The 144179-nt window shown below is 37.7% G+C and overlaps 3 protein-coding genes across 8 annotated transcripts; 2 read left to right on the forward strand and 1 right to left on the reverse strand.

The window, feature by feature from the left end:
• The first annotated feature begins 26431 nt into the window (after nucleotides 1–26431).
• LOC149812946 (uncharacterized) lies at nucleotides 26432–87709 on the forward strand. Of its 3 annotated transcripts, none has more exons than XM_089992231.1 (17): nucleotides 26432–26644; nucleotides 27465–27509; nucleotides 28053–28093; nucleotides 28329–28410; nucleotides 37706–37750; nucleotides 57999–58055; nucleotides 59925–59984; nucleotides 60061–60188; nucleotides 61105–61381; nucleotides 61471–61537; nucleotides 61879–61949; nucleotides 63360–63449; nucleotides 64215–64323; nucleotides 64794–64885; nucleotides 66278–66383; nucleotides 66841–66938; nucleotides 87610–87709. In XM_089992231.1, the coding sequence occupies exons 1-16, from the start codon at nucleotides 26513–26515 to the stop codon at nucleotides 66930–66932; spliced, it is 1494 nt and encodes a 497-aa protein (XP_089848357.1). In that variant the 5' UTR covers nucleotides 26432–26512; the 3' UTR covers nucleotides 66933–66938; nucleotides 87610–87709. The 3 variants fall into 3 exon arrangements, with proteins under 3 accessions (XP_089848357.1, XP_089848356.1, XP_089848355.1); XM_089992230.1 differs by lacking the exon at nucleotides 87610–87709 and adding an exon at nucleotides 67018–67522; XM_089992229.1 differs by lacking the exon at nucleotides 87610–87709 and having other exon boundaries at nucleotides 66841–67522.
• LOC149812947 (F-box protein SKIP16-like) lies at nucleotides 68475–107508 on the reverse strand. Of its 2 annotated transcripts, XM_089992232.1 has the most exons (6): nucleotides 107248–107508; nucleotides 105352–106068; nucleotides 75699–75917; nucleotides 69572–69678; nucleotides 68901–68998; nucleotides 68475–68780 (listed from the first exon to the last, which is right to left on the reverse strand). In XM_089992232.1, exons 1-5 carry the CDS (start codon nucleotides 107452–107454, stop codon nucleotides 68920–68922), a joined length of 1329 nt encoding a protein of 442 aa, XP_089848358.1. In that variant the 5' UTR covers nucleotides 107455–107508; the 3' UTR covers nucleotides 68475–68780; nucleotides 68901–68919. The 2 variants fall into 2 exon arrangements, with proteins under 2 accessions (XP_089848358.1, XP_089848359.1); XM_089992233.1 differs by lacking the exon at nucleotides 75699–75917 and having other exon boundaries at nucleotides 107248–107460.
• A 28871-nt stretch (nucleotides 107509–136379) lies between these two features.
• On the forward strand, nucleotides 136380–143426 carry LOC149812948 (amino acid transporter AVT6A-like). Of its 3 annotated transcripts, none has more exons than XM_089991907.1 (6): nucleotides 136380–136626; nucleotides 137156–137625; nucleotides 138464–138616; nucleotides 140678–140881; nucleotides 142196–142661; nucleotides 143047–143426. In XM_089991907.1, exons 2-6 carry the CDS (start codon nucleotides 137196–137198, stop codon nucleotides 143186–143188), a joined length of 1395 nt encoding a protein of 464 aa, XP_089848033.1. In that variant the 5' UTR covers nucleotides 136380–136626; nucleotides 137156–137195; the 3' UTR covers nucleotides 143189–143426. The 3 variants fall into 3 exon arrangements, with proteins under 3 accessions (XP_089848033.1, XP_089848034.1, XP_089848035.1); XM_089991908.1 differs by having other exon boundaries at nucleotides 137176–137625; XM_089991909.1 differs by having other exon boundaries at nucleotides 137187–137625.
• The last annotated feature ends 753 nt before the right edge of the window (nucleotides 143427–144179 follow it).

Raw genomic sequence — 144179 nt, forward strand, 5'->3', positions numbered from 1 at the left:
CTTCTTTTTGTTGCTTCCTATTAACGGGTTTTGTTTTGTCAACTAGTGCATTGCCTGTAGCGATAGCTTAGGGTAGTTTTATTTAGTTAGTTTATATTACATTGAACTCACGTGATTTGTTGTAGGGTTATTGAGCATGCATATGTAGTAAAAAACAGGGTAGTTGATTGCTATGTTATCATTGCATTGAAATATGTTTCATCATAGTTGGGTCAAACATATATTTGTGTTTTATTTCCAGATTCTATTAGTTTATATTCATCTTCCTTACAACATAGAATTTAGACTGAATTAGTTTATTTTGTCATTCATTAGTTAGTTAATAATTTTTGTTATCTTGCACATAGTTAATAAGTAGTTTTAAGCAATTTGGGATTAGCCAATTAGGGTAGTTTACCTTCAGCCAATTTTTAGTTCTCATTCATGTCATTACTTGTTAATATTAGTTAATAGGTTCAGCTGATTACCTTCTTGATTTTTTTTTAATTCACTTTACTTAATCTATTGCTTCTTGAATTAGTTAAGTTTAGCTACTACAATTGTTTTCTTGATTTTTTTTTGTTAGTTAGGTAGTTTTGCTACTTTGGCTTTTAGTGTAGGTTGTTACATGTTCGTTCATAGTTTAGTTCATGTTTAGTTTAGTTAAGTCAAATCCTGTGTGTGTTAAATTTTTTTGTCATTTGTTAGGAAATTCTTAGTTAGTCTTCCTTGTACTGCTTTTTGTTTTTTTTTTTGTGTTTTGCAGGAAAGCATTTGGACGTGCGAGAGAAGTGATCTTGAGCTTCTAAAGAGCCCTCTGAGGTCCCCTCAAGTGACCCTTAGACCTTCAGAAAGATCCTCAGAGAGCCCTCAGAAAAGCAAAACTTCAAGAAAACATACATTACCTCAAGAAGGGACAAGAAGACTCGAAGCACTGAAGCCTTTCTTTTCTTTTTAGATTAGGGTTTTATTTTATTTTATTATTTGGGTCTGTAATAAAACCATTTATTTATTTTGTTTAAGCCCTCTGCGTAGGGCCGTACTCCCGTAGTTAATTATTTAATTAATTCTTTTTATTTTGGCAATAAAGAGTAGTTTAGATTGTGTGATTGAATACGAAGTATTTTCCGTTCCCTGAGATCGACCCGGACTCCACCACTTGTGCGAGCCGGTTTTTATATTTTTGGTGTCTGGCTTTCACTGAATTTTCATTAAAAATATTGTTTTAAAAAGGGTTTTCATAAAACTTACACCAATGCCCTCAGCCTACCCAAGTCATGACTGTGTGGCTGCCACCTCCAGTTTACACCATCAATGAGACGCGCTAACGCTCATTGAGGAGCTCGTCTGCCACACCTATGTATGTAGGGCCTAGCATGCACCCGAATAGGGTTTCTTTCCCGACCCTACTACACCAATGTGAGTGGTGCAGCACCACCTTTGACTCTGCAGATCACGGTAGACCTCTATGGGTCGATCGATCAACATCACCATGCCCTGCACCACTGTTGCTACCTATCCAAAGTATGTGGCTCGCTACTCGAGTTGATGCTAATCAAACCGAGGGTTTTTGTTTGAATCACCCGAAGTCAGGCCAGGGTCCAGCCGACTCCGGACCTCACCACTCTCTCTGTCACCAAATCAGGGTGACCCACTGATTGGCTTCAGTTGAACATCACCCATCGGCAGCAGGCAATGCCACAGCACCAGTCTGCAGACAACGGTGCCAACATCACTAGACCATCTGATCTACCCCAGTCCGACAGGGGCAGATTGGTCGATGGCTGGGATCGAGCAGGCCCCCAACCGCGTCTAACCAACAACTAGATTAAACCCAACCGTACGTTGGGTGCACTGTTATAAGGGGCAGACGAGCCGACCCCAGTTCATCCTTGCACTTGCATAGAGTTCTAGATTAACAGTGTTGGTAATGATGAAGATATTTTATTTATGATTTTTTTTGTTTTAACCAGTGTTGGAACGTAAGGCTTCATGCTATGAGCATGGGCACCATGTTGTAAGCAACCACAATCTCCTTCACATAAGGAATAGGTGACTAACTGAATATACATGATGTGTCACACATACATTTTTTTTCTTTGTTGTTGATAGACTATGTGTGTGGGTGTGGGTCGGGTGTCCGACCTTGTTCATTCAGCAAAAACATGTCTACATACTAGACCCCATTAATCCAAAATGTATATTAGCGATAGATATATGCAGCAGATTGGCCTTTACAAAGGATGCTACAATAAAATATATATGTGGCAAGAACCAACCGTAAATCATATAAAATTTTTCTTCTCACTAATATCTACTTGCAACTAAAATAACCCTATAGAATACTACAAATATTAACATGGTTCCTCTAATCACATATAACATATTGATTAAATGTTGATCCACTAATTCTTTATTAGAACTGATCCAACTTATAGAACAAGAAAATAAAAAAAACGGAGACATATCGGTATTGACAGTGGCCACATTTGCCAAGTACCCTTTAGGTCATCCACGCCAAACACTTATGGTATAACCCATCAAACGTTTGGGCAGAACCCGCACCCTACACTCAAACACATGGACCTTCCAACACACACACACACATATATGTATATATATATATATATATATATATATATATATATATATATATATATATATGTATATATATATGTATATATATATATATATCTGAGTCCATTCATGCTTGGATTGAAACGACATACCCAACCAGGGTTGGTATGGTTTCATACCGGTTTTTGGCGAATACTTACCCCATATTCGCACCACACGACAATGAATACAATATATAAGCATAATACCCCTTACCTTGTTCGGAAGATCGAGCCAGTGAAGATGAAGCTTTTTTCTTTGAAGAAGGTCCCACGTCCAACAATGGGGGTATTGGGAGTAGAGAGACAGAGGGGGGGAGATAAAATGGTTGGTTAGGTTTCACATTTTTTTTCTCAAGGGGTCTTCTCCTGACTTAATCTCCTCAAAAGTGGCTTTTCTTTAAAATTATTTGAACTCATGGGACGTCCCCTCAATCCGCCATGATTTTGGTGGGTTTCCATATTCTGTTGATACCCCTATATTCTTTGAATAAAATTTTCCCTAACTACCTTTTTTTTTGTTTTTGTGGTACCCCTCCATCTCTTTTGGTGGGATTCCCCTAAAATTTAGAAAAGTGAGAGGAGTAGCAACTCCTCTCGCATTTTTAGTGGAGAGATGGCTAAAAGATAGGGATTCTTTAGCCTCCACGTTTTTACCTTTTTTAAAAAGGTAAAAATGCGAGTAATTTATGCAAAAAACCATGTGCACAAAGGGTTTTGAATTGTGGTCTATTTCCAAAAGGGCAACCAACCCCACCATTATGCTATATTGCATCTCATTGTAAGTAGTGCAAAATTTATTTTATTTAAACTTATCTGGGCCTATTTCTGATTTTTATGTAAAAAAAAAGAAAAAGGGTTTTCCTTCATAATACCTATGTGCGCATGGTGAGTTTTGAACTTGCGTCAAACCCCAGGAGGTAACAAGGCTCCCTGCTACACCACACTCTCTTTCATTGCTTGTTTTGGAGGGATTAATTTACATAAGCTTATGCTTAACAATTCTCTTTTTGGTGGATTTCCTCATTTCCACATGGACTTTCCTGATTCTTCTTATCTTCGCATTTACTTTTGTTTAATGTATTTTGGATCTCACACCAAAGTCTTGAAATATTCAAATTTCTTGAGATTCCCTCTCAAAGCAGGTCGGATCTTTGCATCTTCCTGGAGACCGAATCAATTTTCCAATCCGTGTTATCTTTATTAGACCCGTGTGGACCAACTTGGATTCGGTGGAACTCCATTGGATTTGACAAAGTCATAGCATTTCACAAAATTTTATATTTTTATTTGTCTAAAAAATCATTAAATTTTTGGGGTTTTACATCCTTCCCCCCTAAAATAGAATTTCGTCCTTGAAATTTGTGATACATGTAAAACCCATGAAATTTAAGGAATTTTAAATGAATATAAGTGAAACATTTATGTAAAATAATAGGATTCTGTACTATGTAATACAATTTTGATGACTTGAGGGTTACTAAAACGAACCCAGTAACAAACGCTAGAAAGGGGTATTTGGATCCAGACCTTAGCGAGATATGATAATCCAACCTGGTTCACGGGGCCAAATGGGAAAATCCAATGGTTCCGGGATGATAGTGTGAGATCCGAAGCATATTTAAGGTGAGAGAGTGCAATGTTAGAACCAACGGGAGAAAATTCATGTGGAAATGGGTGAGATCCACCAACGAGGGAAAACATTTTAATAAGACATAAAGGAAATTTCTTTGCAAAAGTAAACAATAAGCAGTGGTGTGGTGTAGTGGTAGGACACACGGTTGTGTGGAGCCATAACCCAAGTTCAAAACCCACGGTGCGCCCACGTGGAAAGGTAAAATGTTGCCTTTTTGCATAAAACCCGAAATTGAACAAAAGGGGTTAGATACAATTTTATTCACATACTTTGCAACGAAATGAGTGACAACACTAGTGGTGGGGTTCGCCACCCCTTTGGTGGAAGACCCAAACCCCCTGTGCATGGATTTTTCCTTTTTCAAAGAAGATGGGGAATCCCACCAAATGGATGAGGGGTACCCATAAAGCAACTTGTTGGGGGAGGTTTGAGAAATCCTAGTCATGGGAGAAGGAGGGCGATTTTGGAAAATCAATGCACCCACCAAAAATGTGGGATGGGGGTGGAGATTTGAAGTTGTGAAATTTAATAACTCCCCTAATTAAGAGGAGTTAAATGAGGGGCAAGGAAAAGCTTGCAGCCACTCTATATGCCATACTCTCTCTCTCTTTCTCTATCTCTCTCTCTCTTTTCAGCTGCTCTCCCATCGTGAGTGTGAACCTCCATTATTGTACATGTGGACTCCATTGGCGACATGGTGTGCCGCTCCAACGAAAGGAAGAAGTTGCAGCCATGCCGTCGAGCGACTCCAAAGAGGTAAGGAGTATTGCGGCACCAACACGGTGGATTGAGTCTGCACCATCAACTTGGGCTGGTGGTAGGATAGTGAGGCCGCCCAAGGTTAACCGAGCCACCTATTTGCCCATGGGGCTATCCGGGAGGTTCAGCCAATGGCTTTCGCCATGATGGACCTAAGAAGAGCCATGCACTACTACTACAGGCATGTACTCGGCTTAATGTTGAGCTCCATATACCTATAAAAAGAAAAAAGAAAAAAAAACCATTATCAAACTGGGGTACCGAAAAAAAAAAGAACTAGACATTTTACTTTGATTGATGCCTTGAAACTCAAATATATCAAGGTAGGTAGGCTTGGATCTTTCTTTTATGTGGAGTCAGTTATTTCATGGGATGTAATATCGTATATTCAGTTACTGTTAGATGCAGAACAAAAATAACGGGTAGTCTTAGTGATATGTCTAAACTGAGTCTTTGCAAATGCCAAAGCATGACCATACTTGATTCATGTGATACAGAATGGAAGTTATTCTGTTTAGTAGGGATTTTCTAAGTTGCTATAAGAATATTTTTGGGTTCAATTTCATTGTTTGAACAATTTAGAGTTTTCATAATTTGTTTTGGCGTTATGTGAATCACGTATGAGTCTGGAGAAAAATGGATAGATCATACCCATGAAACTTCTCGGATGTATATATATATATATATATATATATATATATATATATATATATATATATATATAAATATATATATATAAAATAAAAACACGTGATATCATCATGTTGTTGGTCGGTACATATAGTAAAACGATTGGAAAATTTTGATTTAAACCATGGTGAATTCTGAGTGCTAAACAAAGACCTAACATGTGACAAAAGTGCTGGGGGCATTCCAGTTGCAGGGAGACTGAGGTTGACCATCCGCCCTTATAAGTGTGTACCCAGGCCCATGACTTGGGTTGGTCTGACGATTGTCTAGACCCGCATCTTACTGACGCAGCAGAGCACCCAACGCTCGGTTGGGGGCTTGGGTTGGTTCCAGCAGTGGCTAGGTTGTTGCTGACTGTAAGAACTGGACCCAAGTGAGCCTGGCCTGAGTCGCCGTATCTGGCCAGGATGGTGACCCAGGGTGGGGCAGCAAGCACTATCCCGCTACTGTGTCCGCACTGCCAACATTTGTGGATGAGCCTCTCTTACGGGGCTGCAATTTTGAAACGAACAATAGTGTATGCCACTATGTCGTTGTTTGGTCAACCATGGGGGTCTACCAAAAACTGCTGAATCGCATATGGTACAACACTATTGCGGTTGGGTACAACAGAATCAGAACCCCATTCTGGTACTAACTAGGCTTATGACAATCAATATGTTGGGTGAAGTCCATGTGACTTCACTATGGGCTTATATATATATATATATATATATATATATATATATATATATAAGCTTTGTGTCACGTAGATGACTTGGTACGTGGGATGCAGGTGCATACACCCTCGTTCAAGACTTAGATGAAACTGTGGGCTTCGAGTCAAGCCATATTCTGAGAAATACCATTTTGATGGTTCTTAGGGCACTCTAACTCTATAATGGATACAAGGCTGGGAACCCGAGCCAGGTTTGGGATTTTGGAAATCCCCGTGGTGTAAAGGATCTCATATGAATATAATTGGAAAATAAAATTATATGCCTAATTATGAGATTTGCGAGAATTTGGGTATACCTTAGAGACAATATATGTTATCGGACCCTGATGGTGCGATAGTTCTCACGTGATTATAAAAAAATGGATAAATAATTCATAAACATAAAACCTTTGAGATTCTAGGTATACCTGAAAGACAGTATATGTTACCAGATTCTCCGGGCTCTGGGTATACCTGAAAGTCGATATATGTTATAGGACCCATGGTCTACCTTGGAGAGGGTAGGTGGTACAAGCTTTGTGAACGTTCTTGTTTTCGTGAGAGCTAGGCATCTCGTCGGGTCCCCAGTCTACGAAGTTAGGGGATCAGAACTACCAATGTATCCTAGGTGGTAGATCCAAGTCTTCTGCAGAAGTGTCACATGATGCATCCTAGTTCTTGTTCTAGCCATTGGGGAGTTCTCTCTCGGTCATAGACTGACCCATTTGAATATCCGTATGGCTAGTCATATGGGTTATTAAATAATAAACCCCCGTATGGTCTCAGTCTGCTATGATGTCTATGCCTGTGCGTACCCACAAGGTAAGAGTAAGATAAACATTAAAATAATTAACTGACTAGAAACCTAATTTTTGAAGTATTATGGAAAAAGAATGGCTATGAATCTGTAATACGGTTAGAACTAAAATTCATGATAACCTACAGATTCACCTATAGTCCAGTTAGTTCTTGCATTGTATCATGAATTAGAAAGCATAATCATTTTCTTATAATAGTGTAAATTTTCATGCTAGTTATAACTGTAAATGTTGCACATATTTATATACGGTGCATTGAGCATCACATATAAATATAATGCTCCTTACGCAGACAGAGGAGTCTGACCCTTCTGCTTCAAATATTTTCAGGTAGCGAATAAATTGGAGCATCGAGGCATCGTCTGGATTGAGTCGAGAGATCTCCATTATTTAGTGTTTTTGGTTATGTTGGACTTTGATTAGTGTAGTTACTCTTAATTAATGTAATGGATATTTTAAGTGGATGAATAGAATTATTCAGTGTTTGCTTCATATCTCACCTGAATTGTGCCCAACTCTTTGTCTTTCTCATTTTCGTTGTTTCAAAAAAAAAAAAGTATCCGAAATTTTCACTATAAAAGTTGGGGCGTTATAATACATATCACTCAAATAATTGAGGGTACTTGTCCTTTATCGCTGCCTCTGGTTCCCACGTGCATTCTTCTAAACCATGATGTCTCCATCTCACCTTGACTAACGAGATGATCTTATTCCGCATTACCCGCTTTCGATGATCTACGATATCAATCGGTCTCTCTTCTACTGTCAGGTCCTGTTGCACACTTATGTTCTTGAACTGAATCACATGCGAAGGATCTTGTATGTACTTACTCAACATTGATAGATGAAATACATTATGAATCCTGGCAAGCTAAGCAGATAGCTCTACTCGGTATGTTGTCTCACCGATCGGCTCTAATATTGGGAAAGGTCTGACGTTTCTAGGACTTAGCTTTACCTTTTTGTCAAACCTGAAGACGCTCTTGGTCGGTGATACCTTGACAAACATTGCATCTTCTACTTTTAAACTGAGTTCTCTGCGTCGTTGGTCCGCATAACTTTTCTGTCAGCTCTGTGCAGCTTGAAGCTGATCTTGAATCCTCTGTATCTGCTCTGTGTAATGTTGAAGTACTATTGGCGACTCGATCGCTCTTTTGCCAACTTCATCTCATTGTACTAGTGATCTGTAAGGTTTCCCATATAATGCTTCGAAATGCGCCATACCGATGCTTGCATGGTAGTTATTGTTGTAGGCAAATTCTACTAGTACTATGTGGGCATCCCATTCTCCTTTCCATTCCAACATACAAGCATATAACATGTCTTCTAGTGTCTATATGGTTCTTTTTGACTGACCATTGGTCTGAGGGTGAAAGGCAGTACTGAACTTCAACTTGGTGCCTAATGTTGTCTGTAACTGCCCCCATAATCGTGAAGTGAATCGAGGGTCTCTGTCTGAAATGATTGAGATCGGTACTCCGTGTACCCATACTATCTTTTGGATATACAATTCGGCCAGGCTTTCCAATGATTGTCCCTTCCTCATCGGCAAGAAGTCTGCCAATTTTATGAGTCGATCTACCACTACCCAAATAGCATCATGATTCTTGCGGGTTCACGGTAGTCCCATTATGAAATCCATCGTGATATGCTCCCATTTCCATTGAGGAATTTCCATCAATTGCATCATTACTCCCAGCCTCTGATGTTCAATCTTGATTTGTTGATATGTCAAGCACTTCGCGATGTATCTTGCAATATCACGCTTCATTCCATTCCACCAGTACTTGTGTTGTAGATCTTTGAACATCTTGATACTGCCCGAGTGAATGGTGTACTTGCTCTTGTGTGCCTCGATCATTAATTCCTCTTTTAGTTCTGGATCGTTTGGCACCCACAGTCGATCCTTAAACCATATGCTTTCATCCTCCTTGCGTTGGAATGTTGTGTCCTCCTGCACGACCAGTGCCTCCATCTTTCCATGCTGCGAGTCCTCCTTTTGTTTAACTATGATTTTCTCTCGTAGCTTTGGTTGTGCCGTTAGGCTTGACATCCTGAGTATGCATCGATCGTTTGAGAAAGGCTTTCACTCAGTAAACTCAGAAATCATCTTCCATCCGATGTTTACCAAATTGGCCACATTTTCCCCAACCTTGCGACTAAGGGCATCTGCGACCACATTTGCTTTCCCGGCGTGGTAAGAGATAGTGAATTCATAGTCCTTTATGAATTTGAGTCATCTCCTCTGTCACATATTGAGCTCTTTTTATGAGAACAGGTACTTCAAACTTTTATGATCGGTGAAAACTTTAAATTGTTCTCCATACAAATAGTGCCTCCAAACCTTTAAGGCGAAGACCACGACCACCAGCTCCAGATCATGTGTGGGATAGTTTCTCTCATGAGTCTTCAATTATCGTGATGCATAGGCAATGACTTTGCTATGTTGCATCAGTACACAACCCAGCCCAATATCGGAAGCATCTATGTATACCACGAATCCTCTGCTTCTCGATGGTAAGGCTAGCACCAGATCAATGATAAGTTTTGCTTTAAGGATTTGGAAACTCTCTTCACTATCCTTGTTTCATTCAAATTTCACTCCCTTCCTTTGGAGTTCTGTCATAAGCATAGTGATTCGAGAAAAGTCTTGTATGAATCGTCTGTAATACCTTGTCAGCCTGAGAAAACTTTGTATCTCACTGGCATTTTTCGATTGTGCCCAATTCATTATGGACTCAACCTGGGTCAGATCTACCGAGACTCCGTCCTTCGAGATCACATGCTCTAAGAACATGTCATCCTCAAGCCAAAATTCAGATTTTAAGAATTTGACATACAACTGATGTGTCCGAGGGTCTCCAAAACAATCTTCAAGTGTTTTCGGTGTTCCTTCGTATTCTCAGAATACAGTAGTATGTCATCGACGAAAATGATGACAAAGGTATCCAAATATGGCCTAAATACACGATTCATTAGGTCCATAAAGGCAGCCAGGGCATTCGTGAGTCCGAATGGCATCACCACAAACTCATAATATCCATATCTGGTTCTGAATGTGGACTTAGAAATATCTTTAGTTGATGATAACCAGATCCTAAATCAATCTTTGAGAAGACCTTTGCCCTTTTCAATTGGTCAATCAGGTCCTCGATACGCGGTAATGGATATTTGTTTTTCATGGTCGCCTAGTTCAACATTCGATAGTCTATGCAAAACCTCATAGACCCATCTTTCTTCTTCACGAACAGGACTGGTGCTCTCCAAGGAGATGTGATAGGTCACACAAAATCGCGTTCCATCAACTCTTGCAACTGTTTCTTCAACTCCTCCAACTCCGCTGGTGACATCCGATAAGATGCTCTCAATATTGGCTTTGTACCCGACAGAAGTTCAATTCCGAATTCTACTTTCTGCTGTGGAGGTAATTCAGGAAGTTCCTCCAAAAATAGGTTGGCAAAGTTGCGAACAATTTTCAGGTCTTCAAGTGGTGTTTGTTTTATTTCTCCTCTGATCACACTGACCAGAAAAGCCATATCTCCTCGACAGAAATATTTCTGAGCCTTGAGGGTCGAGATAACCCTTTTCTTCATTTCAAGCCTCGCAAGTCAAAATTTGACTTCCAGCATATCAGATCGAGATAGAACCACTTTTCCTTCTCTATAGAAAATTCTAGCATAATGTTCAAAGAGTCAATCCATACCCAATATGACATCGTATTCGGTCATATCGAGTAGGATTAGATTGGCAGATAAATTATGTCCTCCTAAAACAACTTCTACTTTTGGCATGTAGTTCACACAAATTTCATTGAATCCTATGGGATTATATACTACTAGTTCTTGATTCAATGATTTTGTAGGGGTTTTAAGTTGTTTTGCAAAATGTATAGAAATGAAAGAATGAGAAGCTCTACAGTCAAAGAGTACTAGAGTAACTTGGCCAAAAATAAACATCATACCTTGCACCAAATTCCCTCTTTGCAATTGATCGGCTGAGATAGCGTAGACTCGATCCGCTACCCGTTGTTGAGTTGCTTGCAGCTGTGGTGGTGGTGCTCGGTGTTGTTGTGGTTGTTGTCCCTCAGTCTCATGCCTTGCATCATCAACATGTTTCTTTCGACACTCCTTGATGTAGTGTCCCATCTTTCCACAGTAGAGACCCCCTTCTGTCTCTTGGGGACACTGCTGATCAGGGTGAAAGTGGTTGCACCTCTGGTCTTGAGCTAGCCTTGGTCTGGTGCCTCCGTCGTGCCTCTGTTTCTTGGCCTGATGGTTGAAATGCTTCCCTCTGAACCTCTGCTTGAACTCGAGTTTTTGAACCCTAGTTCTATTCTTTTGTGACCTTTGCCACTCCTTCTAGTCATTGTCGAGGAGAGTCGCAACCTGGATAGCAAGGGTAGTTGATAACAAGTCAACGTTACTCGATGTTCTAAGTATTAATTACGATAACTTAAATAAAGCTTATAACACAACTGGTGTCTTTATTTTACCTGGATGGCCTCATCAAGTGTCTTGGGCCCCTGAGTGTATAGACGGTTTCTCAAGCCCATCTTCAAACCTTGGGCGAACTTCATGGCCTGGTCCTCGTCTGAAATGTACACGTTTAGACAATATCGTTCCAAGCTATGAAACTTAGTAGTGTATTCCACCAACGTCAACTCACCCTGATGCAGGTCCAGAAATTTCTGCATCTTCTTTGTCCATTCATGCTTGGGGAAGTAAGTGGCATTAAAAGTCTCCACAAACTCCACCCAAGACATGGGGCCATTCTGGAACCTGACCTCTTTGGTGGTCTCCCACCACTTCTCGGCGTGTTCCTTAAGACGATAAGTCCCAAAGTCCACTCGTCGATCCTCAGGCACCTCCAACACCCAAAAGATACGTTCGATCTTCTGTAACCAGTTCTCTGTTGTCTCTGGATCCGTCTTTTTGGAGAAAGCGAGAGGGTCCATGTCCATGAACTTCTTGTAGGACATTGTTCCACAATTCATAGTTCGCTCATGGGCTACGTGATGTAAGTTGTTGCCCGTCTGCTGGCCTACTGCTTTGGCCAGATTATATATGCAACATCTCCATGATGTCATTGCAACGGTTTGCCCAAGCCATCTATTTAGGCAAACAAAAGTCGTTGTAACCTTAGTTATAATTTTGTGAAGTATAGAACATATATATTTTTGTCTCTACATTACTTAAAAAAATACTTCTACATACTTATACAGCCATTGCGGTTGCCGAAAGAGCCATGATCTCATGTTTTCAGTCCTGCTTTGATACCAAAGTTGTAACACCTCAACAAATTGGACATAAATTTTTTGGATAATTTTTTTTTTTTGAAATAGCGAAAGTGACCGGTCTAATAGTCAGGCGAATTATAGGGTAAAACAAAGAGTACAAAAAAATATTTCATTAATTAAATAAAGTATTAATGTCATTAATTACATCTCATAATTGAAACATAAATCTAACTAATCAGAGTCTAAGCATGAATACTAAAAGATGAGATCCCATGACTACTTTTGTTGTGACACCTGTGATCGCTTCACTCATTCACTACCTGGAAAATTTTAATGCAGAAAGGGTCAGACTCCCTGTCTACGTAAGAAGCATTATATCTATATATCGTGCTCAGTGTCCTATGTAAAAATATGTGCAACATTTGCAGTTATTACAATTGTAAAATTCTATGCAATATAACTTGCTAAGAAAGAAATTTCTACTGAGATAGGCATGCTTTCCACTTTACTAAGAAGCAATGAAAAAGTATCGGATACACGGTCACTGTTACAGGCATTACTTGTTTTCTATAATTTTTAAGATCTAAGACAAGGATTAGAACTGTACTCTGAAACTAATACGAGAACAATGTAAAACTTTTATGTTTATTTTTCACTTACCCTGTGGGTACGCATAGGCATTCAACATCGTATCAGATCGAGACCATACATGGGTCTATTATTTGATAACCCGTATGACTAGCCATACGAATATCCAAAGAGGTTGGTCTGTGATGACTAGAAATAGAATTAGGATGCATCCTTTAACTTCTGCAGAAGACTTGGATCTACCACCTATAACACATTGGTAGTCCTGGCCCCTAACTTTGAGGACTGGGGACCGGGTGAGATGCCTATCTCTCACAAAAATATAACTGTCCCACGGAGGTTGTACCATCTACCCTCTCCAAGGTAGACCATGGGTCCGATAACATACACCATCTTTCAGGTGTACCCAGAGCCCTGAGAATTCGGTAACATATATTGTCTTTCAGGTATACCAGAGTCTCACAAATCTTTATGTTTATGCATACTTTTTAGTCTTTCATTTATTTTCTTATGCAAACCATCGCACCACGAGGGATTTCCAAAATCCTGAACCCGCAATTGGGTTCAAACACATAGTATGCATCTTACCATTTGGGGCATCTCATAAGCACTGCCCAATTATGTATATTCTCAGAATTCAGCTCGTCCCAGAGCCCATATTTGAATATTTATTTTTTGAGCTATGGCATACGCATTCGTACCCACGAACAATGCCATCCTCGTGGCATGCTTTACTTGATTTATATACATATTTTTTTTTTGTTTTATATGCACTCTTATTGAGGTCGCATGGACTTAGAACACCACATCGGGCTGCCCCTGAGCCCGCCCATGTTGTGGCTGTGTGGCTGCCACCTCCAGTTGATGCCATCAACGAGACACGCTAACCGTCGCTAGCGCTCATTGAGGAGCCCGTCTGCCGCACCTATGTATGCAGGGCCCAACATGCAGCCAAATGTGTTTTTTTTCTCGATCCTACTACACCAATGTCAGTGGTGCAACACCACCTTCGCAGCAGATCGCGGTAGACCTCTATGGGTCGACCGATCAACACCATCGTGGCCTGTGCCACTGCTGTTGCCTATCCAAAGTATGTGGCTCGCTACCCCAGTTGATGCTAATCAACCCGAGGGGTTTTGTTTGAATCACCCGAAGTCAGGCTGGGGTCCAGCCAACTCCGGACCTCACCACTCTCTCTGTCACCAAATGAGGGTGACCTGCTGATTGGCTTCAGCCGAACATCACCCATCGGCAACAGGCAATGCCACACCACTAGCCTGGAGCCGACTGTGCCAACATCAACAGACCACCTGATCTACACCAGTCCGGCAGGGGCAGAATGGTCGGTGGCTGGGACCAAGCAGGCTCCCAACCTCGTCTAACCAGCAACTAGATTGAACCCAACCATACGTTGGGTGCACTGTTATAAGGGGCAGACGAGCCGACCCCAGTTCATCCTTGCATCTGCGTGCAGTTCTAGATTAACCATGCTGGTAATTATGAAAGATATTTTATTTATGTTTTTTTTTGTTTTACCCATTGCTGGAACGTAAGACTTCATGCTACGAGCATGGGCACCATGTTGTAAGCAACCACAATCTCCTTCACATAAGGAATAGGTGACTAACTGAATATACATGTGTCACACATACATTTTTTTTCTTTGTTGTTGACAGACTATGTGTGTGGGTGTGGGTCGGGTGTCTGGCCTTGTTCATTCAGCAAGAACATGTCTATATACTAGACCCCATTAAATCAGAATGTATATTAGTGATAGATATATGCAACAAATTCGCCTTTACTAAGGCTGCTATAATAAAATATATATGTAGCAAGAACCAACCGTAAATCATATAAATTTTTTCTCCTCACTAATATCTACTTGCAACTAAAATAACCCTATAAAATACTACAAATACTAACACGATTCCTCTAATCACATATAACATATTGATTAAATGTTGATCCACTAATTCTTTATTAAAACTGATCCAACTTATAGAACAAGAAAATAAGAAAAATGAAGATACATTGGTATTGACAGTGGCCACATTTGCCAAGTACCCTTTAGGTCATCCACGCCAAACACTTATGGTATAACCCATCAAGCGTTTGGGCAGAACCCGCACCCTACACTCAAACACATGGACCTTCCAACACACACACACACACACACACACACACACACACACACACACACATATATATATATATATATATATATATATATAAATCCGAGTCCATTCGTGCTTGGATTGAAACCACATACCCAACCATGATTGGTATGGTTTCATACCATTTTTTGGAGAATACTTGCTCCATATTCGCACCACACGACAATAAATACAATATATAAGCATAATACCCCTTACCTTGTTCGGAAGATTGAGCCGGTGAAGATGAAGCTTTCTTCTTTGGTTGGAGCACCACGTCAAGCAAGGGATGAAGAAGGTCCCACGTTCAATAATGGGGGTGTTGAGAGAGAGAGAGAGAGAGAGAGAGAGATGGTAGGGTAGGTTTCACATTTTTTTTCTCAAGGGGTCTTCTCCTTACTTAATCTCCTCAAAGTAGCTTTTCTTCAAAATTATTTGAACTCATGGGATGTCCCCTCAATCTGCCACAATTTTCATTTTCTGTTGATACCCTATCTTCTTTGAATAAATTTTTCCCTAACTACCTTTTTTTTTGTTTTTTCGTGGTACCTCTCCATCTCTTTTGGTGGGATTCCCCTAAAATTTTGGAAAAGTGAGAGGAGTAGCAACTCCTCTCATGTTTTTAGTGGAGAGATGGCTAAAAGATAGGGATTCTTTAACCTCCATGTTTTTACCTTTTCGCAAGTAATTTATGCAAAAAGCCATGTGCACAGAGGGTTTTAAACTGTGATCCGTTCCTAAAGGAGCAACGAACCCCACTACTATGCTATGTTACATTTTGTTACAAGTAGTGCATAATTTATTTTATTTAAACCTGTCTAAACCTATTTCTGATTTTTATGTAAAAAAAAGAAAAGGGTTTTCCTTCATAATACCCTTGTGCACAGGGTGGGTTTTGAACTTGTGGCAAACCTCAGAAGGTAACGAGCCTCCCCGCTACACCACACTCTCTTTCATTGCTTGTTTTGGCGGGATTAGTTTATATACACTTACGCTTAACATTTTATTTTTTTGGTGGATTTTCTCATTTCCACGTGGGCTTTTCTAATTCTTCTTATCTTCGCATTTACTTTTGTTTAATGTATTTTGGATCTCGCACCAGAGTCTTGAAATATTCAAATTTCTTGAGATTCCCTCTCAAAGCGGGTCGGATCTTCGAATCTCCCTGGAGTCTGAATCCATTTCCTAATCCGTGTTATCTTTATTAGACTCGTGTGGGCCAACCTGGATTCAATAGAACTCCATTGGATTTGACAAAGTCATAGCATTTCGCAAAATTTTACACTTTTATTTCTCTAAATTCCTTAAAATTTCTGGGTTTTACAACTGGACTAAATGTGTCAAAGTAGCCAATGCCCTCTTGTTGTGTATACTCCTTTTGCTACCATATGAGGTTTATAGCGTTCAAGATTACCATCAGCTTTCCTCTTTAATTTAAAAATTCATTTGCTACCAACTACATTATAAGAAAAGGAAGGAGGTACCAACATCCATATATCATTTTTAAAAAGAACATGAAATTCCTCATGCATGACTTGCCACCAATGCTCATGTTTGAAGGCTTGAGTAAAACTAGATGGTTCCTGATGACGTTCAAGCTCAGTAATCAAAATTATTGGAATAGGATAATGGGTGACAAAACAAACTTTGGGTTTCAAGGAGCTTGTTTGGGAATGAGTAACTATAGGGTGAGACCTAGTAGGAGGGGACAATGTAAGCACCTGGGTGTTGGGAGAAGACTAAGATATGGATGGTGGAGAGAAAGGGTTAGTGGTAGGGCTAGATAACACAGGACATGACTCGGGTGAAGCAGACGATGTTGACAGAACTGTGTCAATAGGGAAGAAGATAGGGGTGGAAAAGAATATAGGAATTAACTGGGATGAATTAGTTGGAGGTGAGGGGGTGGTAGGACATGATTTATATGGGTACACATATTCATCAAAAACAATATTTCTACTAATAAATACTTTGTCATGAGAGCTGTCAAAACATATATAACCTTTAAAGATACATTTGTTACTGTAAAATTAAAACTTATGAGCATTGTAAGGTCTCATACATGGGTAGTAGGCACACCCAAATTTTTTTAAAAATTGGTAGTCAAGGACATTTTTATACAAAATTTGAAATGGGGACTTCATTTGAAGAACAAGTGTGGGCATTCTATTAATCAAGCAGAGAACAATAATAAATACATAATTCCATAACTTGTAGGGCAGACCAGATTGGGCTAAAAGGGTCAGCTCGATTTCCATAATATGCCTATGTTTAGGTTTAATACGCCCATTTTGTTCATGGGTATGTGGGCTGGTAACCGTGTGGGCTATACCACATGTCTACAGATAAGCATAAATAGATCTGTATTCACTACATAAGTCACTTTGTAGTGACTTAATATGTCTGGCCAACTGATTTTCAAAGTCTCTAAAAAAATTGAATTATTGAAAGAACCTCAAATTTATACTTACAACAACAACAACAACTACGCCTTCATCCCAAAACAATTGGGGTCAGCGATATGAACCAAAAAAGAAATTCATTTTGGGTCTTCCACATGAATCCTTTTCCTCCAATCATTTCTATCCAACGCCATGTCCTCGGTGAGGTTCAAAGCATTCATATCCTTTCCTATCATCTCCATCCAAGTCTTCCTAGGCCTACCCCGACCTCTTTTAACTAATATATTTTCCCATTTCTCCAACCTTCTAACTGGAGCATCATTAGGCCTTCGCCGAATATGTCCAAACCACCGTAAACGATTCTCTCGCATCTTATTTTCAATGGGTGCAACACCTACCTTCTTACGTATCTCTTCGTTCCGAATCTTATCTTTTATTGTATTTCCACACATCCATCTAAGCATCCGCATCTCAGCTACACTCATTTTTTGAATATGATGTCTCTTGGCAGCCCAACATTCCGTACCATATAGTAAAGCGGGTCTAATAGTCGTCCTATAAAACTTTCCCTTCAACCGCAATGGCATTCTACGATCGCACAACACTCCAGTAGCACTTTTCCATTTCATCCACCCAACCTTTATCCTATGATTTACATCTCCATCAATTTCTCCATACTTTTGAATGATGGATCCCAAATATTTGAAATAATCATTCACCGGTATATCTTGCTCACCAAGCTTCACTACACTCCCATCACTACTTCGTTGCTTACTAAACCGACATTCCATATATTCAGTCTTACTCTTACTCAACTTAAAACCTCTAGCTTCCAATGTCAGTCTCCATAATTCTAACTTAGCATTAACCCCAGCTCTAGACTCATCAATCAAAACAATATCATCAGCAAACAACATACACCACGGTACATTTTCTTGAATTGATCTCGTAATCTCATCCATCACTATCGCAAATAGGAAAGGGCTTAAAGCAGATCCTTGATGTAACCCAACCGTTATCGGAAAATTGGTTGTCACCCCTCCACAAGTGCGGACATTGGTTACTACTCCTTCATACATATCTTTAATTATACTAATGTACTTGAGAGAAACACCTTTCTTCATCATTGTCCACCAGAGAACGTCCCTAGGTACTCTATCGTATGCCTTCTCTAAATCAATAAAAACCATATGCAAATCTTTGTTCCTCTCTCTATATCTTTCAATAAGTTGTCTAAGAAGATGTATAGCTTCCATAGTTGATCTTCCAGGCATAAAACCAAATTGATTCTCCGATATCATGACAACCTTCCTCAACCTAGACTCAATCACCCTCTCCCAAAGTTTCATAGTATGACTCATGAGTTTTATACCACGATAGTTTGTGCAATCTTGTATATCACCCTTATTCTTATATAAAGGCACCAAAGTACTCTTCCTCCACTCATTAGGCATCTTATTTGTTCGCCAAATCAAGTTAAAAAGATTTGTCAACCATTCTAAACCTTTCTCTCCCAAGCATTTCCAAGCCTCGATAGGTATACCATCTGGGCCAACTGCCCTTCTTGATTTCATTTTCTTCAAAGCCTCTGCAATTTCTTTCTTTTGAATCTTGCGCATGAAGTCACGATTTATCTCATGAAAAGGAATGGAGAAGTCTCCAAGATCTTGAGCATGACTATCATTAAATAGCTTATCAAAATAATCTTTCCATCTCTCCTTAATCTCCTCATCTTTGACTAAAACCCTTTGCGTTTCATCTTTGATACATCTAACCATACCCAAATCCTTCGATTTCCTATCTCTCATCTTTGCAAGCCTATAAATATCCTTCTCGCATTCTTTGGTATCCAACTTGTCATAAACCTCCTTATATACCTTAGCCCTCGCGTTTCGAACAACTTTTTTAGCTTCCTTCTTTGCTATCATATACTTCTCCAAATTCTCATTATCACGACTCTTACTTAGATTTCTATAACACTCTCTTTTAACCTTAATAGCTAATTTGACATCCTCGTTCCACCATGATGTATCCTTACCTAGTGGTGCACCGCCTTTAGACTCACCCAATACCTCCTTAGCTACTTTTCTCATACCACCCGCTATCTTATTCCACATTGATTCTGAATCCTCCTCGAGACACCAATCAACTTCCTTAACTACCTGCTCTACAAACATTCCTTGTTTAGCTCCTTTCAGTGCCCACCACTTAATTCTAGGATCTATCATATGTCTATCCCTTTTGCGGCATTGTCTAATTCTAAGATCTAAAATTAAGACTCTATGTTGTGTAGCTACACTTTCTCCTGGTATAACCTTACAATCGATGCAACAACCCCTATCTCTCTTTCTAAGTAGGAAAAAATCTATCTGACTCGTATTAACCCCACTTTTAAATGTTACTAGGTGAGACTCCCTCTTCATAAACCAAGTGTTTGCTAAGATCATATCATAGGACAAACAAAAATCTAAAATCCTTTCTCCACTTTCATTTCTTTCTCCTATACCATAGCCTCCATGGATATTCTCAAATCCATCCCTACTAATGCCTACATGTCCATTAAGGTCACCGCCGATGAAAAGCTTTTCTCCATAAGATGTCTCTTGTACTACTCCATCTAAATCTTCCCAAAATTGATGCTTAATGGAATCATCTAAACCTACTTGAGGTGCATAAACACTAATAATATTAATAATATCCATACCTAATACTAATTTAATAAGTAAAATTCTATCACCCTTCCTACGGACCTCAACTACATTATCTATAAACTGACGACTCATAACAATCCCTACTCCATTCCTATTCCTATTTATTCCTGTATACCAAATCTTATATCCCCAAGGTTCTATCACTTTAGCTTTCTCACCTACCCATTTGGTCTCTTGAAGACATAAAATATCAATCTTTCTCCTACACATAACATCTACTAACTCTACCAACTTACCAGTTAAAGACCCTATGTTCCAAGTGGCTAACCTAATTTTATGGTCTTGGACTAACTTCTTTACCCCATCAAATTTATACTTAATGACGAAAATCCCAGTGAATCTAGAAAATGCATCTACAAAATTATCATAATAATAATGTCTATGCATAGTTGGGACATGAGCAAGTCCCAAACCATCTGAGAAAATCAAATCTAAAGGTCCATCCACTTTGTGAGTTAATGCCTCAAAGGGTCGAGAATGACTCTTACCCCATTGGCATTACTCACATATCTTATTCTTTAGTTTATGAAAAAATGGCCAACCATGTTTACTAATAACTTATCTAATTGTCTTAAATGATGGATGTCCCAAACGTTAATTCCATTGATGAATAATGGCTCCTCACCAACACAAGCATCAACATGATAAACCTGAATGGACTTTATCACTTTATTCAGACTCACTTTGTATAAACCATTGTCACTTGTTCCTTCCAAGATGACCTTCTCCTGTTTTGCATGCATTCACAACACATCAATAAGGGACAAATTTAAAAACCACATCATTATCCTAAACAAACTTTTGAACTGAGAGTAAGTTTCGTGAAATAGTTGACATATATAGAATATCATTCATATGAAAATTATAACCAGAAAAACTAAAAGTAGAATTTTCAACACTATGAATTCTCAAACCTGTGCCATTGTTGATTTTCACGCCCTTGATATTCTGATTGTGTAGACAGATTGTTAAAGTCTGCAGTATCTCCTGAATCAGGGTACCATCCTCCATCATCAATATGAAGAATAGTTGCAGCATTATAAGCCTTATATGATCATGATCTGTCCTTATGAAAATGATATACCTTGCATTTGCATTGAAGGGCACCATGACCTTGCTTTGGACATGCCTGACAGGTGGTACGACAGTTGGCTACCGTGTCAGGCATGGTAGGTGACACTATTGAACGTGTTACTCATCCCCCTACTGATTGAAATTTCACTTCTCATTGTTCTTGTTTTGGAATCGACCATTATTTCTTTCTCTATTAGAAAACCGGTTTTGACTACTTTGATTTTCAAAATATTGATGCCCACTATAGTTTTGGTTTTGACTGGACTAGTTGAGTGCAACATTGGCTATGAGATTCTCAAGGTTCGATCCATCTAGATCTTGAAGTCATGATTATTGAACCAACAACATGTTGAATAAAGACTCAAGTATGAGGAGAGTCTCTCGAGTGTTCAATGAAGTTCTGAAGGGACCATATTCATTCATAGGAAGCCCAATAAGTATACATATTATGAGATCATCATCATCAACGAGCTTGAAGGCCATGTGCAATTGATGTGTAATAGCTTGGGCTTTATTGAAATACTCAGTGATGGTGTCTGAACCCTTCCTCAAATTGTGAAGTTGAGATTTCGTGTGAGTCACATACATAGTTTTTTAGTGTTTTTCGTATACTAAATGAAGTTCTCAGGCCAACGACCTGCCTATGTACGTTGTCCGTCAAGGAGGATAGGATCAAACTCAAAAGAAGTTGATCCATCCTCTGCCATTCTAAGAAACCTGGGTTTATGACAGGATCTATATTGATTCAACATGAAGAAATTATTCACTCGAACATGGATTAGACCCATCCACATAGCCCATGAGATTATAACTTTTCAAAAGTGGGATAAATTGAGACTTCCACAAAAGATAGTTGTTAGATGATAGTTTGAATAGTTTGACGGACAAAAAATATTGAAGATTAGTCGGTGTGAGAATAATAGGAAAGGAACTTGTCATACTACTTGAGTCAATCGACATGTTGGTGTGAGACAAGTTGATGTTGTTATTGCTATCAAACATGAGGATGAAACATACCACATATCTACAGTCTCTGATACCATGCAAGAAAATCAACACACAAAAATAAAAAAACCACACGCACATGACTCAAGTTTTAATGTGGTTCAGTTGGTCAGGCCTACGTCCACGATTCCAACTCTCTCTATCTCTAATCACACAAGATGAGATGTTCCTTTTATCATTGATATATATATATATATATATATATATATATATATATATATATATATATATATATATATATATATATATATATATATATACACACACACGAGTTTGAATTACAATTCATAAGTGGGATGGACTCCTCAACGTTTTGGAGTTCTGATTCTAAATCTCTGAACAACTTCCCATTTGGATCAACCTTATCGTGAACCCCATTTGGGTCAGCCTTCACGTTTTTTCTTGAATCCTCCGTCACATCTAGAGAGTCACCAGCTATAGTGAGTCCTACTTGTGATGTGGTGTCCACATTTGAAATATCCTTAATATATAGATCTGAAAAGCACCAATTTTAACCAATTGTGAGATATTAGAGGTGACCTTGGGCAGGATTGGGTTGCAGTGATTTTGAAGGAGGATGTGCTTCAATGGGGGTATGAGCGATTATCATGTTGACGAACCTGCGAGTTGACGATAAAAAAAATGGGGTTGTTGCCTGCAACACTGAAACCACATCTGAGTAGGGGTGGCAATCGTGTCGGGTTGGCGGGTCGACCCGACGGGTTGGCGGGTCAGCATACCTCAACCCGAACCCGACCCGTTTATTAAACGGGTTAGCTGTGGCAAACACGAACCCGGCCCGTTTAATAAACGGGTAACCCGACACGACCCGCCAACCCATTTAATAAATGGGTTGGGTGGGGTAAACGGGTTCTCAGGTTCGCGGGTCGGGTTGGCGGGTTGACCCACCTGCCTAACCCGTTTATTAAACGGGTCAGGCGGGTTGGCATACCCCTAACACGAACCCGACCCGTTTAATACACGGGTTAGGTGGGTCGACCCGTTTATTAAACAGGTTCGTTTTTTCCAAACCCGAACCCGCCTAAGAGGCGGGTTGGCGGGTCGTGTCAGGTTTTGCCACCCCTACATCTGAGTTGGCTAGCTGGATACTTAACATTTATTTGGCCATGGTTCAAATTAATAAAGCCTCTCTTAATAAGGGTACCAACCTAAAATAGTAGATCATAACTACCTGCCATCTTCTTTCATATTTTTCTTTTTTTTTCTCTCTCCACGTCTCATGTTAGGGTTTCTTTAGAGGCACATCAATATGAGAAATATTTCAGTTTATCCCCTGTTGTTGAAATTATTTTGGGTGGTTGCTGAATTTGCTCAGTTTTTTTTTTTTATAAACGTACCGAAATCTTTATTTGCCAAAGGTCAATCAGTGTTGGTGAACTTTGAAAAGCCCATGTGAAGTATGTTAGTTTTGAAGGATGAGCAAATGGCTGAATTTGAGTAAGATTTACTTCCTCAGCATTTATTAGATACTTTCACTGTTAAATTCCAGCCTTCCCTCCTTTGGAGTAGAATTTGGATGAGAGTTAACTTCAGTATTCTATTATTTTAATTTCCAATTATTTCAATTTTCTGTAATTTTTTTTGCATTCTAATCATTTTCTTAGATTTTTTCTGCTTTTCTTGATTTCTATGAGTAGGTATGTTTTTTCTATTCATCTTTGGTTTGCATATCCAAAAACTCTAAACTCGATTTACGAAAACATCTACGCTACTCCTATGAAAAAATCTACGATATGCTACTCCTATTAATATTAAAATGATTTATATTAACATGTTTATGATTCAGATTAAAAAGTATTTAATGACAACTTTTTTATTATTTCAGTTTTCTTGTGGGGGTCCGGACACATGCACAAGGCCGATGCGCTAGTAGTTTATAAAATCTCATACCAGACTAGGTATGGGTAACAGGCCAAACCGACCCGACTTACTAAGGGCCGGATTTGGGTCAAGGTTTTAGGCCTGGGCCCATTAGCTATCGGGCCGAAACCCGGCCCGATGGGCTTGAGCTATTTATTAACTTTTAATAATATAAATTTTTTAAAAATAATTAATTGCATAATAACTTAGTAACTATTATTATTTACCTAATTAATTACATTAATTTTATGAAAACTAGAAAGATAATTAGTTGGGTACATAGGAACTTGTTAATTATTTATTATTTACCTAATTAGATGCACTAATTGGTTGAGTTTGGGCCAGGCCAGGCTGGGCTCGACATGCTTCAAATTGGACCAGAGCCGGACCTGTAAAGAGGCCAATGAGGCTTGGACCTCAGGGCCCTGGGCCCAAAAAAATTTTAGGGGCCCATTTTTAAGGCCCGAGCTCCCCATTTATTTAATATAATATAAATATTTGGAATATTATATTTGTTTAATGTGAATGCAAATTTTATTGTTATTTTGATTCTTTAAAAAAAATCGGAGGCACTGCCCCTCAAACTCCTACTATTAATAGGGGGCCCATTTTTTCCCGCCGCCTCAGGCCCCATAAAACATAGGTACGTCTCTGAATTGGCCCAATAGGCCAGGTCATGGGCTGCTCTTCAAACCTGAGCCCGTTAAGAACTGGGCCAAAGCCCGACTCATTAGTAAATGGTTCATGACTTCTACGGGCTGCGCCACACTTAAAGTCTGGCGAGACGAGCTCTAAATGGTCTCGGGCAGGGCCAGATGCCCACCCCCAATACCCAGACCATAGGCCAACCTGAGTTGTGATAAAGATCTCCATTTTTCTAAACATAAAAAAACAGTATTTTACTGAGAGGTTTATGTAACCTTATTGACACCCCTAATTACAATGTTCAAAAGTCACCTAAACCTAGGGATGCAACTGGATAGGAACTAGGATGGAGGTTTTGCAATTTTAAGCTTTTTCGGATCCGATTCCAAACCAAATCTTCATGTATTTGTTGCATCGGGTAAGTTTGTATCCCTACCTAAGCCCCAACCTTTCTTTTCTCAGTTTTGATGGTCTGTTTGTACCAACTAAGGCAAGCCAAAGTTCAAGGCTATGTCTTATCTGGACAGAGATGCAAGCCAGTTGGAGTTTTGACTTTGGTTCGGTCCATAGTCGGATGTGGACAGCATGATACAGGTACAGTTGAATCCAGATGATATAACAGGCCTTGAGATCCATTTCTGGTTCTAACTGGATTGGATCTGATGGGAGACTGGAGTCTCATTTACACTTAGGATTAGGGATGCAAACGGATTGGACCCAGAACAGCTAAATAAGTAGGGGTGTCGGATCCGGAACAACCAAAAATTGCAAAACCTTCATCCTGGATCTGACCCATTTGCATCCCTACTTAGGATATAAGCCATGTGCTACCGTATATGTGTGCAAATTACTGTTTTTCACATGCAAAATGTAGTACAGATACAATTAGACCCACTTTGACTCGAACCCAGCAGTATTGGTTTAAACATTTCTGACCCGTATCCAACTAGTCATGTTCATATTTTTGTTAACAAACATGGGAAAAAGTGTAGCTGGAATTTAGGTGCCATGTGAACTATGCAATAGCATTAAGAACCGAAAGATACGGCTTGTGAACCAGACCCAAATGGAAAGCCACTGTTAATCTTAGTACAGCACACAACCCATTGCGTATAAGGGCTAGCCCAAACGGGCCTGACCCGAAGTCCATTAGCACCCGATAGACATGACCCTATTCCTGAACCATAGAAAGGAAGCTTGGCCTGACCTTTGTTATGTTCGGGTTAGGTCTGGGTTTTATATAGCTAGTATCCTGTCAATCATTATCAAGACACGTAGGTACGTGCCCCATTGACATACTTTTTTCATGAAGCGGGTCTCGGGTGCACATTGTAGACCCGGCCCATAGTACTCAGGTCCAACCTGGCCCGACTACAATTGCGTTGGGACAGGCTCGGGCTGGGTTGGACGTTAACGACAGCCTCCTTCCGTCTGTGGGTGGGTAGATGTCTGACTGACGGTCACGATCTTTCTGATCCAACGGCTATGAATAACTGGCACCCATTATATCGTATGAGGGGTTAATGTTCGGGAACTCTCTCAAACTGGGAAGAGAGAGAAAACTCCCTTGGGATTGGAGTTGAGGCCCTTGGGGGTTTAGGGTTTGTGCGTGTCGGAAAAAGGATGGGCGGAGGAAGAGGAGGGGAGGACGCCATTGTCGACGTCGGGAGTGCGGCCGAGTCGGTCGCCGCAGGCGAGGACTCCGACGCCCCTCTCCATCAAATCGAGAGCCTCTGCATGCGTTGCGGGGAAAACGTAAGCCTCTACCTTCTCTCCCTCATCTTAGGGTCTGATTCGTCTGAGCAAATCGTTTTAAGAATTTGTTGCTTGCTTGGATGATCCCCATTGCGATTGTTCGTGATTTCGTTCCTTCGTTTAAGGAAAATTGTAGCTCTCTCTCTCTCTACGAATGCTTCTTGTTCAAAACAATAAAGTTCTTACATTTTCATGAAATTGTGATGTTGGTATCTTTTATATTCTTCGTTTTTTCGCTCAACGCAGAATTGAAGTTGATTAAACTAACATTTTCTCTTTACTTTTATGAATCTTTAATCTAACTTTCATCTTTTTAATTTAACGTTAGCAATGTTAAGGCAGTTAGAGTTTCGTGGTTTTTTGCAGCCTGCAAGGCTGCAAACTCTCAAGTTTCGTTCCTTCATTAAACCTTAAAGTAAATGAAAATCTCATGCCAAAATGGAATCTCTTGTTAGTAGCTGTATTTTTTTGTAAGTATTGGAAATCCATTCTAAATTCTGGCTGCCTCCAGATATTGCGATAAAGTGGAACTTGGAGAATGTTACTAGTTGGAGTACCCTCTTCGAGATTGTGGCATTACTGGCATTGAAATGATTATTACTTTGATCGGTTTAAAAGTTAAGATGAAGTCAAAAGAACTACATTTGATTACCAGCATGTTGATATTACTGTAATTGGAGGCGTCTTTGATGATTTAAATGTTTAAACATACATCTTTGCTTTTAGAATACTTTTGTTTGTCTCTTTAATGACAATTGCTCCAATTCATTTGCCTGAAGTTTGAGAGATTAAAATCTTGACATTATTTAGCTTTTTACAGGGGACAACCCAGATTCTGCTGTCTCGAATTCCTCATTTCAGAGAGGTAAGCGTGCTCTAGATGATGTTTTTGTCTCCTAGATACTGTCATGGATTCAATTACTGATGATTTTCAGTGTCTTGATTTTGTGGTGCAATCTTAGTTGTGTCATTTGATCTTTTTTCCTGTGCTGTTTCTAACATAGACTGGAACCGATTAGATAAATTATTAGGATTCAATCTGTTTATGTTTCACTTGTAAAAAGGTTCAGGATCTATCCAATTAGATAAATTAAGCTTGGCTCATGTCAAGTTGGTCCCGGACCTGGCCTTCCTAGGCTAGACATGGCTGGAGTCTGTCCATCTACTGGCACCTGAAAGTCGGATCAGGAGTTAGAATCGCATGGCTCTGGCCTGAGCCCAAACTATTGAGAGGCCTAGTTTGGAGTGGTGAACGTTTCATTTCAAAGCAATTTGCATGGTTAAAACTTGCAACTGCAACTTATTTGCTAGTGTAGGAAATTGTCAATATGGTACAGTTTCAAACTTGCAAATTTATATGGCTGCACTTGCTAAGCATTTGGATCTGTATCTTCTTCTTCTACTGCAGATTGTGTTGATGGCCTTTGAATGTGCACATTGTAATGAAAGGTAGTTTGGTGCAGTTCTTTGTTTTTCCCAAGTCTTATGCACACTCTCATTGTTATTTGTTACACGTCATTTGTTCCATGCTTTTAAAGAAGCGCCTTGCATTAATATAGGAAAATTGAGAATGTTATCTATTTCATAGGTTTGAGAGTCTCTTGTAGATGTGTTCTCAAATTGTTTTGACCTGCAAACTTGATACATTGACATTTGAAAATTTTTATTTGTTTTATTTTTCTAGAAACAATGAAGTTCAATTTGCTGGTGTGCTCCAGCCTCGAGGGTGCTGCTATCAGTTGAAAATTCCAGCAGGTGAGCCAAAGGTATGCAAATTGTCCACATTTAGTTTCAAAATTTGGGCATTGGTCGGGACTTAGATATGATTTTTATGATATGCTTTTAACAGCAATCCAAAGGCCTATTCTTGGTTGTTGTATAAAAAAATTTAACTAACACATATGTGTGACAGGTACACCAGAGTCCATAAAAGAATGCCATTTATCTTGAAGCTATGATATGTAGCTTAGACATGCATTGTGGTTTTCATGATCTAGTTAGTGCTGAAAATGTCTCAGCTTGAGTCATTTGGATTTGAAAATATTTTTTTGAAGTATGAGAAAAGTAAATACTCTTGATCTTAGAAGTATAGCCTCTTAATAAACATATCATAATAATACAAATCTACTAAAATTTGTTATTAATCATCATCATGGTTGGGTTACATCAAGGATCTGCTTTAAGCCCTTTCCTTTTTGCTATAGTGATGGATGAGCTTACGAGATCAATTCAAGAAAATGTGCTTTGGTGTATGTTGTTTGTTGATGATATTGTTTTGATTGATGAGTCTAGAGCTGGGGTTAATGCTAAGTTAGAATTATGGAGAGAGACATTGGAAGCAAGAGGTTTTAAGTTGAGTAAGAGTAAGACAAAATATATGGAATGTCGGTTTAGTAAGCAACGAAGTAGTGATGGGAGTGTAGTGAAGCTTGGTAAGCAAGAAATACCGGTGGATGATTGTTTCAAATATTTGGGATCTATCGTTCAAAAGTATGGAGAAATTGATGGAGATGTAAATCATAGGATAAAGGTTGGGTGGATGAAATGGAAAAGTGCAACTGGAGTATTGTGCGATCGTAGAATGCCATTGCGGTTGAAGGGAAAGTTTTATAGGACGACTATTAGGCCTGCTTTGCTATATGGTACGGAATGTTGGGCTGCCAAGAGACATCATATTCAAAAAATGAGTGTAGCTGAGATGCGTATGCTTAGATGGATGTGTGGAAATACAATAAAAGATAAGATTCAGAACGAGGAGATACATAAGAAGGTAGGCGTTGCACCCATTGAAAATAAGATGAGAGAGAATCATTTACGGTTGTTTGGACCAAGGTTTTAAAACCCATGACTCGGAACTCGACTCATTCTTTATTGACTCGTGACTCGGCGGGTCAACTCGGTGACTCGGACTGGGTTTTGTTAACTTTTGATTTTAAAAGAAAAACAATATATAATTTGTCTGAAACCATGTTTTTGAGTAAACATAGTCTCCAAATGTCTATAAGAATATAAAAACAACTGCAAAGAGCTATAGAGGTTTGCTTGAATAATTGAATTTGATATCTATACAAGCACTTTGACTAATTCATGACTTGAATTAGAGGATTTGGTCACCATGAGTTCAGTCTGCTACTACCTAAGGTTCCTAAAATGGCCAATCATATATGCTAGCTTGTTTTAAAAGTTTTAATTCCCTCTCTAACAAATCCATAAATGTAAAACAGTGATATATGTGCATATTGAAAGTTTACAAAATGCCCAATATCAACATTAATAAGCAATTATGCAGGAAATATATTAATGGCACAACTATAAAAAGACTACTAATATTTGAATATGTACAATGCTTGTTCACATAACAAATGGATGATTAAACCTAAATGTGACTTCCCATAGGCATCCAAAACTCAAAAAACTGTAATTTGGAACTCAAAAAACAAATTTCAAACATCACAAAACTCGCCCGAGTCTGGCCGAGTCAAGCCCGAGTTTTGGCAAACCGAGTTTGCCTTGCCGGGTTGACTCGCTGGAGGGGCGAGCCGAGCCGAGTCAACGAGTTGACTCGGCGAGTTTTAAAACACTGGTTTGGACATATTTGGCGAAGGCCTAATGATGCTCCAGTTAGAAGGATGGAGAAATGGAAAAATATATTAGTTAAAAGAGGTCGGGGTAGGCCTATAAAGACTTGGATGGAGATAATAGGAAAGGATATGAATGCTTTGAGCCTCACCGAGGACATGGCATTGGATAGAAATGATTGGAGGAGAAGGATTCATGTGGAAGACCCAAAATGATTTTCTTTTTTGGTTCATATCGCCGACCCCAATGGTTTCGGGATGAAGGCGTAGTTGTTGTTGTTGTAATCATCATCATGATGTCTTGTTTCATTCATGGGGTTAGTTTCAAAGTTTGTATAAGCAAAGTGGCAAAGTAAAGATCCTTTCTTATTTTTCTAAAATTGAAAAGTTGATGACCTGATATATTCATTGATAGAAAGTGTTGCTCCATTTAGCTAGAAGCCTTTATAATCTTTGTGTCAAATATGAATTAAATGAAAAAACTGCCTTTGGGCTGGTGTATTTTGTGAAGAAATCGATAAAGGAGTGAGGAGAGAGAACATACTCTTCTTGGGGAACCGGCAGCCACTTTCTTTTCTCTTAATGACTGCACTAATACATCATTAAGCTTAATAGGGTTACAATATTTTACATGGATGAAACGGCCTTGTATTAGTAATATGTATTACATTAAACTATAAAACATGCATGTGCTGTATCGGATATGGATCTTCTACTGGATCCATATCCGTTCCATATTCTAATACCCTCCCTCAAGTTGCGCATGGGAGTGAACCATGTGTAACTTGTTCTTCAGATACCAGAAACTTTTGAGACCTTTTGTGAACATATTAGCGACTTGGTCTTCTGAAGACACATAAATTGATTCAATTTCTTTGTCTGCTATCTTTTGTCTGATGAAATGTTGGTCAATCTCAATATGCTTAGTCCGACTGTGATGAACAAGATTGAACACAATTTGTATAACACTTCTATTATCACACATAAGAGTCGAACTTGAGATATTCTCTCCTATCTCTGTAAGTAAATGCCTAATCCAGGTCAGTTCTGCTGTGGTGGCTGCCATAGATCTATACTCTACCTCTGTGCTAGATCTCGCCACAACCTTCTATTTTCTGCTATTTCATGAAACAAGATTTTCTCCAATAAAAACACAGTATCCTGAAACAAACCTCCTCTCATCTGGGTCCTCTGCCCAGTCTGCATTTGTATAGGCCAATATGTCATGTTTTGGTGTTTCCCATGAAGATTGTACATATGTGAGTCCATCACCCACCATGTCTTTTAAGTAACGAAGAATGCATTTGACGACATCCATATGACCAGTTTTCGGTTCATGCATGAACTGAGATACTTGATTTACAGAATAGACAATGTCTGGTCTAGTAAAAGTGAGGTACTATAGCATGCCCACCAAACTGCGATACTTGCCTGCATCAGGATATAACTCTCCATCACAAAGACTGAGTTTTTGATTGACAACACTGGTTGTGGGCAGATGTTTGCAATCTGTCATTCCTGCTTTGGGCAGAAGGTCAAGAGCGTATTTGTGTTGAGTCAATAACATTTTTCCATCGTGTCTGTCCACCTCTACACCAAGAAAATATCTCAGTTCCCCAAGATCTTTCATCTTGAACCACATACTTAGTAAAACTTTAATTCATTGAATATGGTCTGGAGCATTACCAGTGATCACGATATCATCAACATATATAAGGAAGAAAACCATAGTGGTTCCATCCATGTATATGAATAGAGAATGATCTAGTTGGGAACGAAAGAAACCGTGGTTCTGAATCTCTAAGGAGAAGCTTTCAAACCATGACCTAGAGGCTTGCTTTAAACCATACAATGTTCTGGTTAATTTGCATACATATTCTTTTGGGTCTCCCTCTACATAACCTTAAGGTTGCTCCATGTAGACCTCTTCTTTTAAATCCCCATGAAGGAATGCATTTTTAACATCAAACTGATTAAGGGTTTACCCATGTTCAATTGCGAGGCCAAGAATAATACGAATAGTTCCCATTTTTACCACTGGGCTGAATGTCTCATCATAATCTTGACCATATTCTTGAGTAAAACTTTTGGCAACAAGACGTGCCTTGTATCGTTCAATGCTACTATCCAGTTTATATTTAATCTTATATACCCATTTTGAGCTAACAACATTTTTATCTGGGGGACGACCAACTATCTCCCATGTTTGACACTCATGAAGTGCCTCGATCTCCTCATTCATCGCTTCAATCCATTTGCTAGATTGAATAGCTTGACAAAACCCAAGTGGTTCCTCGTGTTTTTCAATCTTGGATAGAAAGATCTGAAAATCCATAGAAAAGTTATCATAACTCACCCATTTTTCAATAGGATGCCTTATCCTACCTGATCTTCTTGGTGCCTCTCTGTTGTTGGACAATGCTACATGTTCTCCAACAGGTACATCTGTTTGCTCTCTGGATCTCCTGGTATAGACATTTTCTTTGTATCTTAGACATTCTGTTTCTGATACTTTATCTGAAGCCGTCTCATCATGTATGCTTTCAGGAGCCAAAGTAGTATGTTTTGCATTGTGTGAAATGAGTTCAACACTGAGTCATGGATCATACCAATTAGCAACTGTATCAATATGATCACGATTGTGATCTACTTTATTCCCCAGAAAACTATTTTCATCAAAAACATTTCTAGAGATTCTGATCTTCTTATTGGCAGGATCATAGCACCTGTAACTCTTGTGTTCATCTGCATAACCTACAAATTGGCATATAGAGGTTTTGTCCTGAAATTTAGTTCTCATGGATTTATCGATATGTACATAACATGTGCATCCAAAAACTCGTAACTCATCATGATCAGGACGTACACCAAAGAGAACATAATAGGGAGACTGATTTTCAAGGATAGGCATAGGGAGAATTACATGAGTGGCAGTATGAAAAGCTTCTGTCCAAAGACCAATAGGCAAGTTACAACCATGCATCATACTCATTGCACTTTCCACAATGTGTCTATGTTTGCGTTCAACAATTCCATTTTGCTGTGGAGTCTACGGGCAAGAAACTCTACGATGTATCCCATTATCTTGGAGAAAATCTAAAAATTCTTTGGAGGAATACTCACCACCTCCATCACATTGGAGAGTTTGAATATTTTGGGAGAATTGAGTTTTAACGTAGGCATGAAAGTGACGAAAAATAAGGAAAGCCTCTGATTTGTGCTTCATAAAGAATATCCAAGTAAAATGAGATAAACTGTCAATAAAGGATATATAATATTTATTTCCAGAAGAAGAAGGATTGGGGGCTGGGCCCCAAACATCGAAACATATTATCTCAAAAGGCATGAAAGCTCTTTTATTTATTTGATGAAAATGAAGTACATGACTTTTGCAGACCTGACAACTGGGACACACTTTGTCTTTCAACGAAGGTGAAACAGACTCTGAAAAGAAACCATTGGACACTAATTTTTCAATAAAGACTTGACTACAATGATCAAGACGGGAATGCCAAAGATCTGACTTATTACATTTTGATATACTTAGAATGCTTTTAGAGACATGATCAGACTTGGGCTTCAGGACACTAGCGACTGGATCTTCATTGAAGATATACATGTTTCCACGTCGCTCTCCTTTAGCGAACATCTCCTTCGTTTGAAGATCCTTGACAAAGACAGAAGTAGGAGTAAATTCCACGGATGAATTGGTAGAGTCAACAAGCTTAGAAACAAAGACAATATTTTTCTTAATGTTTGGTGCATGAACAACATTAGATAAAGGAATGGACGAAGACTCGGACAAAGGGTTGAGGACGTTGCCTACGTTTGAAATAGGGTGGTGAGTCACATCTCCAGTTACAATATTAGATTTACCAAAATAAAGAGTCAAAGTAGAGAACTTACCTGCATTGCCAGTGACATGAGCTGCTGCCCCAGAGTCTACATACCATATTCCATCATCATTCTGTTTCAGATTCAAGTTGACCATAGCAGATAAGAGAGGATCCTTAGCATCATCACTGACTTGAAATGTACCTGCAGTTCCTGATGTAGCAACATTTCTATTGTTTTGTGTTGTATTACGATTTTGTGGGTTGAACCACCAGTTGGCTTTGATGTGACCTCGTTTGTTACACTGGTAGCATGTGAGAACATTCTTTGAAAAGCTGGCAGTGAAATTTGGTGTAGGTAGCAACCCATGTTCACCTTGGATTTGGGCTCCCCTGCCTCTGCCACACCCTCCTCTTGCACGATCTGCAAACATCCTTGTGACAAGAACCTCATGCGTAGATGATTGCTCTGCTGAAGCATCAAACATGCTTTTCAAAGACATCTCATACTAGAAGAATTTAACACGTAATTCCTCAAAATTGAGCAACGTGGGCAAGCATAATAAAGAAGTGACAAGAACATGCTACTCTGATCCCAGGGCATTCAGTGTCTGTTGCACCTTTTCTTTATCTGACACTGAATATCCAACAATGGCTAATTGATCTGTGATGCTTTTGACTTGTTTTAAAAATTCAATAATGGTCATTGCCTCTTTTTTTAAAAGCTGAAATTCACGCTTGAGAAACAACACCTTAGCCTTTGATATCTGAGAGTAGGTCTGAGCTAGAGTCTCCCACAATACTTTAGGTGTGCAATCATCAAGAATAGAAACCAACACTTCTTGCGACAATGTGGAAGTGATGTACGTGACGATCACGCTTCATCCAAGCAACAAATGCAGGATTGCGAATGATGTTTGGCAATCCTCCGTCTTCTTTTGCTTCAGTTGTGCTAAATTTCGGAGGCATTGGAGTGGAGCCATCCAAGTGACCTGAAAGATTTTGACTTCGAATAAAAGAGGTAATCTGCCTTTTCCAAGTCAAATAGTTGTTTGTATTTAGCTTTTTCGAAACGAGCTGCCCCAGGAAATTGGAAGAAAGACCAGAATTGACTGAAGTATCCATTTGTAAACTTATGATGAAAAATCGGCTTTATGACAGAAAGAGAATAGTGGCTGAAACTGGACTGCTATCATAAAATGACACAACTTTATGATTTATGACAGAAATTGGCATAGAGAAATGATTTATGTCAGAAATCGGCATAGAGATTAAAAAAAAAACAGAACAGACATTGTCACGACAAGATTTAAAAAAGAAGAAGAACTCGACAGAAATGAAAGGAAGACGTGAACAACTGATCTTAGATATTATTTCAGATCTGTGTAGGACTTACAACAGATCTGAATGTATTCAGGTCTGTGAATGAATGAGGAAGGAGAAAGCGTGACCAGGAGAGATCGCGTGAAACAGGAAGAAAGAAGGAAGAGGCGACACACAGCACAGCAGATCTGAATATATTCAGATCTGTGAGACAAATAGCGAAGCTCGTGCAGGCAAAATGAATGAGGAAGGAGAAGGTTTGACAAGCAGTTGCCAGACCAGATTCACGTGACTAGGAGAAGTCACGTGAAATAAGAACTCGGCTTTTGCGTGAAACAGTAAGGATGAAAAAAAATGATAGATTGGCTTTTCGTGTGAAACAAGAAGAGAAGAGGAGAAGAACTCGGCTTTTCAAGGAGAAAAACAAAAAGACAGAATTAATGGAAGTGACCTGATGAAGAGGAGAAGGACTCGGCTTGTCACGTCCCTGATGAAGATCCTTTTTACGCCCAGAGATGCTGCCGCTATGATACCATGAAAAAACTGAATTTGGGCTGGCGTATTTTGTGAAGAAATTGATAAAGGAGTGAGGAGAGAGAACGGACTCTTCTTGGGGAATCGGCAGCCACTCTCGTTTCTCTTAATGACTGCACTAATACATCATTAAGCTTAATAGGGTTACAATATTTTACATGGACGAAACTGCCCTGTATTAGTAATACATATTACAATAAACTATAAAACATGCATGTGCTGTATCGGATATGGATCCTCTACCTGGATCCATATCCGTTCCATATTCTAATATTAAATAAGGTAAATCTGTATGAATCTTCACAGTTGGGACAATGCATAGATGAAATATGTGGAGAAGGCTCCAACATAAAAGCTTGGGAGTAGGGTGAGAGGAAACTGGAGTCTCTCTCTCTAGTTCTGTGTCAAGTATGAATTTAATAGGATCTGTATGAATCTTCACTGTGAACAATGGATAGAGTCATAGACACAATAGGTTAAGAAGGCTCCAAGATCATGTGCGTGTGGTACATATGCATCTGTCTGTCTTTTTCATGCCATCATCTTCATGTGGTGGCTGTGGCTAACACAATTAAAAAGCAGTATCTACACTCACTAATGGTGCAGAAGCATGTCTCTCTCAAATGATACACATGGTCTCGACAGTTGCATCTCCAAACCTATAGCTTTTAATGGTGTAAACATAACGCTCGAGTTGAACACCTTTAATTTAAAAACCTTTTTAACCTTTTTGAAATTTGTGTAAAATGCTTTTTTGAAAGATAAGAAAACGGTGGCATTTGAACTCAAGCCACTTCCAAAGATGACCAAAGACTTACCCATTAAGGTAAAACCTCTTTTTGTGATAATATCATGAACAAAATAATACCTATATAAAATCTATTTTTTTTATATAACTATGTGAACTGAGCTTAGTCGGGCTTACCGAGCTTATCCGAGCTGAACTACCTGCTCAAGCTCGGCTCGTTTACGTGTACCGAGCCTGAACCCTTGTTCAAGCTCGGCTCATTTATTTTTTCGAATGAGTTTGAGCCGAGCTTAAACGGGTCAAGCCCGAGCTAGCTCGGCTCGTTGTGCATCCCTCAATACAGGAGGAAAAAATAGTAGCTTCATTTCATTCTGATTTCAAATACTTTGTTATGTATACATTATCCTACAAGTATATTTAAGGATCTAATAAAGTGCCTCTCATAACAGTTTAAACTGCAATGCAGTCATTTAAAAGCAAAATGACATAGTAGGCTTCATACTCTTCGCATAACTCTCTATCTGTTAGGCATCCCAAAAAGTATACATGCCTGTTTTATATGTCACCTATTTTGATCCAATGCTTTACACGTGATACCCATACTGGCTATCTTCTATTCATTTCTTTGTTGGTTTCATTTAGATGAGACCTTTTTATCTGAGAATGGACAAGCATAGCTGCGGTGGCACGCCTAACTACTCTGCCAACATGCTTGGTCAAAGTTAGCACTCAGGCATTCACGTACATCATGGGGCTGTCACCCCCATAGGAAGGTGTCAAAGTGGATCTGCAAACCTGGCCACTGTGAAGGGCCAGGCTTGCTGCTGGTGTACCATAGGTGGCTACCAGTTTCTAAAATCCGCTTTATGGTTCTTTTTTTGCATGTGGAAGGTGGAATCTATGCCAACAAATTGGTTTGATGTATGTTTGGATAATTTCAACAGTAAGAAAGTAATTGCATAAGCAGTTATTTAAATGCCTTTTAATATCTCAATTGATACTATTGATCTCAATGCATTTTGAATCGATTAGCAATTTGTTGCAGATACTGGATCGTCAGGTGGTAAAATCTGATTCTGCCTCCATCAGGGTATGTAATTTACATCGGTAGTTAAAGTCTAAACTTCTGAAAGACAACAGCTAGCCGACTAACTTGTTGTTTGTGAGTATTGTATATTGTGATTTTTTTTGGTTTGTCTCACCAACTTTTACTTCTTTGTAAAGTAAATTAGGGATGCCTTGTATTAAGAATTGAGATAATATACCTTCTTAGATATTTTTTCTTGAAATTAAATAGAAGATTGACTTTCTGATGCTATAATAGTTGCGGCCTTATGTTTGTTCTCGAAGTCAACAATCAAGAGTCCAATACACCTTCAGTACAGAAGAGTATGGGTTGCATGTTACCTGCAAACCAACTGGTATTCTTCTCCATGTAAATATTTTGGTTGTTGCAACTGAACAGAAGCTAGAAACCAAGTAGGCACAGACATCAGTTGACAATAGATACTATCTACTTTGGTGGTGAGTCTCACTTCCACTTGTGGTACTCATCACTTGAACTAGCCTTTTTAGTGTATTGTTTTTGAACACTTGCAGGAATTCGTTTTGTCACGTATATTAACTATACAGTGCATTTAAAGAAAAAAATGTAGATAGTGCAGTGTATGATGTCTCTCTCTCTTTCACACACACACACACATATTTACGTGATGTATACGCATGTGGACCTGTAGTGAATCTTCTCAAGCTCATTACTAAAGCAATGTACCATATGTGAAAGAGTTTCTTATTCTATTATTTTGATTTTCACATATTCTGTTGTACATGCAGAGCACTTGTATGCTGTACTACAGATTCAACTTGCAGGAAAATAAACATTAGTTTACATATAACTTGATCTTTACTTAGGAAAAATATATTATTGGTTTTATGTTCTAGTGCTGATTTATACGTTCTCTGAGATGCTGCAATTATGAACATTTTCATTGGTGTACAATCCCACACAGTTTCTCATGAACATGTTCAATAACAGCATTATTTTGGAATCATAGTGATGGTTAACGACAAGATATTCTAAGAAAAAGTATATATATATATATATATATATATATGGTCACCTGTGAAAGAATGTAGCAATCCCTAACAAGGATTGTTTTTTCAACACTCACAAAGAGGATTTACGAAACAAAGGCATTCACACAAAAGGGCTCACACTCATACACAGTACCCAAAAAAGGGTATACATAAAATGAAGAACAAGATTTCATAAAATTGGGAGAGAACTCCCACAAGAACAAAAAACAAAGAATGCTTTGCAAGGGGAAACAACCCCATATTTATAGAAGAAGGGGAGAGGAGCCTCAAGGTTGTCATTGGACTCCCAACGGCTCCCTTGGAGCTGCACCTTTTTGACTAGTCAAAAAGGTGAAGCCTAAAGGTGTCCTAAAATTTGGTTTTAAGTGAGTTCTAGTTGTGTTTAAACTAGAACTAAACTAACTAAAAGAAAGAAAAACATTACAAGGGATTACATGAGCTGTCTATGAGATTACATATGAGATATGAGCTGTCTATGAGATTACATATTTTAACACCTCCTCTCAAACTTACGGTTGGATAATCGAAAATTTGCCTAAGAGAAAGTGAAATCTAGGAGCAGCAAGAGGCTTGGTGAAAAAATCGGTCAGTTGGTAATCTGAAGCAACATAAGGGAGATTGATGGTGCCGGGCAAGAATTCTTCCCGAACATAATGACAATCCATTTCTATATGCTTGGTATGTTCGTGGAACATCTGATTGCTTACAATGTAGATAGAGCTCTTGTTGTCACAACACATGTTGATGAAAGTGATACTTTTTGTCGTTTCTTACATCTCCATGAGATCAACGATTCTCCCAAGAAGACACAAAAACCTATCGTTGAATGACGATCATTCGGATCACCTCCCCAATCTGCATCAGTATAAGCAATAAGCTTGAGTTTAGAAGAAGCAGACAAAAATAGACCCCAAGATATAAATTTTTTAATGTATCTGATAATTCGCAAAACTGCTCTCATATGGACAGAGGATGGAGCATGTTAAAATTGACTGGCTGTATGGACAACATGTGCAATGTCAGGTCTTGTAATGGAAAGGTATGACAAAGCCCCGACGAGTTGTCTATATGGAGTTGGGTTTTCAAGAGGTTCTCCATCATCACTCTTCATCTTAACATTTACAACTTCTGGAGTGTCCACATGTCTTTCATCTGAAATGCCTGACCAGACAACAATATCCCAAGCAAACTTAGATTGTGTTAGCAAATATCCTCTAGAAGAATAAGCAACTTCTATACCAAGAAAGTACTTTAAGAAACCCAAATCACTCATTTCAAAGTGAGTTTTGAGAAATTTTTCAATATTGCACACTCCCTGTTTGTCACTGCCAGTGATGATCATGTCGTCGACGTAGTGAAGGAGGATAATGATACCTGCATTAGAATTCTTAACAAACAAAGCAGTGTCAGTAAGACAAGATTGAAAACCAAAATCAAACATCACCTTACAAAATTTATCATACCAAGCCTTCGGAGCTTGTTTAAGTTCATATAAGGCTTTATTTAGACGAAGAGTTTTTCCTTTAGGAACGTCAATTCCTGGTGGTGGATCCATGTATACTTCTTCAGTTAAACTACCATTTAAGAACACATTCTTAACATCCATTTGATATATGAACCATTGCTTTATAGAGGCAAGGGCAATTATGATTCTAACTGTAGTCATTCTGGCTACTAGAGCAAAGGTTTCCTCATAATCTATTCCATATTCTTGAGTGTAGCCTTTGGCAACTAATCTAGCCTTAAACCGCGCAAGACTGCCATCGCTTTTAGTCTTTACTTTGTAAACCTATCAACAACTAATAGGTTTTTTGTTAGGCGAAAGTTCTTGTATAGTCCAAGTGTTTGCCTTTTCTAAGGCTTCTAATTCCACTTGCATGGCTTTTACCCATTCCGGTTGAGTTTTGGCTATAGCATAACTGGGAGGTTCTTTGTAGGAGTGAATTAAGGCTATAAAGGCTTGAAATTTTGGCGAAAAAGATTTATATGACACAAATTTTTCAAGAATTTTTGAGATCCTAATAGATTTTCTTGTTGACATCTTGGGTTCTGATTCTACAGAGTATCTTTCAAGAGCACATGGTCTTTCTAAGTTTCCTCGTCTAAAATATTGAATGAACTCTTGGTTATCACTAATTGGTTCAATAGGAGAAATATCACTTTGATCATCTTCCTCAACGTTACATTCTTCATTTTTTGAGACTAAATCAAATAGAAAGGAATACTCATATGTTTCTGCAGATGTTTTGGTTTCAAATGGACTTTCATTTTCTAAGAAGGATACGTTTCATGAGACATATAATCTGATATCTCTAAAGTCAAAACATCTATAACCCTTTTGATGACTTGCATATCCTAAGAAGACCCAAGGAATAGCTCGAGAGGAAAGCTTATCATTTTTATCTGAGAATACAAAACATTTGCACCTGAATACCCTTAACCTGGAGTAATCAGGAATTTGTTTAAGAAGCTTTTCGATTTGAGAAATATTGTTAACGACGAAGAGGGCATCCTATTGATGAGATAAATGACAGTTAAGGCTACTTCAGCCCAAAAAATTTTTGGTACTTGATGTGATATGAGGAGGGTTCTTGTTGTCTCAATAATGTGCCTATGCTTTCTTTCAACTAGGCCATTTTGTTGAGGAGTGTAGGGACACGACTTTTGATGTATAACTCCATATTGATTTAAATAATCTTTGAATTCCTTTGATAGGAATTCTCCCCCTGAATCGGTACGAAATATTGAAATGTCCTCTTTAAACTGATTTTTGACCATATTATGAAAGATTTTAAAATGCGAGAAGACTTCAGATTTATGTTTAAGAAAATAAATCCAAGTGTGTCGTGTAAAGTTATCTACAAAGATAACATAATAAACAAACCCACCTTTTGATATAATTGGTGCAGGACCCCAGACATCAGAATGAATCAACTCAAGTGGTCGTGTAGAAACAAAAGTTCTTTTCAGAAAAGGTAATCTTTTCATTTTTCCAAGAATACAATTTTCACATGTAAAAGTTTCAAAATTACAAAATTTTTTCATGTTCGGAAAGTGTTGAATCTTGGATATACAAGGATGTCCAAATCTTTTGTGCAAAAGATCCAAATCCAACTTTTGAACATTGCAACACAGTGTGTTCTTGGGAATAATAAAAAAAATCCATGTAGTACAAGCCTCCTTCTCTATGGCCTTTCCCAATCAGCTTCCCTGACTGGTGATCCTGTACTCGACAATCATGAGAGGAGAAGGAAACATTACACCCATGATCAGTTAACTGAGATACGGATAAAAGGTTTAAATTAAGTTTGGGTATATATCTGATTTTTGGAACACGAAATTTGTTTGAGTTTTGAGAAGAATTTTCAAAACATCATATTCTCTTGATCTCAAGAGAAGTGCCGTTGACGGTCAAAATGTTTGAACCACTTGAGTTATGATATTGAGACAATAATTCTATGTTAGGGGTCATATGAAAAGATGTACCAGAATCAAGAAGCCAAAGAGGTTTACCTGGATCAGAGATGCTTACTGAAGAGACCGCAGCTCCAGCAGATAGGGAAGCTCCTTTAAGAAGTGGTTGAAGTGCCTCCACTAGTTGAGATAATGATATGCTTTCAATAGATGTTTCTTTTGTCTCTTGTTGGGCTTCAACAGTAGCAACTGTCTTTTCATAAGGCTTCTTTAACTTTGGGCAGTATGTCTTGACGTGCCCAGGTTCACGACAATAATGACAAATTACTTCTTTTCTTTCCACCTTACTTCCGTATTTCTCATCATATGTTCTTCCAGAATGTGGAGGTTTATATGAACGAACATGATTCCCTGGTTTTGAAATAGCTAAAACTGAGTCATCAACATTTTTTGAGATTCTTTTCTTCAGTCGGTTTTCTTCCATAATCAATTCTTCAATTGTGTCCTCAATAGAGGGAACCTTCCCTTGATGAAGAAGAGCGGACTTGGTTGTCTCAAATTCCGGTCTTAAACCATTAATAAATTGAAAAAATGCTCCGCATTTATTTGATTTTAGCAGGGCTCTATATCTTGTGGACAATGCCACTTTGGTTCAAGGAGAGTCAATTCTTCCCATAGCTCGGACAAGCTATTATAGTATTCTCTAATACTTTTATCTTCTTGAACCATATTGCAAACCTTTTCTTGAAGATTATATATATGGGCAACATCTTTAAGAGAATACATTCTCTTGATATAGTCCCAAGCATCATTAGCGTGTTCAAACTTCGCTAGACTTGCACACTTCTTTATATCCACAATAGAAATGAGTCAAGACATAATTTTGGCGTGACCCATTCTCCATTGTTTCCACTTTTTCTCATAAGTGGAAACGGCTTTAACTTTTTCTACCTCCGAAAGAGGTATTTCTTTTCCTTATTCTTCTTTAGTGAGCATTAGTTTAGGTTCATCATCGGTTCCATCCACTAATCCCCATAACCCCTTTCCCTAAATGAGGTGCTTCATGATAGAAGCCCATGTTACATAGTTAGAATCATTGAGTTTTATGGGTTTAATGGTGACATTATCATTGTCATCCATTTTACAAGCTTAAGAAACGAAGAATGAGAGAAGAATGAAAGAAAAAGAGAGAAATACACCACCACAAGAAGCTAAAATATCTAGTCTTCCAAGGCTCCACACAACTAGCCTTTCAAAGAGGCTTCTTTCCTTTGAGAAAAACACGAACGACATGCTTCCCAATGCACAAGAAGAACTCCGGACTGATTGCTTCTATCAACCTTGCTCTGATACCATGAAAAAATGTAGCAATCCCTAACAAGGATTGCTTTTTCAACACTCACAAAGAGGATTTACGAAACAAAGACATTCACACAAAAGGGCTCACACTCTTACACAATACCCAAAAAAGGGTATACATAAAATGAAGAACAAGATTTCATAAAATTGGGAGAGAACTCCCACAAGAACAAAGAACAAAGAATGCTTTGCAAGGGGAAACAACCCCATATTTATAGAAGAAGGGGAGAGGAGCCTCAAGGGAGTCATTGGACTCCCAACGGCTCCCTTGGAGCTGCACCTTTTTGACTCGGTCAAAAAGGCCTTTTTGACTAGTCAAAAAGGTGAAGCTTAAAGGTGTCCTGAAATTTGGTTTTAAGTGAGTTCTAGTTGTGTTTAAACTAGAACTAAACTAACTAAAAGAAAGAAAAACATTACAAGGGATTACATGAGCTGTCTATGAGATTACATATGAGATATGAGCTGTCTATGAGATTACATGTTTTAACAACCTGTATCGTTGAAGGTAATTTCACAGCGAGAATTTTTCTTGTAGATATTTTCAAAAAGTATTTTTTCTCAAGAAATTTTTGGAAAAATCTTAGAAACTATGAATAATAAAAAGACAAGAAATAATAGGTTTTATAGTATTTTGTGAAATATAAAAAACAAATCGAAAAGGTTTTAAAACAGTGTTATCAAAAACGCGCCTCGCCTTAGGCGCAAGTCTGAGGCGCGTGAGGCACAAATTTTTTTTGTTAAGATTTCTAAGACATAATCAACAAGATTTTTTAGGTTAATCTCATATATTTTCCAGTTATTTCAGTTATGTAATCAGTTTTTTAGTATATTTTAACTTTTGTTGTTTAATCTCATATATTTTCCAGTTATGTAATCAGTTTTTATATGTTACTTAAAGTAACATATAAAAGTAACTTACTTTTATATGTTAATCTCATATTTTTTAGAATAATCTCATATATTTTAACTTTTGTAGATTAATCTCATATATTTTCCAGTTATTCCAGTTATGTAATCAATTTTTATATGTTACTTAAAGTAACATATAAAAGTAACTTACTTTTATATGTTAATCTCATATTTTTAGAATAATCTCATATATTTTAACTTTTGTAGGTTAATCTCATATATTTTCCAGTTATTTCAGTTATGTAATCAGTTTCTTGGTATATTTTAACTTTTGTTAGTTAATCCCTTATATTTTCCAGTTATGTAATCAGTTTTTTAGTTACTTTTATAAGTTAATCTCATATTTTTTAGAATAATCTCATATATTTTAACTTTTGTAGGTTAATCTCATATAGTTTCCAGTTATTTCAGTTATGTAATCAGTTTCTTAGTATATTTTAACTTTTGTTGGTTAATCTCATATATTTTTCAGTTACGTAATTAGTTTTTAGTTACTTTTATATGTTAATCTCATATTTTTAGTACTTATTTGAGATTATTTATTTCTTATTGGTTGTTATTTCATCAATAAAGCATTTCTTTATTTATTTGTATTTTTAGATATTATTTTCGATTTTTTTTTAAGTTTTCAATTTTTTTTGAGGCTTACGCTTTATGCCTCGAGGCTTACGGCTCGCCTCGGTTTTTGGTGGAGCACCTCGCTACGCGCCTCAATGCTTTTCACAACACTGTTTTAAAATATAAAAGAAACAAAAAAAGGTACTTGAAAAATATATATATTTTAATATCAGGAATATCTATGGAAAATATCGTGACATTTTATGTTCTGTTGATATTTTGAAATTCTCAGAAAAATATTGGTTGATCTTGAATTACCAATAATATCACAATATTCTCAAAATATTTGTGATATAAGTAAAACCCCTCCATCACCAACAACGCATTAGCAGGCCTCCTGTTGGTAAAACCTTTGTGGACCCTTGCCCACCAAGGAGTATACCTAGCTTCAGCTGATATAAGTGACAAAATATTGCAATATTTCTAAAAGATTGGTTATAACATAAATATCACAATGATATCACACTATTTTTGCGAAAATCTTATTTTATATATTTTAAATAAATACTATTTGTTTATTTTATTTTAAAAAACTTTTCTAATTGTTTCATAAAAAGTTATGCTAAAATATATTATTTGGTTTTATGCCTGGAAGATCAACTATGGAAGCTATACATTTTCTTAGACAACTTATTGAAAGATATAGAGAGAGGAACAAAGATTTGCATATGGTTTTTATTGATTTAGAGAAGGCATACGATAGAGTACCTAGGGACGTTCTCTGGTGGACAGTGATGAAGAAAGGTGTTTCTCTCAAGTACATTAGTATAATTAAAGATATGTATGAAGGAGTAGTAACCAATGTTCGCACTTGTGGAGGGGTGACAACCAATTTTCCGATAACGGTTGGGTTACATCAAGGATCTGCTTTAAGCCCTTTCCTATTTGCGATAGTGATGGATGAGCTTACGAGATCAATTCAAGAAAATGTACCGTGGTGTATGTTGTTTGCTGATGATATTGTTTTGATTGATGAGTCTAGAGCTGGGGTTAATGCTAAGTTAGAATTATGGAGACAGACATTGGAAGTTAGAGGTTTTAAGTTGAGTAAGAGTAAGACTGAATATATGGAATGTCGGTTTAGTAAGCAACAAAGTAGTGATGGGAGTGTAGTGAAGCTTGGTGAGCAAGAAATACCGGTGAATGATTATTTCAAATATTTGGGATCCATCATTCAAATGTATGGAGAAATTGATGGAGATGTAAATCATAGGATAAAGGTTGGGTGGATGAAATGGAAAAGTGCAACTGGAGTGCTGTGCGATCGTAAAATGCCATTGCGGTTGAAGGGAAAGTTTTATAGAACGATTATTAGACCCGCTTTACTATATGGTACAGAATGTTGGGCTGCCAAGAGACATCATATTCAAAAAATGAGTGTAGCTGAGATGCGGATGCTTAGATGGATTTGTGGAAATACAATAAAAGATAAGATTCGGAACGAGGAGATACGTAAGAAGGTAGGTGTTGCACCCATTGAAAATAAGATGCGAGAGAATCGTTTACGGTGGTTTGGACATATTCGACGAAGGCCTAATGATGCTCCAGTTAGAAGGTTGGAGAAATGGGAAAATATATTAGTTAAAAGAGGTCGGGGTAGGCCTAGGAAGACTTGTATGGAGATGATAGGAAAGGATATGAATGCTTTGAACCTCACCGAGGACATGACATTGGATAAAAATGATTGGAGGAAAAGGATTCATGTGGAAGACCCAAAATGAATTTCTTTTTTGGTTCATATCGCTGACCCCAATTGTTTTGGGATGAAGGCGTAGTTGTTGTATATTATTTCTTATCCTTTTTTTTCCTTTCATTTTAATTTTTTTCAAGACATCTGAGATTTTCCCAAGAATTTCCTGATAAAACTACTTTTTGACAAAACTCCCTAGGAAAACCTTGCCGAGAATGAGATTTGTGGTTATGTTTGATATCATAATACCATTTACATGGAATTGGGGCTTGACCTCTTAGAACATGCTCCGTTCAGGTTTTGTAAGGTGTGAGGTTTCATGGCCATTGCTCACCATAGAGGAATAAGCTTGTCATGGGACACTCGTCTCTTTCCAACATGGTAAGGAAGCTTAAAAATATCTAGCAAAACACTAAAAGTTGGAGAGAGGGTAAGACACATTCATGGGAGGCAGAAATATCGGATTTATGAATTATTCTTGAGGAAGTCAGAAAAAATGATTATAGATTGTCATGGATGTTTTTCCTTGAGACGTCTCTGTTTCTATCTTGGGTGATTTGAAAAGGCAAATGTCATGCGGAAAAGATTGAAGAAGTGTTTGAATTCTTTTGTTTTTATGGTTTTTCAAATTTCAAGTAAATCTTGGGAGTGTCCCTCTATTATAGTGATTTTTCTTTATAAACCCAGAATTTAAAATATCAGAAATGTTTGTAATGGATACCCAAAATGATCTGGAGTTTTTGATAACTGATATGGAAAGATATCTAGGTGGAGGTAGGGTTTTCTGTTTTTGGTAGACTAGGTTTAGGGTCTTGCACTTGCAGGGGAAATAGGTAGAAACCCAACTGGTTTGACCATTTATAACTTTTTCACTTCTGTTTTCATAGGCAAGCTGAGCGAACCTCAAATTCTAGCTGTCATGCTATGTTATTCAGCTGGTTGGTCCTTTATACATAATTTTTTCTTTATGTTTCTCAATATGCTTTCATGTTCTCTACTGGTGCCCTATCTAAAGGGGAGTTTAGAGTAGGATATGGTGAAGGTTCTCTATGATCAAACCTTAAACCTGTAATGGGATCCACTTAGATTTCGCTCGAGCCTAACATGTTTATAACTGTATCTCAGACGATAAGACTTGCTTTCATTCTTTAATTTATGTAGTCTACAACATATTTGGTCTTATTCCACACGAAGTAGTATGACGACTCTCTTTGTTGATTCCAAGGGCGGTGGGTGGGGAAGGAAAGGGCTGTAAATCACAGACACGATATTAGTATTTGTGCAGGTTTATATATAGCAAGTTCAGGGGATTTGATTAGCTTGATAATTGCTCTCAACACTCTAAAATTAATGGAGGCCCATGCAATTTATTTTCTTTTGTGGCATGGATGAAGAAACATATTTGATTGTATGCTGGTCCTTCCCCCTTACCACATGTAATGACTCCAAACTGATCGTCAAAAAATACAATTTTTTTAAACAATTGCAGAAAACATCCCAAGGAACCGGGACAGATTACATATTTAATACTCACAACCCAACCAACCATTTCATACATAGAATAAATTTAAACCATGAACTGAAATTGCCTTTACTCAATCAAATAATTTTAATTAAGTTCCATATAGTTTTCATACCAAAACAAAATCTTCAGTGTACGTCAGAACCTAGGCCACTATATCATAATCCTCGTGTCCTCCAGCCAACCAGTCCTTCCATTGTAGTGCCTGAAAAACATTTTTTTAAAACGGGGCAAAAATCAAAGTTCTCGTACAATATTCTCTCGAAATCCAACAATAAGGAATTTAATATAAACTAAATCCAATACAAGTTTAAAAGGGCTCTACAAACAACACATATTTAGGTCAACTTACAATTTAAGCAGTTCAAGCAAACATTCAACAATTCCATGCTAAATTAAACATTTAGAGATGCATGAAATCAATGCTAAACATTTAGGGATGCATGGAACAATGCAATATGCATGAATAACTTTTTAAGTTAAATTATCAGAATTGCTTTCCTATTTAATGCACACAAATTTAATTTTCACTTTCTTACAAACTCGTAGATACTCAAAACGGGCAAAGTTCCCGAGGTGCATGACAATTCTCAGTCGTAGCTTAATACACAATTTGTATTTTAATTACTGGGTTCTAAACTTGTTCCTTGACCGGTATCAGGAATCCATACCCTCAATCGAAACATTAAGAATCCTCACCTAATGCCGAAACATCATGAAAATCTATATCCATTGACACCACTTTTCTTGGTATACCAATAATTATAACCGAGTCAACAACACTACCCCAAAGCAAAGTAGTTAAAGTTTCCTATAACCGTGGCTGGGAACACGAACCACACATCGAGTTCTTGAGGACAATAAATGTACACGGTCTTTGGTATCTTTACGGTCTCCTATAACCGCTATCCAAGGTTCCCAACCTTTTAGGACACAAGAGAAGAAAATTATTACATTGTTTAGTGTCTTTTACCATATTAATTAATTAAAAGTTATTCACACAAGAACAATTATGCAAATCTACATGCAATAACAATTTCGGCCTCTTACTCAGTCACATCAAGAGTGTAATTATTTCAAAACCAATTTTTTCAACAAAATCATTGTAATGCAAATTACAATTTAACATTTCATGAGCAACACATGCGTATGGCATCAAAAGACCCATTAGTGATTCAAATATTACCACAATCAGATTACATTGCAAGTTTTTTCAGTGAACATGAAACACTCATAAAGAATTAACTTTTAATGTTCATTATACAATTCATAATACAATCACGGCAAGTTAATGAATGCATATTTAGCCATGTATAACAGTCTTACTGTACTGTCAGAGAAGTCAAAACAGTTAAAAATTCATAGATTGAATAACTGTCCATGATATATTTCTGTTGTGAACTTTATCAAAATTGCAGACATGCGTTTATATATATTTTTGCTGTAAGTGCTGTCAAGATTACCAACAGTTATATATACATACTCTCAAGATCGCGTGCATATATATATATATATATATATATATATATATATATATATATATATATATATATATATATATGCTGTGAACATTTTCAAAATCGTAGACAACTATATATGCATATGTGCTGAGATCATTATAAAAAATTGCAAATATCATATATGTATATGCTGTGAACATTATCAAAATTGCAGACATATATACATATATATATATATCTATGCTGTGAACTCTAACCAGGTCAGAGACAGATATACATATGTATGTGCTGCGAAACATAACCAAGACTTCAGACATATATACGATCCTGCTATAAACAAAAATCAAAATTTGCACACACACACACACACATTATATATATATATATATATATATATATATATATATATATATATATATATGTGTGTGTGTGTGTGTGTGTGTGTGTGTGTGTGTGTGTGTGTGCTGCGATCACTAACAAGATCGCAGACTGATGTACATATATATCAGGGCTGCAAACCCAATCCAAAAAACGTAGACTGATATGTATGTATTAAAGCTACGGAACAATCCAGATTTGCAGATTGATATATATATATCGGCGTTGCAAACTCAATAAAAAACACAATCCGATACACATGTATTAAAGGTGCAAAACAGTCTAAATTTGCAGCTTGATATACATATATGTCAGCGCTGCAAACTCAATAAAAAACTCAGTCTGATATACATGTATTAAAACTGTGAAACAGTCCAGATTTGCGGACTAATATACTTGTATATCAATGCTACAAACTCAGTAAAAAACGCAGACTGATATGCATGTATTAAAACTGTGAAACAATCCAGATTTGCCGACTGATATACATATATATTAGTGTTGCAAACACAGTAAAAAACGCAAACTGATATATATATGTGTTAAAGCTGCAAAAACAAATCAGATTTGCAGCCCTGATATATATATATATATATATATATATATATATATATATATATATATCAAAATCACAGGCTGATATATATTTTTTATATATATACTGCGAATCTTATTCAAGAATGCAGAAAAATACAGCTTTATACATGCAGATAAATCACAGATTGCATACAGAAAATTTCAGGCTTGTACAGGCTCAAGAACGCAAAAAGTAGCAAGTTTATGCATGCAGAAAATTTCAGACATGCATACAAAAATTTTGCATGCATGTTCATGATCAAGAACGCAGAAAATAACAAATTTATGCATGCAGAAAATCGCTCCAGAAATGCAGGAAAAATAATTATATACATATTTTTAAGACTTCAGAAAATCACAGGCTTGTATATATGTTCAGAAACACGCACGCACACACACACACACACGCGCACACACACACACACATATATATATATATATATATATATACCTGCTGCGTTTTCTGTTCAAGAACATAAACGTAGATTCAAATTCTCCTAACCCCATGCGGTTTGGCTCATGACAAAATTCTCGTTCTATCGAAAAAGAGAGGAACCCATACCTTTGCTCACAAATGCGGAAAAAAAAAGTTGAAGGTGGAGAAGGTGACGCCCCTCTCTCTTTCTCTCTCAAAATCTGATTTTGAGAGAGCGGGGCTGATGGGGTTTTATAACACATAGGGACTCCCCATAAGGGGGATGTCTCCTAGTGTTTTAAAATTAGAAGCAGTGTTGTTAAAAGCGCGCCTCAAGGCGCAAAAAGCGCGTCTCGCCTCGAGGCGAGGCCCTTTTCGCCTTGAGGCGCACGTAAAAAGCGCAACAGCCTCAAGGCGTACGCCTCATGCCCCTTGAGGCGTACGCCTTGAGGCGAGGAGGCGCGCCTCAAAGTGAGGCGCGCATTAAACATCGGATGGCCCGGACCCGAGTTCGACCCGGATCCGGGCCCGTATTCTCGAAAGATCGAGAACCTGTGTCTTTAAAAAAGACACAGGCGCTTCGGGGCGAGGGAAAGCCCTCGCCCCTTCTCTCTCCACTCCGTCCCCTTTCGTCCACCGCCACTGCTCGCCGCCGGCCACTGCTCGCCGCCGGCCACCACTCGCCAATCACCGCCTCTGCTGAGAAGGGATCACTCGCAGTGCGACCACTCGCCGCCGCCACTGCTATCGCCGGCCACCACCCGTCGCCGATCATCGTTTTCCTTCAGGTATGGCTTTTTCGTTTTTTTTTTATTAACCAGGGGCGTAGCTAGGGGGGGCCAGTCCTGCCTCCCGAAACAGTTAATTTTTTTTTTTTTAAAAGCCCAGTCTTACCCCAACCCTGATTCCATATGAAATAGATTTTTATCCATTTTTGTAGCTCAGCCCAGTCCTAGCCCAGCCCTGACTGCAGCAAATAGTTTGATTTGTCCATATGAAATAGATTTTTATTAATAATTGTAGCCATTTTTTGTCCATATGACTGCGGTCCCTTGTTTTCCTTTTTTGTCCATATAACTGTAGCGATGATGATTTCTTGGTGTGCAATCAAATATCCGATGTCCTGAATTGTTTAAGCATGCATTGATTTGGTTTTTCGTCAATAATGCTTGCTTACTTGAGGCATATGAGAGAGAGAGAGCCTGGACATCTTGTGCAGAATACAGTCCAGAAATTAATTCCTTGCTGCTAAATTTGCATATTTTATTATTCTTTTGGAAAGCATCATTTGCTTTTCATGGTGGCAAATATCAATCTGCTTTGAAAAGAAAGGAACTGAAAAGGCTCTTATGGAACTTGTATCCCTTGTCATGTTGGTGGTCACTTCATCACAACTTCTCTTGAAGGTAAAAGTTGGACATAAAGGAGCAGTTGTATGGTTATTTCAATCAGTTTCTGATGTATAGGAGCCCACCCGACCTACATTTTGGAAATAAATTTGTTGAATGAAACAATAAAAAGCAACTTTTTCTTCAAACTGACTATTTAAGGATCTCTCAAGATGCTATTAGGTCTATCTAGATGTTGATCCATAGGATATTTTACACTATAACCCATTTTAATTGAATTAATTTGTGATTTTTATTGGCTCACATCTTTGAGTATGAAAACAGTCTCAGTTTTGAGTGCTTTTACAATAGGATAATGAAGCAAACTAAAACAGATTGTGGGGTTGTAGGTTTCTTTTCACTACTGTGTAAACTGAGATAGAACACACAATTGAAATATTAAACATAATGGTGACCTCTGTTTAGCATATTCAAACATAATGGTGATCAAGTTGTTGCATTAATGCTACTTTTACATGTTAATCTCATATTTTTTTCGTATTTATTTGAGATTTTTTATTTCGTGTTGGTTGGCGCTTCATCAATAAAGCATTTCTTATTTATTTATAATTTTAGATCATTTTTATAGTTTTTTTTAAGTTTAAATTTTTTTTTTGAGGCTTACGCTTTGCCCCTCGAGGCTTACGCCTCGCCTCAGATTTTGGTGGAGCGCCTCGCTACGCCTCAACGCTTTTAACAACACTGATTAGAAGAGTTCTATTTAAATAGGAACTCTTCTAATTTTCCACCTTTATATATATCTATATCTATATATGTATATATATTAAAATATATTTTTCTTTTTTTTTTAAATAATATAGTTTACCATAACGTACTTGGATTATGGATCTTGGCAATAGGTCCAAGATCCATATCACTATTGGGTTATGGATCTTGGCATCGGGTCCAAAATCCATACTATGAATGGATCATGGATCTGGACATCAGATCCAGATTCCATACCATAAATGAATCATGGATCTTGGCAATGGATCCAAGATCCATGTCACAATTGGATCATGGATCTTGGCAATGGATTCAATATCTATATCAAGATCCACTAACGCCAGCATAGAATATCGATTTTCATATAAAAATTACATTCTTTTAATAAAATTTACCTTTATTAACTTTTTAAATTTAAGAAAAATTTGTGAGATATTACACCACAGGACACATACAGTTTGGCTGGATATCACATGCCATTGTATGTTAGTAATATTGAAAATTTAAGGCAAGTCATCAATAAATTGGATAGGAGAAAAGTGGATAAGGTTAGTCTGCATTATGAGATGGTGGAGATCTCGTCTATTGTTTTGTGTGGATTGAAAGGAATATGAGGATTTTTGAAGGTGGGGCATCTAGGATGTCTATAATACAGCTGAAATCCACCATCTGATCTGTCTATATGCTAATGAAACTCAGATTTGGGTTGGATTAGGATGGGGACAATTGGTTTTGCTTCAGCTTCATAGACGTTTTGTGGCTACTACATTTGATTTTTTTTTACTTCATAAATGGAAACCTTTTATCTCACTTCATCATTGTACACCCTGATGACTTCTCATCAGTCTTTTCTTTATTTTAATGACTTTCTAAAATAAAAGGGATTTTGATATCTTTTACATGGAAGACCATTTGAGAAATTTTATACAACAACAACAACAACAACTATGCCTTCATCCCAAAACAATTGGGGTCGGCGATATGAACCAAAAAAGAAAATCATTCTGGGTCTTCCACATGAATCCTTCTCCTCCAATCATTTCTATCCAATGCCATGTCCTCGATGAGGTTCAAAGCATTCATATCCTTTTCTATCATCTCCATCCAAGTCTTCCTAGGCCTACCCCAACCTCTTTTAACTAATATATTTTTCCATTTCTCCATCCTTCTAACTGAAGCATCATTAGCCCTTCGCCGAATATGTCCAAACCACTGTAAACGATTCTCTCTCATCTTATTTTTAATAGGTGCAACGCCTACCTTCTTACGTATCTCTTCGTTCTGAATCCTATATTTTATTGTATTTCCACACATCCATCTAAGCATACGCATCTCAGCTACACTCATTTTTTGAATATGATGTCTCTTGACAGCCCAACATTCCATACCATATAGTAAAGCGGGCCTAATAGTCACCCTATAAAACTTTTCCTTCAACCGCAATGGCATTCTACGATCGCACAACACTCCAGTTGCACTTTTCCATTTCATCCACCCAACCTTTATCCTATGATTTACATCTCCATACTTTTGAACGATAGATCCCAAATATTTGAAACAATCATCCACCGATATTTCTTGCTCACCAAGCTTCACTACACTCCTATCACTACTTCGTTGCTTACTAAATCGACATTCCATGTATTCTGTCTTATTCTTACTCAACTTAAAACCTCTTGCTTCCAATGTCTGTCTCCATAATTCTAACTTAGCATTAACCCCAGCTCTAGACTCATCAATCAAAACAATATCATCAGCAAACAACATACACCACGACACATTTTCTTGAATTGATCTCGTAAGTTCATCCATCACTATAGCAAATAGGAAAGGGCTTAAAGCAGATTCTTGATGTAACCCAACCGTTATAGGAAAATTGGTTGTCACCCCTCCACAAGTGCGGACATTGGTTACTACTCCTTCATACATATCTTTAATTATACTAATGTACTTGAGAAAAACACCTTTCTTCATCATTGTCCACCAGAGAACGCCCCTATGTACTCTATCGTAAGCCTTCTCCAAATCAATAAAAACCATATGCAAATCTTTGTTTCTCTCTCTATTTCTCTCAATGAGTTGTCTAAGAAGATGTATAGCTTCCATAGTTGATCTTCCAGGCATAAAACCAAATTGATTCTCCGATATCATGACAACCTTCCTCAACCTAGACTCAATCACCCTCTCCCAAAGTTTCATAGTATGACTCATGAGTTTTATACCACGATAGTTTGTGCAATCTTGTATATCACTCTTATTCTTATATAGAGGCCCCAAAGTACTCTTCCTCCACTCATTAGGCATCTTATTTGTCCGTCAAATCTTGTTAAAAAGATTTGTCAACCATTCTAAACCTTTCTCTCCCAAGCATTTCCAAGCCTCAATAGGTATACCATTTGGGCCAACTGCCCTTCTTGATTTCATTTTCTTCAAATCCTCTTCAATTTCTTTCTTTTGAATCTTGCACATGAAGTCACGATTCATCTCATGAAAAGGAATGGAGAAGTCTCCAAGATCCTGAGCATGACTTCCATTAAATAACTTATCAAAATAATCTTTCTATCTCTCCTTAATCTCCTCATCTTTGACTAAAACCCTTTGCGTTTCATCTTTGATACATCTAACCATACCCAGATCCCTCGATTTTCTATCTCTCATCTTTGCAAGCCTATAAATATCCTTCTCGCCCTCTTTGGTATCCAACTTGTCATAAACCTCCTTATATACCTTATCCCTCGCATTTCGAACTACTTTTATAATTAGTATAAATCGGGCACTATAGGGGCCTTTCCAAGTTGGTATGCCACTGCATAAGGGATGCTCCCATGAAGCATACAACGGATCAATTTGTGAAAGAATAACAACTGGATAGCATATAAGCTTTTCTTGCTGCTTGGGTGAACTAACAAGTTTTTTTAACAACATTTTAAGTTCTTGCTATACCTTACTGCCACTCTGAGTTTCTTTATAGTGATTAGATATCAAACCTTTGTCATGGAGACACACTCTTCGAGGGGCGAAGTGTGTGTCATTATGATGCGACACAGATCCGAAAGTGGGACACAATGGGATTCATGCAGGGTGCGGTCAACACCATGTCCAACACATTGACACGATGCACGACACATATGTGACACGTAGGCACGGTGTCCGTCATGCTCGATACGTGTTTGACACACCCGACATGGTAAAAATATGCTTATATACATTAATCTTTTTAATGGATAATATATATTATTATATGTAATTATATAAATATATATAATATATGTACGGCCATGTCTCTGAATCGTATTTTTTGAAAATTTACATATCATACCAAGCGAATCTGCATCGTATCCCATATCCGCATCCATGTGACAGTATCAAACAGAACTGTTTACTTCATATAAATATGGCAGCATTGACTAAGGTTTATCATCTGTGAATTAGAGTCAATCTGTGCTCCTTCTCATTGGTGTAGTTGTTGCCAACCTTAAAGGCTCTGCTAGCAAAATGGGTTCAGCTTCTAACAGGTGAACATGACTTTCATGCATGTCCCAGAATGAAGTGTTACCATAGTCACCAGTATCACTCTCAGCAATTTTTTGCTAGGGTTTTTCTCAAAGTTTTTTTAAAAGTGGTTTTGCTTGGAAAAATCTCTGAAGTTTTAAAGATTGAAAAAATATAAATAATAATAAGGTAAGAATATAATAGATTTGTATTATTTTTCTTGCAAAAATGTAAAGAAGCAAGTTTTAAACTTTAAAATACAAAAGGAAAAAAAGAAAAACTAAACCAAGGATATATAAAATATCATGATAATATTGTGATATTTTGTGGTTTAGTGATATTTTGCCAATATTATCAGCTTACCTTAAAATGGTGATAATATCGGTGCCTGTGTCTTACTGTGCTGACTCAAGCAAATGGAGTGCCTTTTATAGATAGAAATGTCTAGCACATAACTGGCTGCTCTTCCAGTTGATTTGGTTGTGGTGAACTTTTGATGTTAATACCCTTTTCTTTACTCTTTTTTGTTGGTGGCTTCTCAATCTTTGCATTTCCTTTTTTGTGGGAAAAAATGAAATTGATTGCTGCATGGGACCTTGGAGCTCATCAGATCCTGTATGCATGAATAATAAATTAGATCCAGGGTCTTGATGATGGAGGGGCATCTAAATCAGTTAGATATGGAAACCACTACTTGGGTGGGAACTCCCAAGGTTTGATTCTAGGACCTATATGTCCTAAAAACACCATCATTGCAGATTCATCCTAGCGTTACATGTATTCAGATTCAGGTATGAGGAATCAAAGATTGTTTATTGGCTTCTGTGTAGAAAGCAAGTGATTTTTTTTGTTTAGGCTATGAGTTAACAAATTTCACCCACTTCATCTAATTGAGATCATTATTGTGTATAAACTTGACCATGTTGGTGAAGGCATATTCACTTCACAAAAACGTAGTTTACTCCTTTTTTGTAATTCTGCTGTTTGCGTAGCAAGGTAATATTCATGGATGTGCTCACACTGTTTAGAATTATCCCTGATTAACCTTTTTCTTGTTTTCTTTTCTTTTTTCCTATGTTTGATTGGTTCATATATTCTATGCCCAAAGACCATCAGTATTTGTAGCAAACATCCTGCCTTATTTAGTTTGCTTTTATGCTGCTTTTGTGTTTTTATGAACATGCATCTTGTTTTTAGGGAACACGAGTGTGGACCTGTAAAGCATGTCTGAATATATTGAATAATTATGTTTTCAATTTTGGAGCTGTTCTCTAAATATGCCTCATCTTCTCAGATCCCAGAGCTGGATTTTGAGATACCACCAGAAGCACAGCGTGGCACCCTTTCAACGGTATGTCTATCAAGCTGAAACACATTTTTGGAAAGTCAAGTTCATATCTCATTTCTTTATTTTATGTGATAATTAAACATTGATGTGATGCTTGTGGTAGCTCCTGGAGCTTCTGAGTTGTAGTATTATGGTCTTAAATAACGTTAGAGCATGCTAAATGGCATAACTGGGGAGCAACTCATACAGGAGCAGGTAAGAAATTGAAGTAACCTTGAAACAGATGGCATTATGTGGAAATTTCAAGACCAAACTACCAAGAATAAATTTATGGTTTTACTGTTTTAGATTTTAACATTCTTGGGGATGAGGAACAGAAATGGGTTGTATGATAGATACATCCAAAAATACTTTGTTGAATTTGAAGATAGACCATGTTTATTTGGAAATCATGACAGTGTTCATTGGCTGGTCGACTTTCATTTAATTGGTGCCCTTTCAGCTCCCCATCCATGAGATTTCCCCCTTTCGGATACCAAGATAGGTGGAACTTTGTATTTGAAAAGAAGTCAAAAGCTTTTTGATTTAGAGGCATTCACACTTCAACTGCACTTCACTTGGTTTAGTGCTTTGAAGATTCTTGCTCGATAATGGTGGGCTGGCTGGCTATTAGATGTCTGTGTTCTGCTGTCACCACTAAATTGTTGTGGGGATTTCCCATGGTGAATAGAGCTGGTGGGAAATCTTAATAAAAGAAAATGTGGAATCACAGTTTCGCTGTAGAAATGGATAGATAACTACTTATTGGATAAATGGGTCATGGTTATGGCATTTAGGGGTGAAAATGGGTCAGATTTGGGCTGGATCCTGCCAGATCCAAATCCAAATCCGAATTGCAAACATTTGATCCGAATCCGAATAAGATCTGATGCGGTAAAGTTGAATCTGAAACCGAAATACAAGTGATAATACTGGATCAGGAAAACTAGAAGAAAAACAATCTATTTACATGTAAAAAATGCAACTGGATCAATTTTTTATTTGGATCAATTCCAAATCTGGCTTAAAATATGGATCCGAACCCGACCCGAACCTGAAAGTAATCCAATTGAACATATCTGATCTGAATGCACATTCGGATCTTACTTAAAGGATCCAAATCCGGAAATACTATGTTGGGCTCAGATCGGATATTCAACCACATCCGATCCATTTGCAGCCCTAATTATGGAATGATAATGCTAAATGCTGAAGCGCATACTTGGAAAACATACTATACATTTTTGGACTGGGCAAGCGAATTTGGTTTTGTCTCATTTGGTTCTGAAAATGCACTGGTGATCCCCTTATGATTCTTTGACAAAACTTCAGTCTGGGATATAAAGTTAAGACCTTCTGGTTTGATATATTTCAGGCCTTTGTTGGTTACGTTCTTCCAATCTGTAACAGATGATAAATGTCTTTGTGGGATCAGTATTGAGTTCCATTCTGTGACTTGTAGACATTGGTGATGTGCCTTGGTTTATGCTTACAAAATCTGATTTCCCTAATTGATTCTCCTACATTTGCAATTAAGAGGACAATAAGCTGACTGCACTCCAGTAGATTCTAAAATTAGCATTGATCAGGAAAAAGATCATGGAACTCTGGTTAAGTTTTTTTAGGTTCTTATATCTTTCTGTACTTGGAGCATGACTGGGACAAGTTGGCTTTTTGAGTTTCCTCTTAGAGGAGTTTGTTTTAGTGTGTTGATTTTTTTGGGGGTGATGTGTAAGGATATCTATGGTTGACAAGAAGACGGTTGCATCAATATTGCATATTAAGATTAGATATGAATAATATCTTCATGATTATTTCTTCTAGTATTGTTTTATGCAAAAAATTCTAGGCATTTGTATCTGCTGCTTTGAATATTCTTTTTCTATCTTTCAGGTGGAAGGGATCCTTTTACGAGCCATTAATGAATTAGAGGCTCTCCAAGATGAGAGAAAGGTGCATTTCAAATCATGGAAATTATGTTCCTCTCTCGCTTGTTGGTGTTGTAATCCTTTATCTCTCTGAGTTTCAGAAAGTTGATCCAGAGACTGCTGAAGCTTTAGATAAATTCTTGACAAAATTGAAGTCCTTGGCTGTAGGAGATGGATCCTTCACATTCATACTTGATGATCCAGCTGGCAATAGCTTTATTGAGAACCCGTATGTTGGAGTTCCTCATATGATTATGGCCTGTGTGTGTTAGCGGGGGGGAGTGTGGGTTATGTGTTGCGTGTGTGCATGTGTGGTGGTGGTGGGGGGGGGGAGGGAATGTATATGTGTGCGTGGGTCTGTGTGTGCGTGTGTGCATGTCTCTGTGAGCTATCAAACTCCAGTTGATGTTCTTATAGCATTTTTTGTCTTGCAGAGTCTGTCTGAGCTGTTTGACATTGTCTTATCATCTGGGTTTTTTCTGTTCTTTTCTTTCTTCATGGTGTATATGTTTTGCTTGGTTTTTCTGTGCATCACTCACTCTGGTTTGTATTTTATTTTCTGTAAGTGGCTCTTTATACATGTGCATGCTTTCCATGTGCTATGAATGAGATTTAATTGAGATATTCTATTGAATTTGGTGGGGTTACAATAAGATTCTAACTGGTGAACATCTCATTTTATTAATTTCTAGTCGTATGTTCCCATTTAAACTCCTTGATTTACGTTCTGTGAAGTGTGATGCCTCTCAGCCATAGACTGTTTTGTTGTTGTAGTGTGCCTCTCAATCACATTTTAAGATTTGAAATCAAAGCTTGTGTCATCTATCAGCTTGGTTGGACTGCATTTCATGTATTTGATGCTTTGATATTTAATGGATGCTTTTCATGTCTTGCTGAAACTTCCAGTTGGTCTAAGACCATTTACTTCCTGATTTCTCAAGGCTGGGAATTTGAACTTGATTAGATCATGCTGTTTTGTAAATTAATTCTCTTGCTATTTTTGGTATATATTTATATTATCAAGTTGGCATTTATCAGTTATGGCTGTGACAATCTATTATTAAGTTGGACACTTACCACCATTATATAACTAACTCCATTTAATTGGTGCTCAAAATTGCTCAAATTTTTGTTTGCTTTAACAGGTATGCACCATCTGTGGATCCATTGTTGACTATTAGGTTTTATGATCGGACACCTGAACAGCAGGCTTCACTAGGTTTTCTTGTTGATCCATCATCATCTGGAGCTGCTGAACCTTCTGATAGTGAAGTTTTAGCAGAGAAAAGCAGATATGTTCCTGCTGGAACAAAGAGAGAACCACATGGTTCAATTGGAGCTACCGCAGGTCATCGAGCTATTGCTCGGGGCACTAGTGAGGAAGTTGCTGCAGCCTTGTTTAAGTATTCTGCACCTGAAGAAGTATGTTCATGTTGTTGGAGACCATTGGCATGCTATACATTGTGCCATGAAATTTTTGGGCTTATCATTTTGCTGCTTTATTGTTTCAGGTGATGACATTTCCTTCAACATGTGGAGCTTGTGGAAGTAAATGTGAAACACGTATGTACGTGACCAGTATCCTTTTTTTTTTCGTTATGTTGTCAAGCTGATATGAACTTGGTTGTGCAAATGCATATTGATTGGGTGATTCTTATATCTGTCCCTTGAATGCTAACAAGCAACTTCATTCTTTAGATGCATGCCTTTTGTATTTTTGGTACCATGGCAGCTTGAGTTGGAAGCTCTTGAAAAAAACAAAGGACTGATTGTCCTGAATTAGAAGTAGATATTGCATCTTAATTGAAGCAGCTGACTCAGTTCTGTTATAACTTTATTTAATTGTCATTGATTTCTTGATGCTCTGTTTTGAGATTTTGCTGGTAGCATTGGATTTTGTTCAACTTAACCTCATCTAGAAATCCCATACTTCCAGGAAGTGATTGTGATGGCATCTTCTTGTGATGCTTGTGGCTACCGCAATTCTGAGGTTTGTAATAATCTCTACCTATGTCTAAAGAAATTAAGATTTCTTTTTTAACTTTCCTTTTCAGATGGTAGCTTGGTAATATTATTATCAAGTTTGTAAGTATCGAATCGTTACCCGTATTGATCGGGCCCAAAGTAACACTGTATCGTATAGTAAACTATCATAATTTTTTAATAAAAAGTTTCCAAAAATTCCAAAAAATCTATAAAAAATAGCAAAAATTCTAAAAAAAACATAACATATGAAACAAACCATGCAACTGATAACTAACTGTAAATAAAAGGAAAATAATTTAAACATAATTAAAGCCTTAACAATATTAAATTTATATCCAAGTCATACTAAAATGTCATTAAGTCATAATTAAACTATTGAGAGTTCTTATCTTTCGTATCTAAATTCTAAACTATAAAGATCTTATTTTTTTATAGGCCAAGAATTAGGATAGAAAATCCTCATTGTTGCTTCAAACTGTCGCGCCACCGCCTCTTCATATTTGCACAGTTTGTTGGCAAGTGGGTCATCATCGTCATCTTCAGAATCTGGAATAATAATTGAAAGTCCTTTACATTTTTGCAACATTTTTCTTCTTTCAATTGCTTTTAGCTCAACAATAACATCAGTAGGAAAAGTGGCATAAATAGATGAAGAATCATATGGTCGCACTTTTTGACGAAGAGCTGCAATATGTTGCTTAAATCTATGTAACCCACCTTTAATAATAACACCACAAAACAAACATCTCAAATTCAATGGTGACCCTAGTTGTGGTTTATCACCAATGTTTCTGCAGTATTGCCATACAAGATCATCTCTATGACATGAATGTGAAGACGACATCGAAGGATCTAAAATAAAACATAACCAATTAAAAAACTCAATAAGAAGCAACGAATAAGAAGCACCAAACACACCTTAATAATAAAACACTCAATAAAAAACAAATAATAGGGATTTTGTACCTTAACCCACTTTCTTGAGTGAAAAAATGGTGAAAATGCACACTTGATAAAATCACAAAAACTCTCTCCCTTGCCCACGAATCGGCCCCCAAATCGATCTCACAGAACCTAGGGTGTGTGGGTTCCCTCTAACGGACTCTAGGCATATGGAGAACTCGGTCCTCAAGAGGTTTTTTAAATCCAAAATGTAGGAAGACGACTTTCGGCTTTCTTTAAGTGCACTGATACTGTATCATACTATACAACACGATACATGGGTGTAACATATGATATATCCGATACGGGTACGATACACACTCACATTGCGATACGAGTGTATATCGTATCACAAAACCCAAAAGTATCGTACCATATTGTGCAATACATACAACCATGATTATTACTCTCATAATTTAAGTTGTAAAATCGTCAAGTTTGATTGTGACAATTGTTTTGTTGCTATAAGTAGGTGAAGCCAGGTGGTGCAATTCCAAATAAAGGAAAGAGAATTACTGTGTGCATACAGAATGCAGTTGACATTTGCAGAGATGTGATAAAGGTTTGTCCATTTCTCATTATGCACAAGAAAATAATTTAATTATTATAGCTCTTTTAAGTGCATGGTTACTTTAACTTCTTGTGCATTTAGGTCTGCACACGAACTGACTTGACTGGTCATGTTCAAGATCAGCTCAGTTGAGCTTGAGGAAGTTTAAGATCAGTTTGGCATGGCATGAGCCAAGTTGCAGTTTAAATGGAAACTATAAACGTTTAATGAAAAGTGAGAGGGGTAGGATTTGAATCTTTTCATCTCTTATCAAGAGGGGAAAAATAAGAGCTTTATCAAGTATTTAATGAGCCTTAACTCAGGCTTGAACATGGTTTGTTTAACTGAATGAACCTTAATCTGGGTTGATCTTGGCTTGCTTAATAAATGAACTGATTTTGAGCGGAGCCCAAGCTTTTCATGCATTCTATGTGATTTGGTTGTACTGTTATGGTTGTCTCATCTTTTGAGCAGTAGAACTTTTTATTTGACATTTATCTTTTATATATTATTAATGCCAGCTGTTTTTATTTTCAACACTCCCAATATTAACATTATTACTCTGATGGTTCATTTCCCGCTGAATATTTCCTTTTGTGTTTGACATTGTTTGCTTTTCTAGAGTTTGTTTTTGTATTATTTGCCTTCAATCAGCACCTGCTGTCATATGAATTGAAAATATGGAATGGGCAGAGTAGTTTCATGTCATAAGTTGATCATACTAATTCTCCATTTTTATTGATGTGTGTTATTTTGCTTCCAATCATATGTTATCAGTCAGATACAGCAAGTGTTGGAGTTCCAGAGCTTGACTTGGAGCTTTCCAGTGGCACTTTGGGTGGGCTTGTAACAACGGTCGAAGGCCTAATGACCAAGATTCGAGAAAGTAAGTTTATTATCTGTTTGCAGATACTCACACTGTTAAATGAAAATATGAAGTTGATATGTAGTCATTCTAGATTTGCATATCTTGGTATTGTGTCTTTGATGATGCTGCGTCAACATTGGCTATTAAAAATGAATAACCTCCTTTGATGTCAGAAATGAATAGCAGAATTTATTGTGGTTTTTATTGAAACTCTTCAACCTAACATGGAAACTGTCTTCCATTGGTGACCATGCTGTTAATTACAGAGTTAATTGTTTTAAACAAATTTCTTCTTGATACTTTCAAGTGGCATCTGATAAAGCTTTGATGCCTGGACCCCTATGGTTTCTTTCAGTCCATAATAGCTCGGTGGTGCTTGGCATTGTCCGAGGCGATGACCAAAATTTAGATGTATTTGGACTTGAGGCAATTTTATTCCTTCCTTTTTAAACTGTGATATAATGTTGCTTATCAAAACGTTCTTCCAGATCTTGAGAGAGTGCACGGATTCACATTGGGAGATAGCATTGATGAGTGGAAGAAAAGCAAATGGCAAGATTTCAATGCAAGACTAGATAAGGTGATTTGCATGAATCTTAGGGATAAGATGGAGTCCCAGAGTTTTTGCTCATTTTTTTTGTCTGATGCAGAGTAGCATGTTCATTGTATGTTGAATTGTTGATTGATGCAGTGAGGACATTGAATGAATGATTCAGCCTGCTTTTGCATTCATCTTCTTGGAACTTACGAAACTTTCCTTTCGCATCCCTTTTAGTTGCATGATTCCAAGTGATATGGATGGCAATTTATCTCCTGATTCTAGTTTGTGTTTGATCAATTCATGTTGGTGCCAGAGAACTTTTAATGACTAAACTGTGGACCGATTCCTATCAAATAACTCTTTATGTATCATCAACAATTGCTTTTGGGAGGCTGTTTGAACAATGAGTGGCCTTTCATCCAGACTGAATACTCTTTGATTTGCATCTTAAGCCTGAAAGGAGAAATATAAATATGTAGAGAAATGCACGCTTCACAATCATGTCTTTCCCTGACGGAGCTTATCAACATATGGAAACAGGATCTCCCAAAATGGTTACTATTATCTCTTCTCATATATCGCTTTGGAAGGGTCTTAAACTAGATTAGGCAGTACTAAGAAGCATCTGTGCCTTTGTAAGAAAAGGTACATTTGGGATTATTTTACCAGCTTATAGTCGAAAGTAATTTTGTATTTGTTCTATTTTCTTTGGTCTTTTTCTACTTATAAAGATGCTGCTCACAAAAATGTTCAAGATCATGGACCTGTTTGTGGACTTCCATAGGTTTGGGATGTGTAGGTCCTAGCCAGTCTGCAGGTAGTAACTGGAATGAAATTGCTGTCTAATTTGAAGACAGTATTTGAATAAAAACGTTTGACATGACCTACAGACATGTTCCATTATAGGAAATTAGTACACCTTGAGGTTGTGTCCTCTGATCTTGAAACTTGTCATTGCTGCATGGATATTTGAGCAGTAGAAAGTATGCTTATGAACATGTAATGAGTCGCTAGAGGCTTTCAATTGTATGCTGACCTGGCATGTGGTGACTCTAGAGGTAGAACTCCAGTGAGATGTGCGTGTTAAATTCTGTTGTTTCTCTTGACTTGGGACTTGTGCTCGGTTCTCAGATGTGGTCATCCTGAATGGATTCTCTCCACAGTTGTACAGGGATAGCTCCATTTGGAAAATGGACCTATCAAATACTCGTCTCAAATTCTTGGACACCATTGATCCTACTGCATGGACATACTCAGCATTTGAATGACTTACAGATGGTCTCAAATTCTTGGACACCTTCATTGATCCTACTGCATGGACTCAGCATTTGAATGACTCTTACAGATTGTTACCTTGCCACATGCCACAAAGTTTCCATTCACTCTTGCTTCTTTATTGAAGATCTGATGTGATGATCATGGACCATGCAGCTTTTGAAAGTTGAGGAACCGTGGACACTTATAATTGATGATGCACTGGCAAATTCTTTTGTCGCACCAGCTACTGAATTGTTCGAGAATGATGACCAGCTGACCTGTAAGTAAGCAATCTCAATCATATATATATATATGTATGTTTATATTTGGTACTACTAAAAGCACAAGACTATTGAGCTAGAAGTCATAGGTGCAAGCTGTATCGGCTCAATCTAACCACATAAATGTGTTTAGTGTGGTTCGTTTATTAAGGATTGGACTCAGAAACTGTGTTTTTTGATGTAAAAGTATGCTTTTATTGAGTTATGAAACTTTGGTACGTTGTGCCTATTGATTTTTGAAGAGCTTGAAAAACCTGCTTACATGTCACAATCACATTATTCAAAACCCATTTCCTACTAAACAACACTGTAGGTCACATCATAAGGTCCAATTCACAAAGAAATCTAGAAATATGAAATGAAGGTGATTTCTACTAAATAGTTTCATACCTTTATTAGGACCACATATTTAACCTATATTTAAGTTAACGGTTCTAGTTCTTTGGTCTTTATCAGTTGAAGAATACGAAAGGTCATGGGAGCAAAATGAAGAGTTAGGTCTCAATGACATGGACACAGCTTCAGCAGATGCTGCCTATGATGCTTGAATTATGGTTGGTCGTCATTTGTACTACTTTTTATGTGTTCAATTCAATTGGTTGTTTGAATGGTGCATTCGTACCTTCTATGCAGGTTCTTGAGTTGTAAAAAAGCTCATAAATAGCCTTTAAAGTGAACTTTCCCTTCAATTTTCTCTCTTTGAAACATGCCCTTTATAGTGACAATATCACTCATGCTTCCGTTGCTATTGCTCTTAATCCATCCATGGATCTGGATTATCTGTTTCCAAGGTTGAGTGGTTAATTGAAAACAATCTTAGACTCAGCAGCTGTTAAGGGGATCGAGATCTTGGTTGACTCTTGGTGAGCGACAGTTTTTCCAGCCTCTGCTGCACCGTTCAGTAGTTCTTTTGCTGTATGTAATTTTATCGAGAGAACATGGGGAAGCATTAAGAAAATCTGTACTATTGCTGTAATGCTTCTGATTGAGGGAAGCTAAAAGTTTGATGACCCTTCACTCTTGTTAATTACAGGGTAACTGCTGAGCAATTCAGCATGGGGTTGATAATCTGAGGTTTTGTTTGTGAAGTTGAACCATTTTTGTACGCAATATCATTCATTGGTGTGATAATGTGCTAGTCTTTGGGATCCTAGTAATGTTTTAAGAAGAAATTGGGAGTCCTGGTTTCTGCTCTATACGTTATTTAGGTAACCGAATCAGCAAGTAGTTCTGTCATCGTCGACACTTTGAAAAATATCATCTCAGGGTTCCATGGAGCATGGCTCCTGTTGCCTGTTAATTGGTTCAAGCCTGGCTGGACTTGACATAGACCCATCCAAGACCGTCAAGCCTGGTCAGTATGTTTCTGTGCTGGCCTTGACTGGCCTGTTGATGGATCACGACCTGAGTCATGCCACCTGCTGCTAACCTGGCCATATGGTTAATCACTGGTGAAACTGGTATCAATTTCCTTGCCGGAAAAACCCTGTACGGCTGCCACACCCTTAGGAAGGGCATTGGTTTCATCAGCTTGTGCACAGAGGAAATGCGATGTGGGGTTACAACCATCCCTGTTACCCACTCTGCTGGGCAAATGCAACCCCCCCCCCCCCCCCCCTACACACACACACACCATTTTTTGCACTTGCCCTACGTTAGTTGTGTTGACACATGATTGCCATTTTTGAAAAGCAAATCCATCACTCAATCTAGGGTTACATTTTCACTCATTTGATTACCTTGCACCAGAATAACATGAAAGTATAACAAGCACATTGCATACCAATCTTCAATAAGTTTGTATCAAGTGGCTGACACAAAATAACTAGGACTTACAATAGCATTTGTACATTCTGGAAGCAGGTAGCTAAGTAAAAAATAAATGTATCTGAACGTCTCACCTTTCCCTTAAAGAAAGGTAAGCAGCAGTGTAATTTCAGAACATGATTACATAAAGTATTGGAACCATATGGCCATATGCTCCAGACCCAACATGCAGCACCATATGGCCATATGTCCAGAACCAACATAAGTATATGATAGAATAACTGCAGATGCACATACTAGGAATCCCTAACGCTACACCAAAATCATAACCAATGTTTCAGTTTTATGATGCCAGAGCATGAACAGGAATTCCTAAGTTCTCAGAGTAGGTCAAAAATTTACAACGCCATTCAGCAGCTGACCACATCTTTTGTCATCATATAATCATCTCTCAATATACAGCAGTAATTACAACATGCTTTTGATCATGCCTTTCTGCAGATAGTAATAATTTAATTGTTAAACACTAACAACATAGCTTCCTTTACTTGAGGATAAGCATCGTATACCCTCTTTGACAAGCCCCCAACAATTTGTTGACTTCAATGCTAGGAAAATGGAGCACAAACCTAAAACAATTAAAACATATGAATATGCATACACTTGTAGTTGAAGGCAGATTATAGTCAGTCATGCAAAAAAAAAGAAAATGTGTAATAATGCTGAAAAACAGAACAAAAAGATCTTACCCTGAAATGTTGCCACTTATTAGAATATGTAGTCTGGAAGGTTGACAGAGAACTGAGCAACTTCAACATCAAAGGGTCTACCTTTTGGATTATTCAAACTAAAAAATTCATCCAGTCAGCTAATTATCCACAGTACAGAATCCTCTCTCCATATATATATATATATATATATATATATATATATATATATATATATATATATATATATTGAGAGAGAGACAAAACAGTTTTGTGGATGATGACTCAATAAAAAGCCAACTAGCAGAGGGAAAAGGGGATTTCTATCCCTGACAAAGGCGAGTTCAGATTTTCTGCTACAAAAATACGAGTTCATTCACATGGATGCATGTGAAACATGCTATGAACTTCCAACTCATGTAGAGTCCCAAGTAACCCAATCTTGAGCTTTTTACTTTCATTCATAGACCCTCAATCGTACACCTCCAAACACAAAGTAGCCTCACAATTCTAACATTAATATACATCTGAACATAACAACGGCCTACCTTAAAAAATATCATTCTCCATAAAAAACAGGGAAAAAATAACTATAAAAGCTTCCAATTATTAGGAGCATCTTGAAACTTTTTTCCTTTTTTCAAATAAATACATGGCCCAATGATGTTGAGTTTGAAAGGTCATGAATCTCATGATTGGTTCAGGCTACATACCTGCCAGGTACAAATGTAAAGGAACCTTCAACCGAACCCGAAGAGGAGGGCTGCATGGTGCAGCTTTCATATACAAATTCTTCACCATCTACATATAGGAGTGGGTACTGATACATAAACAAGAAAAACTAAAGTCATGTTACAGAACATTGGGACTCTTGGCCATAGAGAAACTAAAGTCATGTTACAGAACATTGGGACTCTTGGCCATATAAAGAAAGCGAGTGCTTCAACAGTCACATCAAAATCAGTTTTCACAGTAGCAGCCATATGCAGAAAACATTATTTTACTGGTCATTGTGATTGACAAGTGGTATCTTAAATAAATATTGAAGACATGTTAGCATGTCACGAAGACACGTGGACACATGAGGTGGGTTCAACTTGAAAATTCATTTTTTTGTTTGAAAAATAAGACATGAGGACATGAAATTTTTTAATCAATACAAACTAATTTTTTGATATATTTTTATGTTCCTTATGGTTGTTTTAGATGGAACATAGTCTTGAGTTGTTTGATCAATGTGAGTGGACATATTGCAAGCTGCTACCTTCTATTTTTTAAACTGTGTATGCTCTCAACTCTTTCCTCATAAATGTAAAGAAGCCAAGCAAATATGATTTGTAGCCAACTGAGAGGGGCTTATGCTTCTTTTTACAGTTCATTCAGTTTAAATTAGGGGCGTTAGGTGTTATCTTAGTTGTCAAAAGCTGCGTCTAGGCTGGCTAGGCGTAGGGCCACTGCCTAGGCTTATGGGTCTAAGCGGTAGGACTCTGTTTTTTTTACCTAAGCTGCCTAGGCTGTTCATGTTTAAGCTGTAGTAACATAGTTGTCATGGTTTTTAAAAAAAAAAATCTTTTCTTTCTCCCGCCCCAAAAACTTTCTTTTTTTTATTCTCTCATTTTCTTCTTTTGTTTTTCTTTTTTACCTTATGTTTTTTCTTCTTCCTCATTCATTCTTTTACCCCTTCACTTAGTTGTCAAAGACGGAGCCTAGAGGCAGCCTAGGCGGCCTAGCTGAGGTAGTCTCTCGGTCTGATGCGCAGTTGCACACACACACACATATATATCAACATATCATAAACATATATTATAAATTTACAATATTATGTGTTTATATTATATATATAATTATATATATACATATCTCTGGACTTAATTCTTATATAATCTATAAGCGTATGAGTTATCTATTTGGCTGTTTTTATATAATATAATTGTTTTCCAGTGTTCGACAACATGTTATTATTTGTCTATTGCTTATTGTTGATTGATTTTATGTTGTATACATGTTTGTTATGAATTTTATTAGTTTGTTTACATATTTTGTATGTTTTTTATTTATTTTTTTCATTTGGGATATCGCCTAGTCTGCCTAGGCCCCGCATAGGCCTCGCCTAGTCTTTTTAAGGGCCTAGCCTTTTTAAGGGCTCAACGCGACGCCTAGTCTCTGCCTAGCACCTTTGACAACTAAGGGTGTTATATAATGTGCACTAAGCATATGCTTTTCTATGTATGCTCACATAAGTGTTTGAGTGAGAGAGAAAAGAAAGAAAGAAGCTTTAAAAATGAAATGACTGAAGTTAATTAACATTTTACTACAGTATGGAAAGGAAAATGCTTCCTGAACTTACAATATGTTTTTATGTGCAGGACCAATCTGAATTTGAAATGCAGGATCAAGGTCACTAAAAGAATGAGAGCTATATTTGTTGATCACGATATATTTGTACACTATCATAGAGAGCCATTGTAGTCATGTATCTTTTTACGTCTAGAACCAATCTGAATTCAAATCATATTCATTCAAACAACAAACAACAACAACTACGCCTTCATCCCAAAACAATTGGGGTCGGCGATATGAACCAAAAAAGAAAATCATTCTGAGTCTTCCACATGAATCCTTCTCCTCCAATCATTTCTATCCAATGCCATGTCCTCGGTGAGGTTCAATGCATTCATATCCTTTCCTATCATCTTCATCCATGTCTTCCTAGGCCTACCCCGACCTCTTTTAACTAATATATTTTTCCATTTCTCCATCCTTCTAACTGGAGCATCATTAGGCCTTCGCCGAATATGTCCAAACCACCATAAACGATTCTCTCTCATCTTATTTTCAATGGGTGCAACGCCTACCTTCTTAAGTATCTCCTCGTTCCGAATCTTATCTTTTATTGTATTTCCACACATCCATCTAAGCATACACATCTCAGCTACACTCATTTTTTAAATATGATGTCTCTTGGCAGCCCAACATTCCGTACTATATAGTAAAGCGGGCCTAATAGTCATCCTATAAAACTTTTCCTTCAACCGCAATGGCATTCTACGATCGCACAACACTCCAGTTGCATTTTTCCATTTCATCCACCCAACCTTTATCCTATGATTTACATCTCCATCAATTTCTCTATACTTTTGAATGATAGATCCCAAATATTTGAAACAATCATCCACCGATATTTCTTACTCACCAAGCTTCACTACACTCACATCACTACTTCGTTGCTTACTAAACCGACATTTCATATATTTTGTCTTACTCTTACTCAACTTAAAACCTCTTGCTTTCAGCGTTTGTCTTCATAATTCTAACTTAGCATTAACCCCAGCTCTAGACCCATCAATCAAAACAATATCATCAGCAAACAACATACACCACGGCACATTTTCTTGAATTGATCTCGTAAGCTCATCCATCACTATAGCAAATAGGAAAGAGCTTAAAGTAGATCCTTGATGTAACTCAACCGTTATAAGAAAATTGGTTGTCACCCCTCCACAAGAGCTTAAAGTAGTATCTTTAATTATACTAATGTACTTGAGAGAAACACCTTTCTTCAACATTGTCCACAAAAAAACGTCCCTAGGTACTCTATCGTATGCCTTCTCCAAATCAATAAAAACCATATGCAAATCTTTGTTCCTCTCTCTATTTCTCTCAATAAGTTGTCTAAGAAGATGTATAGCTTCCATAGTTGATCTTCCAGGCATAAAGCCAAATTGATTCTCCGATATCATGACAACCTTCCTCAACCTAGACTCAATCACCCTCTCCCAAAGTTTCATAGTATGACTCATGAGTTTTATACCACGATAGTTTGTGCAATCTTGTATATCACCCTAGAGGCACCAAAGTACTCTTCCTCCACTCATTAGGCATCTTATTTGTCTGTCAAATCTTGTTAAAAAGATTTGTCAACCATTCTAAACCTTTCTCTCCGAAGCATTTCCAAGCCTCAAATCATATTCATTCATTTTAAAAAAATATGAGTTTTGCATGTTCAAAATATATTTGTACACTATCATAGAAGTAATGATAAAAAATGAAATGATACAGGTTTTTCTATATAAGACATACACTGTCATAGAAGTAATCATCAGCATATATTTGTACACTATCATAGAGAGCCATTGTAGTCATGTATCTTTTTATGTTCAGAACCACTCTGAATTCGAATCACATTCATTCGTTTTTTAAAAAAATGTGAGTTTTGCATGTTCAAGATATATGTGTACACTATCATAGAAGTAATGATAAAAAATGAAATGATATAGGTTTTTCTATAAAAGACATACACTGTCATAGAAGTAATCATCAGGATATATTTGTACACTATCATAGAGAGCCATTGTAGTCATGTATCTTTTTATGTTCAGAACCAATCTGAATTCGAATCACATTCATTCGTTTTAAAAAAAATGCGAGTTTTGCATGTTTAAGATATATTTGTACACCATCATAGAAGTAATGATAAAAAAATGAAATGATACAGGTTTTTCTATAAAAGACATACACTGTCATAAAAGTAATCATCAGAAATGAAATGATGCAGGTTTTGCTATAGAAGTAACGATAAAAAAATGAAATGATGCAGCTTTTGCTATAAAAGACATATTTTTGCTTACCCTTTGCCCCTTTTAGTTTTGCATAATCAAACTCAGTTGTTCTCCATCACAAGATGGCTAGACATGGCATTGTAATAAAATTAATTGGACCTATGTCACATGGGTGCGGGTGCGGGCGCGGGTGCGGGTGCGGGGATTCGGCACTTCCAAAAAACCCGGGCGCGGGGGTGCGGCAGGGGCAAAAATGTAAATATATATATATATATATATATATATATATATATATAAGGGGTCGGGGGGCGGGTTTTTTCAAATTTTACACGATAGCACAAGCAAGGCTACCACCATCATTGAAAAGTCAGGAGCTGACAGCTGCTGTCAGCAGATTGTCAGCAGATTTTTTTTGTATATACAGCTGCACGATAGCACAAGCAAAGCTAACACCATCATTGAAAAGTCAGCAGCTATCACAGCTGCTGTCAGTTTTTTTTATATACAGTTGCACGATAGCACAAGCAAGGCTACCACCATCATTGCAGATTTTTTTTTTATATACAGCTGCATGATAGCACAAGCAAGGCTACCACCATCATTGAAAAGTCAGGAGCTGACAGCAGCTGTCAGCTCCTGACAGCAGCAGATTTTTTTTTTTTATATACAGCTGCACGATAGCACAAGCAAGGCTACCACCATCATTGAAAAGTCAGGAGCTTACAGCAGCTGTCAGCTCCTGACAGCAGCAGATTTTTTTTTTATATACAGCTGCACGATAGCACAAGCAAGGCTACCACCATCATTGAAAAGTCAGGAGCTGACAGCAGCTGACAACTGCTGTCAGCAGATTTTTTTTTTTTTAAAAAAAATCGCAGGGGCAATTTTTAAAAATAAAAAATAAAAAAAAGGATATAAATGATCCTGGGTGCGGTCAACGCACCCAGGATCGGGTTGACCGCACGCGGTGCGGCACCCGCACCCGCGTCGAGTCGCGTCGACGCGGGTGCGGCACCCTGTGACATATTGGACGTCAATGGACATCTGCATTTTTACCCTTGGATTTCTCAAAAAACTCAAAATTTCTTTGATTTACATTATTATCAGAAATTCAAAATACAATAAGGTTGTAGATTTGAACGATCTAACTGCTTGCTATTAGAATATGGATCGGATATGGATCCAGTAGAGGATCCATATGGTTCACGTGTATGTTATATTGTAATGTAATATACATTACTAACACAGGGCAGTTTTGGCCATGTAAAAGAATTGTAAAACCTATTTATCTTAATGATGTTTTAGTGCAGCCAATAAGCATAATTTTGGCTGCCGATTCCCAACAAGTACCAGAGCGCTCTCTCTCTCTCCTTTCCCTCTCTCGATTTCTGCTCTCCTTCCCCCTTCTCGATAACTGCAGGAGTTTTATCACTTGCCAACCCTCAACCTGAAGATGTGAGGGGTACATTATTATATGAAATTATTCAGACAATTGAAAATAGAATAAGGATGTAGATTCCGACGATCTAACCACCTGCCAACCCTCAACCTGAACGTGTGGGAGGGTTGGGAAGTGTTATGACTGAACTCAACCCACCAGAAACGTGAAATTGTCCTAATCATGCTAAGCCCTTGCCTTCTGCTTTGTCTTTAGTAGATTAGAAGCAGGCTTACCCTGATTCAAGAGTGTGAAAACTGTTAATCTGATGTGTGAAGACCATGGAAGAAGGTAGGCATGGGAGGAAAGAGATAGGATAACCATAGAGAAAGAAAGTTGGTTTAGAAAATGGGGAAACATGGGTATATATAGAGACAAGTGCCACACAAAACAACAAAAAATTTACCTTCTTAACACCACTCTTACATCAGAGGGTGTGCCACGTAAAACAACAAAAAGGCACCATTTTTTAAAATTTGGGCAGTTCACTGTAAATAGCTGATGAGTTGGGTGGCATTTTTGTAGTTTATCATTTGCTATATTTTAAACAACAGCAACATGAAATGATTTTTGTAGGTTTTTCGTGTTTCTGAAAAAGTTTAGATCCCTTTCATCAGTAATACAGAGGAAAAAATCTTTGAAACTTGAAAGAAGCAAAATCTATTTGTTTTCAAAAAACAAGGAAATCACAAAAACGCAAGGTGTAGATATTATGGCCATTCAGGGAGTCCAGGAACCTGTTTAATCACAGCCAATTGGTACTCTACAAAACAAGCCTAGACCAATAGTTCTGGTTAGCATATAGATCAAGGCTTAAGGTCAATTTGGGATCAAGCATCCTACCTTTCCAATCACAGCCTTGTCACTAACATCAGACACAACAGTATCGTTTGCACGGATAATCCAATGCCGCCAATAAAGCTGACAAGAAGTCAAGTATGTGCCATCTAATATATTCCCTTGAGAAAGGAGCCGCATACGAATAGAGTAAGAGAATAAGTATTTATTCCCAGTACTTTGAGGATCACTACCTTCTGGGACAAAAACGGCAGATGCACGCACCTGAAACAACATGAAATCACATTACTGAAATTGTATTTGCTCATCTATGCACAGATGCCAATAATAACTAATCTATCAGAATCGGTTTCAAGCTTGAATTGACTTTCAAAAAGATTCGGAGAATCAGGCTTGAATCAAATTGGGCTGAATCTGTTGATTTATTTTTTTAAAATTTGAAAAATCATAAAAAACTAAAATACAAAAACTACAACAAATAAAAGGGCTGATACAACCCCTGATTCAGCTTGAATTAGGACAATTCAGTTTCATTCAGCTGAATCACGGTTGAATTAGCCAATTTTTTAGTATGGCCAAATTCGACCCTGAAGTGAATTGATTTGGGCCTGATCCAACTGATTTAGGCGGATTGGATTCACCCCTGATAACATTGATAATATCCTTTCTAATCATATGAACTGATATCAGCGGTTATCATGGTCATGCTTAAAACATAGGAGGAACACACATGAATATACTAATCAACAAGCATGAACAATTAAGATGTGTAGACAAACTTCACTTTTTAGGGATGACAACATAAAACCTGATTCCTTGAACTAAAAACCACATTGGGAAATATAATCTTTGTATCACCCTTCATAAATCAGAAACCATATATATATATATATATATATATAGACAAACATAACAGTTGACACCCAAAGGTTGGATGAGCATGCACAATTTTGCATAAATGGGCCTTTAGTAGTGGTCATGACTGCCACCAAAGCGTCTTTTCTGTGCAAGATTGATGTGCGAGGCACATTTGATCGTGCCCGACAATTTGGGCGTCTACTATTACACCCTTCTCTCTCTATATATATATGTATGTATCAAGAGATAGAAAGAGAAGATATTAAACAAATAATAAAAGAACTATTTCAAAAAATGAGAGGGAGACAACCTCAGTTCCCCTCTTGCATGTGGCACCACAAATTAATATGCATTAACATTGTGAAAGAGGGAAAGTGACTGTCAAATGGGGTTGAGCAGGGCTGACCATGGTAACAACGATAGGAAGAGAATTTTTTGCTCCAACTAGCTTGAAGCCTTCGTCCTTGGGTAGCAACATAGAGAGAGAGAGAGAGTATATGAAATGAGGGAAAGTAGGACTTAAATAAGGTAGACACAGGGAACTTGACACCAGTAGGTTTTGTAATGAAGTGGATCGAATCCGAAGAATATGTAAGAACACACACCTTAATCAAGTGGGAACACTTGATTGAATAATCACACCACCCACACAAGGGTCAAATGAGAAAGTATATTGCATACAAAACTCTTTTGAAAAAGAGATGAAATAATACAAAGGCCATGAGGCCTATTTATAATACAAGAGGCTAAAGGGGGCAGCCAATATGGCTGTTGGGCTGCTCCCAACAGTCATAAGCAGCTCCAACAGCTATATTGGACCTGGCCCAACAGTCAAAAACAAAAAAATATAAAAAACAAAAAATAAAAAGGTGAAAAAGAGTTGTCAGCCCCTAATGGGCTGACGCCTATTACAGTTAAAAGACTGAAATACCCTTGCTGGGTATTTCAGTTACAATATATATATATATATATATATTAACACCCCCCCCCCTCAAACTCATGGTGGAACAATCGAGAGTTTGTCAAGTAAGAAGTGAAATTTTGGAGACGGAAACACTTTGGTGAAGAAGTCTGCTAATTGATATTCAGACGGAACATAGGGCAATGTGATGGTCTTTCTCAGAAATTCTTCACGAACGTAGTGACAATTCATCTCAATGTGTTTCGTCCTCTCATGAAATGTATGATTGCTTGCAATGTATACAACGATCTTGTTGTCACAACATAATCTTGAAGGTTCTGTAATATCAACCCCCAAGTCTTCGAGAAGTTGTCTTAGCCACACTAACTCAGACGTAGTTGTCGCCATGGCACGATACTCAGCTTCAGTGGAGAAGAGTGATACCTTATGTTGTTTTTTGCATCGCCATGAAATTAGGGAGTCACCTACAAATACACATAAACCAGTGGATGAGTGTCTATCATTGACATCCCCTCCCCAATCAAAATCAGAATATGCAATGACTTCTAGTAAGGAGGATGATGATAAAAACAAACCAAGATTAATATATTTTTTAATATCTAACAATTCTCATTACAACGCTCATATGCACTGCAGTGAGAGCATGTTGAAATTGACTAGCAGAATGGATAGCATGAGATATATCAGGAGAGGTAATAGAAAGATAAGATAAAGCTCCAATCATTTGTCTGTAGGGTGTTGGATCTTGCAAGGGCTCTCCATCATCTTTCTTCATTTTGGTATTTATGACTTTCGGAGTATCGACCAATTTTTCATCTAAGAGTCCTGATATTTCAATGATTTTCGCTGCGTATTTAGTCTGTGACAAAAAATAACCACTATGTGAGTAAGCAACTTCTATTCCAAGAAAGTATCGTAAAAAACCAATATCTGTCATATCAAAGTTGGCTTTAAGCACATCTTTGATATGGTTAACTCCCTGCTTATCATATCATCTACGTAAAGAAGTAGGATCGTCATTCCTGCATTAGAAGACTTAACAAACAATGTAGTGTCAGTAAATCAAGATTTAAAATGAAGTTATGTCATCACATTACTAAACCTATCATACCAAGCTCTGGGGGCTTGTTTCAAGCCATATAAAGCCTTACGTAACTGAAGAGTTTTTTCATATGCTAAAGCCAAGCTTGGTGGAGGATCCATGTACACCTCTTCATCCAGATTACCATTTAAAAATGCATTTTTAACATTCATTTGAAATATAGGCTATTTCTTAATCGATGCTATAGCAATGAGAGTTCTAACAATGGTCATTCAAGCGACTGGGGCAAATGTCTCATCATAGTCTATCCCATATTTTTTATTGTATCCTTTGGCCACTAACCTAGCTTTATATCTTTCTAATGTTCCATCGTACTTGGTTTTTACTTTGTATACCCATCTGCATCCTATAGTTTTTCTTTCTTTAGGTAATGTTTGGATTTCCCAAGTTTTGTTCTTTCTAATGCTTCTAACTCATCGTTCATGGCCTTAACCCATTCTTGATGATGTTTAGCCTCATGGTATGATTGAAGTTCAAAATACGAGTGAATGACCGTTAGACACGATCTATACCTTGGTTCAAAAGAATCTTATGATACAAATCTACTAGGAGCTTTTGAAATTCTTATAGATTTTCTAAGGCTAGAAGAATCCTCTTCTTGGTTTTGAGAGTATCTTTCTAGGGCACATGGTGGGTGACCTCCGGTACGTCGAGCATAGGTTTGTAAATTATTGTGAGATAGGTCTATATCATCAAGATTCCTTCACACATTCTCATTTGCCTCATGCATATCTTCTCTTTCATGAATATTTTCACACTTATCATTGACTAGGTCAAAGAGGAACGAATAATCACAACTCTCTTGGATTTTTTCTTTGCTAAAACTGTTTTCATTTTCAAAGAATGTAATATTTCGAGAAACATACAATTTGTTTCTTTCAATGACATAACACCTATATCCTTTTTGGTTTCGACATAACCTAAAAACACACAAGGAATTGCTTTAGGAGAGAGTTTATCATTCTTGTTGGTAAAAACAAAATACTTGCACCCGAAGACCCTCAACCTTTTATAATCAAGATACATTTTACAAAGCTTTTCAATAGGAAAAACATTTTCTATATTTTTTGAAGGCATTCTATTTATCAAATAGACCACCGTAAGGGCGACTTCGGCCCAAAAATCTTTTGGAACATTTCTAGATACTAGAAGTATTTTAGTGGTCTCAATAATGTGTCTGTGCTTTCTTTCGGCGAGTCCATTTTGTTGAGGAGTGTATGAACACGATTTTTTATGAACAATCTCATTTAGGTCAAGATAATTTTCAAACTCTTTTGATACAAATTCTTCCCCGGAATCCGTTCTAAAGATTTGAATATTGGTTTTAAATTGATTCTTTATATAACTATGATTTTTTTTTAAAATAATCAAATACTTCTGATTTGTGTTTTAGAAAGAATATCCAAGAGTGTCTACTATAATCGTCTACAAACACAACATAATAGAAAACACCTCCTTTGGTCATGACCGGAGCCGGTCTCCATACATCCGAATGCACTAATTCAAATGGATTCTTAGTTACAAGGTGTCTTGGTCCAAAAGTGTAATATCGCATATTTTTGTACTTAATCATTTTATGAGATTTTCGAAAATTTGGCTAAGTTTAGGAGAAAAATCGTTTGAGCCTCGATTTTAGATTGATGCTTTTAAGTCTGGGCTTTGCCCAAGTGTCATCGACAAGGTCGAGGCGAGCCAATCGAAATGTGGGAAAGTTTTAATTTTGACTTTTAAATTCATGCAAAATTCAAGTTATTTTCAGGCGAAATTCAGAATTTCGTAGTCATGTAATATATCGTTGGATGGGTCTCAGAATTCTGAGCGCAATGATATCTTGTTTTCTTGATTTTGAGTTCTCGTTTGCCCGAAAATCGCGTTTTTTTTTAAATTGAGCAGTTTATCGAAACAGATCTAGAGTTGGATCCAAGGCCTACGATCTAAACTAATATGTATTTGGGTCTTATTTAAGCCCTACTTTAATATGGATTGAATCCAGATCTTGATCCATTTTCTTTTTGGGTATGAGTTTGGATCTTGGACCCATATCCGGATCCAAATCCAAGCCCAACATTTTTTTCAGCTTTAAATTTACTATAAAGCCTTAATTTGAAGTCTAATAAGGTTGAGAAGCCTTTTGGGTTAATTTGATAATTTTTGGAAGTTTCTAAATCATTTTAATTATTAATTAATTAATTAAATAATTAATATTAATTCCGATTTTTATTTTTGGGGCTGAGTAGGACTCTTTAAAAGAGTCCTTATTCCAGTTTAAGAGAGGTTAGGAAAGTGTTTTAAAAGAATTGGAAGTTTTTGTTTTGAAAAGTCAATATTTGGTAGTATTTCCAAAAAATTAAGAAACTAGAGGGAAGAGAGAGAGTTTTCATCTTTTTGGGAGCTCTCTTAGAGAGGGCTGGAAAAGGAGGGGCGACCTCCCCTGTGGGGCCTATAAAAAGACTTCAAAAAGCGAGAGAAAAGAGAAAGAGAAGGAAAAAAAGAAGGGGGAGAGAGAAAGGAAAAGAGAGGTAAAAAGGGAAAGAAGAGGATGATATTTGATCTTTTTCAGCCATCCAACCCTTGATCCACCATTATTTTCCTTCAATTCACGCAAAGGTACGGGTTTCTCTTTTGTTTCGAGTGAGAAAAAGAGCATGGATTCGTATTCCATGCAATGTTTTAGTTAAAACCACGAGAATCAAGTAAATTTGATTATTTACTCTAAGATCCATGGTTAAAATTAATGTATTTGCATCGTTTTTGAAATTTATTTTGGGAATATATATATATATATGCTGATTTTTAATGTGTCGTGGAGCTACGAAGTTGGACTGATCTGCCATGTATTTAACATGGGCAGATCTAGTCCAGATCTTGTGTTTAAGGTTTTGAAAAATATAAAGGGTTTAATGAAATCTGTATAGTTAGGAAAGAAATTCTGTTCATGCCTATTGACATGTGGAATAGAGCTTTCATTATTGTTCATGATTGGAACAACATATATTCTCGCATATGGGTATTATGTGGTATTTGAATGTGAAAATAATAATATGCATGAGTCCTTGAGGCTGTAGGTGTAATCTCATGAGCATAATAGTGTTTGAGTTGCATATACAGGCGGGAGGAAGTTAGTATATACATATTTGAAGTGTGGACCTATATCTGCATGCTAGACTAATTGAAAATATGCATTTGTTCACAAGTTTTGAAAAAAAAAGGGTCTATATGTGTGCTCATGCTGGACCAGCTGGCAGCCTAGCCGAGCTGGGTTCGGCTGGGCAATACCCAGTCCCTGCGGGTGCTGGCAGCTCATGCCAGGTGCTGGCAGCTCGTGCCAGGTGCTGGCAGCCATGACAGGCCCAGCTGAACCGAGTTCAGCTGGCCTGGGCTTGCTGGGTTTGCCGAGCCTGTCGGACATACCCAAGTGGGGTAGGCTGGTAGGTTAGGAAAAACAGAAAAAAAAAAGATTTGTAAAGAAAGAAAGAAAGAAAAAGAAAAATACAGGGAAATCTGCCTATAGATTGAAGTTGTGACGTTTTGTGCCTGTTTTAATGGTAAGTATGTTTCTCTGTATAACCCAATGAAGAAACCATTAGAGGTTTGTATTGTTGCATGCTTATTCCTATGCTAAATCAGAAATTTGTTTTCGATTTGCATTCATGCTAGAATAACGAATGTTACAGCATGTTTTATATTAATATACTGCTATCAAATTTATGTGAAAACCTGGATGTCAGGCTCTGTTTATGCGTGTATATCTGATTAGGGGGGACTAATCAATGCATACTTATGTCATGATGTTTTGCCGGGCGTGCGGGCAGGCCCAGCTTGCTGTCAGGACCAGTGCACTGCTGGGTCCAGTTGTCGGCCGGCAGGAGCAGACCTGACAGTCCCTGCCAGGCCTGATTGGGATGCAGGGCCCAACCGAGTGGTGCTCGACTGGGCAACAACATAAAAAAAAAAGAAAAATATTTTAAGGAATTTGGTGGGCCGACTGTCAGACCAGCCGACTGGCATGACTTGACAGGCTCCACCAGAAATTCAACTGGGGTCTGGTCGGACCAGACCAGACCCGACCTGGTTTGGGTAGACACTCGGCAGCCTAGTCGAGTGGCTCGGCTGGGTACAGCTGAGTGGTATATATATATATATATATATATATATATATATATATATATATATATATATATATATATATATATTTTTTAATCATGTGTTGAGGATTTTAAAATGATTCAAAAATTTTCAGTCTTCGCCCGTATGAATGCTTTGGCTATGTGTATGCTAGAAGTTGATTTTACATGCTTATGATTGACTTATTACGCATGATTAATATGCAAAGGCAATGCTTGTAATATCCGGAAGAATTAGGGTATATTTAGTCGATTTGGGTCTAGGACCCGATATCCGGACCCATAAAGGAATCGATAAATGGGTGTTAAATTCGGATTTTTATAATGAATTTAATTAGGAAAATACTCAGGTATTAGGGTCGGATCCACAGTTGGACCCGCAAGGATCCACTGAGGATCCATTAGCCCTGAAAGACCCGGATCCATGCTCATGTTGGATCGGGTGTTGCGGGTCGCAGGGTTTGGACCCGGACCCGAGTGCGAGCATTTTGAAATAAAAAAATCAAGAATCGTGCCTCAAGCACGATTCTTGCATTTTCAAAGAGGCGAGAAGGGTGAAAGGGGGAGGTTACGCCGAACGTAACCAACCCCTCTTTTCCCGGAAGGAGGTGGGAAGGGGGAGAAGCTCGGCTTTATAGAGGAGTGGAAGCCCCCACATCCAGGTTTTTGTTTCCCCCACTCGACCTTCCTCCCTCTCTCGACCGGTGCGCACACAGTGGAGGAAGGAGCCCTTCACGGCAGGAGCTTCGACCCTCTGCACCTGTCAAGGCTTGCGAAGATCTTCCCTCACGGCAGTAAGGGGGGGAAACACGATCGGCCTGCACCTCTTCACGCCGGAAGCCACCAGCCGCCAGAAATCACCGTAATCAGGTACGGCTATTCTCGGAAATGGGTGAGAGATCGAGCGTGGGTTCGATCTTGTATGGGGGTTTGAGGAGAGAGAGGGTTTGGGAATAGGATTTCGGATTCTTGCTAGTGTTTTCTTTCAAGAAACGATAGGGGAAAAGGGGTTTATGGGTAGCGGTCTGGGTTGGGAAATGATGCTGGACCAACCCTAAATCCTAAGGGTTTTTATTTTGGCCGACGTGGGATCGGTGGAGGGCAAAGACAGCCGGATACGGCAGTCCAGTTCTTGCTTGAAATACCCCGGATTCGGGGATTCTTGAGCCTGGAAATCGATGAGCACAGGCTGGGTGTGTGTGAGTGCGGTAAGCTAGGGGTTTTTGCTATATCTTGTGTGCTCAAATTTGTAGTAGATCACGTTATATATAACCTGTTATTTTCTTTGATATTCTGAAATTATTTGCCTTGAATACAACAGGGAAATGATAAGTTAGAAGCTGAAAAATTAGATGAAGTTGAGGGTGTGTTTAGATCATGATTCTTACCATTAACTCGATGAAGTTAAATATGTTATTGTTGCATGTATGAGGATTTTGCTATGTCTGAGTTTACACATTTGTACTCTTGAAATGTGGAGGAAGTAATAGAAGATTGTGGTTGCTGTGTCAAATCTGTTATCCTATAATAGAAAAGATTGGTTACAAGGGTTGCACAGATGTTGTAACAGGCATGACAGCAGCCGCCCCGTTGGATACCTTCAATGGGTACCGATGGCTGCCAATATTAGTATTTTTATGCCATTACTGTCTCTCCATGGTCGGCTGCTAAGGGTGGTTTTCTTTGTATAAAGACCACCAGCCGTAGGGGACTAGCATGTTTGTGTTCTTCTCTGTTTTTTTGTGGTATATATGCAGTAATATGAGCAGGGGATGTGCTGGATGCTCTCATCTAGCTAGTACAGCCAGCAGTCTAAGTAGTGTGGACTACTTAGACAGTAGGCCGAAAGGCTGAGTGTGGCAAGCCTAACTACTTCTTCTAGTAGGTGCTGGGATTTTTACACCATCCTGATGGATGGATGAATGATAGTATTTCATTTCATGATATTTAAATGGGAGTTTGGTTAGTATACTGCTGGTTGTCTTAATCATGAATGCTTGTTGAAATATGTGGCATGTTACATGGAAGTATGTACTGTTTAAAGCCTCATGTGCATATATGGATCAATGTGGGTTTTAAAATGTGATATCATGCATGAATTGTTGTCATGAATCTATGAACGATGGATGAATGCATAAGAGGTAGGGGGTGTCATAGAGACACTTGTACATGGATAGTACATGCATATGGTGGGGTAATTTGTGCACTTTATTAAGAAAGTTGGTTTTGTTTCCACATTTGGCTGCATCACTTACACAACGTAAGATGGTGGCATACAACTACACTGTTCACATGGTATTCGTGGGCGGGAGTCCCATATGAGTTCTCGCAGGGGCGTATGCGAGCTTTACACTTCACTTTTGCATAGGGTGTTGCAGAATTTAGAACTGAATTAAATAAAAACATAATAAAGAACAGTGTAACTTTTGATCTGAGGTCTTCCATCTGGAGAATGGAGATCTTAGAGTTTCCAGTCCTGGGGAGGCTGTGAGGATACAAAAACTCCGTGTGCGTGAATTTTGGTCCCCAGAACCCGATATGGAGGTTCTTTCTCCTGGCCACGGTTTTAGGGAGAACCCGCCACTTTACCCGGGAGTGGTGGTGATGGTCACAGCTGTGAATTTGTTTGGTACCAAAGGAAGTGGCACTTGTGGGCGTGGGGTGTCCCTTGTGTCCCCGACATTAGATGGGGAGGTCTAATGTTCCGAGGGTGACTCGGTCGAGGGCTAAGTTGGGACCCAGTAATAAAATACCAATTTGTGTGCTAATCTACCCTGGGAACCTACTTGACCTCGGGGTTTTTACCCGTTTGGTGTATCCGCGGGCGATGGAAATTTAAAAAGGAGAAACCTAAAGTTGTATGCATTAAATAAGGTCATGCATATGGAAAGAAAACTCAAACTTAAATATAAGATAATAAGGAAGCCATGCATTTTCTTCTTTGCACTAGGTCATGCATCAATTGAAATGATCTCTAGTTCATGATATGGTAAATGTATGCAACTCATTTCTTAAAAGCATGTTGAAATGTTTTATTATTGCTATGTGTTACTGTCTTACTGTCCTTTAGCCGTGAGTATGAATAATCTGTTACACTTATGCAGGATTAGATTGTTGCATGTTGGTTGTATCTGCACTCACTCAAACCAACATATGAAATCTTACTTATGATCTTTGTCTCACCTAATTTCCTTGAATTAGTAGTGCTCAGAATTTTGTTCTGACCCTTCTACTTCGTTGGTTTTACAGGAAATGGAGGGCAGTGAGAGATGAGCTGTTCACTATGGATGGACGAGGTTCACATTATGGAGTGGATAGTTCGGCAGTGACAGAGGGATTTTATTTTTGTTTTTGACTCCATTGTTCTCTTCAGTTCTTGTACTCTTTGGTTGTATAAAGAATGGTAATAACAATTTACTTCGGTTCATAAATAACTGGTTGGTGTTGCTACTCATTGATGATGATTGTCAGTACTTTGTGGTGATGGGATATCCAATGGAAAGTGGAACTGTGAGGACCCCAGATCCTTGGGAAGGTTTCTGTATAAAAAAAAAAAAAAAAATCTTGCATTTTTGAAAAGGAAGGAGTTGGGGTCGTTACAATGCTAGTTACATGTGCATCTTGTGGGCATGTGAAATTCCTAAATTTTTTGTTATGGTGCATATGCATGTCTGCATAAGCATTCACATGTTTCAAGTGAATAGATTCATGAGTGGAAGCATGAAATGAATATGAAGTCGTGCACTCATGCAATGGCATATGTATATTATTGTTTCGTGCGTGTCTTTGAAATGGCATAAATGCATATGCTGTGAATGCTTATTTTTGCTTATGAATGCATTGATGATCAAATGGATCATCCCGGGCTGGGTGAGCCTTGAGCATGTGTTGCTCTTTATATTAGTTGTTCAATGCATTGCAAAAGTCAAATGTGTTATTGTTGTTTTATTGCACTGTTTCATGATTCCACGGGCTGTGGTCCTGTGAAGAGCTTGGCATGCTAATTTGCAAACTTATGTTATTAATTCTGCATGTTGATTTGCAAACGTAAAATAGATGAATTAATAACAAGATAAAGAGAAAGTAAAGAACAATGTAATCTACGTTTTCTTGATGTCCCTTCTGTAGTACGAGAATATTGGATATTGCAGTTTTGAAGAAACCGTGAGGATACTAAAACTCTGTGTGCGTTGTTGTTGCCCCTGAACCCGATATTGAGGTTCTTCTCCTGGCCACGGTTTTAGGGAGAGTCATCCACTTTGCCTGAGGGTGGTGTGTAGACACAACTGTTGTTTTTGTATAACAAGAAAAGTGGCGCCAGTGGATGCTGATTTTCATGGTGTTCCCGACATTGAATGTTGATTTTCAATGTTCCGATGGATGGTACTGTTTCCTGATATCAGTCGAGGGCTAAGTTTGGAACCTAGTAATAAAATACAACTTGTGTGCTAAGTTACCTTGGGAACCTCACTTGACCTCGGAGAATTTACCCGTTTTGAGTATCTGCGAGTGATGATAATAAAAAGTAGAACTTAAATGTGTGTGCATCCTAGTAGGGACATGCATATAAAAGAAAATTTAATTAAAGATAATAAATTATGCATACATTGCATTAAAATCATGCATATCCCTGCTATGCATTAGATCATGCATATTTACTTGTTCCCTTAATTGTGATATATTGATGAATGCATGATGTTTCTTAATGCATACTAAATGTCTTTAACGCTTAGATTGTGATCTCTGTTGTTATTAAATATTCTCTCATGCTTAATAAATGTTCTCTATTGCATGAATGATTATTTGAATTGTGAAGGTGTTATGTTTATGTTCCTCTAAAATATTGCATGAATTTTATTTATGTTCTTTTTACTTATTTAATTTATTAGAGGGACCTGTACGCAAAATTCTTTGGATTCTGACACCCTACTTTTTGTGTTTTTTTCGCAGCCTCAGATGCCTAGTAGGGTGACCTGCTTTTGAGAGGAGTCACGAGAGGACTACACGACTACATGACAGATTCTTGGGATGGCGTGACTCCTTTTTGCTTTACTTTCATTTACTTATGTCTCAAATTCTTTACATTTAAATAAATAAAGTCTGGTTTGATTTTGATTTGGTATGAAAGATGAGTATAAGATTCCTTGTGGTGGTGTTGGCGTTTAACAGTAAGGCCCCAGGTTTTTGGGAATGTTTTCGCACTGGTTTTAAAAAAAAAATTGTCGCTTTTCACGAGTATGAAATGGAGTCGTTACAAAAAGGTAAAGACTTCATTTTGCTAAGAATGCAATCTTTACATACAAATTTTTTTTCTTTACAATTTGAAAGAAATGAAAACAATTGTAGTTTGGTCACACTAGAGTGTCCTAGTCTTTTGTGTCAAATTTCTATATCTTTCTTTTCCACAAAATTACAAAAAAGTTGTTTTGGTAATTCAAGATTGTCCATAACATAGAGATCTCCTCTTCTATGGCCTCGCCCAATCGGTTTCCCAGACTGGAGATCCTGTATTAGACAATCATTAGATGAAAAAGCGATTTTATAACATAATCCGTAATTTGAGAAACTGATAAAAGATTTAAATTTAATTTTGTACTATTCCAATGTTTGGTACGTGAAAGATAAGTGTTTTTTGATAAATACCAAAACTTTCAATTTTCAAAGATGTGCCATCGGCAGTTGAAACACAAGAATCATTTGGATTAAACTTGCATTTGATTAATATAGACTCATTAGGGGTCATATGAAATGAAGCACCAGAGTCAAGGATCCAAGAGGTCTTACCTTGGTTGTCACTTGTAGATATGGCCGCTCCCGAATAAGAAGTAGCTTGAGCTTTAAGCATAAGTTATAGTGCCTCCATTAGTTGAGCTAAAGAGAGCGAGCCGATGCATTTGGAGTCGTTCATTTCACTTCTTTCAACTGAAGCCACTCTTTTGTCTTCTTTATGATCCTCCTTCTTTCTTTTGGGACAAAAAAGGTTTGATGTGTCCCGATTCATAACAATGATAACAAATAATTTTTTCACTCCTTTTAAAATAATGATCACCTCTCTTTTCATAGTTGTTGGGATTTCTACCATCCTTATTTCTTAAAAAATGAGGTGGTTTATAGCTCTTGGTATGATTTTCGGCTATGTCACAGGGACTCTTCAACTAGGTGCCGCACCCACATCGCACTCGCACCCGCACCCGATGCGGTCAACCTGACCCTGGGTGCAGTCAATGCACCTAGGGTCATTTATGTCCAACTTTTGGACTTTATATATATATATATATATGTATATATATATAAGAATATATACTTTTTTATATTTTTGCCGCACCCCCACTCCCGCACCCAAGTTTTTTGAAAGTGCCACACCCCCGCACCCGCACCCACACCCACACCCACACCCATGTGACAAATTTTTGGGCTTTGACATAGCAAACACAGATTCTTCATCTTTAGAAGTGGATGACTTTTTCAATCTATTTTCTTCCATCGTTAACTCTTCAAGAGTTTCAACTACGGAAAGGACCCCTCCTCTACGAAGAATAGTGGATTTAGTTCCTTCAAATTTCGGTCCTAAGCCCATTTATGAATTGATAGAAATGCTCTGCTTTGATTTGATTTTCGCGGAGTTCAACATCTTGTGGGCAATGCCACTTTGGTTCAAGAAGAGTCAATTCATCCAAAAGGAGAGAGAGAGCATTGTATTATTCTCTTATGCTCATCTCTTCTTGAGTCATGGTCCTTACTTTGTTTTGGACGTTACATATATGTGCGATATCCTTAAGACTATACGTGTTTTTAAGGTATTTTCATGCATCACTAGCGAAGTTAAACTTCGCCAAACCAAAACACTTGTGAATGTCCACACTATTGATAAGTCATCCAATAATTTTGGAATGACCCATCCTCCATTCCTTTCATCTTTTCTTATAGTCAGAAACGGCTTTAGCCATTTCCTCTCCTTGAAGCGCAACTTCTTTTCCATTCTCGATTTTTGTAAGAATAAGTTTAGGCTCCTTTCCGGTGCCATCAACCAATTCCCAAAGACCCTTTTCCCATATTTTATGTTTTACTATGGATGCTCACGTCACATAATTTGTGTCATTTAGGCGTATGGGAAAGGGGACTATTACCTCCCTCTCATTCTCCATTTACAACAAGTGGATAGAGAGAAAGAAAAAGAAAGAGAGAACGAGGAAGAAAATACAAGACTTTTTCCGAAGTGGTTCACTTCCCGATGCAACAATTCGTGATTTGTTGTATTTTGCCAAGCTCACAATCCTTCTCTTGATATTGTCACGATCTTTTCTAAAAATGGCTTTTGGAACACCTAAGCTCTGATACCATGTAAAGAAGTGGATTGAATCCGAAGAATACGCAAGAACACACACCTCAATCAAGTGGGAACCTATGTCACACAGACTCGGCTAGGGAGGTGCCGCACCCAAGTCGACACGCCCCGACACGGGTGCGGACACGGGTGCGGCTTCGGACACGGCCTGGACTCGGTCAACGCCGAGTCGGACTCGATCAACGAGTCGAGGCCGAGTCCGTCCACATTTTGGCTCGGTCAACTTTGACCGAGTCCAAAAATGTCTATTGAAAAAACTAAAAAAATGATTTTTTTATATAAAAAGAGACAGTGCACAGTGTTGTGCCTGCGCACAGTGTTGTGCCTGCGCACAGTGCTGTGCCTGTGCACAGTGCTTGTGCACAGTGCTTGTGCACAGTGCTGTGACTGTGCACTTTTTAAATAAAATAAAATAATATCTTTTAAATAAAATAAAATAAAATAAAATAATATATATATATATATATATATAGCCGAGTCCCCATGTCCAAAAATTTTAAAATTGCGCCGCACCCGTGTCGCACCCGCACCCGCACCCATGTGACATAGGTGGGAACACTTGATTGAATAATCACACCACCCACGCAAGGGTCAAAACCCACGCAAGGGTCAAATGAGAAAGTGTATTGCATACAAAACTCTTTTGAAAAAAAGATGAAATAATACAAAGGCCATGAGGCCTATTTATAATACAAGAGGCTAAAGGGGGCAGCCAATATGGCTGTTGGGCTGCTCCCAACGGTCATATTTATGACTGTTGGGAGCAGCTCCAACAGCTATATTGGAGCTGGTCCAACAGTCAAAAACAAAAAATAAAAAGGTGAAAAAGTGTTGTCAGCCCTTAATGGGCTGACACCTATTACAGTGAAAAGACTGAAATACCCTTGCTGGGTATTTCAGTTACAATACATGTATATATATATTTTAACAGGTTTGTGTCCAAGGCACTTAAATGTGTTAGATATGCAACACAGAGTGCCCATTTTTTGGACACATTTATGTTAAAGATAATATCCATGCCATGTCTAAGAGCGTTGGTGATAGTATCAGTGTCTGCAAGTTTCCAACACCGACAATGTGCTCTCTAGAAGTGTCAGTGCAACATAGCATACAGTCGTACCACAGGAAAACACCAGCGTGCACCAAGCGTCCTTATTTACAACCACTAGATATGAGTCACATGACAATATCGAGCACTATATACCCACTGGAAAACTCTTCTCATAATCCAAAATTTATCACAAAAGTTATACCATCATAACAGTAACCCATGTTGATTCCTAGTTGACCTGTTCTTAAATGCTTTGTCAAATAATGAATTAGAAGCTCCTCTTTCTGCCTATGTATCCCCATGTCGGAGATGAGGTGTCCTTCAAGTATGCTGGGTAAACTCCAGGTTTTGGCATCACATCTCCTAAAGAAGAGTGGGGGGTCAAGTTCCTCATCCAATGTTCTAAGATGATATCTTTATGTCAACCATCTTAAGATTATATAACAACAGAAGAACCACTAGAAAAATAAAAAGGGAAATTAAATTACAGAAAATAAAAAACATTAATAAGACAATGTGAAATGCATCAAGAGCAGAAAATCTCAAAGAGAGAAGATGGCAATGGAGAGAAATATCGCTAACTTTATTCAATCTCAAGCAAAACAAAAAGCTACCATTATCGTGGGGGTCGACCCCTCTATATACATTCCAAGGCAAAATAAAAAAAACATAATAAGGTCAAAAAATGCCCCTAATATAAATGTTATGTAAAAACGAAATTATACATATAAGGGGCAGTACCCAAATGATAATACTTTGTATTACATAACTCTTAAGACTCCGCTTCAAACTTGAGATAACGCAACAAAATCATTCCAAGTTTGGAAAGGAATGAGTGAAAATGCGAAGGAGCAAGAGTGCAAGACTCTTAGTAAGGACCATGGTTGCCAGTTGAGGAAGCGGGAGCGGGAAGCGATACGGGAAACAGGAGCGGGAAGCGAGGCACTTTCAAAATTTTAGGAAGCGGGGAAGCGTGGGACCACTTAGGACCGATTCGGGAAGTGTCTCGGAAGCGACCTAGGAAGCGTCTCGGAAGCGACCTAGGAAGCGTCTCGGAAGCGAGGGGGAAGCGAAAAAAATAAAAATAAAAAACAAAAAACACAAAAAAATTGAAAAAACAGGAGAAGCAAGGGGGAAGCGTGGGGAAGCGTGATGGGAAGCGTGCTTCCCATTAAAGGGAAGTGTGTCCCCCATTAAAGGGAAACGTGTCCCCCATTAAATGGAAGCACGCTTCCCAAAAAAGAGGGACGCTTCCCCCCACGCTTCGGAAGCGCGACGTTTCGCGCTTCCCCTTTTAGCTAGGCGCTTTCGGTAACCCTGGTAAGGACATCTGCGATCTGATTCTTTGAGCTCACATATTCTAGAGCAATAACTCCATCTTTATAGGCCTTCCTTGTATAGTGACAATCTATTTAAATATGCTTGGTTTGCTCAAGAAACTCTAGATTCTTTGCAATATGAATAATACTTATATTTGAAAAGAAGGCATTATTAACTTCATTGTGTATGTCTGACCCGATCCATTTATGTAATGGATCGGGTCCAGATCCAGTTCATGTATTGTAAATTAACATTTTGTAAAAAGGGTATTTTCGTACCCTAATGTTTTACACTTTATTTTAAATAGAATGAGAGGGCAGTCACGATCGACTGAACCCTCCTTCATCTGGAATCTCTCTCTCCCTCTCTTCTCTTCTCTCACTGTCGATTAGGGGTTCCTTCTTTCATGGTATCAGAGCCAGGCGTGAATCTGCGTGAAGAAAGCCCAGCGTGGATCTGCGTGAGCCGTGAATCTGTGTGAAGAAAGCCCAGATTCATCAGCTGTGAATCTGTGTGAGCAAATCCCAACGTGAGTCCATCAGCGTCAGCAGAGTGGATTTATCAACCGTGAATCTTGAAGAAAGCCCAGATTCATCAGCCGTGAATCTGTGTGAATCAAATACCTAGCCGTGAATACCCAGCCGTGAATCTACGTGAGCCCAGATTCATCAGCCGTGAATCTGTGTGAGCAAATACCCAGCCGTGAATACCCAGCGTGAATCTGCGTGATTCTGGACCTTTCATCAGTGTGTTTCTACCAACAAAATCAGCCGTGAATCTCAAAGAATCACAGCATCAATCTGTGATTCTTTCATCAGTGTATTTCTACCAACAAAATTTGTGTCTAATAAAATCAGGTTTCCCCTTTCCTTTGTGAAAATTCGATCCGTGGTTTAATTCCTGTTGTTTTCTTGTTTTTCCTACATTTAATTTGTGTTTTTCCCTGTGATCTGCTAATCATTGTTAATCTGCCTCTCTTGATCTGTGATTTCCTTCCTGCTGTTTTTCCCTGCATTGAATATGTGTTTCCCTGCTACCTGCTAATCACTGTCAATCTGTGGTTTCTTTTTCTACTGCTTTGTATTTTTTGTTGATTTTAAAGAGAACTGCCTGCTAGTAGCCATCTGTCTTTCCTCATCTGTTTTTTTACCTAAGTGTCAGTTCAAGCATATTCATCAAATGGAATTTACTCACAGTCAATCATGTCTGTCCTCAAGTTTTCTTGGTCAACTAGTTTATGAAAAATTGAATAACTGCAATTTCTTAACCTGGAAAAGACAGATTATTCCGTTTATAAAAAGTCAGGACCTCTCTGGTCACTTGGATGGATCGGTCCCACCGCCTCCAGAATTCCTTTCGCAAGAAAAGGCGGACGATAAAGGAGAACAATTTGTTGTTCTTCACAAGAATCCAGAATATGTTGCTTGGATGAAGAGAGATCAATCGCTAGTGGCATACATCACTTCAACTCTTTCGCAGGAGGTCCTTATTGCTCTTCCTGATGATTGTTTGGCAAAGGAACTGTGGGATATGTTAGTTCAAACATATTCACAAATTTCTGAGGCAAGAATTATGTTTCTTAAGCGAGAATTTCAAATGCTGAAGAAAGATTCCATGTCTATTATGGAATACCTGAATAAAATGAAAGGCATCACAGATCAGTTGGCGGTTGTTGGGTGTCTTGTCAGTGAAAAAGATAAAGTACAACAAACCTTGAGTGGATTGAGGCCAGACTATCATGTTATGACGACAACCTTACTATGTCTACCAGAACTTCCAAAGTTTGAAGATCTTCGTGCAAAATTATTGCAATATGAGATGAATCTGAAAGGTTCCTCTGAAATCTCTCATGGGAATTCCGGAACACAAGATGTGCTGGCTATGGGAATGAGTTATGGTCGAGGTAGAGGAAGTTCTTTTCGAGGAAAAGGAGGCCAAGGGAGAAATAACTATAGAGGTCATGGCATTCTTCCAACACCCAATGTCCAGGGACAACGACCCATTCCCACCTGCTTCCTATGCAACAAGAAAGGGCACATTAAAGCGAATTGTTGGTTTAATCCCCAAAACAAAGGGAAAGCTCCACAAGCAGAGACTAAAAAGGATGGAGAAGTAAAAGAGTTACTGTTGGCAGCCTTGGCAGGATTAAATATGAAGCAAAATGACAAAGAAATTTGGTATGTCGACTCCGGAGCAGCTACTCATGTTACAGGTGATGTAGGTAAGCTCTTGACTCTTACACCTTATGTTGGAAAGAATAGCATAGTCACAGGAGATGGATCCCATCATGCCATCTCACATACTAGAAATGCCATTATACACATGTCAAAATCCTCTCTTAAACTTCCAAGTGTCATCCATGCTCCTAATATTCAAAAGAACATTGTTTCTGTCTCAAAACTTGTTGATGATGCTAATGCTTCAGTCGAATTTACTCCCTCTTCTGTTTATGTCAAGGATCTTCGCACGAGGAGGATATTCGCTGAAGGACAACGATGGGGCAACATGTACATCTTCCAAGAAGATCCTTCCTTCATTCATTCCAACTATTCATCCTTGAAGCCTCACCAACGTCAAGTCTTTGATTCTGATTTTATATTTACTGTTTCTGAAAGTAATAAGCCAAGACTTTGGCATAGTCGTCTTGGCCATTGTGGTCGTCATTTCATTGAAAAACTTGTCATGAATAATCTTATTCCTAAGTCCAGTCTGAGTTCAGAAGTCGTTGATACAAAATGTTCTAGTTGTCATCTATGTAAGAGTCATGTTTTACCTTTTGCTTCCATTAATAAAAGAGCTTCAAGGCCATTTGAGGTCATTTGTTCAGATGTCTGGGGTCCTGCTCCAATCACTTCTTTTTCTGGCAGTAAATACTATCTTATTTTCATTGATAGTTACTCACGTTACACTTGGATATTCTTTATGAAGCACAAATCAGAAGTTTTTGGATTGTTCCAGAAATTTCACTCTTTTGTCCAAAATCATTTCTCTACCAACATTCTTAATTTCCAGTGTGATGGAGGAGGTGAATTCTCCTCGAGTGATTTTGTTAATTTTCTTCAACATAATGGGATAAAGAGAAGAGTGTCTTGCCCTCATACACCTCAACAAAATGGGATTGCTGAGAGGAAGCATCAACATATTGTTGAGACCGCGATGAGCATGATGCACGGGAGCAATCTCCCTATATCATTATGGACTGAGGCTTTCCACTCCATAGTTCATGTGATAAATCGCTTGCCCATGAATATCTTAGAAAATAAGTCACCATACTTCTCGCTTTTTGGCATACAACCTGATTATCATGAATTACGTGTGTTTGGGTTTGTTTGTTATGTGCACATTGATAGCTCACTCAGGCACAAGTTCCAAGATAAGGCTTTGAAATGCAGGTTTATAGGATATGCAGAAGATTACAAAGGGTACAGGTGTTATGATCCCCTGAGTAAGCATGTCAAAATATCAAAGAATGTTATTTTCGATGAAATGAACTTTGTTGATCAGGATACTAATTCAACTATGGTGGATACTGATAACTCAAGCTCCAGCATTGAGGTATATTACCCATGGTTAAATTCAGAACTCTTCTCCAACGGTACAGTAGATTGTCCAGAAAATTGCAGTCAGAATGAGCCACATGAGGATTCAGCCAATGAGACTCAAACGAAGGAAACTGTCACATATGACTTGGAGCCAACAAGGTATAAGGGAATTGTGTACACTCGGCGAGAGAAAGAGCCCTCATTCATTCCTTGTACGAACACAGATCCATCTGGATCATCTGTTTCGCAGCAAATAGATATCAGAAGATCTTCACGGATTCGACATCCGCTTGACAGGTGGGTAAGTTATAAAAAATTTTCAATGGATTTTCAGTTATTCTTGACATCCATAAGTAAAGAGGATGAGCCTCTTATGTTTTATCAAGCTGCGAGCTCTAGAAGATGGGTAGAAGCAATGAATGAAGAAATGGAGGCCTTACATGAATGTGGCACATGGGAGATTGTGCCTAGACCACTGAACAGAAATGTCGTTGGGTCAAAATGGGTGTACAAGATAAAATATAAACCAGAAGGGAGCATCAAAAGTTTTTGTATCCTCACAGTCTCCCCAAGACCGGATATCTAAGATTCTCATACTCCAGATGAGATATCCCAGAATGTATATTACACTGTTCTTATTCATTATTTTTATTTAAAGTTCATTCTTTAATTTTGCAACACCATATGCAAAAGTAAAGTGAAAACCCGCATCCTCCCTTGCGGGGACCCATTCGGGACTCCAGCCCGTATAAACCACTAGAACAGTGTAGTAAAGTGTCAAACCATCTTATGTGGTTCAAGTTATGTATTTAAAACATATGTGAAAGCAAACCAAACCCACGGCCCTCCAGGCCGATGACAGTCCATTTAGGCCATCGAGGCATCATATCACAAAAGAAAAGTAGTGTTTTATTTATAACACTAAGCCAAAGTGCCAAAAGCATGTGCACTTATGAAAATCATAAATCCAAACATATGCATGTCATAATGCATTCATATGCATTTTCAATATGTGTGTGTTACCTACATCACATATTTAACCAAATCCATGGTTTCTATAAGTGTGTGAGTGTACATGTACCAATTCACACAAAAATCAAGCGTACGGGTTCAAGAAGAATTAATAATAACTGAATCATGCTCATACCCATGAGTACCATAATCATAACAGTCAAATGAAAGCATAAACCTCCACGACAGTGTTTCCATACAATCCCATACACCTGCTTTTAAATAACACATGGACTTTAGACAAAAGTAAAATGTTCAGCTAAATACAACAAAGCAAGATACATTACATGTAAAATTTCAGTTTTATGTGTCCATCCTCCCTAAACAGTGTAACATGAGAAATATTATACACAACTGAAATTTTCAGGTTATGTTGCAATGATCCCACGCTGCATCTTACAAACTTTGAGCTTAACCACACTCAGGCACCATCTTATGCCAATAGACAGCCTACAGCATCACATTAGGTAATGCATGCAAGATTCTATCGGACTTTAACAGTTCATGAACCTAGCAGCACTATATTACACCATTCATGTTTTAATGGTTTAGGACTTTGTATATTCATTTATGAAAATAGGAAGTCTGATTAACAACATTCGGCTAACTATGAAAACATATGGAAATCAGCCCTGTCAATAGAAATCAGGACATGTATATATATATATATATGCTGCAGAGACAGAATTAAAAACCCTCTGGCATGAGTAGGTAAAACAGGCATATCAAACATAAAATTTGCATGGTAAGGGCTGACCCCTTTCAAACATAATTAATCTAATGCAGGTATACCAGCAACCATTCAAGCTGTTCATATCCCCATTGCCGCATTCGTACAACTCCCAGTTTTTCAACAGAATTTTTATTCCTATATGGCAGTAACACAACCCAAAGATAAGTGGGTTCCTAACTAGTCCATTCCCAGCAAAATTTTTATTAAAGCTATTCAGTAAGGGAAAATAGTTTGGTTTCTAGAAAGATACACAAGTTCACTCCCAGCCTTAATGTCAATTGCCATTCACTTTAGAATCAGTCAAGTTGGATAATAGTTAAGCTGTAAGACTATTCATTCATATCAAGTATTCTGTCTAAGGTGACAAGTTTTGGATGCTAATATTAGGCTCAGAAATGTTAGTTCAAAAACAGTCAGACAAAGTTACGAACTATAAGACCACTCCCTCCAGATTCCTTACATATAGACAAACCATTAACAGGAAAACAAACACACCTAAAAGATAAATGGATCAAAATCCCTGAAATGTAAGCAAGGACGTTGTTCCACATGGGTGAAGCATTGGATACGGTTCATTTTAGGTTCAATCCATTCAGATTTCTTAAGCACATATAAACCTTAATACTACAGTAAACTCATTCCAAGAGAAAGCATTTTCAGCAAATTTAAAGGAAGCTTAAGAGAATATATACAATATTTCAAAAATACTTCGGTATGCTAAGAGGTGCCCTTCCAAGTAAGTTCCAGGAGAATATTTTACAGCTATTTAATCTGTTGTGAAAAAGATACATGTTTGGAAACAGTACTGCAGGAAGCCAAAAATGCAATGCAAGTATAATAGTTTTTCCTTCTTTTTTTTCGCACAAATTCAATAGGCACCATGGGGTTTCTCGTTTCCTAACTAAGAAACCCCCAAATCTGAGAAATCCCTAAGGAACTCGGGACCTCCATGGCTGGGACACCCACTATCTCAGCCGACCCCTCTTTTCCCCTCCCCTATCGGCCTGATTTGGGTTTTTTTTTTTGAAGCCATAACAGCCACCCCCTTCGGTTAGGGTTATACACTAAAAACCCCCAAATCTGGGTCGCAGCCAATACCTTACCATCTGAGGTTTTCCGGCAGCCAAGAACCCCAACTCGTAAATCACTACCTGAAATCGAACTCAGGTTCGAACCCTTACCCAAGAATCCAAGAAGTACCGTACCTTTTGAAGAGTTTTCCGGCGATCGGAGGCTGGAATCGTGGCTGACGCACCTCACTGCTGCCGTGAAGAAAAGGGAGTACTCGATGTTGTTTGCCGCCCCCCCCCCCCCCCCGGTAGTCGTTGGTGGCCAAATCTCGCCGGCGACCTCCTCTCCTCCGGCGCACGCACACAGACAGAGAGGACGAGAGAGACGAGGGAGAGAGATGAGGGACTGAGTGGAGAGAGAGAGAGAGAGAGACGAGTGAAGAGAGTCCCCTCTCCACTCCCTCTTATCGGGCAAGACCCCTCCCCCCTTCACGCCGAGATGGGCGCGGGGTCGTTACGCTCTGCGTAACCCCCCTGCGCCCCCTTCTGTTTCTGCTAGGGTTTTATCGGGCAACCCTTATCGGGTTGCCCTTTTCATTTAACAGGGCAGAACATATGGGGTGGGGCTCGGGTCCGAACCCGAGACCCGCAACCCAGCCCCAAGTCAAAATGGATCCACAAGTTGGATCCGAATGGATCCAACTGTGGATCCTCGGATTAAATTTAATTTTTAAAATTTAAAAATTTTATTTATTTATTATTATCATTAAATCGAGGTTTCAAATAAATAAATCCTAATTACCCCCTTTATGGGTCCTGGATCTGTAATTTGGATCTAAGCCCAATTTGTAAAATTTTAAAATATTTTGTAACTAAAATTTTCGGGTTTTACAGGAGGGGCTCCAACGTCTATGAGTGGAGCCCCTCCAAGGCTCCTCTTGTGTTGTTATAAATAGGGGTTTCACCCCCTTGTATTTCTTATGGCTTTGAGTCAAAGCCCAAGTTCTCAATAAATCGATTCCATTGTTTTTATGCCTTTGTGCATTTGTGAGTTATTTGTGAGTTGTGCCTTTGTGCACAAGTGTTCTAAAGTGTTCTTATTGTGCATTCGTGGTGGGTTTATTATCAAGAATATTAAGGTCTTGATATTAGTATCTTATTGGAGATACTTTCACATGGTATCAGAGCCTCGTTGGAAGGAGGAGGATCGTGCATCTCGTCTCTTGTGAAGTACCTCAAAAAACGTGCCCTCAAGCTAGTGAAGTTTTGGAGTAAAGCATTTACTTCGGGCAATATTTTAGAAGCAACTTTTGTCAAGAAAAGTTTGAAAAACCGTTAAGGTACGCGTTATTTTCCATCTTTTCTTCTCTCTAATGGGTGAAAAAGACTCTCACTTCTCCCTTGGGTTTAAACTTAGTGGTTCGAACTACCATGTTTGGGCCGGCAATATGGAAGCTCATATCAAAGGGAAAGGCCTTTGGGGTTACGTTCAAGGTTCTATATCGGAACCCGAACCCAAACTTTCTATTATAGAGAAAGGGGAAATTAAGATTCTTGAAGGAGAAGATAGACAAAAGGCCTTAGAGGAATATTCCAAAAAGCATGATGAGTGGGAAATAAAGAACTTCAAAATATTGTCTTGGATTTTTTCATCCGTCGAAACCAAGATCAATGCCAACATCATTAAGTTTAAAAGGGCCTCCGAAGCTTGGTTGTACCTTGAAAAAATGTATACTTCAAGGGACTTGTCTCACAAATACTACCTCCAAAAGAAAGCCTTGACTCTTCAACAAAATGATTTATCTATTCGGGAATATTTTGCCGAATTATCATCTATTTGGGACGAGCTTGCCATGTTCGAACCAAAATGGAGCGGAGAAGCTATTGAATTAAGGCACAAACAACTAGAGGAAGATCGATTTTTCAACTTCCTAAATGGTCTTAGACCCGAATTTGAGCAAATTCGGTCCTCTCTTCTATCCGCTTTCACCTCCCCATCTATTGAAGATGTCATCACCAAGCTAAGTGGTGAGGAAACACGTATGGGGATCAGTAAAAATAACCCAAGCATACTTGCTACACCTTCTCAAAGTGATTATGAAGTGGTTAATGTTGTGTCAAGACCCGGAAATAATTTGAAGACCTACAAACCGCCCCATTTCAAAAATCAAGGGCAAAATGATCGATATGGCAAGAGAGATTATAGCAAATTAACTTGCCATTTTTGTAAAGAACCGGGACATATCAAACCCAATTGTCCCAAATGAAAGAAATTTCTTGCCGCGGCTTTAGCATCCCAATCGGAGGAACGGCCTTCGACATCAAATGAACCTCTTTCGCTTCATCAAATTATGGATGCTCTTCAACCTCTTCTCAAAGGAGGCATTTCTGGAGCCGCTATGTCATCCTATTCCTCTCTTGGTAAGACATCTTGGCTACTTGATTCCGGTGCTTCGTTTCATATGACTCTAAGCCATTGTTTTCTTTCTGATTATTCTAAAAATTGTCTTCCATCTTTTGTCTCAACGGCGGATGGAACACCTCTTGAAATTAAAGGAATGGGTAATTTTGAAAAACAAGACTTCTTTATCCCAAAAATTCGTCTTATACCAAAACTAAACTTAAATTTACTTTCCGTTTCTCAACTCTCGGACTGTGTTTGCGATATAAAATTCTCTTCTGATAAATGTTGGATACAGGATCGCCAGTCCAGGAAGTTGATTGGGGAAGGCTCTAGGAGAGGAGACCTCTACTATGTTGATTTTCTTAAAATTCCCAATAATCAATTTTGTAATGTTGCTCAAAACAAAGATATTCATGTATGGCATAAGAGATTGGGTCATCCCAACATTATTAAAATCTCTTATTTGCCTTTTATTAAGCATCTTTGTAATGAAAATTTTGTTTGTAATGAATGTATTCTTGGAAAAATGAGAAGTCTTCCTTTTCCTCAAAGATCCATGTTTACAACAAAACCTTTTGAAATCGTTCACTCCGATGTATGGGGTCCGGCTCCGGTGATATCCAAGGGAGGTTTCTCTTACTATGTTATCTTTGTGGACGACTTCACTAGGTTTAGTTGGATATATTTTCTTAAACATAAACATGAAGTTTTTTCAACTTTTAAAACATTTCATATGATAGTTTTAAATCAATTCAATGGAAATTTAAAAATTCTTAGAACCGATTCGGGTGGCGAATACCTTTCCAATGAATTCAAAAGCTATCTTGAAAATTATGGAATTCTCCATCAAAAGTCTTGTCCTAAAACCCCCCAGCAAAATGGGTTGGCTGAACGAAAACATAGGCATATTATTGAAACCACACGAACTTTGCTCATTTCCCAAAATATTCTGAAAAAACTTTGGGCGGAGGCTGCTCTTACTTCTGTCTATCTCATAAATAGACTTCCATCTAAAAACTTGAACAAGATTTCCCCATTTGAAAAATTATACGAAAAAGAACCTGATTATAGCAGGTTAAGGGTTTTTGGATGTAAATGTTTTGTCCTTACTGATAAAAATGACAAACTCTCCCCTAAAGCCATTCCTTGTGCCTTTCTTGGTTATTCTGAAACTCATAAAGGCTTTCGCTATTATGATGTTAAAAGTGATAAACTATATGTTTCCAGAAATGTAAGCTTCTTGGAAAATATTAGTGGTTTCGAAAAACTTGAAACTAATGACGAGAATATAGACTATTCTTTTCTGTTTGATTTATTAACTGAAGATGATGATACTAGTGATGATGAAACAAATCAAAATGACTTGAATAATAATGAAACTCATTCTGATCAACACATCAATGAAGAACCACATAGAGATCCTATAACCTACTCTCATAGAGATAGGAATATTTTTAGATGTGCCCTCGAAAGATATGATAGTGAGTCTACCCCTTCAAGTGAAGGAAATCTTCGTAGGACCGAAAGATCAAGAAGACCCCCTTCTAGGTTCATCTCATATGAGTCCTTTTCACCAAAATATAGAGTCTGTCTAAGCGTCATTCACTCGTACACAGAACCTAGGGATTTCGAGGAAGCACGAAAATGCCCGGAATGGATAGTCGCTATGAATAATGAACTTGAAGCCCTAAAGAAAGCAAAGACCTGGGAGTTTCAAGACCTTCCTAAAGACAAAAAAGCAATAGGGTGTAGATGGGTATTTAAAGTCAAAACTAAGAGTGATGGGTCTCTTGAGAGATATAAGGCCCGCTTAGTTGCAAAAGAATATGGTCAAAAATATGGGATTGATTATGAGGAGACTTTTGCCCCCGTTGCTCGAATGGTCATCGTCCGATGTCTTATAACTGTTGCTTCAATCAATAAATGAAACATCTATCAGATGGATGTTAAGAATGTGTTTTTAAACGGAGATCTAAACAAAGAAGTATATATGGATGCTCCTCCTGGAATGGAGTATCCTAAAGGAAAAGTGCTTCGTCTTCGGAAAGCACTTTATGGTTTGAAACAAGCTCCCAAGGCTTGGTATGATAGGTTTAACTCCGTAATGTTAGAAAATGATTTCTCATCCTGCTTTACTGATACTGCTTTGTTTGTTAGAAAATCTAATGCAGGGATTGTTATTCTACTACTTTATGTGGATGACATGCTTATAACTGGGAGCGATTCTAAAGGGATTAAAAGCATAAAATCCATTTTAAAGGATAAGTTTGAAATGTCTGACTTAGGCTTCTTAACTTATTTTTTGGGTATTGAGGTAGCTTACTCTCATAGAGGATATTTTTTATCTCAAACTAAGCTTGCATCGGAGATTATTGACAGGTCAGGTATTACAGATGATAAAATTTGTGAAACTCCTGCTATAGTAGGAGCTAAAATGAAGATTGATGATGGTGTTCATCTCTCTGATCCTACTCCCTACAGGCAACTAGTAGGATCATTGATGTACCTAAGTATCACCAGACCAGATATCTCACATGCGGTGCATACGGCAAGTCAGTTTCAGCATGCACCAACTTCTGTTCACATGGGTGCTATCTTACGTGTCGTAAGATACCTAAAGCACACTATTAATAAGGGAGTTTTTCTGTCTTCTTCTTCTGAGTTAAGATTAATTGCTTATACTGACTCTGATTGGGGAGGTGACCCAAATAACCGTCACTCCACCACTGGTTTTTGTGTATTCTTAGGAGACTCATTAATCTCATGGAGATGTAAGAAGCAGCAAAAGGTGTCTCTATCATCAACTGAAGCGGAATATCGTGCCATGACGACTACTACCATGGAAATTGTTTGGATTCATCAGTTGTTGGAAGACATGGGGATCACTATTGAAGGGCCTACCAAACTTTGCTGTGACAACAAAAGTGCGATTTATATTGCTAAAAATCACACTTTTCATGAGCGAACCAAACACATAGAGATGGATTGTCACTACGTTCGGGAAGCGTACCTCAAAGGAATCATTGACCTTCCATATGTCACGTCCGAATATCAATTGGCGGACTTCTTCACTAAAGCCTTGTGTGCTCCGCGTTTCAACTTTCTTTTTAACAAACTCTCGGTCATCCTGCCCTAAGTTTGAGGGGGGGTGTTAAATTATATACCTAATCATTCAAATGTAATATATATATTTTATATATATAAGGTAATACATATACATATATTAATATATATGTATATGTATCTACTTATTATATATATAAAATATATATTTCTGTTTTGTTTAGCCATAGGGGTAGATTAGTCTTTTCCTCTATTTTACGCACATTCACCTTATGAATGTGATTGTAATTTGTTTTAGTTTTCTTTTTGTTTTATTTTTTTATTTTCTTTTTGTAAAGTACCAAAAGGTACCTTGGGGGGGCCCACTAACATAGACGTTGGGCCCTCTCCAACGGTCACATTTGTGACCGTTGGAGGGGCTCCAACGTCTATGAGTGGAGCCCCTCCAAGGCTCCTCTTGTGTTGTTATAAATAGGGGTTTCACCCCCTTGTATTTCTTATGGCTTTGAGTCAAAGCCCAAGTTCTCAATAAATCGATTCCATTGTTTTTATGCCTTTGTGCATTTGTGAGTTATTTGTGAGTTGTGCCTTTGTGCACAAGTGTTCTAAAGTGTTCTTATTGTGCATTCGTGGTGGGTTTATTATCAAGAATATTAAGGTCTTGATATTAGTATCTTATTGGAGATACTTTCACAGCTGCATGCTCCAACAATGGAACGATTATGAAATTTTAAGAAATTAAGAGAACATGAAGTACTGCAAAGTCTATGTCATCAGGTTTCAATACACCATCAATGTGAGATCCTGAAAAAACATGCAAGGGTGCAAGCAGCAAATTATCACATAGATTTGAAAATTCACTAAGCTGCCAAAGAGTTTCATAAAATAATAAATAATTTGAAGCATGATGATGTTATAAGCCTTTCGTGGCATTCATTTATCATCACAAAGAAGAAAAAGGAGTAGGCAGACACAAGCCACAAATCTATGTCATCAGGTTTCAATACACCATCAATGTGAGATCCTGAAAAAACATGCAAGGGTGCAAGCAGCAAATTATCACATAGATTTGAAAATTCACTAAGCTGTCAAAGAGTTTCATAAAATAATAAATAATTTGAAGCATGATGATGTTATAAGCCTTTCGTGGCATTCATTTATCATCACAAAGAAGAAAAAGGAGAAGTAGGCAGACACAAGCCACAAATCTAACCTGAACACCATTAGTTGTAGCTGTTGAACAAAGTGGTGGACACTCTGGGTATAAGCTAATGCTTCGGATGTTCTCTTCCTTACGAACTCTGTACATCCCATTTTGCAAACGCCTGCTATATTCCTCTAGCCACAGAAGCATAGCATCTTGCTGTTGCGCATCATTTATATTATGGACCGACTTTATCAATGCACTAGGAACACAAGGCATCATTTCTCCATTAGCAAGTCTTCCAGTACCAACATACAGCTGACCATCAGTACAATCCAAGAAAAAAAACTTATTCAAATTAGAGGAAGCTGCCACAACAATGCATTTTGACTTGCTGGTAGAACAGAACAGGACAGATAATTGTTTAGATTTCCTAAATATTTCACTTAAAGGCAGAAAATGCACATTAACTGCATGGTCATTAAAGCAGTATCCACCAATAAGGCCCAAGGAAGCTGATTGCACACTTCGGAAAGAATCAAAGTCTGCTACTTCTTGACCATTAACAAAGCGATAGATAACTCTAGTTGGCAGAGGAAATTTTAGTCGCAGAATTTCTTCCGTCTCATTTATTCGAGCTTCAGATGCACCCCTCTGCAACGTAGAAGATAGTTCTGGAAAATTCACAGCTGTCCAATTCTTAATAGTATCCCAACATAATTTTACTCTCTTCACCAGCGGCAGTGGGTACATACCAAAAGACTCCTGCCATGTTTTATATGTTGCCTGCAGATCAAATTTTCAGAATAGACATGACATACATCATTAGTAAAATTGAAATTGAAAGCATTAAAACCATATCTGGCAACAACAAGTGATGCAAAAGCAAAGCCATGCACAACAATTGAGAATAACATCCTTAGACAAATATACAGGGAGAATGTCAGCTCAGAGCCAGAAAGCTTTGAAAGATGCAAAACACATCATCATAATCCCGAGGGTCAAACCAAATTAAGGAGAGCAAACTAAGTCTGGCATATTCAACTAAGAATAGAAGTTAATTCTAGCAATAAAACAACAAAATATGTCAGCCTTAAACTTGATGCCTGAAAAATATATTGGATTTCGTCGCATTTTGTTATTCAACTAATATATTTGTTATTCAATCAACTATCTGCCTAAGAGGACTTTCCCTCTCTAATACCAACATTCTGTCAACGCAACCAACAGACTTAGCAAAGATAACACGTGATGCAACAATTGCTAATACCCACCATCATTCTATATAGAACATATTTACCACCAAATTGCCATCTGAGCGTGTCATTTCCCCATAGAAGGGCCAACAATGACAACCAACGAAACAGACTCCCTGACAAGAGGATTGGCTTCAAACCCCCACATTCTCCAGACGGTAGATGAAACCAAAATCAGTACAAGAAGAATAACACAAGTCTGGTCTTCAAGACCAAGCAAAAAATGGTCCAAAGTGAATGTCACCATCAAAGGTTATTCCCCATCTTGACATGCCAAAAAAGAAAGAACACCCAACAAAAATAGAAAAGAAAAAAAAAACAAATCTAATCCTCCTCTGCACCCACTTTACTACTCATCAGTAGCCAAAAAACAAAGAGTAACAAGTACCCAATTGAATTGGCCTAATCCCAAAGACCCAACATCACAGACAATGGACATTTCAAGCAACCCTTTTGTTCACAACTATCAACAAAAATGTTAAAGGCGCCTTAATATAAAGAAACCAACAACTCAGAAAAGTCTTTTTTTTTTCGTTAAGGGAGCATATGCACGAGCATGGGTATTTTTGAGCAGTACCAAGAACACAATACAAGCAGAGACCTTCATGATCGATGGGAGAAATCAAATGATCCACAAAGCAAAAAAGAATGAGAAATTGCTAATTGAGGAGTTGTGTTTATGTGGGTTTTAAGAGAAGAGGGGCATTGCCTTGAAAGATGGGCAAGGGTTGCCGTTGGGGTCGTGAGGGGTGGAGACGTCGAAATCAGAGAGGCAGAAGGATGCCCAGATGTTGTCGTCGGATGCGGCGTCCCTCAGCGACTTGCAGAGGCAGGAGAGCTGCGCAGAATGCCTTGCTCCCACCTTGGATAGGATGGCATGCAGCACCAACTCCTCACAGTTCTGCAGGCTCCCCATTCCCCCTCCCTCTCTCTCTCTCTCTCTCTCTCTCTCTTTGTTCCATCTGGATCTCCAGTTATCACGGAACGTAATTCAAGTTGGGAAAATAATTGCCTGACACTAGAGTGGAGTTGAAAAAAAGTTGCCTCATTTTGAGTTGCAATGTGCCAACACAGAAAATGCTATATGCTAAAAGATGTCATATCCATAGCACCTCTGCTGTCACTGCTGCTATCACCCTATATTCCACTTTTGTGCTTGATTTTTACACAATTCACTAAATGAGCACTCAAATACACAGTATAACCTATTATGGAACGTCTAGTGTTTGCATCCAGTAAAGGTGAGATATTGGAGAGTTCCCACCATACTTCGAAACTGCTCTGGCTGGTCAAGCAAGGAATCATCATCTTGATTCTTCACCAAGTTGTTAATGCCATTCGAGTTTTGGCAGGTTTACATTCAAGCATTCCACTATATTGCAGAAGGCCTTGGGCATATTTACGTAACTTACATTCTAAGAAAGTATCTTAGGACCCCCAAATCTTTCATATGAAACCAATCATGCAAGATGGCTTTCAGCTTCTTGATTTTGGCTGCACGGTAATGGAAAACTCATTTTCTTATCTGTGTTTGCCGCTTCAGATCAGCAGGGTCACAATATTTTTGATAAAAACTATCTTTGGTTTTCCAAGTGGAAGGCGTCAGCTTGTAGTGGGCTCCGCTTAGTTCGTTGTACGTGAACGAGGGATGGGAATGGACTGGATTACATTTTGTATTAGAAGTTTAAGAAGATGGTTGCAAATGTCGTCATCAAGATTTTCTTAGCAAAAGGAAATCTCACATTATATCAATGTAGGAAATTTTCGTTTATATTGAAAAAAAATCTTGAGCAAATATCAATATTTCGCGGAGTACTGTCAAGATATGTTTACTAGGGGCGCATTTGGAAGCTTTTCACACTAAAAGTAAATTTTGCTTTTGAGAAGTTTTGATACATAACTTTTTTAAATAAATATTTTTTGCTTGTTTGTGTAGCATGAGATTACCCGAGTGCAGTATATGAGAAAAATGATATATATATATATATATATATATATATATAGAGAGAGAGAGAGAGAGAGAGAGAGATCAGCCCTCAGGACGTTAGTCCCCAACACCTTGTCTTGGGACATTGTAAGTTCAAATCCCAATGGTACGGTTGTATAAATGGTAGGGGTCTGCTTAACCCCAGTTTTCTCTGTGAAAAAAAAAAGAAGTGATCCCTCTCAAAAAAAAAAGAGTAAGAGTTGATCAGGCTCCCTCTAAAAAAAGTGAGGGTTGATCAACCCTCTCTTAAAGAAGAGGGTGGTTCCAGCATAAGATAAAGAGACATGAAAATGGTAGTGGGTGAGAGAAAGATGATCTAAGAAACTCTTCTTGTGGCAGCCATTGGGATGAGATGTGTTGCGGGAGAATGACTTTCCTAATGTGAAAAGAATTTTTAATAGACAAAATTCTTCCACTCCCTAGGTGGAGAAAATTTTCTTATAAAAAATCACACTTTTTAAAAGAAGGTTTCTTTTAAAAAAGTTTCTTTTGTTTGGAACAGTTGAAAAAGTTATTTTTTTTTTCTACTTAGCATTTTTTCTACCATTTTCTTGCTTCCATACGTGCCCTAAGGTAATTAAGAGGCTTGCTAGATGGAAAACCAAGTTTCTATCATATGCAGGATGTATATGTTTGCTAAAACACATATTGAGCAGTATTCCTATTCACTGGATGTTGGCATTCAGATTACCCAGCACAGTTATTCGTGCTTTGGAAAATTTGTTTTGTTGCTTTCTCTTGAATGGGAGTGAGGTACTTTATCATATCCATCTATGTGTCGACCTTTGGCATGAGGTCTATAAACTAAAGTGAATAAAGCTAATTTATCTTTCTTGGCATGGATATTATTGACGGCATATTCTTTGTGAGCCTCTTTTACCAGAATTAAGCATCTCAGCTTTAACAGCTTGTGGTCTGTTGGTGCCGCTTCCCGAGGCTCCTGGGGGTGGAAAAGATTGCAGTAGGGGTGGTCTGATGTTAGTCATCTTGTGAGTTGGGACGTTGGAGATGGTATGACAGCCCTTTTTGGACAGAACCTCGGATTTAAGAGTCTCTAATTTTTACTTTTAGAGGAGAGGATTTTATCTTAGTTGAGAAGCAATTGAAATTTTCTGTTGCTTAGGGAATTAGCTAGTTTTTGGATAACTCCCACTGCAGTCATATCATTCCATCTCGGTTTGTCTTGAATCAAGCTAGTTTAAGATAAGGACCTGATAGATTGCTTTGGGAAGGCGGGGATAGAGCAGGGGCGTAGCTAGGGGGGGGCAGGACTGGGCTGTAGCCCAGTCCTGCCTCCCCAAACAGTTAATTTTTTTTTTTTTTTAAAAGCCCAGTCCTAGCCCTGCCCTGATTCCATATAAAATAGATGTTTATCCATTTTTTAGCCCAGCCCTGACTGCAGCAAATAGTTTGATTTGTCCATATGAAATAGATTTTTATTAATAATTGTAGCCATTTTTATTTTATCTCAAAAAAATAATTTTCGGGGGCGCTGCCCCCGAACCCCCGACTATCACACAAATAATTTTTTTTTTGCTACACCCCTGTTTGCCCCCCCCTCACATGAATCCTAGCTACGCTTGACTCAAAAAGTCATTTGGCAACATATTTAAAGAAGTTTCAAACAAAGGCATAGAGTGTTGTGGTTATGGGCCCAAACACAAATCTAGTAAGAAGTTTAACGTACCCATGAACAACATAAAAATTATGTTGTATGCAGTCCTTGGGTTGGGACATGTCATGTCATGTCTTGTCTTGTGAATTTGCTTTGTTTAAAATTTTATACTTGCTTATGAAATGGGATGTTAATCATATATTTTTTAATATCTGATGTTTCATGTTTGTTTATGTTGTATGAAAGCATGTTTATGATTTATGCATGATGATATATGAAACTGTGTATTAATATATAAGTTTTGAGCATGATAGATGGGTCATGTAGTATGCATAGGCATACATGTGATATTTTATGTAATTCATAGTTTATGCTACATTGAAATGAGTCTCATGCATAATGTAGTGTGGTAGGTGACATGTGATGTATTGTAAGTCATGTAAGACATGCATTCACTGGGCTCATGAGTGAGTCAGGTTCAGTAGAATCAGGAGTGCCACTGACACTTAAGCCGTAAAGAGGCATGACTCTTGGGTGCTCATTAAAGGAGAGTATATATTTTGAGATAGATCAAATGTGTTATATCAAGTTGTACCTCAGAAAAGTTCATGGGTATGGGTTCATGCCTTGTGAGGCAATGTGTTAAGCTACCCAGAGTGGTGTTTAGGGCTAAAGAGTCTAGTGTTAAGTGCACCTCTTGTTTTAGTGAGTCCAGTGTCATAACACCTAATAGCTCATTTGAACCTTGATCTACCTTGAAGAGGGTAGCAGGTACACACAACCGACTGACCGTTATGTTGTTTAAAGGGTAAAGACACCTCCTTGGTTCTCAATCATCGGTTGCAAGGAGCCTGAACTGCCAAAAGAGTCTTAGGTAGGCAACTCCCAAAACTCTGCAAAGTAAAAATCAATTTCGCTGGACCATTGTATCCATTGATATGCTTTAAAAATGGTAAGTCATTGTTAAAAACCATTGAAATGTTTCAAAAATGATAAAACTACCTTAAACATTTAGAATCTATGTTTATCACCATTGACATGCTTTCGAGAATAAATCGACACTATAGAAATTACATGGATAACCTTTCTAACCATTGAGATGATTAAAAAATGGTAAGACATCAAGAACAAATTTGGGTAGAGCATTTATAATTTAATGTCATGTTTTAAAAATAATATGACTCCATGAAAATGCATGAACATTATTTCTAACTATTTATGTTCTTCAAGAATGATGACACAATAACGAAAGTCCATGAATAAGGCTTCTAACCATTGATATGCTTCAAAAATGACAAGACAACACTAAATAATTCATGAACAAGGTTTATAACCACGAATGTGTTTTAAAATGATAAGACAACACTAAATAATTTATAAACAAGGTTTTTAACAATGAATGTGTTTCAAGATGATAAAGTACAATGTATATCTAATTGATTGACTTTCTCATTATTTTTTATTATCATTATTATTTTTCTCAATTATTAGTCAAAACAATAATTGTCACAATGCTTAAAAAAAATCCAGAACTTAGATACTTTCCTGAATTCATCACACCTACAGACTGACTTAGACATGTGAAATGAAATTTCCTCAGAAAGTCTTGTTTAAATTTACTAAAATATTTGTGGGTCTTACACCACACGTAAACAGATGGACAAACGAAGATTGTGAACAAAATGATAAAAACTACCTCCATTGCTTCGTGGGAGACCACCCAAACAAGTGGCATCACTTTTTGCCATGGGCAGAGTATGCCTATAACACAAGTTATCATTCCTCCATAAAGATGACTTTGTTTAAGACATTATACGAGTTTCCTTCCCTGTCAATGGCTGCATATGATTACGGGAGTGAAACATCTCCCGAAGTAGATCATGCACTAAAGGGGCAAGAAGAGATTCTCACTACATTGAAGCAGAACATTGTGAAGGCCCAACAATGCATAAAATGAATCTATGACAAGGGTCAAATCAATCGGGCGTTCAAGATAGGAGATTGGGTGTGGCTGAAATGCAGACCTAGAGGATAGAAGACTCTCTTGGGCCAAAACTACCACAAGCTCCTACCCAAGTACTACGAACCATATCAAGTTGAAGAACAAATATGAAAACTAGCTTATCGTTTGGCACTTTCAGAAGAGGTGAAGATCCATCTCATCTTTCGCATTTTCTGCCTCAAGCCATTCCATGGTGAGCCGCCAACAGTAGTAGAAGCTCCCCATGATGAGGACAAAGATCCCAACCCACTAGAATTTTGAAGGTCAAGAGACTCTGCAAGTATAAGTGTATGACACGAAAACATCTTGCAGAGTGGGACAATGGAGGCAAAGATACTGCCAAGTGGGAGTAGGAGTTTGATCTGAAGAAGAAGTTTTTGGAGTCTAAAACTTGGTGACAAGGTACATCGAAGCGTGGTAGATTTATTATGGTCTAGAATATGATAATAGACCCAAATCTAGTACCTAGGATCCATATGCCACCTCTAGGGCCATCTGAGGGTCATCCAACATAATGTAGATTCCAGGTTGATGACATGGCAGCGGACATGAATTCTCTAATAGGTGATAAGTCAAAGATTCAAAGTTCAAGTCAAGTGGAGAAGTAGGACATGTGTCAAGCATATAGGAGGCAAGCCAATGAAGGAGCGGGATCCACCTAGATGGGCATGTCAGTCTGGAGAGTCCTAAGAAACATTCTCCAATTCTAAAAGTTGATTAGATTGATTAGTTTAGTTAATTTATTATAGAAGAGTCATTAGTTGATTTATTCTTGTGAGGAGTCCCTAGTAGAGGAAGAGTCTTGTCAGAGGAAGGACTCTGGAGTCTTTGTTCAGTCTTTATTTTTCAGTAGGTATAACATCTTTAAAAAAATCATCATTTTAAAACTTCTTTCAAAACTCAAAATTTTAAGAAAATTTAAAAAAAAAATCATTTGTTATAAAGTTTTATGTCTCACGAGAGTAATATGTCAACGAGTTCATCTAGGGCCATGTTTCAACCATTTTAAACACTAGACAACCCGCCTGAACGCAAGCGTGAGCATATATTAGACTTTCAGTATCAGATACAGTATGAAACCATCCATAGACACAACTCAATTGAATTTATTACTCTAGGAGAATTCATATATAAAAATGTGGAAGATGAAATTTATTTAAGGGTTGAGACCTTTGAGGAGTTACGTAAAAGTTGAGATTTGCAATCATATTTTAATTTTTACATAAAAGAAAGGACAACATCCATAAGTTTATATCATTCCAAAATATTTACAAGTCATCGAAATAGTAATGATCTAGAAAAAAAAGTTTAATGTTTATAAGTTTGTAAAAAGAAATAAAGTCTGGATCTTCCAGGGATCGTAACAGGTAAAAGTACCCCTTCGAGTGCTCAATAATCCGTCCTTCACTTTATTACTTCAGGATGATATCTGTAATATGCTAAGTCATTAACAACGTGCCCGTAGGAAACACAAAACCAAACTTTGAGAATAGAAACCAAGTTTATAATGATATAACCACAGTATGATTCCCATCATTTATAAAATGAAGGTTAAGGAAATCCACATCATAACATTCATCCATATTGCATTCATTCAATTATTTATATCCATGGCATTCTTTCATTCACATCCATGACATTCATTCATTTATAAATTTACATAAATGAATAACAATTAAATAATTCACATATAATTGCATAAGGTAAATAGGTCAAATCTCATTGATCATGTTCAATGTGAAACACATGCACGTGCTTTTCAAACCAGTCAGGACATCAGAGTCTCTCACAAACATAAATATGCATTTATAAAAATAACATGACTAATAGGTTGATATCTCATTCTACCATTCATGTACTTTATACATGCATGCTATTCAAGTAAATAAGACATACAAGTCTATAGCAACTGAGATATTCACATACATTTTCTCAGAAAAGCATAAACATGTTCATGACTATGTTATGCATTTTACATTTTATAAGAAATAGGTCAATTCTCATGACCACTTATGCACTTTTGCATTTTTATCAAATGGGAATAGGTCATTTTTCTCGACCATTCCTGTGTGTCTCACACACACATGCACCTCGCATGCATTACTATAAAGTTCATCAGGTCAATCACATGACCCTATACATGTATTTTTCATTCACATGTATGCTCATATATAATGACATGTAAACATTAAAAATTCATGTCTACTTCCATATATTTATGTACATGATAAAAGTGATTCTACGAATCTAATGCATTGTTTCTCTTGATTATTTAAAGCTATATGGTATAATAGAGGGTATAGCAGCCTAGAAACAACCATAGAAGTATTTATTATGCTATTTATTTTATATTTTTCTCCTATGACTTAACTGGGTTTATCTCAGGTGGTTAATCCTGCAATGCAGCGATCAGGAGATGGACACGGAGTCCTTGTATTGGCCTATACCCGCGTATGTCACTCGAGCTAAAAACAAAAGAAATGTCTTCCCTTGCTCTACAGAGTTTTTTCCCTACCCTGTGAATCCTCGATACGCTTGTCCTCATAACCTCTATGGGGTGGGAACGAGGCACACATAGTCCTCCAACATCATAATACCCTATGAGGTTTGTAACATCTTTATTTTTCCAAGGAAGACATGAGATTGGGATAGACCCAACCATCTCTTTGAGATCAGGATGAACCCAACCATCTCAGAGAGTCTGGTTTCACCGATGCATCATTTGGACCCGTGGTCTCAGGGTTATCTTTTCTTAAAGTCATAGGTTACATTGCAGTGTCATTTTCTTATAAGATAACCTTCTTATGCTTTTATGCATGATTCATTCATGCATAGTTTTATGCATGATACATGTCACATTCAATTCATGCTCTCATGCATGATACATGACACATTCATCAATGCATGGTACATGTCAAAATTCATTCATGCCCACACACATGATTCATTCATTTCATATTCATATTCATATTCATATTCATATTCATATTCATATTCATATTCACGGTATATTTATTGCATACATAACATATTTCACATATAAACATTTACATAAATATTCAATTATGTTATGTACTGCAAAAATACTTCATAGTTTGCTATCTAAAATCATGTCAAACATGATCTCCTGAACCACAACAAAAGAATATTTCTATTCTCATACATTCAAATCATATTTCACATTATCTCTGAACTATATTTTAATAATTTATACGACGCTTTGAATGAATATTACTTACCATGAGTAGTTTACTCAATTTTATCACATTCGCATTCCTTTGAATGCATCTGGCTTAAGCCGCTTGCGATACTGGCATTAGCATTCTTTTGAATGCACTTTAGCTTTTAGCCGCTTGCGATACTTAGCATTAAACATGGTATTAATTGTGATACATGCATAACAATTAATACATTTGCATGGTATGAACATTTAAGCATTTAGTACATGTCTAAACTTAATTAACACTTGCATCTATGCACACTTAATTGCAAGCACCAACAATGCATAAGCACTTGCACAAAGTTGAATTTACGATGTATGTTAACACAATTAACTATGCACATTTGCATATATTTTCATGTATTTGTATGATGCATTTTATACATAATCATAACCACAACTCTAATGTGTGTAAAACCACTTCAAAACTGATTTTGAATCTCGTTCAAAACTGTATCTAAATCTAAAATTTTCTTTCTTTTAGGCATTTTACCAAACACTTAGCATGTGACACAATTCCCAAGGCATACTCTGAATTTTCAGAATTTTTAACATGCTAAACAAAATTAATTAAACTAATTTAACTATTGTAATAACATGCTCATTACACTAATTAATTAGAATTTCACATAAACATATATAGGCATCTCAAAAAACTAATTCTCTAACATAATATTATGCAACATGCTTAGGCTAACATAATGCTAAAACATGGTAGATTGTGGCAAAACAAGCATTCTACAAGTTTAATTAATGGATCCTACACTAGTAGATCTGAAATATAGTGTTGCAAAACCCAAAAGGATAAAGGGTTTCGCAAAAACTGCAATGAATTGCCTATTTGGCAATTCATTGAATGCTTGATGTGTGTGTGCAACATAAAGTGAAAACAATAAAAACATGCTCAGCTCAAGTGCTCTCTCGCTGACAGGGAGTGCTACAGTGTTGCGTAAGTCATGAGGTGGTGTTGAATGATATCCTCGCACACACAACAACCTGTAACTGAGATCAGGTAGGTCGATTTCGCAAAAATTGAGACCCAAAAGAAACCAAAATTGGCAAGGGCTATGTTGGATGGTTGTGTTGGGTGTCCTCCACGGTTTGCATGCACTTCTAGGTTCTTCAATGGTTGTTGCATGCTTCTCGAGGCATGATTCTCAAAGAGGAATCAATTTCCTTGATGAAATTAATCCACAAAAGGAAAAATGGAAGAAGAACAAGGTGTTGATGATGGAAAGGGCATTAATGGCAATGGCTGAGTGGAAGAAATACCATAGATCTATTGTGCATGATTTTCAATGCTGGTAATGAGGAATGAATCCCAAGAAAACCTCTTTTAGGAAAAATCAGTAAGAAGAAAAGCCAAAGAAAAGAGGAAAAAGGTGAAGAAGAAGGAAATGAGGGAGAAAGGAACTCGCCTAGGCACATGGTCGTGGGTGGCTCCAATCCCCAAAAATCAGATAGCAGGTGATCAGCTAGGGTGAGAAGGAGAAGAAGATAGGTTTTTCTTCTCAAAACCAAAGGAAATAGGGGAAAACTAGGGGTGTCACCTTTAGGGATTGAAAAGAAGGGAAAACAAGGGGGTTGGGTGCCCTAGTGGGCCCCACATGATCTCCCTTTGCACTCTTGTGCGCCTATTCCAAAATGGGTCCAAATCAGATCTGGTTTGGATCCGTTTTGCATCAAAACCCTAAATCGGGTTAACTAGAAAATCTTATACTAAAATAATTTATACAAATCTTATATCTAGGTGTATTATTTTGAATTTATAATTATAAATAGCTATAAATATCTTTAAGATCCATAAAAAACCTAATCCGGATCGATCCATTGGGTCCAAACCCATATGGACTACGCGTCCCTATGTAAATCCATTTATTTTACTAACTAAAATCCTATCTTTTGCTTAAACAAAATATACTATCTAATTTTTAAATAAATCATTATTTTAGCAACTCATTAATTACTAATTATATTAGATTAAAATATTCACTTAAATTATTTTTGACCAAAATACCCATTTGATAAAATTCCTTTCATATGCTACTAAAATACATCTAGTTAAGCTTAAAACACTTTGGAAACACTAGATAAGTTAAAGACACACTTAAAAATATAATTTTAATTATAAATTAACTATTTTTAATAGTTAATTATCTAAAATAATTCTAAAAATACCAATTATACCCTTATTGATCAGAAACGAGTAAATGAACATGAAATATGTTTTTATGAGGATAAAGATGTTTACTTTATTTATTTAAAATCCTCAAAATTTATAGGTTTTACAGTAGAACTCTTTATGCTTTATGATAGATGATTGAATAGGGACTCTATCTCAAGCCTTCCATCTATAAATAGAGGTTTGGGATTTTCCTTTATGCATTGATTAATGAATTACAATTCTCATAACTCTCTCTAGCCGTCTCTCTCTAATGTCTTTCTCTCTCTTCTCACTTTCTCGTTTCTCTCTACTTTCTCTCCTCTTTCACGATCTCTCTGATTTTCAGCATACCATAACCTCTAGGGTTGGATGTTCAGCCTCCTTCAGGAGCCCCAGCTCTCCCAGCATCCTGGATCGTGTGTTTTTTTATCCCAATGAGCCGAGTGATATTTTCGTATTGCCGATTATGTGTCAAAGTTTAATAACATATGAAACTCTATCCCAGCCTTTTACAAACCTCTAAGTTACTTATGCAGCCTTTTCTTAGCCTTATAATAGCTTTCGTTGAATACCTACACCCATAATCTCAAAACTGTATTCTATCGGGTATCCAAAATACCTGAATTTCCTAAATCGATAACCCCTAACCGTCAGGAGCCTTTCTCTATATTTAGAACATATCTCAAACCCTTACATATGTTCCTAGGTGACCCTAAAACCCATGGACTAGTCATTTCAGTTTTAGACCAAAATCGTACCTGAAATGCTTACCAAGTCCAAACCACACCTACCTGATTTAGTCATTTAACCATGTTTTCACTATTTTACCCAATATACAACCAAGAGAAACCTCGTAGAGTTTTGCATCCCCGTCATGTGTACCACAGGTCCCATGATTAAAGAATCTCAGGTTTGATTCTCTTGAGTCTGTTGAGCTCAAATTAAAATTTTTATTCATCGAAAATCTAGGCCTACCTTTCGGACTATCCCTCAAACCACCACTTTTAGAAATTTAGGAGGGTCTAACATAGACCTCTATGGGTCAAATACAGAGTTGTCAGTCGAGGAAACGAAAGCGGGAAGCAATACGAGAAGCGAAAGCGGGAAGCGAGGCACTTCTAAAATTTTAGGAAGCAGAAAGCGTAGGATGACTTAGGAGCAAACCGGGAAGCGTCTCAGAAGCGACCTAAGAAGCGAAGTAGGAAGCAACATAGGATTCGAATGATAAGTGAAAGGGAAACGAATAAGAATCGAAAGGAAAGCAAAAATGTAATTATATATTTTTATTTTATCAAAAAATAAGATTTATGTCATCATTGACAAAATAAAATATGTATCTAAGATAATAAATAATATAAGTTGCAATTATCTAACAAATGCATCATTTGCAACTTTCAAGCATTTAAAAAATAATACATCAAGATAAGATCATAATTCATATTCTTGTTGTAACCATTTAACAAATGCATGCAAGCACTAAATAATGCATTAAAAAAACTAATAAATTTGATTAAAAAATATACATTTTCAATGAAAGAATCAAATGACTTGATTGTTGTAAATCTTGTGATCACTGCAACATAGAAAATGAGAAATCAATAAACTCAAAGATTACATAAAGATATGGTTAAATTTTTAAGCTATAAAGTTCTAAACTGTAAATTATAAGCTATAAAGTTCTAAATAAGCATCATTCATAGAGGTGAAAGATCTATCTATAATATACTATGATGAAGCAGACAAAATTAAAAAAAGAAAAAGAAAAAAAGAGAAAAAGAAAGAAAGTTCTTTCATAAGTTTGCATTTATAAAAAAGTATTAAATAGGCAAATAAAAAAGAATGTAGACATGTTTGGTTCTTGGGACAAGGAGAGCTACCAACTCCCACAGTGAAGAAGAAGCGCCTATCAACAGTTCAAGGAACGTTTGCGGGAAACTGTGGGTTCACCAAGCTTCGAAACTTTCTGCTAAAATTTGCAGCAAAATTGGTTTCATTGAGAGTAGGAAGAGTAGGCATTATGTGTTTGGTAGAAGAGGTGTTGTTAGATTTGTCATGCTTGGTCTTATACTGAAGAATTTTTATTGTGGTAGAGTTGTCAAAGGTTCCTCTACCAGTTACTTAAGGTCTAGCTGCCATAAGAAATATGGCAGTGAGGCTACGTGGCTTGGCTTGGAGGAGCACATTCATGGTCTGTACAGGAGTTATGAGGAGTATATCAGTTTGGAAAGGTTTATTTGCATCAAATTCTACCACAGTGAGTGTATGGTTGGCAATGCAAAATTAGAGTTCCATGAGACATTCAATCACCTTCTACACTTCATTTTTAGCAGCACTATACATCCATAGAGAACACCACATCTTAGTCACATTTCCTAACTTTGTTATATCCACATTCTACTTCTCTCCAACCAACAAGGTGCTACTTTCTGTTGGCTCTCCAAAGGAACGTACTGAATTCATTATGCAACACTTTCTCTTCTTTCTTGAGGCCCCAAACGAATATCGAGTTAAGATTAGGAGATCTCTTCCTTTTGGAAGTTCATAAGCAGCTAATAACAAGCATTTTGATATTGTCGGTAACGCAAAAGATTAGGAGATCTTTTGTGGATCTGGTTTCTACTTCAACCCATTAATGCCATCAGGTTCATTTTGGTGTCATTTTTTATCGGTAACACAAACATGTAGAGAGTACTCAGTGAAGCCTGAGTGGTGAAATGAGAGGGTTGTTAATGAAGATCTCTTTAGCAGAACAAAATCCTTCATTGTTGAGCTTTAATTTTTTTTCAGATTTCATCCATCTTGATATTGTCGTGTTTTATGTAGCACCTTGTTTTCAAAAAAATGTCTCAATTGATTTTCTATATATGGTTGACTTAATCAGTGGCAGACACTGGGATGATTGGTAGGTGACCAAAAAATTTGGTTTCCTTTGATTAAAACAAAATAAAAATAAAAATGTACCTAAATATAGTAGTCATCGCCGATCGGTAGAGGTCGTCGGAGAAGGTTGCTAAATTGGCCGAGCGAGAGAGGGAGGAAGAGAGGCTCGAAAAAGGCGTGAAAGAAAACCCTAAGCCTCTCTTTTGAGTTTTTATTTCACAACTTTTTAAAATTTTCCATTTTAACCTTAATGAAAAAAATCTTTCTTAAAAAAAAAATGGTAAAATGATAAAATAAATAATGCATACCCCTTTAATGGGAGTATGCGTACCCTCATTAAAGAGGGATGTGTACCCCATTAAAGGGGGACACACTTTCTGTCATAAGCGTGCGCTTCCCTACGCATTTCGAAAGTGCTGCATTTCGCACTTTCGAAGTGCATATCGGAGAAGCACGCTTCCCCTATAGCAGTGACGCTTCCTATAACTCTGGTTAAATGAGACAACATGAATGAATGTTTTTGATGAGACAATCAAATCATGATGTTAAATGACAAGACAAAGATCATATTTATAACTAGAAATGGTGCATGATATAATGCTAAGTGTCATGGTGAGACTTATGAAATGCAATGTGCATCATGACCTAAGTCTAAAAATGATACTCTAATTTTTTTTTAAAGAAAAATGAACAGCCTCTTGCTAAAAATGTTGAGAACAAAATTTGAAAATAAATTTTTTTTATCTGACTTGATACTTGCCATGAAAAGTATTGCAAACATGAGAAGAGTGAGTGTGTGCAACTTGCATTACTCAATGGCAACTTGATTCTTTGCCAATGTTGATATGATTTCACTTTCTAGTTTTTTCCTTAATTGAAGTCATCATAAAATAGACAACCTCGTTATTCTTCACTAGAATAAATCTTTCGTTTGACCCTCAACTTTTAGAGTGACTAGTCATATCAGCACATGTATAAGCTCATGCTTTAATAGTTGTTAAACTAATTTCACAAAGATTGAGACTCGAGAAACTTTCAAATGAGCAAGACTCATTGGCTATCTAGGCCTAAAAATGAGAGCTTTAATTTTGCATTATGATGCACTTTAACCTCCTCACTTCAAGACTTGCATCAAAATTTTTTAAAAGAAACAAATAAAATATAGGTTATTGAACTTGGAATAATGAGGATAAATGATGATAACAATGGTATAAAATGTTGATTTTTTTTATTAATGCCTTTTTTTTTTGCATTGGCATTTCTTTTTTATAAGAACTTTTTTTTTATTGATGCTCCTTTTCATAAAATAAAAAATGCCTCAGGACATTGCTTGAATGAGTAGGTTTTGCTTTGTACAATGATATGATCAACTTAGTCATTTTCAAGAATGTTGAAAACAAGACTTACGAGCAAAAGGTACCATTGCATAAGATGAATAAGTTTATATGACCGACCAAAAGAAAGGATAAGAAGCAAAACCAAAGCAAAAGATAGTCTTGATATCTTTCAGCTTGAAGAGTTTTTCCTCTAAGTAAATCATCATAATTTTAAACCATAGAATATGTGTTTGTACATGCCCCTGTATGATTCATCCTTTGCTATTTTTAGGCTTTACAAAAATTTTTATCATTCTATTTCATTGCAAACTGAATCACCTTATGTTGTCTTCTTATAAAGGACTCTACTTTCAAGTTTTCTCTTCACAATAATGGAAAAGAAGCCGATCATTGTTAATGATGTAAGGAGTGTGATGAAGTACATGTGAACTTCTCATAAATGCAATAACTTTTAGGCAAAATCCATTTAATTGAAAAAAAAAATTGCAACAAAGAAAAACAATCTTTTTGGAAATTTCAAATTTTTAAGAATTTCTATTTTGTTTATATTTTTTATTTTTTATTTTTTTTTGGACTTTTGACATGTGGTAGAGACTGGATTGACTATGTTTATGCATGCTTCTATGAAATACTCTTTCTGAGTTGATGCTTTTAGAGTTGTTGTTCAAATTATAAATCAGTTGCCCAATCCAAATTTGAGTAATAAATCACTCTTTGAGCTTCTATTTAAGCATCTTTCAATATATGATTATATAAGAATTTTTGTTGTACTTGATATCCCCTTGTGCCATACAATGTGTCTAAGTTTACACCAAAGACTAGAGCATGTATTTTTATTTGGCTATGGAACTTGTCATAAAGGTTTTCTTTGCTATGATCCTATTTCAATAAGAGTGTTTATATCAAGGCATGTGGTATTTGATGAAAACACGTTCTTGTTCAGGGGCACCAATGAACTTGTGACCAACAATGATGCATATGAGTGGTTACAAAAATTGGGTATGGTCAGTTCATCCACTCCCAAACCTAATTCCTCTTTCTTGCCATTAGTAGGACCCGATTTAGTGTCGCTTGTTAACCTAGAAAGCACCTTGAACATCCCTATTAAGCCACCAGCCAAAACTAGAACCAAATCAAAATGTCTATGATGTTTATGAATCTCAAACTGGATCACCTCAAATCAAGTCTCAAACTGAACCTGAACCTCAACCAAGTGAGTCCAGTATGTCATCACATTCGTCATCAAGTGTAAACCTTATAGTGGACTTGTCTAACCAGCACCCTATTCACACACATCCTATGAAAACAAAATTGTTAGATGGGACTAGGCATCCTAAGGTCTTCATTGTTCATAAATATCCTATAGCTCTTGTAAGTGAAATTATTCCAAAAGAAGAGGAACCTAGTTTGTCCAATCAAGCCAAATTTGATTCTAAGGGGAACCAAGCTATGAGAGAGGAAATTAGTGCCTTTCACAAGAACCAAGCTTGGACATTGGTGCCACCTAAACAAGACGTTAATATGGTTGGATGAAAATGGATATATCATATAAAGAGGCATGCAGATGAATCTATTACTAGATATAAGGCTGAACTTGTCACAAAGGGATACAATTAATAGGAGGGGTTAGATTATTTTAAAATATTTAGTCTAGTAGTAAAGTCCACAACCATCAAATTTATGCTCTCTATCGTTGTTAGTCATAATTGGGTTATGCATCAATTAGATGTTAAGACTGCATTCTTGCATAGTTTTCTAAAAAAAGAGGTTTATATGATACAACCTCTTAGTTTTGAAGATCCCAAACTTCTCAATCATATTTGTTGTCCTGGTGGAGCTCTCTATGTCTTGAAACAAGCATTGAAAGCGTGGCTTAAGAGATTGAAAAATTATCATGCTCATGTTGGTTATGTTGAGTCAAGAGCATACACATCTCTTTTTATCAGAAGTAAAAATTCTCTTGTTTATGTGCTTGTATATGTAGATGATTGTTACAGGGAGCTCATCATTTGAAGTTCATCGAATAATTCATGAGTTTGGACATGAATTCTCCATAGAGGATCTTGGAGCACTCCATTTCTTCTTGGGTATTAAGGTAAAACCCATAATAAAAGGAATTTGTCTTAGAGAAAGTACAACTATGATATTCTTGAAAAGATACATATGGTTTATTCCAAACAAATGATAAACACCATTTGTGCCTAATGTAGTTTTTATCAAAATGTTAGGAGGAATTGTTGAAAGATGCTACTACTTATCAAAGCATAGCAGGTGGTCTTCAATATTTCATGTTAACGAGACCACACATAACCTTTATTGTAAATAAGGCTTGCCAATTCAAAAATCAACTGACTCAAGAACATTGGGCACATATCAAAAGAGTTATAAGAAATATTGAAAACCACTTGGTATTCATATTAGAAGATTGCAGTCCATTATGCTTTCAGCCTTCATTGATTGAAATTGGGCAAGGTGCCTAGACGATAGGAGATCTACAAGTGGGTACATAACTATGTTGGGATATAATATTTTATCTTAGAGCTCAAATGAGCAACGTATTGTCTTTGAGTTGTCATGGTTAAAGATGCTATTAAGTGAGTTGAGAATCAAATTGAAACAATTACCAACTTTGTGGTGTGAAAATTTAGGAGCTACATATTGGGTCACAAATCCCATCTTCGATGCTCAAATAAAACATATTGAAATTGACTTTCACTTCGTTTGTGAGAAAGTTGCAAATAGAAAATTTGAAATAAGATTTGTTTCAGCTTGCATACATATTCACTAAACATGTTCCCGAAGCTCGATTTTGTCTATTAAGGAGCAAGCTCAATCTCTATGATATAGAGGTTGGCTTGAGGGGGCTTGTTAAGCAAGTGGATCAAGATCTAGAATTGTCTCACGTCAACTCAAATGTTAAAAGTTCAACATTAAAGAATCTAGATTAATCAAGGAGTCTAGGTGCATTAGAAAGTCCAAATGAAATTCAAGGTGCAACTCAAGAGGAATCTAGAAGACCTCTCACATTTAGACGTTACATAGAGTTTGAATTAGAGATGAAGTTTGATAAGTCTTCACATTTTATGTAAATCAAGAATATTGTAATGGCTTGTAACTCCTCTCTTGATTTATATAGGATAGGACTCTTTCTCAAGGGATGTACTAGAGAAAGGTGAGAGTCTCTTCTTCGTAGATATGAGCACCATTTTCCAATCTATGTTAAACATTTGAGTGTGTGTGTGTGTGTGTGGGGGGGGGGGGGTCTATATCTTGTGGTTTGGCTCGTATAACCTTTCAATATTATTTTCTTTGAAAATATGTAGGAGCATTTTGACATCCACTTTGTAGAAGAGTCTTTTGATATCTCATTTTTGGATAAAAGAGAGGCGCCTTTTGACATCCTTTACATAGGAGAGCCTTTTAACATCTTATTTTTAGTGAAAACAGAAGCCTTTCGTCATCCTTTGTAGAGGAGAGCCTTTCGGCATCTTATTTTTTGATGAAAAAGAGCAGCCTTTCGGCTTCTTAATTTTCACTGCATTAGAGACACTTTTCAACATTTTTCTCTTTAAAGATGCATCAAATTTCAGGGCTAAGCCTTCCAAGCTATCGAAGGACGTCGATGTGGCTCTAGTCTTTGCTTCTAGTAAAAGGCTCCTGTATTCAGAAGTAGGTGAAGTGTTGGTGCCATTTAATTGGCTCGCGAGCACCAACTTGATTTTTGGATTCTTGTTTCTTCCCACAATTGCTGCAAATCTTAAGGTCCCACCGGGCATGCAAAATTATACTGTTGATTTTTTTAATACTTAAATTAAGATATAGAAACTTTAAACTTTATTTCGGGATCTCTTCACTTTAACAATAGCCTCTAATTCCTAGAGCTCAAATTACAAGTAAGAAGAAGAAAAAAAAAAGAGATAAAGGGAGAAGAAAATGAGGGTTTGAGAGTTGATTAGATCCTCGTGTCTTCTTAATTAGTCTCCCTTGAATACACTGTCACTTTGGCAACTTGCTTTTTCCTTTTTTCTATTTCATTTTTTTCTTCTCCCCCTCAAACTTACATAACTTTTCTCTTTTATAGAGTTGTTCCCTTAAGTTTAGCATCCCATGATATAAGTTATTTCATCATGAATATTGTTTTTGTTGGATGAATGTCATCTATATTTGTAACTACCCCCATGCTCCTTGCCTTCCTACTTTATGAGTACCAACCATGACATGGGTAGATGCTTGAGAGTTAAGGTGATACGTGAGTGAGTTACTGCAACCAGTAGGGTGATACATGACTGATTTACTACAACCAGCACAAGTTATCCTCTTTTACCATAACCAGCACAGGTAGTAAGAGAGATTTACCGCCACCAGCATACACTACAAGAAAAACCCTTATTAGCGATAGATATTTGCGACAAATTTTTTTGTCGCAAATTAGCGACGGACTTAGTGAGAGAACATTATTCGTCGCCAGTCTCTGAAATATTTTTGAAATTAGCGACGGTATAAATTTTGTCTCAAATTCGTCGCTAATTATCGACAAATCAACGACAAAAAAATTTCACCGCAAAACTATAGAAAATTAGCAACGGAATTAGGGAGAGAATTTTTCTGTCGCTAATCCATCGCTAATTAGCGACAGAAAAATTTCCTCGCTAATTCCATCGCTAATTTTTTATTTAAACCGTCCCACCTAAGGCGCGAAATTTTCCCTCTCTCCCCCATTCGAAATTTAAACTGATGTTCGATTTAAATGGTTCCCAAACGAGCGTTCTTGTGAGCGTTCGAAATTTAAACTGCCTTCGTTCTGATCTTCCCCTTCGGCCCCATTGGATCTCTGGCGTCAAGGAGGTCAAGCAACCACTGGCAAGGCTCGCCGGATGATCCCGCTTGCTGATGATCCCGCTTGTCGATGATCGCCGCCATAAGGCTCGCTGGACAATCCCGTTGACCAATGTCGATCACCGCGACTACGATCACCCAACTCCGACGCAGCAGAGGAGGGCGGGAGAATCTCGATGAAGGGCGTGCGGATCGTGGGGCGGCCGTTGTACCTGGACATGCAGGCGATGTCGCCGGTGGACCCGCGGGTGCTGGACGCGATGCTGCCCTTCTTCACTGGCCGCTTCAGCAACCCCCATTCCCGCACTCACCTCTACGGCTGGGAGTCGGACGAGGCGGTTGAGCGCGCCAGGGAGCAGGTCGCTTCCACGCCACCTACCTCCTCGTCGGCTCCGACAACCTCCTCGACCGCCTCCGTGACGCCATCCGCCCCGACACTGGTCTCGTCTCCGTCATGGCCGTCAACAACGAGATCGGTCCATTCCGACCTCTGCGAGACCCAATCGAAGATCTTGGGAACGAGGGAGTACGGCTTGTTGGGATCCGGTGGTGGGTCGTCCTCCTTCTCTGTCATCGTCGACGAATCGCTCCAAGTCCGGCCTATTGCTGCCGGAATACCTCCCGGCAGCAGCTGCCGGAATACCTCCCGGCAGCAAGTAAATTTTTTTAATTTTTTTTAATTTAGCGACGGATATTATTCGTCGCTAATTTAAAATAGCGAAGGACTCGCGATGGATTATTTTTGTCGCTAATTCATCGCAAATTAGTGACGGATAAGTTTTGTCGCTACTTAGCGTCGAAAAATTCATGATGAAAGCTATTTGTCTCTAATCCGACGCTAATCCATCGCTAAACTATTTAGCGATGAATTTAGGTCGTCGCTAATCCACTGGTTTCTTGTAGTGATAGGTTACCATATTTTATGGTAGCCAACAAGCACAGTAAGGAAGGTTTACGATAACCTATTTATCTTATCATGTGTAAATGAATGCATATTGGATAATTTTGACACGCTTGCACATGTACTTAAATTATTTATTTATTATTATATTATATATATAATGCAAACAGACACAACAGAGGAAAACCTGTTGGGTTTCAATTGGCTGGAAAATGAATTCTCAGCAAAAAAAGTACACAATCGACTTCTTAAAAGGAGTCATCTCCGCCCACAGTTAGCAAAAATCCTTTCAATACATGATTTTCTCTTCTTTGGAAACCCAAAAAATAAAAAGGATGGAACTCCATCTTTTAAGAGCCAGCACAGCTAGGTCTCTGATTCTGTGAGCCGTTTTTCTGTGTAAATATAAAAAAAATGATGAAACTCCATCCTCTTTAAAATGCTGGCATGCAAGATACAATATAAACCAATTCTCTTGATATAAACCAATGTTGTCAGAATCGGTAATCGATCTTCAAAGCGATTCAGGGAATCGACCGATTTCGATTCTGAACTTAACTAGCCAATTTCTAACCTGCAGAAGACACGTGACTTAGACCCATGGGGTTTGGCATAGTGGTGGGATGGGGCCTACACTGTTTGATAGGCAATGTAGTTCAAATACCATGAGTGTCACCCCCTTGGAGACTCTGTGGGGTCGAAGGGTGAGCCCTTAGAGTTTCACGCTAACCTAGGCTGAGCCAGCACGGTTAGGTCTCTGTACCTCGAGCAATTTCTCCGAGTAAAAAAAAAAAAAATTCACACAAACATTAAAAATATATTAAACCTTTTTTTACAAATATTTAAAAATAAGTTGAATCAACTTGGTTTCATATCTGATTTGTGACCACGATACGCTATGAATCATCGACCAATTCAAGCTGATTCACAACCATACTCGCAACATTAATCGAAGCATGAAAGCTATATCTAAAAAGTACTTTTTGGAAAAACTCTAATATAGATCCAAATTCATCAGATCTTTTGTTGGAATCATGGTGAACTTCGCTATCCTAACGAAATTTCAAGGAAAATCTCGTATGTGTATCATTTGACTTGTTTTATAAAATTGCCCAAAAATATTATTTTCTGATTTTTGCTTGTAATGGGTTTTTTAGTGCCAATTTTTTCATCTGTATTTTTTATTGCCAAATTTTTTCATCATGTAATCATTCTTCAAGAAGTTTTGGTGTTCCTGCATTTTTTTTATCAATGGTTCCATCTAGTGAGAAAATTGCGTATTCCGTGCATAAAGTCAGGTCCTGTCATATGACATATGATGGGATCCATCATATTCCACGTTCACTCTGGAACATGGTCTAATTCTAGCTGTCTAAATGCTTTGGTTGGATGGCTAAGATCTGACATATGACAAAGGACATCATAAGCTGTAGGATAGGATCTTTTCTTGTTTTTGGTGCAGCTAGCAGGCAAAGTCAATCAGGGTAAGAGTGGGTCTATGTTGTCAAAATTGGCCTGAATCGGCCGAAAGATGATTCAAAAGAGACTGCTTCAAGGTTGATTTGATTTAATTAACTTAATTTTTTTATGATGAAAAACCCTTGCCCAAAGAAAACCCTGGGTGAGGCCTCACGACTAGGCATGAGCCTGGGCTGTTCAAACTCGACTCGTTTTATTTTGCAAATATATATATATATATATATGACCTTATCTAGCTCAAGCTGAACGACTTGATCAAGCTTGGCTCATTTATCCACACCAAGCCTGAACTACTCAAGTAGTTTATTTTTTTAACTAGTTCAAGCCGAGCCTAAAAGGTCGAGCCCGAGCTAGCTCAGCTTATTGTGCATCCCTACCCATGACCACCTCGCCTTACGTGGCCCACCTCTGAATAGGGATGACAGTAGAACTGGGGGCAACGGGGCCTCGCCCCGCCTCACCCCATTTGGACCGGGGATGAAGGACATAAAACGGAGATGGAGGTGGGGATGAAGGTTAAAATCTATCTCCATGCGGGGATGAAGGCGGGAATGGACTTCTTTCCTTTGCCCCCACTCTGCCCCATCCCCAATCCTTCAAGAGATGATTACTGACCGAGGGGAAACGGCCTCACCCTCGTTTGGACTGAGGATGGAAGACTTGAAACGGGGATGGAGGCAGGGGTGGAGGTTAAAATCCATCCCCTTGCAGGGATGAAGGTTCGGATTTTGAGACGGGGTGGGGGTGGAGACCTTGTCCACTGCCCGTCCCTAGCTCTGAAAGCTACCGATGTGCTAGTGAGGGTTGATTTTATTTTATTTTTTCAATATACCAAAGATGATTCAAAAGGGTTTCAGGGTCGACTTAAGTTATTTTTTCATCTACTTTTATTCTTTAAGGGTGTTAAATGTCCTTTTTTCATTTTTAATGACACGTGTCATCTGATGGTAAAAAGGGACCGATTCAAGATTAATTCGATTCGATTTTTTACATTTGGTTTAAGAAACCGATTCAGTGAACAGATTTTAACAACATTTGATATAATGGGTGCTTGACATTGATGGCTCATATATGAGACCAATAAGTGAGACCTGGATCGGTTGGCCCATGGAACCTATAATTGAGTCCTATCGCGATCCACTTATTCAAAGTGTTCTTTATGTGACAAGAAACTTTCGATTTTTAACGCTTTCACTTGGAAATCCAACAAAAATAAAAAATTTATAAAAAGTGTGAAAAATATATTCTTTCCCATGCTATTCCAAATGAATCAATAAATTTATGTGAAAATTTTCTATATTATATATGTGTGAAAATTTTCTCCATCTAAAGTATTGGGGAAAATGGTGGTGAAATTTATTCCATCTGCAGGTCTCAATTTTTTCATATGAAGTTTCCATATTTTTTTTTCTGAAAATTTTTACTAATCCCGAACATGGTCGCCAGCAATGTTGTCAGTATCGGTATCGGCCTTGATTAATTGATTGGCCTCCGATTCAGCTGTATCGGCCCCGACATCGATACTCAAGTGAATCGTTCTTTATCAGCAAAAAAATAAAAAACAAATATAACATGACACATGTTAAAACCATTAAAATAATATTAAAAAATTTTAATTTAGTATTTTTTACATTTATTAAAAATAACTGATTTAGGAGTGAAGCATATCGATTTTCTGCTGATATACGCATCGGCCGATACGCACCGATACTGATAACATTGGTCTAGAGTTACCAAATGTAGAAATCTAGGAAATTATTTTGGATTACAAAATCAATCAAATGACAATTTTTTTTTTTTTTTATAATCTTGCTGGTGTTAGGCAGAACCCCCGTGCCACAAATATCAATAACTTCAAAGGCCATATAATGCTGAAAAGTTTGAGATATTTTCACAATATCACCTATTCTAAAATTATCCCGTCCGTATTGTCATACTAACATGATAAAACAAATGTTTTATTTTTATATTGACTTGTATTAATTTTTACACATTTTACATATTTCTTTTATTTGTGTGTGATTTTTTTCTACGATTTTTCCAGGAAAATCTAGATGTTTCAAAGTAACAGGAGATTTTCCAGAGAATGATATTTTTTTTTATATAAAATAGGTTGCACTTGTGCAAGCGTGGGACTGAGTTACAAACATATAACACAAGCATTGGCTACAATCCGAGCAATTCCAATTCTGAACCGAATCATGCTGAATCGGACAATTTTTAACCAGCAGATGACATGTGTTAGATCATATTAAAATAATCTAAAAATATTGAAAATACTTAAAAAATTTATTATAAGTCATTTTAAAATTTATTTAAGGAAAAAAATCAAAAAACGTACCTAAAGTTTGGGCATTAATAAAAAATGCACCTAAGTTTTGATTTTTTTTTAAAAAGGCATCTAAATTTTTGCACCGTTAATAAAAAACAAACTTTCATCTATTTAACCTAGGTTATCATTAACCCAAGATGACTTAAGAGAGTTAATTTACTAATTAATCCTTCAAAGACTCCCCTTTTTTTAGGTGCATTTTTTGAAAATATGATGTTGAGGGTAAAACGGCAATTCTACGTCACAATTAACAGCAAACTTGCAAACTTGACTGTAGTAAACTCCTTTTTTTAACCAAGGTATTTTTTTTAATTTTTTTAAAACTTAGGTGCCTTTTTTTATTAATGTTGAAGCTTTAGGTGTTTTTTTAAGATTTTCCTTTATTTAAATAAGTCAAGTCAGCTCAGTTTACTATTGATTTTCTGCCAAAACGTAAAAATGATAAAAATATTATTTTATCGGGTATGGTCGGGGCCTGGTTCATATTGTTCTTATTGAGTCCAGGTATGGCTTTTCTTATAATAAACTCTATTAGACCCGATACCATACCCAAAAATCTCATCCAAGTCTCGTTTCACCTGGGTCTGAACCAAACCAACCCGTTGACACCCCTATGTATAACCCAATGTTATCAGTATCGTAAGGATCAGAATTTTGATACGCTTCACCCTCAATAGGTTATTTTTTAAATAAATACCAAAAAATATTAAAAGTTAATTTTTAATTATTATTATTATTATTATATTATTTAAATAGTTTTAACATGTCGTTGACACATAATATTTTTTTTTATTTTCTGGCTGATACAGAACGATTCAGCTGAGCATCCGTCTCGGCCGATACAGCTGAAGAAGTAGCCCAACTATTCAGTGCCGATACCAATACTGACAACATTAATATAACCTGAGTGCATGGTCGTCAATTGGGAAACGTCTAACATGAGAAATAAACAAATAGGGATGTCAATGGACCGGTGAAAAATGGTGCCCCACCCTGCCTCGTTCCGTTTGGATCTAGAATGGAGGGCATGGAACAGGGATGGAGGTTAAAATCAAAACCCGTGCCGGGATGGACTTACGCTTTCCCGTGCCCCGTCTCCTTTCAGGGGAAATGGGGCCCCACCCCAACTCGGCCTGTTTGGACCGGTGATGGAGGACATGAAATGGGGATGAAAGTTAAAATCCAAACCCGTGCGGGGATGGAGGTCCGGATTTTGAGATGGGGCGGGGCGGGGTGGAGACCTTGTCCCCCTGCTGACGACCCATTTGAATAAAAAAACCAAAAACACTACGTAGCCCATTGATTCAGGCCCATGTATTTCAAGAGTGGACAATTATTCCATGCTTGGTATGCAGCTCTTTTCATTATAAAGTAATATTTCCCATACATGCATACAAATCGAAATATATGAGGGGGTCATAAAGATACTGGCCTTGCTGAGATGATGTGGTCTTGAATGTTCAAGTGGTGAGCTTGGAATCTTTCAAAATGAAAAAATGAGGTTAGGCATGCAGACTTCACGAGTCATTGTCTACAATAAAGTGCAACTAGAGAACAAGGCCAGAGCTGTATGCATAGTGCCTAATAATTCATGTGCGGGTCCTTTGTCATGCATGAGCAGTTGCTCTCTGCAGTGAGTGAATTTCTGCCTCAAACTTTGAATGATCGGCATGCAAAGGTAGAGGAATATTGCATGACAATTTATCATTTCTTAGATTCCTTAAAATTAGGGATGGCAGTGGACCGGGGCGGGGGCAGGGGACAAGGTCTCCACCCCCGCCTGTTTCAAAATCTGAACCTTCATCCCCGCCTCCATCCCCGCACGGGGATGGATTTTAACCTCCACCCCCGCCTCCATCCCCGTTCCATGTTCTCCATCCCCGGTCAAAACGGAGGTGGGGTGGGGGTGGGCCCCATTTTCCCTCGGTCTATAGTCATTCCTTAAAGGATTGGGGACGGGATGGGGCGGGGCAGGGATTGAGACGGGGATGGGGCAGGGCGGGGGAAAGCGTAAGTCCATCTCTGCCTCCATCCCTGCATGGGGATATATTTTAACCTTCATCCCGGCCTCCATCCTTGTTTCATGCCCTTCATCCCCTGTCCAAACCGGGTGAGGTGGGGCCCGGTTGTCCCCTGGTCCACTGCCATCCTTAGAATTGGTCAAGCTGGTTAGCTTTTTACATGACACTAGACAGCTTGTAGTGAAAAACTTTGTCATGCTCCTCAACTTGCTGAATATTGCCGAACACTTTATTAGCTAGTCAGATCTGGTACTGCCTTTCTTCATCTAAATCTGAGTCCAACTCCAAATCTAGTTAGCCATCAGATTGTTCAGATTTGGTGTGGACTACATCCAGCCCGAATGTGACCTGTTAACATCCAATCGGCCCCAATTAGTCGAGTCTAGTAAAGGAGATTGCTTTCAGATTCATAATTAGATCCAAATTCTGTTTAGGGTTTGCAGCTGAATCTGATGAATATCTGCATCTAAATGCATGTAATTAGTTGGATTTGTTACTATCTTATCCCCGCTGATTAGTTGGATCAGCTATGAACTACATTTGACCTGAATGAATTGTCAATCACATTGCACAAATGCAATGTCCTGCTGCACCTCTACCTGCTGTTAGATGGAGGGTGATCAGGTGCAGCGACACATTGCATTTGTACAATGTGATCGCATCTGATATGTTGAAGGAGTGTGACACATGTTTTTTACATAAATATAAATTCTTAATATCCGCTGATCTAACTTCGTGGTAAGTTGGCGGGGGTTGAAGGAGGATCATACTCTTGCCCCTAAAGTGATTTTTTGAATGATACTTTTATAGTTTTACCCTAGACTCTTTGTATGATCAAACCACAACTCTAGTAGACTTCTCCCTTGTACCAAGAATAAGAAGACTCAGTGCGGCCATGGACATTGGAAATTTTGAAATACATAATATCTTTGGTGGGTGTGATTGTTTTGCTTCTTTTCTCTTTTCTCTTTTCTCTTTTCTCTTTTTTCTTTTCTCTTTTCTCTTTTCTCTTTTCTCTTTTGTTTACATAGGTCAGGAATGACGCATCCATAGTTAAACCCACAATGCTAAAACAAAACCGGTGTCACATCTTGTGTTGACTTTTTATGCTTGTAAAACATCGATTAGCTCTTTAGGCAATGCGGCGACCAATGTGATTAGGACATAATTATTGTAAGGCAAAAAGAGACGCAACATCGGTTGCTCGTTGGTGAGTCCTCACCTATGCTAAATCCAAGCATTAGACCTTAAGCAATTGAAAGATTACAACAAATTTGTGGTGGAGGATGGTTTGATGATGTCCGCTCTTTAAAAATTTGCTGAGCTCAATACTTTGTAGTTATATATATATATATATATAAAGATTTCTTTGCAAAGTTAATGTGTTTTGTGGTTTTCTTCATTTTAGTTGTGGTTTGCATAACAAAGACCAATTACTTCAAAGACCAATCTCAATAGGACATAATTGAAATTTTGAATGAAATGAGATCATCATATAAGGCATGCTAAGAAATGAGAAAAAACTTCACAAGAAAAAAAAAATTACACATGAGAAGTTTCATAGAAGAGCTTTTTTCAATGAAAATTTTCCCCTTGTTTGTGTGACATGTAAGTTGTTTTGATCAAATCTAACCTTGTTGATGGATTCAACATAGTCGATTTAATAAAAAACTACCCTTGAATCACACCTTTAAAAATATGATTTTTTTAAATCACTAAAAATCCTACATGCAAGTTAGATTTTGGCTATTTAAATGTCGACCTTTAATAAAACTTAGAGGGCTTACCCCTCGACCCCAAGAAGTCGGCGCCCATGGGATTTGAACTTAAACTGCCCGTCAAACGGTCAAGGCCTCATCCCACTAAGCCAAACCCTTGGGTCTAGAGCATCATGCACCTTGCTCTGACCTGATAGACACTCTTTCTTTCTTTTGTTCATTTATCAAGTACTTTTATTTTTTATTTTACTGATCTCTGCTGGAGCTGAATAATCTATGAACGGTATCCGAATCTGAACCAACATTGCCTAAGATTTTGGATCTGGATCAGGCTGAACCAAATACTAAACCAGTACAATTTTGTCTCCTTGTAAATACATGGCTTCAAAAGCATATAATGTCACAGACAGCCTTGATGGGACCTACAGTGGGACCCATAAGGCAGGCAAGTGTGGGACCCGATGTCACTGTCCCCCCATTTTGTACTCTCTTCCATGATAGATTCCCCGCTTCTGCTTGTGAAGCCAAAAGAGTCACAACATTGGGTGTAATTTTTGAAAAAGATCACGCTATTCAAATAATTATTTGAATCCCATAAGGACTTGCTAAACATCTATAATAATTTTAAAAATATTGTCTGATTTTAAAATATTCATTTAAGTACCCTAAATGAGCTGATATTTTTAAAATATTGTTTTTAAGAAACCTGAAATCTTAATCTTTGTGTGATTTTTTTTTGACAAAAAATGAGATTTGTGACATTGCATTAATAAGCAAAAACAAAGTGCAAAGTAATTGTTTGCCGTCATAAGAGACCTTCGCAAAAACAAAGTTAAAAAATTACGTATTTTTTTCCTCCTTTTTTTGTTTTTTTGTTTGAGTGGACAACATGTTTGGCTTGTTTTATAGATGGTCAAGAAGGTCATTCGTCTTCCTTTCTCTTCGCCAGATTTTTAATCAATTTTCCCGAACAGGGTGAAAATTAAATAAATTTGAAAAATTTATACAAAAACTTAAATTGTCGCTTCTTTAAAAAAACGAGCCTAACTTTTGAAAATATTACAAATACACGCCTAATTTTTGAGAATTGCTTCGTTAACTAAGAGCATATTCGAAATATCTCAAACGTTTGGTAGTGTTTGAAAACATTCTAAACATTAGGGGTGTTTTTGTAAATTTTTCAAATAAAGGATTCCTATGGGTTGATTCTCCATCGTTTTAACTCTCTCTCTCTCTCATATATATATATATATATATATATATATATATATATATATATATATATATATATATATATATATATATATATATATATATATATGCTAAGGAAGAGCAACGGTAGTTTGGGGCAAAGTAGGGTTCGTAAATTAGGGCTTCTATTTTCGTGCGGTTGAGTGGCGAGTTGTGTAGTCTTAGGGATTCTTCGTTTGTTGTTTTCAGGGGTTTGGTTTGATCTCATTTGGGGGTTTTGGTTGTTTTGTGAAACGGAGGCGAGATTATTGAACAAGAGAGGGATTTTTGGGTTCGTGATTTGGACCGAAGTGATCTTCATCCCGGTTGCTGAAGGGTAGTTGCAGATTGTTGGTGCTTCTGTAGGTACGATTTTCTGCCTCTCTTTGACAGTTTTCTCCCCGTCTGGACATTTTCATTGTTCGGTTGAATTTTCGTGATTTTAGGAGAATTATTTTTTTTTCGAGTTTTTTTGGAGTCTGAGTTTGATAGTTTGCTTGATTGTGAGCTTTATATTGTTTATTATAGCTTATTGTAATTCCAATTGCAGAAATTAGACCAAATTTCTTTGAATTTTATGTCTCGCAGCTTCTTTCTTGTGAAATCGTGGTTTTGTTTGGCAAATTTTCCTTGTCGGAGTGGTTTTTTGTATCTGTTTATTGATGATCTTTCTTCAAACTATCGAATTATGAAGGTTTTGGAACTCTCGCTTTCAATTCTTACACAAATCATTCGTTTTTTGGATGTGTTGGTCTAGTAATTGTCAATGCTATGTCTAATTTATCTAAAATTTTGTTGGAAAAAGCCATACGCAGCCAATTAGCTGTAGATTGGCAAATAAAAGAGAAAAAAACGAAGATTTTTCTCAAGATTATTGATTTTTCTTTCTTTTTAGTTCTGCTTCATTGTCTTTAGATTAAGTATAGGCAAGCGGAATGGCGATTGGAAGCTTGTCCCCTACTAAGGAAAAGAAAGCAGGGAACAATAAGCGAGTGGCAGACGAGAAAGCTCCTCTGCTTCCACAAAAACAGGATGAGTGCGAAGGAGAATTGGATGGATTCAATGGAGCTTCATTTTCTGGTGCTGTATTCAATCTCTCTACCACGGTTGTTGGTGCTGGGATCATGGCTTTACCTGCGACCATGAAGGTTCTCGGGCTTGGTCCTGGAATCTTCATGATCATCTTCATGGCGTTTCTAACGGAGGCTTCAATCGAAATGCTGTTGAGGTTTAGCAAGGCTGGGAAGACTGTCTCGTATGGGGGAGTTATGGGGGATGCTTTTGGGAAGACTGGGAGAATTTTGTTGCAGATTTGTGTCATTATTAACAATGTGGGCGTGTTGATTGTGTACATGATCATCATAGGTAATCATACATAACTACCCTTCTGCTCTGTCTTCCACTTTTCCCTCTCTCCCCTACTCTTTTTGTCAATTTCGTTGATAATAACGGATTTTGGCCTCAAATTCTTTTGGTATGTTCTCTCAGTTTGTTTTTCTTTATTTGTTTGTTGGAAATTGTATCCATGTTAATATATTTTTTTCTGAATGATGCATCAATCTCTCCAGTTTCTTTGTCTAGTTATGTGTGTGCTAACACTCATTTACATCCTTCTATTCTTGGTTATGTGCTCTATTATTGACACCATTTTATGCCTCAACAAGATTTATATGCTGATAGTATATCCAGTAATTGGTACTAAGTACTAACATTTGAAGTCTTCATCTTAATTTATCCTGTTCTTGAAGTGGTTTTCTACATCATTTCCCAAATACACTTATGCTGCCAAATTGTGAAAGTGACCATCCCGTCACCTACATTAGGCTTCCTCCATCTGTCCTTTATGCTGAACTTCTTGGTCTTATTTTTAATTTTGGAGGTCTTGTATTGTGTTAATTTTGTTGATTGCTACGTCATGTTATTTTGATAAAGAGGCCATTGTGCTTCGACTGTGGGGAATTTCTTCAAATTCATCACTTTCAGGAGCTAATTTGATCCTTAATTTAGTTGGGGTTTTTTCATTAAAAAAATGCTTCTGCACTTATCAATCATAATATTACTCTTCTATAAATCCATGTCCTATTAATCATTTATTTTGTTAAAACAAATTGAATAAGAGTAGCATGGGTTCTATTCCAAATCGTTTCTTTTAGTTGTTTCAAATTGGAGTAAGATTTCATTTTTCTTTGTACTTTCTTCTCAGGAGATGTGCTTTCTGGAACATCTTCAAGCGGAGTACATCACTCTGGTGTATTGGAAGGGTGGTTTGGAGAGCATTGGTGGAATGGGCGTGCATTTGTCTTGCTTGTTACAACCCTAGCTATCTTTGCCCCACTTGGATCCTTTAAGCGTGTAGGTACGGGTCCGTTTGTGATTGTTTTAACAAGGGATGCTTTTCCTTATTTATTTGAGCTGAACTTCCATGATACTTGAATTGGTTATCTTTTTTAGTTTATGGGTTCCGTATTGCTAAAAGTGCCTGAGGCCCTGAATAGGCAGTGCATGCTTTTCAACCAGCAAAAAGACATTCCTGTGGGAGAGGTTTTACAAAGAAAAAGTTTCATCACAAACTTGTGCAGATCTCTTCATTGGAATATTTTCTCATGGGAGTGTTTTACCTTGTGAAAGTTTTCCTTAAGATGGGGATATGGTTGAAGAAAACCTTCTGTGTAAACTTGGAAACTTTTTGTCTTCCTCCACTTTTCTCAGTTTATGTGAAATAAAAATCTCATGGAGTCTTGCAAACATGATGCATGAGTCTTTCTCTTTTGTTTGCTAATCCTGTGAAACTTGAAATTTTCATGCCTTTAAACTGCTAAATTGAAATTTTCAGACTTAAAAGCATGATTAACATTTGCTACGTATATTTGCTCTTCCATTTTCTGTGCTGTGGAATAATGAATTTATTGCTAAGATCACTAATGCTATTGTTTCAATCTAGAAGACCGACCTGTGAATTAGTCAATAACATTTTTGTTGAAAGCCTGTCAAATATTTCTATTCTGGCGGCCAATTAGTTGTGAATATTGGTGACTAGTCAGCTTCACAAACCTGCATACCCTGACGTTGAATGCCATGCTTCAGGCCTACTTTTTGGGCCAAACCTAATTGACTGGAACCTAGGCCCTTTATGGCAAATAATCAAGCTGAGGGCCCTCTCTCTATTATGCTTTCTCTTGCCTGTCCTTGATAAAATATAGTTGGTCCAGGTCTAAGGAGAACTTGGACCCATTTTGGTATCTTAGCAACACAGATGGGTCTAACTTATCTCTTCATCAAGCTTGTACCTGGTATGCCTAGAGTGGTTCATATCTGTAGTTTGTATCCAATTGATGTACATGGATGAGTTCTTACGAACTTCTTTTGATCTTTTGTGAGTTAGATTCTGATTGTTCTTGTTCAAGCGAGGCTGAATTGATTCAACTGTGGTATTTGCATTTGGGTGAAACCGATTTGATCACATGGACATCCAAACCTGATTCTTGGATGCACATGGATGAGGCCTTACGAACTTCTTTTGATCTTTTGTGAGTTAGATTCTGATTGTTATTGTTCAAGCGAGGCTGAATTGATTCAACTGTTGTATTTGCATCATAGTTAGCAAACCTGGCGAGCCGACTCGGGATTCGCCCCAGTCGACCTGGATTGGACCCCAACTGAGTCACAATAACCCATTAAATAAATTCTTTTATCATGTATTTTATTATTTTAATGCATAATTCTTATATAAAGTCACTTGTTATGAAGAATCTAATAGTGTTCAATGAAAAAGTTAATAATCATGTATAATCATATGTTTTTGCGACTTATCTATTGACATGTTAGCTTGAAGTTTAGTTATTTCCATGTCTTATTCATGTGCTTGCACTATAAAATATAGTCACCGAGTCAACCCGCTGACTCGGTGACCCAGTAGGGGTCCGATCCGAGCCTGGATCCGAGCCTGAGTCACGAGTTTGCCAACTATGATTTGCATTTAGGTTTGGGTGAAACCGATTTGATCATATGGACATCCAAACCTGATTCTTGGACTTGTACTGGGTGGGTTCAGAACCTGACTTGGTCCTGCTTACTAGAGGTTTGGGTCCTAAGGCAGCATGTTGATTTCCCTACACATGCACACTTGGTCCACAGGGAGATTCTGCTATGGTCTATGGCAACTCACACTTGAACTGTAAAAATTCAGTTTGTAACTAGTGTATTTGGCCAACTTATCTGAAGCAATACTGCACTAGTTACATCACTCTAGTGTCATTTTTAACTTGTAAACTCAAGCAAAACTAATTTATTTGTTTGGTTGATTTCTAATGCCATTTTGCTTTTTTTTATTTGATAAAAAAGTGGTTACTATACCATTGGATGAATCTGTTTTCTAATGCAGCACTTTGTGATATAAGCAGTTTTTTTCTGTTTTCAGATTCTTTGAGGTACACTTCTGCATTATCAGTCGCACTTGCAGTTGTCTTCGTTGTTATAACAGCTGGCATCACTATTGTCAAATTGATAAATGGGAGCATAGCGATGCCGAGATGGATACCTCATGCTACCGACATGGCATCTGTCTCAAACCTTTTCACAGTTGTTCCCATTCTAGTTACTGCATATATCTGCCATTACAATGGTAAGTTACAAAACTATTTGCAGCATTTTGGTCAGGTGTGAATTCCTGGTTGTTGTTTTGGTTACCTTTTCAAGTCTAATAGTATTTTGGTTATTTCCTATGTCACAGGGATTCGGCCAGACAGGTGCCACACCCGCGTCGATGCGACCCTGGGTGCGGTCAACGCACCCAGGGTCATTATGGTCCATTTTTTGGATTAAAATTTTTTTTTCCCTATGAAATGGGCTGCGGAATTAAAAAAAAATTTCCTGCCCCCTTATACCCCCCCGCAAGGGGCGGCCCCCCTAGACCCCCGCCCGTTGACCGCTCAGCGGGACCTGTATATATATATCCGCACCCCCGCACCCAAGGTTTTTGAAAGTGCCTCACCCCCGCACCCGCACCCATGTGACATAAGTTATTTCTTATGTTTAAATGGTGCATATTAAATATTTCTGTGAAGGCTGTGGTATTCTACGTTGTTAAACAGTGGCACTTTTAGGTTCTCATGTGATTTGGAATCACATGTGGTTTGAAGTCACGTGCCTCCAAATCACAGGGTGGACCATGTGATTTAGAATCACACGAGATGTCAGTAAATTCATCCCAAATGTGATTCCAAATCTCATTGTGCAATTTTTTCTCGTTTGTTTGTATGAGAGAGAGAAAATGATAATCGTTCTCTCACAACCGTGAGAGCAATTTTCATTTGGGGCCAACCAAACATGCCCTTAGTCCCTAATGGTTCCATCTTTTTGGTCAGTCAAATTATTTCGCCAAAACAGAAGGGAGAAAAAAAAAGGCGAAAAGATACATAACAAGAGAAACTTGGTGCAGCATGTTTTGATGTTGCTCCACTGATGCTTTCATTCCTTGAAACTTCAAATAATTGCAGTCCACTTGCTTTTGATGTAAAACAGCTCTTTACTGGAAGTTAAATGGTTGATCCACCATGTTGCAATTTTGCAGATTAGTAGCACATTGCTCATGACAATGCATTGTGACCATTTGGAAATAATGGATTGTTAATCCCTTCAAAAGATGCCTTCTAATTATTATTGCTGTTAGATATCATTACTATTATCATTAATTGTTTAAAAAAGTTCAGGGTGGTTTAAAAAGTCCCTTTCTTGCAAAGTTTTTGTTATTCCTTGTGAATTATTCTTTAATTGTGGATAATAAAGTGTGTTTTCATTTTGTAAGTTTAATTTAGAAATTATGTTTGTCTGCTGAGTGCTCAGGCTTTTAATTGCTCATTACTTAACGATCTATTATTTTGTTGTTCATATTCCCTCCTATTGCATGTGCTGAAAGTTTTCTGTTCTGGATGTGTAGTCCATACTATAGAGAATGAGCTTGAAGACTCTTCACAAATGCAGTCCATAGTCCGCAGCTCACTCGCCCTTTGCTCGACAGTATATATTACCACCAGTTTCTTTTGTTTCCTTCTGTTTGGGGAGGCCACTCTTGATGATGTCTTAGCCAACTTTGATGCCAACCTTGGGATCCCCTACAGCTCAGTCTTGAATGATGCTGTGCGTGTTAGCTATGCTGCTCATCTGATGCTTGTCTTCCCTATCATTTTCTTTGCCCTTCGGCTGAACTTGGACGGGCTTCTTTTTCCATCTTCAAGACCCCTAGTATTGGATAACCGGAGGTTTGCTTTGATTACTGTGGCACTTATTGGATTGATCTTTCTGGGAGCAAATTTCATACCAAGCATCTGGGATGCATTCCAGTTCACGGGAGCAACTGCTGCTGTTTGTATTGGATTCATCTTCCCTGCAGCCATTGCACTAAGGTAATTCCCTTCTTGGTAGTTAGAAACTGTACTTTCTGCTCTAATTCTTTACCATGGTTTATCAAATTTCAACAGCCTCAATTAAAAACCATGTAGTCATGCAGCTTTGAAAAACAACTACTGAAACAGACTTTTGATCTCCCCATTGGTTTTCCACAGCTATATATTCATTGAGTTCTACTAAAGTAAAGGTTCTAGCGTCCTCGTGTGATGTCCGGTTTCTCACATGATTATACACCCAACTCAGCTGTGTCATTTACCGTTTTATATCAGCTTATTTCAGTCAAAATAGAAAGGATGCATGCCATTGTTCTTAACAAAAGGATGATTTCTTGATTTAGTCTTTTCTGCTCCTCATATTTCTTTCTGCTTCTTTGCTGTACAGGGACCCTCATGGGATTGCAACAAAGAGGGACATGTTCTTATCAGTCTTTATGATTGTGCTCGCTGTCTTCTCCAACATGGTGGCTATATACAGTGATGCCTACTCCATGTTCAAGAAAAGTGAAGTTTCTCAGCATGCCTAGGGTTGCAATATTTACCGGGATGGTATTTTATGTAAATACAGTTTATCTGGAATTGGCTAAACTCAAAGAAAATCATGGTTTTCAATGAAGGTTTGGCCAGTTCAACAATGAAAGATTGAGCTGGCGAGTTTTAAAATGGGACTGTTGGGTACCAAGTATCTTAGATAAATGTGATTGCAATGTTCTGTATGTAGTTTTCTTGTAAATCTGTTGTTTGGAATAAAGGGACTTTTGGACATTGTTAGGATTTGGTGCCAGGAATGACATAGTTTCGGATTCCAAGTCCTACCTTCTTCAGTATATGCAGTGCTATGATTTGGCCGTTGACATATGGATAATGAGAACCACAAGCCCTAATTCCTGGTTGTTCCTAAATCTTTTTGTGTTTGATAGTCCAACTTGGATTCAACATGAAAGCATCATGAATTGGCCTAGTTGACTAATATGGAAACAAGGCCCTGTTTCAGTACAGCTTGCTAAGTTTCATTCATGCCTTTCGAGTTTCGGTAATAAGTTTGAGAACATGGGCAACATTGCATTATTCTTGAAAATTTACCTGGCTCTCTCATTTATACTTTGAGCGATTCAACTTACAGTCAGTGACGAGTTCCAAGGATTAAATGGCAACATATGCAGTTGTGTGGACACTCAGCACTTGGTCACAAAGGAAGTTGCCTGCCAATGCTCTCCAGTACTGTGTGGCCTGAGCAGTTAGTGCATGTCACCTTGTGTTGGGACGTTGCAAGTTAGAATCCCTATGGTATAGTTGTATAACTGGTAGGGGTCTGCCTAAGCCCAGCTTTCTCTGTCGAAAAAAAAACTGTAGTTGTGAATCTCTGGTAAAGAGTTTTCAAGAAACCAAGGCACAAGGCTTTGTTAAACATAATGTCGTTTTGAAAGTAAAATGTGGGTTTAGTTAAGTTGATTTCTACAGTTTTGAGCTTCATGGGATTGGCATTATACAGAATTTGTTTCTGGCTCCATTTGGATT

Source organism: Nuphar pumila, chromosome 16 (genome assembly GCF_984573655.1).
Source record: "Nuphar pumila chromosome 16, dmNupPumi1.hap1.1, whole genome shotgun sequence".
NCBI classification, from domain to species: Eukaryota; Viridiplantae; Streptophyta; class Magnoliopsida; order Nymphaeales; family Nymphaeaceae; genus Nuphar; species Nuphar pumila.

Bases quoted from the DNA above. Each gene is read 5' to 3' on its own strand.
- LOC149812946 (XM_089992231.1), top strand. From the start codon at position 26,513: ATGGGCGGAGGAAGAGGAGGGGAGGACGCCATTGTCGACGTCGGGAGT. The intron at 27,510-28,052 runs GTAAGCGTGCTC...CTTCTACTGCAG, and splicing joins GAATTCCTCATTTCAGAGAG to ATTGTGTTGATGGCCTTTGA. The intron at 60,189-61,104 runs GTATGTTGGAGT...TTGCTTTAACAG, and splicing joins AATAGCTTTATTGAGAACCC to GTATGCACCATCTGTGGATC.
- LOC149812948 (XM_089991907.1), top strand. From the start codon at position 137,196: ATGGCGATTGGAAGCTTGTCCCCTACTAAGGAAAAGAAAGCAGGGAAC. The intron at 138,617-140,677 runs GTACGGGTCCGT...TTCTGTTTTCAG, and splicing joins TGGATCCTTTAAGCGTGTAG to ATTCTTTGAGGTACACTTCT. The intron at 140,882-142,195 runs GTAAGTTACAAA...CTGGATGTGTAG, and splicing joins ATATATCTGCCATTACAATG to TCCATACTATAGAGAATGAG.
- LOC149812947 (XM_089992232.1), bottom strand. From the start codon at position 107,454: ATGGGGAGCCTGCAGAACTGTGAGGAGTTGGTGCTGCATGCCATCCTA. The intron at 69,679-75,698 runs GTAGGATGCTTG...TTTATGTATCAG, and splicing joins ACAAGGCTGTGATTGGAAAG to TACCCACTCCTATATGTAGA. The intron at 68,999-69,571 runs GTATGTAGCCTG...TGAATTTTTTAG, and splicing joins TTTACATTTGTACCTGGCAG to TTTGAATAATCCAAAAGGTA.